The 121896-nt window shown below is 41.6% G+C and overlaps 3 protein-coding genes and 1 long non-coding RNA gene across 13 annotated transcripts; 3 read left to right on the top strand and 1 right to left on the bottom strand.

Moving 5' to 3' along the window:
- Positions 1–1803: 1803 nt before the first annotated feature.
- Positions 1804–48769, bottom strand: NCKAP1 (NCK associated protein 1). Of its 6 annotated transcripts, none has more exons than XM_053409325.1 (32): positions 48504–48769; positions 41004–41021; positions 39457–39567; positions 30854–30946; positions 30537–30593; positions 29743–29885; positions 29557–29647; positions 28261–28398; positions 26945–26993; positions 24707–24863; positions 24138–24194; positions 22776–22872; positions 22538–22644; positions 20554–20686; positions 19163–19244; positions 18262–18320; positions 16587–16732; positions 15683–15815; positions 14945–15064; positions 14347–14486; positions 13341–13472; positions 11556–11774; positions 10925–11055; positions 10483–10580; positions 8941–9034; positions 8014–8096; positions 7035–7115; positions 6198–6309; positions 4887–5003; positions 3576–3685; positions 3038–3127; positions 1804–2750 (listed from the first exon to the last, which is right to left on the bottom strand). In XM_053409325.1, exons 1-32 carry the CDS (start codon positions 48609–48611, stop codon positions 2634–2636), a joined length of 3423 nt encoding a protein of 1140 aa, XP_053265300.1. In that variant the 5' UTR covers positions 48612–48769; the 3' UTR covers positions 1804–2633. The 6 variants fall into 6 exon arrangements, with proteins under 6 accessions (XP_053265300.1, XP_053265303.1, XP_053265301.1 ...); XM_053409328.1 differs by having other exon boundaries at positions 6198–6291; XM_053409326.1 differs by having other exon boundaries at positions 30854–30940.
- Positions 2697–7624, top strand: LOC128423847 (uncharacterized). The gene is made up of 2 exons (XR_008332879.1): positions 2697–2784; positions 7219–7624. It is a non-coding gene; the product is annotated as an uncharacterized LOC128423847 (long non-coding RNA).
- A 110-nt stretch (positions 48770–48879) lies between the features above and the next one.
- On the top strand, positions 48880–63157 carry DUSP19 (dual specificity phosphatase 19). 2 transcript variants are annotated; one of them, XM_053409364.1, is made up of 5 exons: positions 48880–49070; positions 58989–59176; positions 59447–59493; positions 60252–60404; positions 62700–63157. In XM_053409364.1, exons 2-5 carry the CDS (start codon positions 59068–59070, stop codon positions 62904–62906), a joined length of 516 nt encoding a protein of 171 aa, XP_053265339.1. In that variant the 5' UTR covers positions 48880–49070; positions 58989–59067; the 3' UTR covers positions 62907–63157. The 2 variants fall into 2 exon arrangements, with proteins under 2 accessions (XP_053265339.1, XP_053265330.1); XM_053409355.1 differs by lacking the exon at positions 48880–49070 and having other exon boundaries at positions 58696–59176.
- Positions 63158–66220: 3063 nt separating this feature from the next.
- Positions 66221–74842, top strand: NUP35 (nucleoporin 35). Of its 4 annotated transcripts, none has more exons than XM_053409304.1 (9): positions 66221–66347; positions 68542–68712; positions 70331–70458; positions 71277–71337; positions 71972–72137; positions 72793–72862; positions 72967–73095; positions 73966–74130; positions 74241–74842. In XM_053409304.1, exons 1-9 carry the CDS (start codon positions 66314–66316, stop codon positions 74316–74318), a joined length of 1002 nt encoding a protein of 333 aa, XP_053265279.1. In that variant the 5' UTR covers positions 66221–66313; the 3' UTR covers positions 74319–74842. The 4 variants fall into 4 exon arrangements, with proteins under 4 accessions (XP_053265279.1, XP_053265267.1, XP_053265275.1 ...); XM_053409292.1 differs by lacking the exon at positions 66221–66347 and adding an exon at positions 66619–66745; XM_053409300.1 differs by lacking the exon at positions 66221–66347 and adding an exon at positions 66621–66745 and having other exon boundaries at positions 71996–72137.
- Positions 74843–121896: the final 47054 nt, after the last annotated feature.

Raw genomic sequence — 121896 nt, 5'->3', positions numbered from 1 at the left:
CATTTTCAGGAAACCATCTGGAGCACATTTCTGAGGTTTCAGGACAGGCTTTCTCCATAACCGTTAAGATTTAGAAATTCCTTTTAGAAGGATTCTCCAGGATTTATCAAGAATTGCTTGGGCACTTAAAATTCCTATGTGGAATGGCAGTGTCCGTTCTTATTTGGGTCAGTTCTTGTTCAATCTTGCCCTAAATTTGTCCCCTAGAAAAAGAGTCAATGCTGCACTCAAGTTGGTGTTGATGTTTAAAGCACCTCAACAGTGGCTGGAATGAAGTGTGTGCGAGGAGAGCATAAAATTTAAGAACCTCGCTACCCTCTAGACCTGAATCTCACATGTTCTGAATAGATAATCCCTACTGAGGGAGAATATCCATTGCATTTTTGAAAGAGAGAAACTCCTTGTCTCTACACCCATGATGATTTACAAAATACATTGAAGCCACCACCGTAATAAAACTGGAATCTTAACAAACATACCACTGATTCAACGACGTTGGCAACATCCATTCTCAATGAAATACAAAACAGCTCACATATTTACTGAATCACCACAAGGAAAAGGCTGAGATGGGCTTCACTTGGGAGCACAATTCTTAATTTATGACCATAATCAGAGCCAGTTCTTCAGCAGCAGTGCCAAATCCCTTTTCATATCCTGCCATTTCACTATTAATGTCAGTTTATAAATTTATCTACTGACACTGCATCTACTGAGTGGGTCATCCTGACCAGGCAATGTTCTAGAAGAACTATAGAGTGAGTTGGATACAGAATATTATTTTTTTTGGAAACAGGATGTTATTTTCTATTGTCTTTGAACTCTTCCCCAGGAAAATCTCAAACTGTTACATCTTTCAATACAAATTCTAGTTTTCACTTCCCATTCCACATGGTCTAACATCTCCAACTGCTTTGATAAAATTTCTGCTTGGGTAAACCATTAGGATCTCAAATATAATCTAAACCTGAATTCCTATCTACCCGTCAAACTTTTTTTCTTTTCTTTTTTGCCCCCACAAGAACTGGGGTGGTGGCAAATTGGAAAAGGGGTGAGAGGTAAGGTGGTGTGAGACCATGAATAGGCAGAAGGAACGGAATAGATATTATGGGACAGTGTGTTAACCACAACCACCAAACTACTAGTTCCTAAGGAATGTTGACCTGATTTTTTTTTCCAGTGAGTCATTTCACCTTTATTCACAGATTATGTTTGTACGCTCTCAGTTTCTGTAATATGCAGTAAAGTGAGTTAATCTGAGTGGATTTAGACACTACAGTATCATTACATTCTGCAGGAGTCAAAAGGTATGCCTTTCCCTTTAATAACATGTTAGCAGAGAGTGCCTGGCGCTGCCCAGGAATCTTCAGAAGCCAAAAAATATATTGTATTTTTTAAATCGATAGTGTAATTTGTGAGTTTGCACCTGATACACCAGACACCCTCAGGAACCCTCATGCCAAGTTTGGTGACAATAGCTGGATGAACTTATGTCAAAAAATGGGCAGTCATGTCAAAGTGATGTCTCAGCCCTCCATCACTAAGTTGAAAAAATATGGAAAGACATAGATAACAAGTCAGCAGTGAGATGTTTATAAGCCTATTGATTTTTAAGTCGGTTAGGTGACGGCCATTAAGGTAAAGCAAATTTTAATGTGGTTAGACAGTACTGATGAAGATCCAAAAATGGGTCGAACATGCACATTTAACAATCTGTAGACTAAGTCAACACACGTTGCTTGATGCTTAGAACACTGAATTTTCAACAGTCAACTTAGCAAAAAACCCAAGGAAAGTCACCAGCACGTAATACAGTGTAGTGTTTATTGTATGTAATGGAAGGTACACTTGAATTTCAAAAATTTAAAACATATAAAAAGTGGTTAAAGGGCTAACATTTTATCAACATTTGATAAATGCATTAAGAACGTTTATTATACAGCAGGGTACAATGTAGTGTTAATGCCAACGGGGCACCATGGAAATTAGTCTTTAAAAAATTCCACTATGTAAGCTTTATACAAACAAAACCACTTGCTGCTGTTTAAGATTGTATGGAGGAGACTGCTGTCTAAGCAGTCCTACAACAATTTTTAATATTAGATAGCATCAGTCATTAATTTGGGTGAGTGTTTCAAAAAGAAAAAAAAGTAGAAATGTTGTCATTCACAGAAATGCACATCCAAGTCTTGTTTCTGATAATAACAATAGGTACAGATTGTAACTCTCCCTATATGAAATAATTTACACACAGATGAAAGCTAGGAACACTAAAATAATCACTAAATAGAGTTCTTCCTGGAAATAAACAAGCCATTATGATTCCTGCACGATTGGATATGAAAAAAAACCATAGTTGAAATAGTATTTCTCTTTTTAAACATAATTATGATTATTCTAAAATAAAAAGGAAAACAAATCAGCAAAATGTGCAACCTAAAATCAGCCAAGCTTATATTGTAGTACAACCATATTAAGAAACCACTGGTCAGAAATACAACTGCATTGGGAAAAAGTTTATAATCCACAAAACTCTTTGCCAGGCCATAAAGTAAAACAGCTCCACAGTTTACACAAGTAAAACTGAGGCAACATAGATGCGTGCTTAGGTTGTCTCCAGTTAAAGCAGATATTCAGGCAGATGATGTGACACTTTGTTTGTACACAGCATGGTATGCATTTCGGAGCAAGACATATGGAAAGCAAGACTCCAGAAGATCCATGGTCAGGAATGGAGACTCCTGGACGATCTAAAGTGAGAGGAGAGATCACTTCAGAAACCTGGTAAGGAGTGGAAATCCCAATGCTGCTAAAATGACAAGCTACCAGCAAGGAGCGGGGGAGGAGAAGGAAATGCAGAGAGGCTCAAAAGAGTAGGGTTCAAAAGCGTTTCATGATTTTTGTTTTTTAAAGTAATTTTTCTGCTATGCTGCCCAACAGTATTTTGACCATTTGTTGAATTCCACACAGAGTGCTTGTCAAAGTCTCTTTTACCTAGGATAAAACTTTTGGAACAATCACTGGAATGAGAGCTTACCATGTCTAGCAGTAGGTAAACAGATTCTCTGTTCCTTGTAGTGGTTTTGTCTGTCTCCTGACCAATTTTCAGTAGACTAGAGGATGCAAGCTAAAAAAATCACAAATAGCAAGTAAGTTTTCTACTCATCTAAAGCCACTTTAAAAATCATTTTAATTTCACGACACATGCAATTTCAGATATAAGATTTAACATGACATGATCTGTAATGTTAGATAATGCAATGGAGTTATGGATGTGGAACATTCCACAACAATGAAATGAACAGGACAGACCAATTGTATAGCTCAATTTGTGTACTGGAATCCCTGATCAGACCAGTTATTCTGCAAGACAAAGTTCACACATGCTTGCAATATTGACTCAAATCCTTTACAGTCATTGTTGCAATCACTACCATATAGGAAAAGCCACCATAATGTTGTTGGCTTGAAATCAAAAGTTAAGGTTGTAAATGTTAATCGCAGTACAGCTGAAAGCCTTGGTGGAAATGAATGATTTCTGGAGCAGGTCAGCCCAAAATAAAAACTGTACATACAGCCAAGAATTCTTTGAGACGGTCTTCAATGCTTCCCTTGTGAATGGTAAATAAAGCTGCAGCAATCTGGTTGATTGCTTTGGCCAGGCAATGGATATTGTTGCAGTGACCTAAACAAAAACACATTTGTGATATTACTTTAGCTTCACTCACACTCTGAACATTTTAGCTGAATGGAACGTGTTGTTTGAATAGGAACAGAGTTAAGTTTAGCAAGGGATTAACTTTCAAATATAATATGGATAATCTTCATTTAACGAGGAAGTAAAGATCTTTAAGAACCTTTTGGAATGAGAGTAAAAGACATTACACACAGGTCCTGCTATCTGCACACTCAATATCCAAAAATTCACTTATCAAAACTTGAAAGAATTATGCCCAAACCTCACTATATGCTCCACAGATTCACTTATTCAAACAGCCAACTTTTTTACTTCCTTTTTGTGTTTTTTTGTTGGTGGCAGCCATCTTTAGGCAAAAACCACGGAAAGATGGAGGGAGTGAGATCAGATGACTCAGAAAGCAGGAAAAATGAAACAAATCAGGGACAGGAGAGATTGGGCAAATCATTCCCCCCCCCCCCATGCCTCTCTTTTGCTGCTTGGCTACAGCCATTTCAAGAAGAAACCATGGAGAGGGGGAGGAAACAGAGGGGACAAATCTTGTATTAGAAATGTTTCCATAGGAAACAATGGGAATCGTGGAATCATTATACCAATGATTGCATAACAAACGATTTCCAGGGAACTCATAAAGCGGGGCTACATTTATTCCAAAATCTGTTTCAAAGACTGAATTCTGGTTTTCTTAATTTATCAGTTCCAACGTTCTGTTCTGAAGACCTGAATCCTGCTAGGTGCAATAGAACGGTGTGTGTATTCGAGTAAAGACGGGGCAACATTGTAACTAGCACAGGAATATGAGAATTATGAATGCTTCTAATGCAAATATCTAGTATGAAAACTAGTTTCAATATGACTTCCAAATAGTACTCAGCATTGTTCCTGTGCCCCCAAAAGCCTCCAGTCAAGTTTTAACATTTCCTAATCAATAGGACATTTATGTGCAACGGGTAGAACACATTCTTGGTAAGGATCCCTAGAACCAAAGTATGACTTGAGGTGAGAGATTTTTATTTCCTCTTTCAAAGCAACCATTGTAAGATATAAAATTGATGTACTATTCAACACCAAAAAGGACCAAACACCAATATCATAAAATGAAAGCAAATAAATATTTCAGATGAACATTTAATATAATTTCCCCCCTCCCCCCAGAACAAATTTTCACACCAGTTTGTCTGAATATTACCTTCAATGGCAGGACTGTATTGAGACATCACATTACTGGCCAAAGTTGGTAAGGAGACAGCCACAAAGACCATCAGAAGGCAGGCAATTTTATATTCTTCCTCTGGACTAATGTTTTCTGAAAATAAATACAAATTTAGGAGATCCATTATAACTGGGTGGGTTCAAAACTCCTAAACTAATACTTCATCCATTCACAGCATTGGTAATGTTTCTGAGCCAAATTCTGTGTTATTTGGTTTGAGCTAACAAAGACCAGTACTTTAGAGTAGCTGGGGAAACCCAGCCTGATGAGCAGGGTAGAAATTATTTATTATTAATTATTATTAATTATTATTATTATTATTATTATTATTATTATTATTATTATTAATCCAATTCCACCAAGTGTGGCATAACCAATACTCTTCCGTGACAGCTATCACTTTGTATAAACCAAGAGTATCTTGGTCGCATACCCCACCACATTTTCAGGGAAGGAAAACGTAACTTAAGAAAAATAGGGTGCATTTTTTTAATTCCTAGAAGAAAATTTATCTAACAGCTGTTCAAAGATTTTATAGCTCAATCAAAAGTAACCTAATGACAAATTGCAATTGCAAGAGGTTTCTTTCCTCTTAACTCCAGTGGTCAGCAAAGTTATTTCAGGCTTCCTTTTGAAAGAGGCTCAGAATGTCTGCACATAGGAACTAGCTCAGAATGGCCACCAACTGAGAGCTGTTCATAAATGAGTGATACTCCTCTAAAGTAGTTTCTATACCAGTATTTCACATTCCTGGGCCAACTTGAATAAAATATTGGGGAGGGAGAGGTAAGCCCCATCCCACATAACTGATGACATGATACATGCATACCACTGGAATGGCAATTCCCATAAACGGGGGGGGGGGTATTTTGGGGGGAGGGGGGCAAAGGGACCTTGGCCCCTAGGAGTTGGCTCCTGGGGGCATGTGAGGGACCCATCCATAGAAAGTCACTCATCAATAACAGAAGCATTTGCAGCCATTTCAATGTGGTATTATCACTATTAACCCTGAGAAATACTAAGAAAATGTAACTAGAGATCAGAGCTGCAATAATCAGTCAAATACAAATGTAATTGTCATATATTTAAGCTGACAAACCCTCAGTTTCGGCATCTTGGTTAAATTATGTGAAGTGATCCAAGTGTTCTGCAGAATACATGCATATTTGATACTCAGTGTTTGCAAGTATAGTTTCTTTGACATCCTTTCTCCATTTAGAATGATATCATGGCTTAGCATTACATGCGAACACAGCCAATATCCAAAAACGTTATGCAGCAGCATACCTGATTTTTGGGAAGAAAGTGCTACAACCAGAGCAGGATCTATCTCACAAGGCAGTCCCGCAGCTGATGAGAGCTCATATACATTCATTGCAACCTGAGAGAGAGAAAGGTACTGCAGAGTGAAAAAGGCCAGAATAATTTTGTAGAATTTGTCAGAGCAGACATTGTAAAATCTTTTCAGTGTCCACATTAAGTTACACATGAGAATGGAACCATGGAAGAACAGAAGCACCTTTGGTGGCAGGAATACACCTAGCTTATAGTGAAATGCTCCATTAGTGTCACTTCTGCTAGCTGGCTGTCATCTCTCTCACATGCCCCTCTGCCAAAAATTTGTATACTCTCCGAAACCATATTCAACAGCAACCTTTTAAGATTCCAACAAGTTCTCAAACTGGACAAACAGAAAACTTTGTTAAGCCAAAGCATATAATGCATTAAATTAAAGCTGCCATACTGTGTCTACCAAGACTAGGTTCTGAGGCCTAAAGTGCAAAAGGGTTTCATAATCCATTAGGAGAGTGGATGCTCATCAACTCAAAAACTAAATTGTTAGAAACACTTTTTGAATTACCCCCTCTGAAATGCTGTGTCCTTTTTATTTTATGACTTGCTCCTTTAGTATAAACCAGTGACTCCCAGCAGTTTGCAAAAGAGAAATACTGGAATCATAACTAACCACGGAAGTATGAAGCTGTATTAATTTCATTTTAATGAGGTTTACAGAAATATATACAAGTGCTACATCTGTCTATACATTCCTGCTTTTGGCATAATATACAATTTTAGAAAGAACTAAAAAAACAAACAAACCCCATTATTCTCACAAGCAATTACCTTCATATCTGTCTCTCTTGGAATGTGATCCTTAAAGTCTTCAATTGAACTTACAAGGAAAGGAATGTGATATGATAAGACCTAAGACAAAGAGGCATGCAACAAAATTGTTACTTTTGGCTACTGTATCTCCTAAGACAGCATGTTATGACTTTGTTGCATTTATTCTACCCTCTCCCCTCAGTTTATGCATTAAGAAGCCTGGAAGCATCATGCCAGAATCTTGCAGCAGGAGTGGAAAAACACCAGCGAACAAGAGTTTTGAATACTGTATTTGGGTCTAAAACAGCTGTATGTCAATTTCCTTTATTTACTTTTTAAAAAATAAAAAGTGAAATTGTAAAGGTTTGATTCGTTAAGCATATGTATGCAACGTACTTAATTTCAATTAAGATTTGATTATTCGTATTTAGTGTTGCAATCCTTTCACCACAGCACAAGCAAGCTGTGTTTTATTCAATCAATTGATCATTTATTGTATTTGACTAAAAGCCATTACAAATACATTTACAAAACCAGCAAATCCAATAAAACCTAATTAAGAAAGATCCAGAAGTAAGCAACCATTTACAATAAATTAAATTAATGAATCCCCTGCACAATCTGCAGCGTTGTCTTTTATGTGGCTTGCACGAATACTTTTAGCGGCTTTTGCAAATAAAGCTGTTTTATATGGGACAAGTGGGTTGCAGTCAGGTAACAGCCAACGTATTTTCACTTTGGGGTTCTGTATCTGTAGCGGTGCCAACATCTGTTCCAAAAATCTCTTTCTGGGGTTTTGATAGATATGAGAATGGAGTATGTAACGGGGAAGAGCTTCTACTTCACCTACCTACCCCACAGATACAGAATCTTAAATGCCTTGGAATGTGCTAGTATTTAGCGATTTAATCACTTTTTACTTTTACTTATCTATTCTTAGGCTTACATGTGCTTAAATGTGTAACACAAAAGTTATAATGCCAAATGCAGTACTTACATCTCTAAGAGCTTCTTGTGCCAATGACCGGAAAGATAAGATAACACCAATAATGGTCATCCTCTTCAAAACACTATCAACAGCTGGGGGGGGGGGAGGAGAAAATGTCAGGAACCAGAATGCTTTCTCCCTGCCCCTCCCTGTTTGATGTCTGTGGGAGATTGAGGCCATGCATAGTTGCCTCTTCACCAGCTTCAGTCTCTCTCTCTTTGTGTGTGTCTCTGCGTGAGTCACGGCATCACCCAGTCATGGCATCTGCCACAGACAGACTAATATTAACAGCAAATTAAAGTGACCACTGCTGATGAAGCAACTTTTTTGGCACATTACTCATCAAAAGGGGGGGTGGAGAGCATCGTTAAGTACCAAAGGCACACCAGACTCACAATAATGTTTCTCATGTGGCACCAAAAGGCAGTTTTAATTCCTTTACAAAAGTGCTCCAAAAGCTATTGAATAGTTTGTTCATCCACCAATTCACACCTTGCTGGCTGAGAATCTGGGAGAATGTGGCGACCAGCTGAAAGGAGCTCCTCAGTAGGCAACGTATCAGTTTTAAAACATTTAGGTTATCTTTCCAAAATCAAAAGGTTCTCTGAGGCAGACCACACATTATAAGGCATAAATAGATGAAAAAGGCTACTAATGTGACTACCAACATATATATATATATATGCGCGCATACACGAGTGGGGATGTATATGTATGTGGGTAGCTTTATATATATGCAACTTTATATATATGCATCTGTAGGTTTGTGTCATGTATGTACGTTACAGCCTTAAAATGGAGACATTTATACAAAAGACAGCATGCACTTTTGGGGGCTGTAGCAGATGCTCCCCCACCAATTCCAGTGCTTCAAGCTATATGCAGATTCCCAGTTAGGAGCATAAACTAAAACAGCACTACTTGCTAGTTACTTACACGACAATCTTTTGAAGAGTGCTGCCATCTGATCTGGTTTATCAAAACTGGTCCTCATTTGCGTTAGCACTTCAACGTTCTCTACCACAAGTTTCTAAGACGAAGCAAGATCTCAGGTCAGGCATAGATCTGAGTATAGTAACAAGCGGGTGCTTTAGGACATTTCAGCGTGGCAAGCAGGAAGCAGAGCTCATGAAATCCAGATGTTCCCATTATCTGACTAGTTATACTAAGTAAGGCCCAGCTATGCACCAAACAAAAAGCATACAGTGTGATAATAAAGGCTCTCTTCTGTTCCACAAAGCACTTATAGCTCCAGTCAACTCATTAAACTTGAGCAGGGCTGCTGTAGAATAATGGAATTATTACAGTTTGAATGTCTTTTGCACAATGTGCAATGAAAACAACATGGGGGTGAGACACAATTTGCATACGATTTGCCATTCTTAGTTCCTCTTTAGGATTTCCCTTCTGTATGTTTTCATGTGGATGATTATCTCTCACAAGGTAAAGAAGGGGCACACACTTTCTGTGACTGGTCTAGACCAATCTCCTAATCATTATCTCAACTCTATGATTAAAACCTTCTCTCCCTCCACCCCGAGCGAGTTTACATTTATTCACTGTAAACTAAGGGCAGACAACTGAAAGCCCCTGAGTTCAATGCAGCATTTAGGAATTTTTCAGTCTGGCCCATCCCAAAGGGATTTCTCTTCCCTTTCAAGAGCTGCAAGCTGGTGATAGGTGGGTCACCCCTTCTTTCTCCCCCCCATTCTACTACCCTCTTCTCTGTATCTCTCCCTCCTTGTCCAACAGGCTTGTGGAGGATGGACAGCTTGCTCTGGCTGAACACCTGAATTAATCACTTGCCAAGCGCATTCCTCTCCCTACTCACTCCATTTGTTTTGGCTTCTTCCCCTATCCTTCCCCCAACTCCCTATCCTTTTCGCTGGACTCCCCTAACCACATAAAATTAGGCCAAGGAGCACATGTTTATTATCCCTGCTGACCAAAGCTAGAGACACTTCCCCATTTCCTGATGCTTTCTGTTAGTAGAAGCTAAACTATAAGCTAATTCAGAGACCCCCAAACCAAGGTCATCTCTTCTGGAGAAGCAGCATACAGGAACACAAGTAATGACTGAAGTTTTGCACCAGGACAGCAAGGAACAAACTATGTGCTGCTATGAGGCTCATGCACATTAAAAAAAAAAGTCAAAGAAATAGAATGCATATGAGCAGATCCAAAGATCTTCCCCAGTATTTCTGTGCAGTGTTTAGACATATATATTGTTTAAAAAGTCACTCCAACCAATGGCACATCATAACAAAAGACTTTTTTGTGTGAGGAGAATTGAAACGCCTGTTTGCAGTATGTCGTGAGTGTTCCTCATTCAAAGGGAAAGGGTCAAAACTCTGATGAGCAAGTATGCTTGGACTAGTCTAAAGTAGTTCTTTGGATTCAGGCCATATATTCTTGCTATAAAGCGACTTCTGCTTTTAATTATAAAAGCAATGACCAAAGAGAAGCAACGGAAGTTACCTTGAGTTCAGCAACCTGTGAGGAAATGTGCCACATAAGGCTTTCACTCAAGAACTTCATGCCATATGGACCAAGGAGTTCTGACAGGGCTCTCATTTCTGAGGAAGAAAAAGCATTTATTCTGCTGCAAACCAATTATATTGTCTTAATTTAATGAACACATTATATTTTATTAATTCATTCTATAAGGGCTATAGCATTTCACACATTTTAAATTTCCAGCATCCTATTTCAAATGCTTAGGATGCAAACCCTCCATCTTAACTAGCTTAGCCTGTACTACCAGAGGTCAAGAGGCCTGATAAGAGCCTTAGTTCTCCCTAGATATTAGTGAGGGTCAGAAGCAGTAAGGGGGACTTGTAGTGCTGCTTACTGTCTCCAAAGTTTGGTATAAAAATGAGACTTGGCTTTTCCACCCACTCTGAGCCTTGGGGAAACTCACCTGATATGTCTGAATATTCTTCTGCATTAAATGTCAGTTCGTTTTCGGTAGGCAAGTTCACAAATGCTTTCATCGCTGGGAAATAGGCTATGTGGCCATTACTGACTTGCCTCAGCAAGGTTTCCAGATACCTTCATGAAAGAAACAATTATCTATTTTCACAGCAGATTACAAACATTCCTTACTGTTAATTTCATTTACCACCTTAACTTTGATGAAAGCTGCATTGACACTGAATTTGTCACTGAGAGTTGATCTTGAAAGTCCACGTAAAGCCACATCAACACACATGTATTAAGAATTGCATAGTCCTCAATGATGTTTCCCTTGAATAGTCAGCGACTTCATTTTAAATAAAAGTGTAGTTTGCTTTTAGTATGCAATAGAAAGCTAAACGCTGTTACTTATTGGCATCCATTGTTCAAGTGGCATGCGATTCAGTTTTTTTTTTTTTTGGACATTATCTCAATTTCAAGTTGCATGGGCAAGCGGGGCACAGCTCAGATTAAAAGCTGCAATTTGCCTCACTTTCACCTTGGCACTCTCCTCCTCCCAGATTTTTTTCTTTTCTGCATGAAAACTTTTATCTCACAAAGCAAAAGGGGTACAGGATGAAATCTCAGATTCTTACCAATTTGTGTACAGACTGGTAATGGTTGGCTCCCCATGACTATCTAAGTGCTGGGTTTGTTGAAGGAGGACGTTATTAAACACTCTTGTGATGTCAATCTGTACATAATTTTCTATTGATTGGAGTACTGTCATGTAGGCTCTCACACTTGTTAACAACTCAGAAGGTTTTGCGATCTCTTGTGTTGCTTGATTATACATAGTCATGCCAACAATTGACCTTCAAAAAGAAAGAAAGTTATTAGCATGCTACTGAAGTGAACCATGAGCGCTGTGTCCTGCCTAATATCAAGGTGAGCCATCACTCCACTGGCATGTAGTGTTAACTGACCATTTGGGATAAATTTGGGATAAATTTGCACCAAGAGGCACCTGTACTTTTCTGACATTATCTGTTGTCTACTCTGACTTTGCTGAATATTGCCAACACAGAGTGAAAGCACACTGCAGCTGGGTGTTAGAAAGCTGCAAACTGGAGCTGAAGAAAGCTACTCCCCACAGCCATAGTACAGAAAGATGTATGGAGGGAAATTCAGAAACCTTATATTGAACTACAGTATTGCTATCTATTTGACCCCTGTATAAAAGTCAGATTTGCTGTTTGAAATTTGTACCAATTTAGTCCTAACAGTTACAGCTGTGAGAAATTTTAAAATTCTTATTTCCTATCTGTTCCTCTTCTTGAGATGCAAGTCTACTATTTGCTTATTAAATCAGATAATGGCAAGGGCAATATATGAAAAGCTCCCACATACAAGCAGGATATGAATCTTTCATTTTCCATCTCCCACTCACCAACTTTGCATGTACATAATTTGAATTCTGCATGCACAATTTTTCTTTTTGTAAAATAGGATTGATTCCTTCAATTTGGGGGATTTTGAAACTAGCAGGTTGAAACTGTTATGTATGGGCAACCACTAGGCTGGATGGAAGTTGGAGCAAAAGAAAAAGAAGGGCAATGTCAGCTCAAGATTAATTATTTGGTTATGTTGGACGAGAATAAATTTTTTTAAATGAATGCTTTTATTAAGTTCTAGCAAATAAGTCTCAATGCTGAAAGAACATTGCTAGTTATTTTTACAAGCTTGCCCCTGACACAAGCATGCTTTCAGAGATTTCTATCAGAAATTGTCCCATAACAAAAATAAAAATGGCACAGCAGCAACCAACCCACCCACACAGAGAAATAGTAACGATATAAATAGCAAAGACATGTTTATATGGGCTACTAAACTAACCATATTTTTAATGGCAGAATGGTCTGTTTTTTGGGAATCCAGCACTGCTGACTCTTTAGTGCACAATTGCTTTTTAAATACTTGAATCGCACAGAGCTCCCTTTGCAGTGTGGCATCTGCTCCCACACCATTTGAGCAACATCACAAGCACTAGGCCATAACATGGTAGTCCCTCATATGATCTTGACACTGTGGAAGGAGGAACACTAAAAAAGCATCTGCCATGGTACAAAGGAAGTGCCAGAATAAACCTTTTGTTGTGTGGTTGATAACTATCAGACGACACACAGAGACTGTGGAGTTTGATATTAGTACAATATATAACTTTGCTCAGACCAGACATTCATTTTAAGTTTGCAGCTGCAATGAGGAGCTCTGGGTGACTTCATGAAGTTTTTAACTGATTTTAGGGCTACATTGTTCCACCTCCTCTATCACTGGGGAAATTTTGTGTTAATAGGATTATATGATGAAAAGCAGGTTAAAGTATTCTTAAAAGTACTCAAGACAACTAAGTATCAAATGTGCAAGTTGGTGCCACTTACTTGGTAAAACGGATTTCCAGGTGTGATGTTAAGTATTCCCTTGGGGTAAAGGTGTGTTCCCACACAATCATGTTTGGAACGTAATTGATTGAGAAGCAGAGCTCAGAAAGTGCCGTGTGCAGTTTGTCTAGACTGCAAGAGACAAAACAAAAAATATGCACACAAACATGTAAGCCACATAAGCAAAGCCATAACTATTACAGCCCCCTTCCACCTCAACCCAAAAAACATTAAAGATGGGTAAGGATATATAAACTGTTTTAAAGCACAGCCATATGGTACCCTTGCCTGTGCTAAAAACAATGGCATAGGTCATATACGTACAGTGGTACCTCAGGTTACATATGCTTCAGGTTACATACACTTCAGGTTACACACTCCGCTAACCCAGAAATAGTGCTTCAGGTTAAGAACTTTGCTTCAGGATAAGAACAGAAATTGGGCTCTGGCGGCGCGGCAGCAGCAGGAGGCCCCATTAACTAAAGTGGTGCTTCAGGTTAAGAACAGTTTCAGGTTAAGAATGGACCTCTGGAACAAATTAAGTACTTAACCCGAGGTACCCATGTACAAGACAGGATTATTATACCTCACCCCCCTCCTTTTTTTTTTTAGCATGCTGAATGGGAATGCAGAAAAAGATTACTGTTCATAAAGGTAAGTTTGTTTTGCAGGATAGGAATGCATGACATATTTTTATATAAACACATAGGATGGCATCCATTGGTGTTTCTCTACTGATAAAAGGTACCAGTCAGTGAAATTGGGAGGGATATATTTTCTAGGAATTCCCAGTCTGCAGCAGATTCGGAGGAAGCCATTGATGGAAACCTCCGCTCTTATTGTTCCACTGCCTGATGCCTTCTTGTCAGCAGATGACATCAACTGGATATGACCCACAAGAGCATTTTTTAAAATACACCTACAAAATGCCAGTGAATTGGTTCAAGAAGTTAGACTGCCTGTTAAGCAACATTTAAAAGAGAAGATAAGGATGAAAAAGACTCACTTGGTCACCACCAGCCTGTTTTTTCTCATGCTTTCTACTCCTGGTTTTTCTCTTTCTGGTTCTCCTTTCTTACCCGTCTGTTTTTTTGACTTTTTATTCACTGCTTGACTGATGGTTTTGGCACAATGCTTTGGCAGCAACTTAAAAAAAAATGCAGTTAGTTTCAAAATAGAGCTGCAGTTCACAAAAACCAATCACCATTAAATAGATCAAACTTCGCATTTCGATTTTAAACTGTTAATTTTGTTTCCAGTATACCAAATACTTGCAAACTACTCGATACCAACTCAAGTGATTTCAATGTAGTTACTATTCCTTCTAGTTAAGAACAGGAGAAGAACAGCCTTCTATTACAAATATTATAAGCAAAACTTTATTAGAACCTTATGGAAAACTTTATCATATTTTAAGAACAAGGAGATGGCACATTTATGTGATGACTCTACACCAAGGGGCTTGCAAACTAAAAATAAACCCAAGGAAAATAAAAAAGGGAGGGAAATGGAAGCAGGGACTAAACAAAGAATGTGCATTATTTCAGTAACTCATACAGAAGCTTTGCCACAGCAGGGTAATGGGACTAAAATTAAATTCTTACCTGGTCACTTAGAGTACATTGCTCAGTGCAAATATCTGTGATAAGGTTCCGAGCCTGCTTAGCCATTTCATCCAGGAACATGTTACAAAGGGAAAGACTACGGTCCCCAATGTGATGTCTCTATCAAGATAAAAACAAAAACCTTGTTTTTCCATATTGTTGCCATAGTGCTTAAAAACATTTTTTAAAAATCATTATCAGTGAAACATGCTTGCACTAAGTTCATTTAAACAATGAACCATGGAACAGCAATAAATCAAGCCTCACAACCAGAAGTTATCTAAATCTATTTGCTGAAGATCCAAAAAGCTTGCTTTAAAAAAAATAAATGTATCCAAAGCTGCTTTAGCAGAGCTTTGATGGCACCACAGGACTTCAGTTTCTTCTTCTCCCCCTGTGCCCCTTTTTCTGGAAGGTCCTTCCGGAGCTGATTTTGAAGGTGCACAGGGGGCTGCAGGGGAAAGGTGAAAGGGAAACTTTCACTTCTGTATCTGCACATCCCTTGCACTAGCAGAACAGGAGCACTGGATACTGTTCATTGTGTATACAACTTAAAATGTCCACTTAATCAAATGTGGCTCCCTAAAAAACCAGAGTTAAGAAACAAGTTTTTGTAGGTGCAAATTTCAACTTACTTGCCACACTTCTCTATCCCATGTTCCCAATTTACTTATGTTTCTCTACCTTACTCTCTTCTTGTGAAAACCAATATCAAAGAGAAGATTATGGGTTCTTTACCTCTTCTGGGCACAGCTCGTGGGTGCAGCTCATAAAGTGAGTGCAAAGCAGTGGGAATGCAATGGAGTATCTGGACTGAGAGGGCAGTTCCAAACACTGCTGAAACATCTTCTCAAAAGCACGGCTATAGAAACTGTTCAGAAACACAGGTTAAGTTTTCATTCCACTGGGAGAAAGTAATTACAAAAAAACACACAAAAAACCATTTAACAGATGCAACTAAGCATATGAAAAATTTCAAATGCCAGCCATTTTATCCCATGTCCACACAATCACTGAACTTGAGCAATTACATGCACTTGTACCAGATCCTAATAATAAAAGAGTTGCACTCATGGTACTTTACATTACCAAGGGAACTGAAAGCAGGGGGGAAAGAATGTATTATTTAAACCTCCCACTACGTGTACTGTAGCACAGCAAAATCAATGACTTGATGGGGGGCGGTGAAATTAATGGGGGGTGCAAAGTGTTGGATTATGCTACCCCCAAGTTGCCCTTAGAGGTAGTATAAGCTGATTCTAAAATTTCCAAAAGGACTAGTAAGACCCAGCATAGGTTAGGATTACTCACTTCTACCCTCTACAGCATGTAGAACTTACTAACCAGGCAATCCTAAACACATCTACTCAGAAGTCCCAACTGAGTTCCATTAAGCTTACTCCCACTGCATTTTAAACATTCACAGCACTTCATAATTTGCACCTTCCCTTCGCAGAAATCCTAGAGACAGGTATTTGTAATTTTCTTTTGTACAGAATATGTTATCTTGCTGCTGCTGTAGAAGGAGACCCGAGAAAACAAGACAGTCTCCAGCTGACTGCACATTGGCTCTTCCCCAAGAGCAAAACAAAACAAAAATCACAACCACGAGAAAGCTTTATAATGAAATTAAACAACATACCAAAATATAGAAAGATCAGATGTTTCCACCAACATCTCCACCAAGGAATCTACCATTTTTGTGTGGAAAATGATTGTGTTCATCATCTTTCCAAGTTCTCTGTGGTCTGCGAGGCCAAGTGAAGCTTTAGATACACTAGTATAGGCCTGTTGGCACATAAAAAAGTAACAATTCACATTATCCAGGTTCTAATTCTCATCTAAAAATCTGCCTTCATTTGAATGCAAGCATTAGTTTTTTAAAAAATGAGCAAAATCTACACACACACACACACACACACACACACACACGGTAGCACTGTAGTTTGCTCTAATTTGCTTGGGGCAAGTCAAGTTTATAATACAACCCATTCTAAGCTGCCTTACTCCTCCATATCTACTTTTGGAACTTGCTGAGGGTTTGCCTGTTCTTGAAACTGGGACTTAAAAAAATGTACAGATCCACAAAAGAGGTTATTTGAGGATTCACTAAGCAAGCCTTATTTTTCAGTTGCTTTACTTATACTTAAGAGTCAAATTCATATTTATAGACAAAACCTGCTTATAATATTTGTTGAAAAAAAGGTAAATATTTTCATAGTGGCACCCTACTAGGATCAAAACAATATCAGGGCATAGTAATGCCATACTATTTTGCTACTGCTGCAGATGTCACTTGAAAAGGGCTGGTTGTTCAAAAATTCCTCTTAGTTTGTAGCCAAAGATTTACTGGGCCCAATTTCAAAAAAACAGAGCTTGAAGCATATACCATATTGTCTTATTTTTGGAAGGTGGGTTTTTTTGTTTTAAAAACAAACCTAAATCCAGCATTGCATAAAAAGGAATGTATGTTCTTCCAACTCTTGTTTGCCTTTACAACTTCTTTGGACAACTGAGGAAAACCAGGCCTTTTACATTATCTCCTAACCAACTTCTAAGAAAAATGACTGGCTTAGTGTCTGGCAATGTGACCTTTCTACAAAGGTTCTCTTTGAGTATGTGTAATAAAGTGTTGAAGAACAGGACATAACCTTCTCAACTCTGATTTGGCCGTACAGCTTTGTTATTACAGACTTCTCTTCTATCCTTATCACTCTATTTCACGCTTCCTGAAACTGTTTGATGTAATTCTGTGCTCCTGCTTTGAACAATGGGGGAGTGTGTGAAAACGTCTGCTGAAGTTTATCCTATGAAAAAGTTTTCAATTCAGATTAAATTTGTATGTTGATATATGCTACTTCAGGTATTTCATGTGCCATTCTACTTTAAAAAGTAAATGCAGCACAGCTTTTTTTGAATATTTCATCTCCTTTTCACAATGCCTGCCTTTTCTGAACAACACATATGAATTAATCTATCTTTCTTTACAATTTTGCATCATTCATATTATGGGCAGCAGCAAAAGCAGTGGTAGTCTACTACTGAATTTACTCAAAACTAGTCAGCCTACATATTTTTCTCCACCACAATCTTGGCTTTATCCTCCTTTTAGCTGTTTTGTTTGTTTGTGAAAAACACCCTGCTCATACTGTGAACCATTCCCTTCCTGAATGCCTGTTTGGGAAATACATGAATTTCAAAATGTGAACTCAAATATTTAAATCAATTATTTTAAATCACTTTGATTTAAAACTGATCTACTCTTTAACACAGGGAAAGCAATATTGCTTTGAAAAGTGCACAAAAGTAATTCTTACCTGTAATCTAAACCAATCGAGCCTCATTCCTCTGAAGTCAAATACCTCCCCATCTTCAACTGCATCATGTGGAAAAATAAAATATGAAAAAACCATTTGGACAAATGTTTCACCCACTTAATACACATATTTAAAGTCAACAAAAAATGGAGGGGTGGGGAGAGCTGGCATGTGTATCTTATTTACAGAGCAGTCTTATGTGTATTTACTCAGAAGAAATACCCACGCTTTTTAGTATAATGTATTCCCAAGGTAAGCATGTGTAGGATTACGGTCTCAAAAGTACCGTATTTTTTGCACCATAACACTCACTTTTTTCCTCCTAGAAAGTAAGGGGAAATGTCTGTGCGTGTTATGGAGGGAATGCCTACGGGTGGCATGCCTACGGATTTTCCTCCTCTAAAAACTACGTGCGTGTTATGGTCGGGTGCGTGTTATAGAGCGAAAAATACGGTATACATGCCTTACAGTCCAGTCCATTCTGAACTTAATGGGATTAACTCCCATGCAAGTATATATAGGATTGCAACCTTAGTTTTTCACAAGCCAATGGATAGCAAATGTAGGGTTTCCAAAGGTCATCAGAAGAAGGCAGCAATGCACAAGGCTTGTATGCTCCTCTCATGAACATGGCAGTGTCCTCTATATGCAGAAATGCACAGAGGATCTGAATGTTACATATCTATCCACAATATGTACAGGAATTAGTACTCTCTAAGGCAGCAGATTGTCTTGGACTGTAAGTTCCACCTTCCCTGCTATTGCCCAAGCTGTAGGGGGGTGCTGAGAGTCGACCCAACAAAATCTGCAGGACCTCATGTTACCCACTTAAGACACACTGTTTCCACTTTTGCTATGGCAGACATAGTTTAAGTTCATGGCTTACATATACATAACTTACCTTGCTTCACACTTAAGGAGGTCATGGTGTTTACAAAAGAGGACATAATGATGGACTCATCTTCAGGGCATACCGAAAGATTCTAAAAATCAGAAACCAGGACACTACTGTGTTATAGCAGTTATTTTTCCAGCTACACAATTATCACTGCATCACAATAAAGCGGAGAACACATCAACGGATATGTGGCTGGCAGGAAACTCCTGTGCAGCTCCATCTGGACCTCAGCCTAGTGCTTGTCTTTGTATGAGATCACAGGTTATGGTATGAAGGCATGTGAGGCCACCACTTAAGTAGGTCTGGGCCTTATCGCTGCCTGAATAGCACACAGGCTCCACAATGAAAGAAACGTGGGATATAAATATAAGGACATAAATTTTAAAAGTAGCGGGCTAAATATTGAGTGGTGCCAGTGGAGCACATGTAGGACTAAGGTGCACATAGTTTATGTATGAGAGAGGACTGTGTGTGAAGGACTGTGTGTGAAGTACATGAGAAGAAGGGCAGCTGTATACAGAGAGCCTGCTGCTTCTCCCTGCACCACCTCAAAATCACCCCACAAACTTTCAGACTTCCACTTGGGCAATTAAAGTATGGAAACTGTTTTTCTGACATTGGGTTGCGAAGTGGGGTTAGTATTATTTCACGGGTGGCAATGTCACTTAATCCACCTAATGTCACTTAATCCACCAAGTCTATGATGCTTGCAATTTGTTTCTCAATATAGGGAATCAAGAATTTGGCACATTTTTAGCAGTAGTCCAAAATAATGGAAGTTATGAGCGCTGTATAATAGGATCCTGAATATTTATTTGTGAAAGCAAGACCATTTTAAAGAGCTCCCCTGCCCATTCAGATGTAATAAACAAATGCTTAATGTACACAATTAAAGGGGCTGAGAACTACAGAGAAGAGACACTGGTTGCTGATTGACTCCATTTTGTTTTCAAACAGCCTTCCCTCATTACAATGTCATCTTAACTACATGCTATTGAAAATTAACAAAAAGATTATTTCCTCCCCAATACAAGCAGCTTTATCCCTACAGGATGACTACTAGTTTAAATGTTGAACATCTACGCGGATGTGTTGTGTAGTATAAAATCTGAGCTCCATCTAGTGGGCAATGAAAAAGTAAAATAGTCATTTTTCAGTGATTGATAGTAACTATGTATCTGTGATTGACTGGTGTCTGTACAAAATATGTAGTTTCTATGGAACCTGTATATCCTGTTTTAGTCTTTGGGTTGCCTAATAGAAGTTCACACCTTACAGGATACTTTAAAGGGTATTTTAACTTCTTAGCATTTCTTCACTCAGGATGAAAATCAACAAGTCAGTACTTAATTCAATACTTGTAACCTTTTTATAGCATTATCCTCACCACTTACCTGCACAAGTTCATTTAAGACAACTGCATCAAAGCCCGATAGGTACTGCACATAGTATCTTTGCATAACTGGGCCATATTTTCGTACATGTGCCCTGAGCTCTTCCATGTAGAAAATCAGCTCTGCTATGTGCCTTAGGAACAAAAGAGAAACAAAGAATATTGACTAATGTAAGCATGTGTGAAAAATGTCAAGTGGTGTGAAATTCTCATTTTCAGGCTATTTATTGGTCCTTAAATCATGGTTATTTGCTACTTAAGTAGCAGTGAGAGAGAGAGAACGCTAGCAGGGAAACTACATGTGGAAAGCCATAATTAAGTAAATAAACACATTTGCTTTATTACTGAAAAAGCTCTCTAGCTTTGCCCCAGTGAGCCCACATAATTAAAGAAAACAGCTATTAAAAGATATATTTGGAAGAAGGGGGGGGGCGAAGCGGTGGAATTAAGAAAACAAAGAGGGATGGTTTTGCTGACATCACCACTCTTGTTTTCAAGCCCAGTGGGAAGCTACTTGCAGAAAATGTTAAGGGCTGTGTCACAACACGCTTTGAAGTTCAAAAGAAACACTTTTGAAAACAACCTATGGGACAAATGTTCCTGTTGATCCTCTAGAACTGACAATCAATAAAAGTGCATGGCACACATCCTCTTACATTGCTCTGATTAGAAAAGTATGTGTTGTTTTGGGGAGCAGATTGCTGGGTGCTGAACAGCCACAAGAGAAGGCAACATTCCTCCAGGATCCTGGACTACTATCGCCAAACTGATCCTGAAGATATTATCTTAGCAGACCAAGCTTGAACAACTATTAAAGGCCTGCCACTACTCGTTTATTTTGTTGTGATATCAGGATTTTCTACATTTTGTAAACGTAAATTAGTTATGGAACTTTATGTATGTGAAGAACCACATGCCGATTGGGAAAAAAGGCATTCAACTATTTGTTTATACATAAAAGTGAAGTTTCAATACAGACACAATTTGCAAAGACAGAAAAAATGAATCTAGATTCAGGTAAGTATCTGAAGAAGTGTGCATGCATACGAAAGCTTACACCCAGAACAAACTTAGTTGGTCTCTAATGTGCTACTGGACAATTTTTAAATTTATTTAGAAAAAGTGACTGTACAACTTGCTATATAGGGCTTCATATTTACACCAGGAAACTATCACCCAATTATTGGATGTACTTTGGGGAGTCACAAGACTCTGCTGCTTTTGCTGAAACAGACTAAGAGTTATCCCTTTGGAAATGGTTACAATCTAGACTAGAGAGTTATGCAACTAACTGTTGCAAGCTCAGCGCAACTTTTGTTTGTGATCTGCAAACACAAACACACAGGAATGATAAGCTGCTTTTAAGACTTAGCCGGCACTCCTATACACACATTTCTGAGAGTAAATACCACTGAATTAAATGGGGCTTACTTTTAAGTAGACATGTATAGGATTGCACTTTTAATGTCATTTCAAGGCAGGACTACAGTGTAGCAGCAGGTGTGTGAAGAATCAAAGAAAATGTTTGAAATCTTTTTAGGGAAGCTTCTACATAAGCTCTCTGGATTAAGGCCAATGTGGCATTTTTCACCACTACCCTGCCCAATGCATGCTGACTATTTAAAGGAGCTGAGTTTGGGGACATGGCTAGATAGACACGAGACCTTTGCTATATGAATTCCAGCACATTATTCTGAACTGAATGGCTTTGCATTCATTACACTCACAAATGTATCTTAATGAAATTTTGTTTTCACATCCCACAGTAGCGAAGGGAAACATTATTTTAACATATCTAGAAATAACGGTGATCAACCAAGTCAAGGAAAAAACCTCCATATATCAATGCAATCAAGACCACAATATGCCTGAAGAATAAGAAGAAAAACAAGTAGTAGTACACTATACCAAAGTGCTTTGGCAACAGTGGGTGCCATATCATGCAAGAAATCTGAATTTTAAAATATACCAGATATGAAACGTACTTATCTATGAAATCATCTGCACTCTTCTTTGGCATGTTATCTGCATGTCGTAGAAGCCAAATAATTTCATCACGAGCAAACGATAATGCCATAAAGACGAAAAGTGCCTGGAAAAAACCAAACACACATTAAAATGTTTCCCTTTGCAGATATTATAAGTGAATGTACAGCAAATGGAAATGAACTCTGTGGATTGCGCCCGTAAATAATTTCCCTCCTATTTACTAAGCTTACTTACCTTGGGACCCAACAGTCCTGGCTGATCTGACAGGACAGTAGCTAGTTCTTTCAGTGCAGACCGTAAAAATTTGCGTCTTTCTCTGTGCATTGAACCACTGTTTTCAGAATACAAATACTGCAATTAATCACCAATATACTGTACTTCAAAAATCATTTCAAGTTGTGCTTAGAGTCCATGGCAGTGCATTCTCAATTAAAAATGGTGTTTAAAAACCACCTCTCATATTGCTCCTTAAGATCAAGTTTTAATACATTTGTGAGGCCATTACATTTTCATGTTACCAGTGGAAATAAAGATTTAAAGAAAACAGTTATGTAAAATCTGTTTTTGACAGTTTTTTTTATATTGGCTGGAACATTGCCTCTGACTTTTATGCAATGTATGCAGCAAACTGGTCTGAAAAAAGAGGTGGGAAGCATGTGGCTCTCCAGATTTTTTTGGGACTCCAGCTCTTAGCAGTCCCAGACAGCATGACTCACAGTAATGGATAATTGGAGTTGTAGTCCAGTAGTACCTGGATGGTCACATATTTGCCACCCCTGTACTAAATAATAATATCCAAGATCAGACCAGCCATGCCTGGAGAGCTCAGTTGGTTAGAAGGTGGTGCTGATAACACCAAGGTTGCAGGCTCGATCCCTGTATGGGACAACTGAATATTCCTGCATTGCAGTGGGTTTGACTTGATGATCCTTAGGGTCCCTTCCAGCTCTACAACTCTATGTAAGGCAAAGGTAGGAAATGATTTTCATCCCAGGGTTGAATTCTTTTCTGGGCAATCTTCCATGAGCCACATGCCCATAGTGGATGGGGCCAGAGGTCAAAGCAGGAAGAGTTCTCAATATGAATTTTACCATTGTACAGTAGGCTACACACAGCAACCATTCTGCCCTCCATCCAAGCAGCATTACCAGAGTTCAAAGACACATTCCAGAACTGCAAGGGATGTGGCCTGTGGGGGGGGGGGTGACCTGGAGAGAGTCCAAAGGGCCAGATAGGGGTCTGGAGAGACACATTTGGCCCCTGGCCCTGAAGTTCTCCATTCCCAATGTAAGGGAACACAGAGTGAAATTCATTGTATAAAATATAGGCTTGGATTGAAAGATCCAGCTGGTGAACAGGAAGCAAAACCAGCTACAGAGAGATGGAGCTTCCAAGTAGGTAGGAGCAGCAGATGAGGAAAGAGAAACTGGGAACTCTCTACCCAAAACAAGCAAGAGATTCTTCTGTTTGCCATGAGGTGCTTTTAAGCAACTATCTTTCAGCATTATGATACATGATACAGTTGTATAGTTTGGCTAAATACTGAAAAATGTAATTAGTAGTATTTTATAAAAACATATTTTACAGTACACTTACGCATGTGATACAGCCGCTTCCTTGCACTCTCTTATGTCGTTAATACGTTTGTTATAGCTGCAAGTGTAAACAAAATGTATAAACATATTGGTGATAAAGACTTCCCATCTCTCTACAATTGCATCAGAAAGAGCAACTTTCCTTTAACTAACCAGTTCCTGGAAAAAGGCTTCCCAACGGGTCAGTTAAGGTCCTGTATTTAGATCAAATGCCATCTCAGACTTAGGAATAAGTGAACGTGGAGCTAGGCTTCAATTTCTGAACAAAGTTAAAAGGCATGCAACCAAAAGCAAAGTTTAAATTTAAAGCAACTCCAAGAATTAGGTGTAAAAACCCCCAATTCAAGCACATTGAAGAACCAGGGTAAAGGAAAGTGGGGTATTTTATGTGGAGGAAAGTAAAAGGAGGGAGAGCATATGCAAGATGCTGCTGCTTTCTCAATCTCAACCCTAGATATCACTGAATTCCACAAGACTTCTCTTGTTCATCTATCTCTCATTTGCCACTATATGCATATATATAGCGAATGCAATAAAATCTAATCTATATCTATATTTCAAAAACCGTACCCTCTTATGTTTACAAACAAGTCTTCTGCAGCTTTGTGAATATGGAAAACTTCATCCCGAAACAAAGCCAAGCAAGAACTGCTTTGAAGAGCAAGCTTCCAAAGGGTCAAAGCAGTTGCATCACTGTTCAGGACTCCATGGCACAAAATAAACCCAACTTTGAAAAGAGAAAGAAAAATCAGCATTATGTAAAAGTCATGGTGACAAATTCAAACTGTTGTCTGTACCACCAGTGGTCCACAAGCTTCATTAAGGTGGTCTGCAGCATTCAGTGGATTTGTAGTTGAAGATAGGAGATGACACATCCATTGTATTAAATATTCATATTGATTTTTAATGGTATTTTAATTCTTTGTCCTATTTCTTATATTGCATTTAACTGTATAGGTGTCTCCCCACTTGAATGCAATCAGCATGTGTGTTCCAGCTGACACACACGAAAAAAAGGTTCAAAAAGGGGGTGGAACAGGGCCAGAAGTGAAACGGGGCAATCCTCACGCACATTCCGGTGATGCGCATGGTTGGCCCAAAATGGATTCCCCTGTACTACAATTCCATGGAATGCAATAAAATCTAATGTAAAAAGAAATAAGCAGCACTAAAAACACAATTAAAAAGCATACAGCATCTAGCACAGTGCATTACAATTGCTATAACAAGCTGAAAAATCATTAAGTGCTCCACTAAGATCCTCAGCAATTTTCAAGGGGTCCATGGGGGGGGGGAGGTTTGGGAACCACCGTTTTATAGGAACATGGGAAGCTTATAATGAGTTAAACCATTGGTCCATCTAGCCCAACAAGGGGACTGGCAGGAGACGGAAAGGAGCTTCTGCATGCAAGTGAGATTGCTCTGTCACATGTGTGGTCTTCCCCATAGATTTATTTTACTGCAACTAACAGGTAAATCCTCAACCTACTTGTCATTCAACAGTCAATGGACTGCAGTCAGCTAAACAGTTCCATTAGGACAAGAGCTTTTGGCTGTGCAGGGGAATTTCCCTGCCCACTCCTTTCCCCGCTATCTGAATCTGCTCCAGAGGGTGGGGGTTGAGGGAACCCAGAACATATTAGGAAGGGGACACATGAGGGATGTATGAGTAAAGGAAACTCCATTGTGTGGCCAAAAGTGCTTGTGCCAGTGGAAATGTTTGGATGCTGCCCAAGTATCCTAACGTAAGTCCACAGCTCACAATAATCAATTTAGGAATAAAGGCTTAATATAGAAAATGCACAGTAGAAAGAAATGCTGATAAATCTGATTATAAATTTGCAACATCAACGTGGGAAGCAATTTTTGAAAGAGAGGCTCAGGTCCCGCCCTACTGGATACGATAGCAAAACATTTTACCCATAAATGTGCATTTTACCCATAAATAATATATCCTTTTTCTAGCACATCATCTGCATATAGTCATGCTGCAAAATGAAATTCTACAGCATGTATAAGTACTCGTGAACTGCCCAAATACAGTAACAAAACAGCCAACGGTGTCAACTTGCACAAAGAACTTTATAACATGCAAAGGAGTCTTTCTCTCCTCCAGCCTGCAGCTCCCGCTCCCATCCTTCAAAAACTCCTCTGGAGATTTAGGAGAACCTGTCAGAACATATTTGATGGGTGGGAAAAGAGAAGGGGCAAGTCCAATTGCATCTGCTGATGTGATGTTTGATCTCACCCATAGGACAAAATCCAGCCACAGTTAAGTAGTTAAAAGTTCTATTACTTCCCCGTAGATACCAATGGAATTAGAAGTGCTTAGCTCTGGAACATGCTTACAAAATTCCAATACCTCAGAACTTAGAGCTTACACAATTGTAACATTGCCTTTTATTAATGGGATAATGAGATCAGAATAGCCTCAGCCTAGCTCCCGTATATGAGCTCCCTGCACACTCCCGCCCAGTGTCTTCACTAAACTAATAGCTAAGTCAATACCAATGCTAGCCATGGTTATTGCTAAGCACAGTTTGTTTTAAAACCGGGTTTGAAAATTGTTAAAGAATCCTGATGAAGACCAAACCTTGGTTACAATTATGTTGGTTAGCAATGGTTTAAGCTACAAGTGCATTTTGCACATATGAAGACTGGGCCTTGGGAGACAGAATGAGTGCTCCTGCTCCCTTAACCATGGCTAAGAGGTGGGCACTGTTACATCTGAACTGACCTCGTGGCTCCATTATACATGAAAACAGCTGTAAAGAAACAGGAAGCACTTCAGTAGAACATCAAACTTACATATGATCCACTTCTCCATTGTATCCAGAGACAGGTATTCGCATGGCATCTGTTTGTAAAAACAAGCTGTCATCAGAAAAGGACACATTGCAATCTAGTTAATACATGAGCTCTGGGTACAATACTTTAAACAAGGCTGATGAAATAATAACAGCTCTCTAAGTGAAATCATTTATTTAGGGAAGGGCTGCTTCAGGGTACAAAAGGGTTTCAAGTACACTTTCAGGGCTTCTCCACCTTTGCTCTAAACCAACTCCTCCTGATCCTTTGTGTGGGCACACCCTGGAAAAGCACAGTCCATATGCTGGGCACAGTTCTAACTCTAGGAGCTTATGGTACATCTTTTTGGTTCCAGGAACAAATGGACAATCTATGCTATGACCTAGCAGCCTGATGAGGCACACAGATCAAAATGATCTTAAATGATCTGAGATCCACTTGTTACTCACTCTGGCTTTGAGGCAGTGGGAAGACACCTGGAGGACAGGTAGAGTAAAATTCATGGGAAGGTTATTCAAACACTAGCAAGAGACTATTATTGGGCCTACTCTGTGGTGAAGCAACTATTCTTCTGCATCTTCTCAGTGTCATTCAGCAGAGCTTTGGAAATCTGGCCCAGGGGCAGATGCAACAGAACCTTTGGTATAATGCTGCAACACATTTGCAAGACACTTTGAGGACATATCCCATATCAATTATGACATGACTCCACTTCTTGTCCACACGTCCCTCAGAGAAGGCACATGGAGAAGGGGCTCTGACGGTGAATGAAGCTCAGGTATGTTCATATGAGCAGAGTTAACTCCTGAGGTATTTGGGTCCTGAGCTGCATAAGGTTTTATATATTAAAAACATAACTCTGAATTGAGTTTGGAAAATAATTGGTAACTGGCACAGTTGTAACAGAATTAGTGCTAGACACTCAGATCAGAGTCAGAAATCTGGCTGCCAAATTCCGTGCTAGCTGCAGTTTCTAAACCATCTTCATCAGCTGCCCCACATATAACACACATGGCAGTAATTAATCTAAAGGTTACTAGAGTGCAAACAGCAAAAGTTAGGGTCATATCTGGCCCACCAGCTGATGCTGATGGAAGGCACTGTGTGCCATTGAGGCCACTTGTGCCTTGAGTAACAGTAGATCCAGAAGTACCCCCAAAGTGCACACTTGTTCCTTCGGGGGGAGTCTAGCCTCATTACACACACACACAGAGAGAGAGAGAGAGAGAGAATGAATAACCTCAGCTGGGAATTTTCAAAAGCAAACCTCACAAACTTTAAGTTCCACAGAATTGAATCAAAGTAAAGTATCATACTGTGTCTGACTGTGCAGGATTAAGCATTGTGCTGGGAGCGCTGATGAGGCTCAAGAGTTGTGCGTTTCTCCATTGGTCAGCTGAGAGGTTTCGTCGAGGATAGACCATCTGGAGTGAGATTAGGGCATCTGAAAGAGCCTAGAAAACAGTAAATACAAACATATTGTTTTGAACGATTAGCAGTTAAGTACAATAAATACAATTTAACGTTTTTCTAATCTATTCCATTATTACAGTACTCTCAAGCATCTAATGGTCATGTATTTCATGTCTATCCAACGCTGTATGAGACAAATGCCAGGACTTGATATATTTTTTCCTTGCCTCACAAACTTGCAACCTTTGCCAAAGGATTTTAAAATTTAAAATATTATTTTAAAGTGCAAATTGTAAGTTCTTAAATAACTAGGTTGATATTAGAGAATTTGGATACAGTATAAGCATGTTATCCCTACAGTCAATTTCTAAGCTGAACCAATGTATCTACCAGACAGAAAAGCCTCCTTTAGCTAAATATATGTAAATGAAGAACCAATTTGATCATTTCTCAAAGACTCGAAGCTTGCTTCAAACTGTCATGGGCACGGAATATTTATTTCCTACTCTGCTTTTTTTGCAAGGATGGGGATAGTCATGGCAGAGTAGGACAGAAAGGAGCAACACTGGCAAGAAGTGAAAATAACAGACCTCAGGATTTTGTGGAGAATGTATATGGGCTAAAAGTGGGAAGTTTATATGCATGGTCCCCTTTTCAGGTGTTCTAATTTTGAGAGAGTTTGAAGGGGAATTCTAAGTGCATTCACCTGAATGCGCTTAGAATCCCGCTTCAGACCTTCTCTCTAAATATGGGAAGGTTTGAAGTAGTATCGGTGTGCAGGGAAACACTGCAGCAGGGATTGTGCATGCACATCCCCAACTTGACCTTTACAGGCCCACACTTGTGCCTGAAGAGGTGGTTCGGTGTGCTGGTACCTTAGTCCCACACTTAAGCCTGCAATCCTACGCTCACTTTCCTGGGAATAAGCCCCAATGGATTCAATGGAACTTTCCTCTTCTAAGTAGACATCTTCAGAATTGCCACTAACCTCATAAACTATCATGGGTTTGGGTTGTCTAAATGAACTATTTAATTCTTTTAAATGCACACAGAAAGAGGAGAAAGCTTGTCAATTTTATTAAAAACTGCTTATCCTCAATTTTCTGTTTTTTTAAAAAAACTTATAAAAAATATTTTCAGAAAAAAGGGGGGAGAGACAGACAAATGGTCAGAAAGAGGAGAAAAAGGCTTATACATACTTTACTATGTGGTACAAATTCCTCCATCATCTTCTTCAAAGGGTTCTCATAATCCACAATCATCTGGCCAAGACGTGGATATTCCCTATCACTAAAAAAAGCAACAAACGAGATTAAGGAAAATGCATTGTATAACATGCTCCCAATCATCACAAAAAAGACATTCAGTGTGCTATGCATTTTTACCTTGCTCCATGTGTCATCTCATGAGCATAGTTGTACAACCCTATGATGGCCTTCCGCTCTTCAATCCGAGACAGCAATATCATTAGTGTTGTGTAGGTTATGATTAAATCTAGGTAGTTCTTTGTTAAATCAAAATTTACAGTCTAGAAATGAAATACAAAAAAAAGGTTTTGTATTGTAACAGATTACTCATATCATCTTCAAGTTCTAATCCTTCATACATTTCATATGCATTTGAAACGTCTCACACAACTTAAAATTAGCACCTATTAGCATCTATTAAACATAGAGAAGCACCTTAAATATATTATCTTTATTTACTGTAGCACATACTAAACACTAAAATGTGTAATAGGTTAGCACAACTCAATGGACTCACTCTTAGAGGACTCCAGGCTGAATGGCCTTTTCAGATATTTCCAAGAATTATGTTAAAAAGCAGTGCATACATAAAGGACCAAAACTCCCAGACAAAACTAATACATTGGAAGTGAGCTACAGTATCATTTGACCATTTTCCACCTTTACTGCAATTAGAGGAATAGGTCAAGACCAATGTTTGAACAGCCACTTCAACTCCCAGTCCATTTCCAGGCACAATTTCGTAGTATTTGTATTGATTTAAAGGCCTAAACTATTTAGGACTCAGGTCATTTTTATCTCAGCTGCGCAGTGTAATCCTATGCATGTTTACTTGGAAGTAATTTCCCAATGTGTTCACTTGTGCTCGCTCCCTAGTAAATGTATTAAGAATTGCAGTTCAATTTAATTTTTAAAAACTTTCGTGGACTTACAATATCAAAGAAGACTTGGCAAACATCAATAGTGTTCAGCAATTCACAGACATGGTCCTTGAAAACAAAAAGAGAAAGGAAAAATCTGAAATTATTACTGGACATTTTTTCCTGAATTTGGGAAAAAAACCAAAACACACCCTCAGCCAATAACAGCAATATGTTTTTTAAAAAACAATTTTTAAAATATCCATTACTTTAACATAGAAAGCACTTTTAAAAAGCAATTCATAATAAATTATTTAATCTGCAGTCAATGGTTGTGAAATTCTATCAAGGCCTGCAAGAGCAGCTGAACTGTACTTCAGGTGCCTTACCTTAAATTCCATAACATCAACAAACGTGAAGTAATATAAAGCCAGATTCTTCAGAATCTCTGATTTCTCTTTCTGCAGCTGAGCAAGCTGTTGCTACAAATCAAACACACACACACATATAAACTAAACAGTTCTTGGAAACAAATGCATAATTTTAAGAAAGCCAAGGAATCATACTTGCAAGAACCAGGTACACCATTTTTTACAGGGATTAAATGTTTAGTGCATTTCTCCAATAGCAAGGTCTTCATGGTTGTGATTTTAATATATGAACAAACTAAGGGGCACAATTCCTCCTGCCTTAAGCTCAATAAGTCACTCTCCCTCCCATTGATGCAAGCATCTACCATTCTGCTGGCAATTGTCAAGAAAACAGGAAGCCAGTGACTGCTTCCCCTTCCTGACCTCTGTCCAAGCCAGACTCTGACCTGGAGAGGGAGGGCTAGATGGGCAAGTAGCAAACAAGCTAGCTTCCCATTCCAGGAACTGGCAGCACACTGCTGCACATGCAAACCTCCCTATCCACATGGGCCAAGGGGCAGAATGTAGAAGCAAGGATACACCTTTGGGCTATATGCAATCCTTCCAAGCATGTTAAGAAAGTGATGGTGCCCACATTCTGCAACTAAATGCCTCTTCTAATAAGCGCCAACTACCAGCTAATTAGTACACATTAGTACCAAAATTATTAACTATAACTACTAGAGATTAGAGAGTGTTAAAAAGGAATTGGTTATACAAGTAATTAGCCAAAGCAAAACCATTAATGAGCACAAATCAGCATGAAAGAAAATAAGGACAGATTTCTTGAGGTGGGAAAAGAGGTGACAGCAGAGTTTACAGATTTTACTACGGAGAAAACAATACGCTTTAAATTCAGAACTTACCAAAAAGAATATCCAGGCAAAGCCACGTTAAGCATGCAAAATAAAATGTAGATACAAACATAAAATACAGTCACGGATCTTTAAGCAGTCCCATATAACACAATATACATTAAAACACAAGCAACAAAAGAAACAAAGATGAAAAAGAAGCAAGAGGATAGCGTGTTAGACACTGGTGAGGAAATGGAAGAGAGACTATGAATACAAGAATATTCAGTAGTTGTAAAAGTAGATTTTCACATAGTATTTTTCAGCAGTGCTCAAATGTGTTATTCCCACAGAATACAAACTAATCAGTAGAAAGGGAAAGAATAAAGTTACACAAAAGACTAGCGAAGAATTAGAACATCTTTCAACTTCCTATATTAATTTTTTCAAAAATAATTTCATGACCTTCAAATGTATAAAGAGCATTTAAAAAACACACATCTATGCCACACAGTTGTGAGCATAAACTAGATAGACAATGTCTTCCACAAATTTACACAGGGATTTTCACTGATATTTTCATTAATATCACACTTTAAAATTACATTCTTACACTTGACATTAATAGAGGGAAAAAACTTTTACCCAAAATCAATTTTCATTATACAGATATGGATCACAAAAATGGAAAGCATTCCCTGTTTCATAAAAAAGCTGGTTCTCACAGTCAACAGAACTATGAAATTGAAGGTTGGCATCTCATGACTCCTGGCTACTGTAAAAATGAAAAATCCTGCCCACTCTAGTTTTTTGTGTATCTAGGTCAGTGTGGCCATCCATTTCTACTTTGTCTTTACACAGACATCATATATCAAAGTCAAAAAGCAATAAGAAGATTTCCAATACAAAATAGACTAAAGTCTAATGGAGCCTGCAGACAGCATATTTATGCAAAATAAAATTTACATATTTTGCATGTAAAAGAACGTTCAACATAATCTATGTTTAAATAGTAGAGCCAATTAGACTTCAGTGTATTTTGTACTGGAATGCTGTCATTGCTCATGTCTGGGTCTATGTAAGGAAGAAATGCATGACCAGTTCAACTACTCTGATACCATAGAATAATCAAAATATTAAAAGAGGGTGGCATCAGCAACAGAATCTTGATAAAAGTTTATCTTTTGAGAAAAATGAAAGGTAAATACTGCGGGCCCAAATTCAGGAGGGTCTGTATGGTTCTCATGAACACATAAAAAGTCTAATATGATTAAAAGTCTTTCCACAGTCACCTTCTTTCATATGCATCTAGCTAAATAACTCTCCCTTGACATATATATCACTTATATCTCAATCATACACACACATTCTGCAATTGGATAACATCATACAACATCGTACTGGCTAGGCATAAATAAGAACTGGGGGGGGGGGTCAAGAAAAAGACTCTGAAAGACCACGCTGAGCATTATACAGCATAAGACAGTAGCGTAGCCACATTAAAATGTACACACTTTTAGACTGGTAATGAAACAAAGAGCAGTTAAGTGTATCAATGTACAGTGGTGCCTCGCAAGATGAAATTAATTCGTTCCGCGAGTCTTTTCGTCTTGCGAAGCACGGTCTGTTGCAACTGCGCCTCTTCAAGCGGCTTTAAGAAAAAACTGAACAAACTCGCAAGACGTTTTCGTCTTGCAAAGCAAGCCCATAGGGAAAATAAGTCTAACGAAGCAACGCAAAAACCGAAAAACCCTTTCGTCTTGCGCGTTTTTCGTTTTGCGAGGCAGTCGTCTTGCGGGGCACCACTGTACATTATTCAATCTTATGGCTATATCCTTATATGTTATAGTAGAATATTTATACAGAAAAGTATCAAAAATTAAGGTTGTTTTCTGAAAATATTTATCACTTAGTGAAGAAATATTTATTTCACCAAAGCTATCAAACCACTCGCCCTTTAACCACAGTTTTAAATGTTTTATGCTTTTTATGTTTTCTGTAGTCAAAAAGCAAGACTGGTAATTAATTCAACTTTAAACAGTATTTACTTACACCTTTCCCGAATTAATGTTACTGATGCTAGTCATTACATGCCTTCAGATAGGGGGCTGATGAAAATATTAGACCCCATCTCAGACTACTTATAACGATTTTTTTCAGGAAATTTTGTCCAATTAGATCTATAAACTACGCCAGCCCACCTGCAACATATGCCAAGATTCAAAGAACCACAAAACCAGTCCTGTGATCCCAAGAGAGTTTTAGACTCACACACACCCCTTTTCTTTTTAACCTCTCTGGCCTCCCAAACACTGCATGACACACTGCTTTTGAAAGGGAGGAGGATTTCAATAGTAGTTTGGAAGGGGGGGGGGAATTAGCTGGAAATTCCAGTGCAACAGGAATTTCACTTACCACAACATGTGTGATGACAGGTATGAGTCATCCCACCAATGTTAGAGCTGCAGAGGTGTGTGATCACTTGGGAGTTGAATGATGACCACCTTTTCCCCAACATTAGGAGAAAAACTTGCAACTGGTTGGCTGCTGAACTGCTACGGAGCCTGGAGCACCCCACCAGCATCTCCCCTCCCACTTTTCCAACTGCAAGTTTAAAGCAGGGCTGGGATCTGTCCCTGGCCTTATATATCAGACAGATAGCATACCAGAAGTGAGTGAGCGTGTGAACGTTATATGTACAGTGGACTTGGCCTACTGTACATATAACCTATAACCTAGGATTGTATGTGAACAGCACAAGTCACAAGTCCTCAAGAACAAAGGTTAATACAAATTATTGTAATTAGTATAATTAACCCTGTTCTTTTTTTACAGTTCTAATAGAATCAGATATCTGACTACTATTTTGTTACCATTGCTGAGAACCAGCTGCTTTTGGTCCACTGTCACCTGGTGGTAGCCATTCTCTCAGGCTACCTGAACTATTTCCATTTTAGCTGGTTCTACAATACAGCTGACTATAACTTTAAAAACTGTTGCCCGAGTTTGTTTTTTTCCTCCTCCTTCCCCATCCCCTTTTCACTGAGTGTTACATCTTTCATATTGTAAGCCTGAGCGCAGGGATTCTCTTACTACTAATCTTTGTAAGCCCCTCAGAGAGCTTTTCCAGTTAAAGAACAGGGCAAAATTGCTTTAAAGAAGCAAGCCAAGTAAAAAGTGGACAATATTCAATGGGTTGTTTGGTTATTTTCTATCCCTATCTAAAATTCCACTAGGCTATGTGATTCAGCACATCTTTTTGGTCTCAGCACCGAGATGGGGTGTGTGTGTTGAGGGTCAAGGCGGATTAGTTATTCTACATGTGGGATTTCAGATAGATTTCTAAAAATTGCCTAAGTAGGCTAGTTGTCCAATATTCCATCAAATAATATCAGTATTGTTCTGCAAGTTACACTGCCAGAAAAAAATGCAAATGTTTTAAATTATGCATTCAAGATCTTGTCTACAGGATTTCAACCTAATATTAAAATAAAGCTTGGATCTTTAATGTTACAGCAAGTATTCCAGAATGGCTCATTTGCATGCTTAGCCTGAGGGCTTCTCTTTAAATACAGATATAAACCCTATTAAAGTACCATCTCAGCTTGCTCCTAGTTAAACAGCAACTGATTGTTTAAAATTATTTAACACAATCCTGCAAGAGAGAGTTCAAAAAGGGGAAGATTTCAGTGGTTTTGCTTTTAAGAGAGCTGGAGTACAGAAAGTATCAGGAACCCAAAACAGCTCAATAAAAAAAACTGAGAAAATCAGAACGGGGGAAGTGTACCTCAACTCTTTACAGCACCACAGGTTTTAGCCTTTCAATTGTCTTCTTATAGATAAGACAGATGGCATACCAGAAATATGCATACCACCCAATGTAAATATTACAATGGCACACTTACTACAGTTTGATTCCAGGATATCCTAGAGCAGAGCTTTTCAACCCCTTTGAGTCCATGGCTCCGTTGATCACCTACATTCTTTCTGCAGCATCCCTGTGGGGCTCTGGAACCCAGTTATGTCACCCCTTGCCTGCAGAGCTGGCAGCCCCTCACTCCTTTTCAAACACCCTTCCTTGTGGAGTGTTCCCTCAGCCTCCTCTCCTATCCCCACTCCTTGGGAGTGCTTCAAGCAGCTGTCGCCACTGCCCCCCGTCTCTGAACCACCTGCCTCAGAGAGAGCTGTCTCCTCAGGGGCCTGGGAAGAGGATGCCTTGGTGGCCCGACAGAGACTGGCCAAAGGTGAACATGAGGCCAGAACTATACCTTGGGATGCAGCAGTGACAGCAGCGGGTGCTGCCAGGCCTGCATGGTGGAAAAGCTCCCCTTCAGCATGGGGCACTTAGCTTCCAGGCAGGCCTTGCACACAGTAAGCACAAGAAAGGCCAGCACAACACCTGCCTGCCAAACCTCCCACTTGTCTATTCATTCTCAACAGCAAGGTCTGGTGGACTGGCTGGCTGGGCTCCCTCGCCTGCTTGCTTGCTTACTTACTCTGAGGCTGCCTGAGCTCATGATAACCAGTATCCCCTGGCCAACCCCAGAGACACCATTCACCTGGGGAGCTTGTAGCCAGGGCTGCTGCAACAAACAGTTGTGCAAGCCTTTGGGAGGCAGAGACATGAGAGGGCATCAGAGGGAGGGAGGGAAGGAAGGAGACCAGTGTTGCCTGTGGCACTCCTTACCATCATTCAGGGCACCCCAGGGTGCCATAGCACACTGGTTGAAAACCAGTCCTAGAGCATAAGAACTCTGGATGAACTGCTTATTCCCATACTACTAAGAGTCCTTAGATACCTGTCCTTTTACATTTCTTCCCTTTACCCCACTCTCCAAATTATTCTTATCTCATTAGGCAATGTTCTAATTGCTGTAACCCACCCTGGGAACTTGGGGTGAAGTGTGGGTAATAAATAATAACAATGACTACTGCAAATTCCTTTCTGCAGTTTGTACCATAACTCAAAAAACAGTTTCACAGTCCAAAACCTATTTCTCATTTTCCTTTAGAAAGTCGCAACTTTCTATTATTTCTATCCAAAGAAAAAACTTTAATTCACCTACAATCAAGCTACATTAAGGTGTGCATTAGATTTGATGGCACATTTACATTCGCCAGCAAATACTTTTTTTGGTTTTAATTGTACTCTAGATCCTGATATTCAACTATGGGAGTTCTATACCTCATGGGAGAAAGTCAGTATTTTAAGAACTACAGGAAGATCCTGACACACACAAAAGGGGAACTGACAGCATCTACCAACACGTTTCCCCACAAGTTTCCAAAGGAAAAGACACTTTCACTCAATTTCTCATACTTCAAAACAAAGTTTTGAATACTTAGGAGGCGTTAACTCAGGCATCCCCAACCTTCAGCCCTCCAGATGTTTTGGATTACAATTCCCATCATTCCTGACCACTGGTCCTGTTAGCTAGGGATTATGGGAGTTGTAGGCCAAAACATCTGGAGGGCCGCAGGTTGGTGATGCCTGCGCTAACTCAAGCTCTTCCACCTTTGAAAATGATGCTTTTCTTGTTAATTTCATAGCATTCGTGTCTGATACACAATATTAAACAGGTACAACTTGTCTAACATAGTCCTAAAATAAGCGTTATTAGCTCTGTTCTAAAGGATACAGCCACTTTCTTTAAATTTACCCTAGTTGAATACTTTCTTTAGATATCCATTTTTCATGTTTTTGTTACAAGTAAATATTTTTTATGCAAACTGGAAACTAAGTTAATAATGCCCATTGCTAAAAAAACAACAACTAAAGATCCATGTGTGGAACAGAAAATTGCTACACAAATCAGTAGAACTTCAACTGTCAAATATATATTTATACTGAGAGGTATCCAACAAAGTAGTTCTGTTAGCGGAAGGATTTCAGTTTGTGCAACAGCATTTTCCCTCCCTCTCCTCTTTCTGCAATACCTCCCACACCTGCTCAAGTCTGCTCTGGAGGGTTGAGGTAAACCCCAGAAAGACTGGGCAGGGGCAGAAGAGGATAGGGAGGGAGGGGGGATTATGTTGTGCAGACAGAAGTCCTTGTGCCAACAGACTTCATTGGATACCACCCACTGCATCCTTCTGATCCAAAGAACTCCGAGCAAAAAGAGGAAATGTATTATTGCTATTCTGTGAACTCTTGTGCAAGACTTCTCATAGAACAGTATCACAGTTGCATTGCATTACTGTATGAGAAACAAGGTGAATGAGGAAGATACAGGCTCCAGTGGGTTATAAAAAAGTATTGAATGTGCTTGTGTAAAGTCTTACATAAGAACTTTCACAAAAAGGAAGGACTTCTCTGGATTGGAGCTCACTTTTCTCACATTATTCTTCCACTAAATCAGAAACAACCCTTCCATGAGCACATAATACTCTCTGCTAGCAGAACACTTTTGGATCTAAGCCATTATGTTTAAATATATGATGTTACATATGAAATTGTGGGTTGGCAAAATATCTCTGCTTAGTAACTGGCACTGTTTGACATTTGGCAATCAGCATCACTGAAATAAAAAGTACTAGATGTATTTTAACATTACCTAATAAATGACCATAAGAGAGTGAAGAACACTTAAAATTACCAGTGCTTAGTAACTGTATTGGAAACTTGAATTCTCAAGCACTCATGCAAACTACTGCATGCAGAGAACATGCAAACCCATTACTTGCCTCCCCTTTCCACCTCTGAGAAGAAAACAAACATGTAAAAATATCTTCCTCTCAATTCTCATTATAAAGAAATCACAGTTAGTTTATGAAGAGTTTACTGCATTACAACCAGAATTCAATTAATGTTGTCAACAGTCTTAAATTGCTTTGATCCCATTTTAATTCAAGACATGAAAGTCAATATAAAAGGAACAACACGGCAACAGCAAAACCAAATTATCTGGGGACAAGCAAGGAAACTGAACAAGGCAGGGATGAGAAACCTGTAGACCTCCAAAAAGTTGTTGGATTCCAACTCCTATCAGCCCCAACCAGCATGGCCAGTAGTAAAGAATGATGCAAGCTGGAGTACAGCAACTTATGGAAGGCCACAGGTTATGGATTGCTTTAAGTCAAGTAATGCCCTTGTTCCAACTTTCCTGAGACATGCAGAGTCATCTAGTTCTAAGACTGACTCCACAAGAACTGGAACTATTTCAGTTTGGAGGATTACCTAAACTGGAAGCCTCCTAGTCAACTGTTTTCCAGTAGTAAGCCATTTCCATCTTCTGTGAAGATACGCAGCACTTTACATTTTCTTAAGAAAAACCTCAGAGCTTTATTCCACGATGTGTTTGTTAATATACTGAGCTGTATACACGTAGACTTTCAATGCACTGTCTGTAGAATAAACTGACAACACTCACTCCAAGGAATGTAGCATGCAACTGAAAGCCTTATATGAATTTCTGCCATCAATTCATCATCTTACAAATACTCATACTGCAATTCTGATTACAGAAAAACTGCCCTGCACTGTCTAGGATTAGTATATTCCAAATTTCACAAGGCTTCTGTCCCTTTATAAGAACTGTAAATCTTAAAACTCAATCCAGGACTCTTTCCCTATAATTCAGTCAACAGAAAAAACTGGAGCTGTGGAACATCTGCCTTTTATACAGTACTGGTTCTTTTGGCATATTATCAACACCACTGCGATTTAACCAGTGTCAATATCATTCGGTGCTTCCCTCATCCCACCCAATGGGCAATGCCATTAGAAGAACTGCCAGGTAATAATTATCAAGCAAATCCAAATATTTACAATGTTGTATCATTACTTACATTGTTGTTGCGTGTTTCGACAGCTGGAAATTTTCTGACAATGAATTTGACGGCTGATTCAAGATTTTTGTCAATAAGATATGATGGTTTTGCTTTTGGGTCTCCACATGCCTATGGAAGAAAATGAGAAGAAGAAGAAACTAAACATATATTCTTTTCACTAAATACTATATACTTTTAGCTGATCTTCAATTAGAAACTAGATAGACTTCTTTAGCTTTTTAGTGAGCAGGTGAAAAAAATGAGTGGGGATTCTCACAGCTGGACTATGTAATGTGACACAGTACAGAGATGCTCTTCTACTGGAAAAAATGCATGGAAATTCAAAGCAGTTAGTGCAGAACAGCAGTGAAGGGGAAGTTCAGTCTTAAAAGAAGAAATGGAAACTTTGGCTAGAAGTAAAGCATGAGGTAGGTTCACCATGTATTTAGTGATGCTAATCAACTGGTAGAAAACTCTAGCTGTCACCACCTATACAGGGCAGTGCTGCGCTTATTGCATTATTAGTATAATTTATCTGAAATAAAGAACCAAGCAATATGTAGTTAACAGTAGTTCACCTGCAATTTCTCTCTAATACGCTAAACAACTTGGAGTAGTTCAAATGGAGTAGAACTATTTTAACAAGCTTATCATTAGGCACAGCTTCTGAACCTAGAGCCACATTCACTATATTTAGGCCTACAAACATGCCACAGCCCCACAAAGAGTTACTTCCATCACAAAAAGCAAGTATTTATGTGGATTTGGTATTGTCATTCCCCACTGAAGTCTACTGTTAGTGAGGTGTGTGGCAAGAAAAAGGTTGACTATTAATGGCACAAACAGCAGGCAAGTTTCATTGCCACGTTATTTTCTTATCAGCTTGCTTCCTAGGGCATGAATTTAATTTGTATAGAGTGGCTGCATACATTTGCTGAAGGACTGTAATTGGACTGCTGGTAGACTGTAACTAATGTGCATGTATAAAACAGATTGCACCCCAGACTGAATGGTGACTCTATCTGTACATTAATTTGGACATTTTAAATTTTATCTACTCTTTCAGTGATCTCAAAAAAGACATTACTCTCTAAATCACCTGTCACATAATTCTGTTCCTACACAGCTGGCTAGCTGTTTACATAATAAATTTGTGATCCCTTTTAACAGTAGAACTCTTTTTTTAAAAGTGCTACATTCTAAAGTAGAACTCTTTTAAAAAGCGCTACATTCTAACATATAGTTAAGACAAGCTGGGACAGAAAATGGTGAACAGTTGAACTGTGTAATTAACACACCACTGTTACATACTTAGGAAGAACGCTGTGCAGCAATCCCGTTTCTGTTCCAAAATCCCTTCCTAGATACAAAATTCTAGTTTAATAGAGAATTTGTGGCTCATGCAAATTATAACATGCTATGCATTTTTACACAACATAGTGAAATGCCAAGATGGCCACTTATTAACTTTTCTACAGTTGTGTTGTGAATTATTGAGACAGAAGTCATGAAGTATGAGACTGATCTGAAAGCGGGCAGAGGGAAGGTGAAAAAGCTTTGCAAACCTTCCATACTTGTCCTTGCTGGGGAAGCATTGCAATGAAAAGAGAGAAGATTACACATAAACAAAAAAATTCTTGGATTCCCACAAGCATCATGTCCAGAAAAACAAACTACCATATTTACTCAAATCAAATGCTCACCTTTTTTGGCCAAATTATGTTGCAAAAATTAAGATGTGCATTGGATTCAATGGCACATTTGCATTCACCAGAAAATACTTTTTTTGGTTTCAAGGTTCTGAAAATTGAGGTGTGCAATAGATTCAATGGCGTATTAGACTCGAGTAAATATGGTACTTCTATTCAACAAAGTTAAAGTCAAGTGCTGGCATAATTAAATATTTCTACTTACAGGCAGCATTCTAAAAGGCACTATTTCTATTACATATTTGGTGCTCAAAATGTGTGTACAACAATTTCCAGTGCACAAAATGTTGTATCACATCAGCTTCCAATATATTTGTTCTGAGCAAGAGGGATAGGTTGGAAAGAAACAAAGTTTAGAGCAAACCGCACATGCAATTTTTAGGAGAGCAACTATCAGTGAAATATTACATACCTGAAATAGAAACGGTAGCCAAGAATGAAAAAACAAACAGTCATTATAGTGGAATCCTAATGCTACCTTTATACGAAATACTGTACAGCTATGATCTTCAAAAATATGTCTGACATTTACATAGGATGGTTTTCAAATGAGTTAGTTAACATGCCTGTTTCCTATACAGTACAGAAAAAAACACACTGGCTACCATTCTTAATCCAACCAAGTAATATATTTACATATTTTTTTAAAACCTGAAATTACAACAATGTCATGTGCACTGGTATGCCATACAGAGAACCATAAAATAAAATCTAAAACTATGATTTTATATGTAGTTTAATATTTCAGTTTGGCTAATGTTTATAGTCTATAGCAGGCATAGGCAAACTCGGCCCTCCAGATGTTTTGAGACTACAATTCCCATCGTCCCTGACCACTGGTCCTGTTAGCTAGGGATGATGGGAGTTGTAGTCCTAAAACATCTGGAGGGCCGAGTTTGCCTATGCCTGGTCTACAGTGTCCCTCAAAAGTGAGATGGAGCATCATTTGCTTGGCTTCTCTAATTTCTAATATTGGTCAAGCTGGCTAAGACAGATGGGAGTTCAAATCCAACAACATGTAGAGGGCCACCCCTGAGCTAATGGCTTCAGTTGTCAGATATTCAAGTAGCTGCTTGTGATGAATTAGAATTGCAGCCAAGTAGGAGGTAGATTGAAGTGTTTGGGTACAACAGCAGCAAGGCCATATTATAGCACACACTAGTTTTGTTGTAAATGCAGAAGAATTCTTTAGTCAGCAACTTCCCAATACCAACAATTCCAACTGTCATAAAAAGAGGTCAGTCAGTCGACAGATCTCAACAGTAACCAGAGAAGCTTTTGTAACTAAGAACAGAGTTGGGCCCTTATCTACAATACATTCAGGCACACTGGCAAAAAAAAAGTGTATGAGGGGGCTAGTAATTGCAGGGGGGGGGGCTGCAGCATGAAAACTTTGAAAGAGGAGTATACTAGGGTTACCAGATTTTTTTTCAATGAATCCGGGGACACTTTTCAACTTCAGTTGAATTCAGTGGATTTGTCAAGGGACTGATTTGTAAATCCAGGGACTGTCCCCGGGAAATAGGGACGTCTGGTAACCTTAGAGTATACAATGATTCATTACAATCCTTAGTTTATATAAAAGAGCAACATTTGCTCTTAAACTAGTTGCCTTTGAACTATGTCCACAATCCAGATAAGCAAACACCTGACTTTACATCCCCATTGGTATTTTCAACTTGCTACAAAGCCCACACATCATGTAGCCAACAACTAATTAAATTCAGGGGAATTTCAAAATAAATTTGAGGTTAGTAACATGGATACTGCAGCTGTTTTCTTAAAAATCAAAAACTAGAAGACTAACACATTCATTCCTCTAGCTACACCTAAAGCAGATCCTGGTAGGCTGAGGTTGATGACAAAGGCTACTATTTTTTTTAAAGGCCCAAGTTTGAGAAGATGATTACAACTGCCACAGTATATCCAATGAAGAACAACAAGAGCTGTGCCTTAGAAACAATTTATTCCCATGAGAAAATAGGCATGGAGAAAGACTTCATCTGGAAAATCAGAATATTACTTTGAAAAATAATTTGTGCATTGTGCTATGAAGAAAAAATGCATTCACTAGTAAACTATGAATGTCTTGGTATTTCCAAGTAAATATATTTCCTTCTTCTATACTAACAATTAGCTCTTCCATTAGCCAGCGATGTGGATTTTCCTGAAAAGTTTCTTATACAAATAAGCGTAATCTGCACTGCAAAAATTTTCAGTTTGCATCAGAAAACTTTCTAACTCCCTAATTTAACATTCATTCTACTTGTCTTTTTTAGAACTGCCATGCTTGTTTAATATTTGCAATTGGTACCTATTCTTTGCTACTAATGAAATTTTGAAATGGAAAATTCTCCAAAGGGGAAAAAAGTGTTGAGAAAAAAATCGCCCCAAATCACTGCTTAGAGCAGTGGTGAAGAACCCTTTTCAGCAGGCTGAAAAAAGCCAGTTTCTCATTTTGTCTGAGCCAGATGCAAACCTAACACCTTGATATGACTGGGGAAGTTAGAATACTGCATATTTCCCCATGCCCTGGTTGAGCTAGCTTTAAAACACCAAAATAACTCAGCTGGGTGTATCCGAGGCAAAGCTCTGCTGGCATAAGTTGTGCCAGTGTGGCGAGGGGGGAAAGACACCGTCAAGAGTGGGAATGTTCGTAGCAGAGGGAGGGAGAAATATAAAACCAAGTCATACTGCATGTTATTAACTCCCTTCATTCACTGGTCCTGCTCGCAAAGCTTGGTTAAACTTACACCTGCATTTTTGGTGGTGCAACTGAATTTACCATCTACTACAAGCCAATGGACAGGAAGAAAATGAGGGTTTACACAGAGGTAGGCAAACTAAGGCCTGGGGGCTGGATCCAGCCCAAACGCCTTCTCAATCTGGCCCACGGACGTTCCGGGAATCAGCCTGTTTTTACATGAGTAAAATATGTCCTTTTATTTAAAATGCATCTCTGGGTTATTTGTGGGGCATAGGAATTCGTTCATTTGCCCCCTAAAATATAGTCTGCCCCCCCCAAGGTCTGAGGGACAGTGGACTGGCCCCCTGCTGGAAAAGTTTGCTGACCTCTGGTTTACACGGCTCTTCCCCAAAAAAGAATTCCTGCCATTCTGGTAAAAAACAGTTAGAATGCAATTTAACTATGCTATCTTATCTGTTCTATGACATAGCTGCCTGTTAGGATTGCTCTGTTCATATCTGTTAATAAACCAGTATGTGACCCTGTTTCATTCACCTAGCTTGTTAACTGACATTAGCCAAGAGTTCTGTTTCAGAAGAAATAATGAACTTGGCTGGTGTGCAACAGTGGAAAAGGAGAAGCAAGGGAGAAGTGCACAGCCACAGCTTGAATAACCATGGTTTATAAAGCCCTGGATGATAATCCAGAGACAGCCATAGCATCTCCCTCTTTTCAAAAAGGTTGATTTACAAGCTATCACAAGTCAGTGCACTAGAGGGTTTTCATGAGTATTCTTGCTGCTGCTGTTTTTTAAGTGAACAGTGTTAACATAAAATAGGTGGTTTTATTTCATCAACACTGTACTTTATATTACCCTGAAAATACAGATAAATTAACTCTTCTTGGCTAAAGAGATTACATTAAACAAAAAGACTGTGAGCCTGAGCTATTGCAGCTAGCACATTCCCAAACCCTACTGCTCTAGTTAGAATAAAATTAACAACTTGAGGCAGGAATTGAATGGGCTGGGTGGGGAACAGTTTCATTTTAAGTCAGGAGAGGTAATAATATACACATATAAATTAGGTGTGAATTAAAAAACAACAATCCAGTCAGTTTTTTAAATTATACAATAGGGAGCAGAAAAACTGAAAATCAATGGGGTTTCAAAACTTAACTTTGGCCAGAACAGGCCAACTCTCAGCAGCAATTACTTCCTCTTTTCTAAATGAAGAAAAAATCTTAACCAATTTATCTAACCGCAATACCACATATTGCGTAGTAAACCTTTCTTGTTAAAAAACCCCCTACAAAACAAAAATACTCAGTGGTAGTGAAGATACGTCCTTCCCTCCTGCAGTAAACTAGCTGTGTGGCAAGCAGAAAGGATACTTAGAAAAGTTCTCTCCTTGCTTTTAGAGGGCTTTTGCAAGGTAGTGGAAGACTCTAGTGCAAGCTTGATTGAGATCTGGATCTCACTACTCCAGAATGTAATATTAATGGACAAACTGAGTGACAACCCATGCCCAAGAGAGTTGAACAGACAAGAAAATCACTACTTTTCCATCAACCTGGCATAGTTATATTACATATGCAACATGGTTATAGGCCTCCAAGAACACATGGAGATTTATGGGATGACATCTTTGCTTAAAATCTGAAATGACTTTTAAGCTAAATATAATTAAATAGACATTCAGTGCTTGGGGGGGGTTGTAAACAAAACAATCAGCTGTGTAAGCATCACTGTATATCTATATAGCAAATAAAGAAATACTAAAAAAGGGCTTTGCAACAGCATGAGAAATAACAAGACGGCACTATTAAGAATCCCATGAATGCCATTCTTTTTGCTCCATCTACTACTAGACCACATTAGCAAGACACCTGAAAAGCCACTGCTTTAAACACTGACCCTTCATTACCACAGCAATTTCATAAAAATTCAGATACAAAAATGCAATCCGCATTAAGTACAAAATGAATTTCTGATCGGCTATAAAAATAACTGTTTCAAGCCCAGCTGTTTATGATGGGCTTTATTTTCTACTCAACACTTTGTGACAGTGGGGTGAGATGAGGGACCTGTAATTCTGGTGAATGTTATAATTAAGTTATTAACTAACTATAGCTGGAAGTTGAAAAGAAGAGACATTCAAAGTCATGCTATGCTACCAGGGTTGACACCTTTAAGTCATGTATCCTTTTTCATTTTTCAAAAAAAGAAAATATTCAGGCTTTGAGTCTACACTACAGGAAGAAAGATAAGATAGTACAAAATTTCAACAACACACACATGATTTAGAACAAAAACATATGAGCTTTGAGTACATACTATACAAGCTGCTTTGATATTAGGCTGTTTTTTAAAAAAAAAGTTCACTCCCTCTGATACTCCCTTACAAATAAGCTTACAAGAGTTACTAAATCCAATCCAATAAATCTCTACTCAGAAGTAAGCACCACTGTGCTTAATGGGACTTTGATATGGAGTATGTTGAAGGCAAAAAGTGAGAGAATATTTTGCAGTGTTTACATGCTTAGTCTCCTGCATTCTCACTTGCCAGATGACCTGTCATGTTGCTATTATTTACAAGCCTACAGAGCAACATTTCCATGCTAACCAAGTATCATTAGCAGAAACTTTTTCATTAAGGCACCTTTAACTTTTGTTAAAAGCACACTAAACGCCATATAACTTTTTAAAAATCCGGAATGCACTGACTTCAGTCTTGTACATCCTGTCTTCTTTTTAAAAACTAGAGTCCCTCTGATCAATTAATCCGATAGCCATTACAATAGTCATCTTCAAATATCTAAAGGCTGTCACTTTGAAGATGGAGCAAGTTTTTTTCCTCCTGCTCCAGAGGGTAGGACCCAAACCAAAAGCTTCAAATTACAAGAAAGTACATTCTGACTAAACATCAAGAAGAACTTTCTGTTGGTAAGAGCTATTTGCTGATTGGAATGGACTCTTTCAGAAGGTGGTGGAGTCCCCTTCCTTGAAGGTTTTTAAGCAGAGTTGGATGACCATCTGTCATGGATGCTTTAGCTGAAATTTCTGCATTGCAGGGGGTTGGACTAGATGGCCCTCAGGGATGCCTTCCAACTTTGCAAATATATGTTTCTAGGATTCTATAACCTGTGTTAAGTAATCCTATGTACTTCAGAATATATGTAACTTGCAGAATATAAAGTTCACCAATCCCAATTGCTTGCAACAATTCCAGCAGTCAACAGGCAGTATGTAATACGCAAAAAGTTTTTTGCTGCCCATGAAAAAAGAACACCATCTCTGTCTACCCCTCTTTCTGTAGAGTTGAAGTCTTTAAATCAATCAGATTTATGCAGCTTGAAAATTTAAAGACCCTGGCAATACATAATATATAAAAATAACACTATGCAGTGTCAAGAAAATTGACAGTGAATTCTCTCTTTTTTTAAATCAAACCTTGTAGTAATCCTAGGAACATTCATATTAAACTCAATAGGGCTTAATTTTCAATAATCTGCCTAACTTTGACCTGCTTAATATATCAGGGGTGGAATTTTTAACCTCACTTAAGAAAAATGAGTATTTTAGAAATATTTTATAATTTTCATTGTACTGTACAGTTGCAGCAGATGAAATCATGACCAGAAAAACAACCAATTGTTATTTTTGAACATTCTGTCTTAATATTTTGCAACTGACAACTCTCACAACACTGCACGATTGTTAAAGCACTCTGTGAGGGGCAGGGGGGAGAACAGTGCATTGATTTTGTGCAGGACATCAATACTGTGGGTTGCTTACAGAGTGTGCCAAAACTACCAGAAGCATAGCCTGTCAGCAATATCTTAACTTTCCAAAATGTACCTTTTCTTTTTGGCTAATCCAACCAACCAAAGCAAGCACCTGCTATTTAAACCTTCCGCACTAAGGTTCACTGGAACCACCTGAATGTTCCAAATCCAGTTTCGCTGCCAATGAGAAAGGGTCCAAATCGTATTTCCCCCACCCTACCAGCTTTGTCATTATTTGGACCGCCAGTATAAGAAGAGGTTAATCCTGCCCCCCCCCCCCGTTGCATGACTCACACACACAGTGCAGGCTCCATCTACTACCTTCCCTCGATTTGTGCGCCCAAGTCATTTTAAATCACATACAGTACTCGACAGGGAATTGTGGCGGCGACCCTCCTCTGAACCCATTTTCTGAAAAGGCGCGCGGGGGGGGGGGAAGAGGTTGGTACTGAAAAAAATTGACCTGGCCGAGATTTTTTTTGGGGGGGAGGGCAGAGGAGGAGGTCCTTCCCCCCAAAAAACCACCTCCCCCTTCCCGATACATCCTCCTTTTCCATGGGGTATGTGGGGAAGGGAGAGAGGAAGACCAGATGGATCAAACCAGATGGTGCATCCGGCGGCCCGATCCCACATTTTCCACCCCTCCTTCCTCCCCACAGGGCCTTGGCGCAAAGGAAAGCGCCTCCGCCCCGGAGCCGAACAAGTCCCCACACCCAGAAGGCCCCGCTGACTAAGATGCCTCTACTACGACGACGACGGCGGCCTCCTTTTTTCCTTCCCCTCGCTCTCGGGGAAAGGCGCGAGAGAGGCAGTTTAGGCCTCCCCTCAGCCGCCCCGCATCCCCCGGCCATTTCCTCCCCAGCCCCGCAGCCGGGCCCGCGCACCTTCTTGATGTTGTAGAGGCGGGTGAGCATGCCGACGCCGCGGTCGTTGAGGATGGTCAGCTTCTCGGCCAGCTTCTGCTGGCTGGGCTGCAGCACCGAGCGCGACATCCTGACGCGAGGGCGGTTAGGCTCTTTTTGCGCGCGCGGCTACGGCGGCAGCCAAGGAAGAGCGAGCGGACGCTGGGCCGCGTCGCTCGCGCTGAAGGCGGCGGCGGCGGCGGCGGCTGAGGGGAAGACGGCTGCTCCTCGCTTGCGCACTCGCCTCCGCCAAGCCGACGCGCCTCCCCCGCCCGCCCGGCCCCCTCAGCCGCGCTCACAGCGCCGCCGCAGCAGCCGCGGCCCGGCTTGGCCAGCCGTCGCCGCCGCCGCCACCTTCGTCGTCGCCCTCCTCTCAGCCACCGCCAATCTCGGGCTTCGCTAGGCGTGGCGGCGGAGGCAGCAGCGGAGGCGCTCTCTCTCTCTCTCTCTCTCGCCCCCCTCCCTCTCCTCCTCCACCGGCCGCTGCCCACAGAGAGGCTGGGCTCCGGCGCCCCACGTGACCGGGCGCCTCTCTGCTGCTCCTCCAAGGTGAGGCGCTCTCGCTGTCACGTGGGAAACGGGGAAGTGGCGGGGGCTGTGGAAGGCAGCCAGGGCCCAGGTTCCGAGGGACAAACGCTCTGCTAGCCGGCGCGCAGCAGGGGAAGATCTCTCTCGTGTTCCTTTCGGTTTTTGGGGAATCCGGCGTGTTGCACGCCCTCCCGACATTTCTCTGGTGAAAATAGGGTTGTCCCATTCCATCATCATCATCATCGTTTTTGTTATGGTTTTTTCTATACCCCACCTATCTGACCAGGTTGGTCTAATAAACTCTAGACCAGGGGTCAGCAAACTTTTTCAGCAGGGGGCTGGTCCACTGTCCCTTAGAATTGTGGGGGGGGGGCCTTTTTGGGGGGGGATGTGAACAAATTCCTATGCCCCACAAATAACCCAGAGATGCATTTAAAATAAATTGAGAAGGCGATTGGGCCGCATCTGGCTCCCCAGCTTTAGTTTGCCTACCAATGCTCTAGACACTGGGCAACTTCTGGCATATATATATATATACAGTATATTTGATTTAATGATGTAATGGGTTTTTATATTATATTATATATATATATATATATATATATATATATATATATATATATATATATATATATATAATATAAAAACCCATTACATCATTAAATCAAATATACTTTATAATTATATATAATTATAATTATATATTTATATAATATATATATATATATATATATATATATATATATATATATATATATATATATATATATATATAAAATAAAAAAACCCAATACAACAACATTAAATCAAATATACTGTATAGAAACAGTTGTAAAAAAATGGTAAAAACAAAAAATGGTAAAAATTATATATATATACATTATATATGTGTGTGTGTGTTTGTATGAACACACACACTACTAAAAACCCAATACAGTGTCACTAAATAATGAATGTTTTAATGTGTTTTTATGTATGTTAGATGCTACCCAGAGTGGCTGATATATAAAACAAATATATAAAAACCAAAATAAAGTGAAAACAAAAAATAGTAAAAAAATAAATAAATGGTAAAAACAAAAAAAAAAGTGTATGCACACACACACAGTAAAAACCCTATACAACATCATTGAATCATGAATGTTTAATGCTTTGTTATGTTTTTATATATGTCAGAAGCCGCCCAGAGTGGCTGGTATAAACAGTAAAAAAAATATTTAAAAACTTCCCTATAAAGGGCTGCCTTCCGATGGCTCAGTGGTCCAATAGTAACTCCCTACCCTCCAACATTTCTCCGATGAAAATAGGGACGTCCTAAGGAAACGGGGGGCATTCTGGGATCAAATCAGAAACTGGGACAGCTTCTGTAAATCTGGAACTGTGCCTGGAAAATAGGGACGCTTAGAGGATATGCGTTCTGTTCACAGAATCACAGAATTGTAGAGTTGGGAGGGACCCTGAGGATCCTACCCCCTGTAATGCAGGAATATACAGCTACAGGGTTTGAACCTGCAACCTTAGCACCACACTCTAACCAACTGAACTATGATAGGCCATTCAGTAAATTACTTTGGTTATAGAAATATCCATCATCCTGCCTAGCTTGGGAATCTGAAGCACCTATGTTTTCAAGTCAGATCACTTTGGAGATACTTTAATATGGTTGGTATCTGGACTGGTTGTTCTGCTTCTGCAGTTGCTTGAAGACTTGTAATAAATTGGCAAAAGTTGTAGGATGATGGAGATTCTGTAGCTGTAAGTTTGGTCCCTTACCTTTCCCGCCCCGACCTGGCCACAGTGATCCATGCGACGGTCATCTCCAGGCTTGACTACTGTAATTCGCTCTACGCAGGGCTGCCCTTGAGACTGACCCAGAAACTCCAGCGGGTACAGAATGCTGCAGCGAGGCTCCTCACGGGGTCTCTGCCATGAGAGCATATTCACCCAGTGCTTTTCAAGCTGCACTGGCTCCCAGTGGAGTACAGGGTCAGATTTAAGGTGCTGCTTTTGACCTTTAAAGCCCTTCACGGCCTAGGACCCTCGTACCTACGGGACCGCCTCTCCTGGTATGCCGCACGGAGAGCCTCAAGGTCCATAAATAACAACACCCTAGTGGTCCCAGGCCCTAAGGAAGTTAGATTGGCTTCAACCAGAGCCAGGGCCTTTTCAACTCTGGCTCCGGCCTGGTGGAACACTCTGCCTCATGAGACCAGGGCCCTGCAGGATCTGATTTCTTTCCGCAGGGCCTGTAAGACAGAGTTGTTCCGCCTGGCCTTTGGCTTGGAGCCAATTTGATTCCCTCCCTCCCTCTCTTTTTTCTTTCTTTTCCTTCTCCTCCTGCGATGAGGCTACATTTTAATATTTTAATGTTCCATTATTTTAATGTATTTTATTTTTGTTTTTAAGTTGTAATCATTCATCTTGTTTTTATTATTGCTTGTAAGCCGCTCTGAGCCCGGCCTTGGCTGGGGAGGGTGGGGTATAAATAAAAAATTATTATTATTATTATTATTATTATTATTATTATTATTATTATTATTCCTAGTTACCCTTGGAATGCCACAGAGAAAGAAGACAGAACCAGCCTTATAAAAAGGTAAAGGTAAAGGACCCCTGGATGGTTAAGTCCGGTCAAAGGCGACTATGGAGTTGTGGCACTCATCTTGCTTTCATATTGAGGGAGCCAGTGTTTGTCCACAGACAGCTTTCCAGGTCATGTGGCCAGCATGACTAAACTGCTTCTGGTGCAACGGGACCCTGTGACAAAAGCCAGAGAGCGTACGGAAACACAGTTTACTTTCCTGCCACAGCGGTACCTATTTATCTATTTGCACTGGTCTGCTTTCGATCTGCTAAGTTGGCAGGAGCTGGGACAGAGCAATGGGAGCTCACTCCGTCTCGGGGATTCAAACCACCAACCTTCCGATCGGCAAGCCCAAGGGGCTCAGTGGTTTAGACCACAGTGCCACCGGCATCCCTACCTGCATTATAAGAAAATATGGAACTGGATAAAAGTTTAAAAGTGGAATAAAGCGGTAGTGAGAAGATCCGCACTTCCAGTAATCCCTGGGTGGTTTTTTTTAATACCTGTGTACGTGCTCAGAATGGGGGGGGGGGAGTAGCAGAGGGTGCGGGGGGAGTAATCTAAGATTGCATGAAAGGCTACTGGAAGAACAAATAAAAATAATTTATATTTATGAATGCCCTTTCTGAAAAAGCAAATGCTATCTGTTTAAGTACCACCTTTTGCTTGGGGGGATATGGCTGAGGATCAGGAAATTGACTTAAGAAAAATCTGAGAAGGTGCCAGGAATGTTGCTCCTGCTTGCTTCTGTTCTTCTCCTCCTCTGGGTGTAGCTGGGCAATGAAACTGTGTAGATGAGTCTAGCAATTTACATAGAAAGAGTGGAAATACAAGACCAGGCAGTATCCAAATAACTTCCATAGGAGTGGTGAAATCAAAACACAAAAGGCAGAACAAAATTCAAACCAGTGTCACTGAGGAAGCAAGTAGTATTTAAAATCTTACATGGGCTACACCATCCAAGCATCAAAGCCGTTTACTAGAAACCCTTCATTTAAAGAACAAAACAATTGATGCCGCGGCAAGGAAAAGCAGTCTGTGATCATGATAAAATCAAACAACAACAAAAACAGCTGCCATAGATCATCTATGAAAAACCTTGGAGAAATAAAAAGTCTTAATTTGCCATTTAAATGATAAAAGAGTTGGCCCTTTCTGAACCTGCCTGGGGAGGGTATTCCATAACTGGGTCCACCACTGAAAAGGCTCTCATCTCAGTCATTACCCATCTCGCTTTCGTAAGCCGGAGCAGCCAGAGGAGGACTTCCACATGAGATCTTAGGTTTGGGACAGGTTGTGTATCTTTGAGAAGTTGTTGCATACTTTTTCATTTGCACATAATCTGGCTGTGTCGTAAATTTAAGCCGGTAAAAGATAGCATTCCAGTCATATAACATTAACTGGTCTGGGTTTGGAAGTTTTAAAGTGTCCTTATTATTTGCCCTGTTTTCATACGATAGAACTTGCAGATTGCGTTCTACTCCCAGAGACTCTCTTCCTAACACTTTGAAGTTGTGATCCTGTGCATGCATATTTCTTGAGAGTAAATCCCATTAAAGTCAGAGGGCCTCACTTGTGTACGTTATGGTCATCAAACTTCTGAGCAGGGATGGGCGAATCTGTCAAATTCAATTTCTCTCAGTTATTTCGTTTCCTAAAACAACCATTTTAAGTTTCATAATAGCCACCCTAACTTTTTTTAAAGCTACTTCAGTATCTCCCTCTTCTCATTTCCCCCTCAGTCTTTCTGCTGGTCGCAGCCATGCTCCCCACTCTCAATTGTCATCCCTCGACAGACACTCTTGACATTCATTTCCACCCGCTTACTGTCAATCATAACCCACACACCTGCTTACAAACAACTGTCTGAATTTCATGGTCGTGCCCATGATAGCAGGGGGCGATTTTACTGCAAACTTGAACATTGCAGTTATGACCTCCATAAACACACTAGCAGGGTTTAATATATGAACGCCCAATTTACCAGTCATGGGAATGGGCAGAACAGGAGAGCAGATCTTAAGATATGGGTAGGATAGTAGGGGTGCAGATGGTTAGATAAAGAGTTTGGGTCCACACACTGCTCAGGTCTCCTGTATGGAGCTGGGGCCTGCCCAGAAGCTCATGGAGGACTGGCCTTTGTCCTCATCCTCTCCAGCACACCTTTCTTATACTTATAACATTATTGTTTAGGATGGGGGTGGGGGTTAGTTTGGATGATGCTCATGGATCTAACCAAACGTGTAATTTGGTATCTGCGAGATTGGAGTTTGTAATAGAGGGAACCTGTTGAACTGGTTGAGTCAGTTTCTTTGTTAGGCAAATTTATCAAATTTTCAGATGACACCAAACTGGGAGGGGTAGCCTATGCCGCAGAAGACAGAATTGGGATTCAATGTGACCTTAACGGATTGGAGAGCAGGGCCTAAACCAGGGTTGCCCAAACGTTTCTCAAAGAGGGCCAGATTTGATGAAGTACATGCATGAGGGCCAACCAAAGTTTTTTAGGATTGAAGTTGTTGAGCTTTTGGGGGGATTTTACCCCAGGAATTAAGCTGCCACAGGGACTGGATTGAACCAGCCGGCAGGCCGGATTAGACCCACAAAACGGACTTTGGACATGCCTGGCCTAAATGAACAAAATGAATTTAAATAGGGACAAATGTCAGGTTCTATACTTATGCAGAAATAACTAGCTGCACCAGTATAAGATGGGGCACACCTGCTCTTGAGCGTAGGACTCGAGGCAGTGGCTCCAAGTTACAAGAAAGGAGATTCCGACTAAACATTCAGAAAAAAAACTTTCTGACAGTAAGAGCTGTTCGGCAGTGGAACAGACTCCCACGAGAGATGGTGGACTCTCCTTCCTTGGAGGATTTTAAGCAGAGGTTGGATGGTCATCTGTCATGGATGCTTTAGCTGAGATTCCTGCATTGCAGGGAGTTAGACTAGATGACCCCTGGGGTCTCCTCCAACTCTGAAATTCAATGATGCTAGTCCATGTTAAGTTGCACCACTGACAGGAGCAACTCAGGTTGTGGCCTGCATATGGAATATGGTATGTGTCCCCCTGTGCTGTCCCTATCCCACTCATGAAACTATCCGATTTTAGCCATTTTGGCATATTTTCACTGGCACGAGCATTGTGCCCATGGAGGAGTCCATTGGCATACCCCAGGAATTATGCAGCATATCAGGTGTTACAGCAGCATAGGGGGCGCTTTTGCTGCATCAGCTGACGCATAGCTCCCTAGCTTTGGAATGTGTCGCCTACGAGTGCTTCTAATACTAAAAATAAGGCAGTTTTGGTATTGAATTCAGCCTACAAAGGCAGGAAATGCACAAAAGCAATCTGTGCATAAGGTATGTTGGAAAGGTGACTGAGAAATGGATAAACAAATAAAACACATGTCCCTAGTTAAATAAGCTTGAGTGTCTTGGGGGATAATGAAAGCCAGCCCCTGCAGTGCTGTTGCATAATACAGCTTAGAATTTTAATTTTTTTGTAAATTATCTCCTCTTGTCCCCTACAGTAAGATAATAAGAACACATACGTTGCATGCTAACTAGATTTGAAAACCTAAATCTAAAGCCAAAGTCATAAATATAAATGAAGGCTAGAACTGTATGCATCTTGACTGCTGGTTTTTAATAAATTATTGCAGTCAGCTACCAGTCACATGCAAAATCTGGAACACACTTTTATAATAACTCTCCTAAAGTCAGAAGAGAAGGTCTCATAATCATAGGATTTCATTCCAACATTTCTTTAATTTTTTTCTGGTCTTAAATCTTCTGATTTATGCAATGGTTTGCTGGTTTCCATAACTGTACCATATATCATTTCATAGAAAACCCCTATCTTTATATTATAATGATGTAGTCACGTATAAATGTATGCAAATATAGAACAGTATTTTCTTTGATGATGCCAGGTATGTGTTAGGGTTGTTATAATTACGGTTACGTTGTGGTTATTATTAGTATTACAGTGGAAACAGCACTTATGTCAAGATTTAACACTTTGAGGAAAATCTACACCTGTGAGCTTTTTATTTATTTATTTATTTTTCATTTGCTTTTTACATAAAATTAAAAATGAATAAACGTTTGTTGGTTAATGAAAAATGGCTGCAGGTGATAACAGCAGATGGTATTTATAATAATTTGTTTTTTAATTAAGCAAATATAGGATCCTGGAAAATACCATGGTGAGGGGAATCTAACACAGAACAGATTTCTTCTCTTACATATATAGATAGTTCTCACATAGGACTTGATATATTCCCACCAAGGCATCATTGCTAAAACTTGATGTAATAAAGCACCAAAAATTAATAATGTGAGTAGTCTCTTATGCTATAGTCAAAGCAAACTACTAATGTGTTTGAAGTCAAGTATATGCTTAAGGGCTTTTCCAAATCAGTTTGCATTATGCTTTGCAGGAGAAACATTTGCCCTGATTTTTCATTTTTCAGTTATGCTTTAATTCTTTAGTAATGGATCTCTGAGTAGTATGCTCAAATAGCATGCAAAGGTTTCTGTTTTTTTAAGGAATAAAACTTACTCAGGGCCAAACAAAAATTACATGAGAGATTCACAACAGAGACTGCAATGTTATGCACCACTTCCTTTGGAGTAAGCCCACTGAGGTCAATGGAAATTACTTTCAAATAAAAATGTAAACAATCTGACTGCAGATCTCCTAAAAGCAATCATGGAGGGACATGATTTGGATTGGGGCCCCTCACAGTGATTCCCCAAAGGAAATTTCCTCAACCCTCCGGAGCTCCTATTAGCAACGGAGGAGAAAACATAGAGGCACTGGTCTCCTTGTTTGGGTGATCCCATCCCCTTGCTCCTTCAATTTGCACTTGTTTTAATTTTGATGTTTTTGTAACCCACCCTAAGACCATTGGGTGAAAGATGGGCTGTAAGTGCAAGGAAAGATCAGCCGATGAATAAGAATTTAGTTCACTTAAGCAGCAAAATATCATTCGATCAGAAGCCATACAGGCATATGTGTGGGACGATTTTTTTTTTTTAAAAAAATTATTTTATTTTATTTTATTTATCTCAGAGCACACTTCGGGGAATTGGGGGAAGATTACAACAATATAAAAATATTTTTTGTCACTAATTAAGGTTGTCACAAATTAAAGTTGTCACAAATTAAAGCGACGTGTTCAATAACTCATAAGCACTTCCCAAGGGCATCAATCACTGGAATCCACTGGTAGAACTATAAATACAAATAAATGGAGGCTGGTCCATTAGGATGAATGGGACATTGGCCCACCAACATCATCCTGCCCTCCATCAGCCATTTGCCTACCTTCCTGCTTGCAACCAGTTCATCTGTCACTGCCTGCCAGCTTTCTCCTCCTTAGTCTCAATGTTGCCCTTGTAGAACTCAGCAGGGAGGAGGATGGGGGACAAAACTAGCATCAGTTTTCTCTGGCTCCACCTACTGTTCAGCTCCCCGCCTTCTGCTCTATCAGTCCCAATGGGCACCGGCCACCACTGCACACACTTTTCCTCTGGGCTCAAGATGGTCTTCTTCTTCTTCTTCTTCTTCTTCTTCTTCTTCTTCTTCTTCTTCTTCTTCTCTTCAGCGCTGCTATGCTACAACCCAACTCTTATTCCCCAGTAGCATCAGGCTCCTCAGAGTAGCCACAACCACCACCTAACCTTTCTAAACATTCAGTAAACATTTTGTTCAGTGGGAATTCCATCCACAATGCTGCCCTCCCCTTTCTCTTTCCCTTATGTGTCAGGGCTGCAATACCTCAAGGACTGCTTCTTCCCATATAAACCGTCCCAGACTCTACGTTCTGAGGCCCTTCTTTGTGTGCCTCCTCTGCGTGAGATCAAAAGGGTGACAACACAAGAACGGGGTATTTTCTGTAGTGGCTCCCAGTTTGTGGAATGCTCTCCCCAGGGAGGATTGCCTGGTGCCTTCATTATATACTTTTAGGCGCCAGGCAAAAGCGTTCCTCTTCAACCAGGCCTTTGATTGATTATTATCCTGTTGTTGTTTAGTCGTCTCCAACTCTTCATGACCCCATGGACCAGAGCATGCCAGGCCCTCCTGTCTTCCACTGCCCCCCGCAGTTTGGTCAGACTCATGCTGGTAGCTTCGAGAACACTGTCCAACCATCTCGTCCTCTGTCGTCTTCTTCTCCTTATGCCCTCCACCTTTCCCAACATCAGGGTCTTTTCCAGGGAGTCTTCTCATCTCATGAGGTGGTCAAAGTATTGGAGCCTCAGCTTCAGGATCTGTCCTTCCAGTGAGCACTCAGGGCTGCTTTCCTTAAGAACGGATAGGTTTGATCTTCTTGCAATCCATGGGACTCTCAAGAGTCTCCTCCAGCACCATAATTCAAAAGCATCAATTCTTTGGCGATCAGCCTTCTTGATGGTCCAGCTCTCACTTTCATACATCAATACTGGGAAAACCATAGCTTTCACTATATGGACCTTTGTCGGCAAGGTGATGTCTCTGCTTTTTAAGATGCTGTCTAGGTTTGTCATCGCTGTTCTCCCAAGAAGCAGGCATCTTTTAATTTCATGACTGCTGTCACCATCTGCAGTGGTCATGGAGCCCAAGAAAATAAAATCTCTCACTGCCTCCATTTCTTGTTTATTATCCTACAGCCTTTTAAATGTGTCTGTGGGAAAGGGGGGGTATTGTTTTGCTGTTTTGTTTTACTTATTTACTTGTTTTTATTTTGTATTATATTCTGCGTACCACCCTGAGATCTTGCGATGAAGGGTCGTATATAAATCCAATAAACAGATAAATAAGAGGAACATCCAGCTCCCCAATATTTCAGCGCACGTTTCAACTTTGCATTTTGAAAGGTGTCTGTACACTGTGGTTTGCCAGCCACAAAGAGATATGGAAAACGAGAAAAAGTGTGAGCAGATCTCAGTGTGCGCGGCAGGCTGTGTGTTATTTCATCCGGCAGCCGGGAGAGATTTCTCTCTGCTTCGGCACAAAAGGGCTCTGAACCAATCCAGAAGCACTTCCCTGTGGCCAATCGGAAGCCGCCTTACACAAAGGTCTTAGAAAAAGGAAGCTGAATAGAGTACACAAGCTTTCTTTCTCTTTGCCTGCCAGCCTGCCTCTAGCAGACTGACTCTCCTAGGCAGGGTGCCACTGCGTTCAGGGCACGCACTGTGTGAAAGGCTGGAAAAGATCTACGCACCACCACGGAAAGAAAGAGCCATAGGCAAAGAGGCTTTCTTTCCCCACACACCCCCTGTTTTCTCCTCCTTTGCTATTACTAGCTTGAAGGCTTCTTTGCCCATGTAATGCACTCGCTCACCCAGGAAATCAAATCTTTCTCCAGGACTAATCTGAAGAAACAATGCACCAGAGTGACTACTCTAAGTGGGAAGAGAATCATAGAGACCTGGAAGGATGCTCGGATGCACGTGGTGGAAGTAGCGGATGGTAACGATGGGGATGGCTGTGGTTATGTGCAAGACCTGAGTCTGGATCTTCAAGTTGGTGTGGTGAAGCCCTGGCTGTTGCTTGGTACGTAGGTGGAGCCAAGAAATGGATGCATATGGGTATTATTAGGAAGCTTGTATTTATATATTGATCTGCCTGCTTTAATAGACTTGCAAGACATTTAAGGGTTTCATCTTTCCTAGTTCTTGTAAAATGTTATGGCCTCTGCCACTCACCTTTTAGTGTTATTTGAAACAAGCCCGTGGCTTCACCCGAAATAGGCTGGGTGGTCTTGCGCTCTGTTTCTTACTCCTTGCCCAGGTTACCGAATAAAATGTTGTTCTCTCCTCACAGGGTCACAAGATGCTGCCCATGACCTGGAGACAATGCAAAAATACAGGGTAATGAAGCTATGTGGGTTTTAAAAACGTAATCACCATTATTAAAAAGCTGTCTCGTGTTAAAGAGATCGAACTTTTCAAAGGGGCTTCGCCAGCTAAGTCATACTCGGAGTAGAGCCCTTGGAATAAATGGACTTAAGTGACTTACACCCATTGATTTCAATGGCCTTGTGGGGGATGAATGTTGGATATCTGGCAGTAGGGTGTTGTTGTTTTTAGTTTCTTTGAAACTTATGTTGCTCAGCATTTGAAGGAATTGCAAAATGTAAGACTATATGACTCCTTATACAAGACAGGAGATAACTGAAATGGATCCTACGCACACTTAGATGGCAGTAAGTTCTACTTAAATGTTAAACTGCAATCCTATGCATAGTTACACTCGAAAGTAGGCAGTACTGAACTCACTGGGATTTAGTTCCGATGCTTTAATTGCCCCTATAGTCTTCAACTAATATGTTTAGGATTGAGGTGACTGTGTCTGCAAGTGTGGGTTAAAGTGGGCTTCTCTTAGTCTTACATTATTCTTCAGCTCCATTAGGTCACATTCATTAAGCTTTGTAGGGCCTGGTTTAATATTTGTGTATAGCAAAATATTTAATTTCATTGCAGTTTTGAACTTGGATTCAAGAAATAAAATGGAAGCATGATAGCCTTTGTGAAAGATTGCTCAGCTGTTGTTGACTGAGGTCCTCAGCCATGCCAGAATATAGAGGTTACAAAGCTGCCTCTGTCTTGATTTCTCTTTTGTATTTTAGGTTACCCACGTTCTCAACGTAGCCTATGGAGTTGCAAATGCCTTCCCCAATGACTACATATATAAGACCATTCCTATTCTTGACCTGCCAGAGACTGACATTGCCTCCTATTTCCCTGAATGTTTTGAATTCATTGAGCAAGTCAAATTAAAGGTAAATTGTTGCTGTGAGTCATTAATGAGTGCTTGGAGGCAGGGTGTGTGTGAGCAAATGTACATATTTTACACTGCACACATTCTTAAGATAAATTAAAATTCTTTGAGCTTCCACTCTTAAATACTGTTATAGAAACATCAAATTGTACTTCACACAAGCTCGCTCTGGATCCCTTTAAGGACTTGTTAATCACTAAATGAATACTGTGATTAACAAAACAGGGTATTTTAAATTTATATTGCAAAATGTTTTGGATTCTCCAGATGGAACTAGCTGGATGGAATTAGCTGGATGGAACTCCAAATGGAACTAGATGGAACTAGCTGTTCCATCAAAATGAAATGATGCCGTTACAGAGGATGGAAGGCTCAGAAAGCCTTCAGTCACTGAAGCTAAGTGATGCTCTCCTCCAGACTGAAATCCAGCATGTAAATCCAGAAGTTTCCCCTTTTTGCTGATGTTGTTGGATCTGCTGACATCTCCATAGCATTTATTGATAAATCTGACCACACTGTGTTGGACATAACAATCATTACTAGAAATGCCAACACCTGTGAGGTAGTTTCGTTAGCACAAAGACTTCTGGCCACACAGTAGAAATGCCCTTCTTTCTCATCTCCCTATCCACCACCACAACTCCCCATAATCTGTCTTAAGTTTTTCTGCAACCCTTTGAAGCAGATTTGGAGAGGGCAGGTGGAGAGAGGAGAGAGAGAGGAAGTTTTGGTGTGCAAACAGAAATATAATTTCCCCCACATACGTTTTGATAAGGAAAGGTAGAATTCTATACAGTGGTACCTCAGATTACAGACGCTTCAGGTTACAGACGCTTCAGGTTACAGAATCCTCTAACCCAGAAATAGTACCTTGGGATAAGAACTTTGCTTCCAGATGAGAACAGAAATCGCACGGCAGTGGCGCAGCGGCAGTGAGAAGGCCCCATGAGCTAAAGTGGTACCTCAAGTTAAGAACAGTTTCAGGTTAAGAATGGACCTGCAGAACGAATTAAGTTCTTAACCTGAGGTACCACTGTATTAGAATAATTATCTTTGAAAGGCACTTCTTGTACATAACCACTTGTTCAAGGAAAACAAAGCTTGATCCATTTCCCATAATCAGCATGTTTGATGCTAAAAGCTGACAATATCTTGGCTTTTCAAATCTAACTCCAGGTGATTCCGTGAGATTTTCATTATTTACATAGTCTGGAATTGAGGAAGATAATACTGCTCCATCAAGCTTTGTGTTATTTTAGAAGGAAGGAGCACAGCATATTGTTTACAAGTTACCTGAAACGTGTGTTCATTTCATGCCCTCCTTGAGGTTTCAAGTTACGGTTTCCACTTCCCTTCTAAATTAGATTTGCCATTCAAAGTAGCTTAGTGTCACTGTTCTACCTCGGAGGTTTAATTGTTTGATTAGTCCTTTATACTCAAGAATACCCATATAATCTTTTCTAACGATACTAATGCTTCATAATACAAGATGCTTTTGTTACCGTAGGAAAAATAACATAATTTATTCACTTCTGATTAAAACTCTCCACCAAATAAAGCAGGACAAATTAATAAAGCATTAGATTGTGAACAAGTCCACTCTGGTCTCAGAGACAGGCTCTCCCTTCTCATCCTTTGGCGTGTATCTGAGGAAGAGATCAGAGGAAGTTGGTTAAAACCAACTACAGTTTTGTGGATACTTTCCAAAAGGGCAAACTGTGGTTAGTTTAAACTACGATTTATTGATACAGAAACCATGTTTTCTGGTCTTGACTTGTTCCAATGAATCACAGTTGAAACTAACCACAGTTTACAGTTTGGACATAATGACAAACGGTAGTTAGTTTAAACTTGGAAGTGGATACTTAATTTAACACAGATGGCAGAACGGGAAATTATCCAGTTAGTTTCTATACAATCAGCAAAAGCCGATTAGATATCAGGCACCTATTTGGGAGATAGGATGACTGGAATTGATCCTCCCTTTAACCAACTCCTCCCAGCAAGTGATCAGTACAGGCAAGACTGATAGTACTCACTTATCTGTTCAGTGGAAGGATCTTTGAGTGCATGCCGCTTACTAGAAATTCAAGATCAGTATATGAAACAGAAGGCAAACGTGTGTAATATTGTAAGATCTACATTTGATGATGCTATTATATATATATTTGGGTGGAACAACTTGCTCTTGGATTGGCGCTTAGAATGCTTTACCAGTAGAGAAAATGGCATGAAATCCGTTGTTATTGATAGTTGTTTTCTAAATGTGCTCTCTCTTTCTTTGATTCTTTTGGAGGATGGTGTGGTACTCGTTCACTGTAATGCAGGAGTCTCTCGCGCAGCAGCTATCATCATAGGCTTCCTAATGCACTCAGAAGGACTCAATTTTTCCAGGGCCTTTACTTTGGTGAAAAATGCAAGACCTGCTATCTGTCCAAATCCTGGCTTCATGGAGCAACTCCACAAATACCACCAGTGCAATAATAAAAGCATGGAAACCTAAAACAATATATAATTATGAAAGAGGAAAGAATAGCCTTTGTGCTTGCACTGTACTGAGAGAAGCTGTTGGTTTTTCTTTTTTTACTGCGTTGTAATGAGATGCCCTGAATTACACCTCTAAAACTGTTGTTATAAAGTTAGCTTCACTCTATTCATGTATAATTTTAAGTTCACAACACTTCAAAATAAATATTCTGTGGTTTTTTTTAATTTTCAAAAAAAGGGGATAGAGCAATAAAGAATCAAAATGGATTTGCAAAGCCTCATTGGTTTGGTGGTTGTTTCATCCCTTTTTAAAAAGTATTTGTTTAATTAGAACCACGGAAATCTACAAGTAATATTGAACAGTAACAAAAGCACCAGCAAGGTTACATCACTTGTAATGTTTTTCTACTGATAAAAGTTTGCTTAGGATAACAGAATTAAAGCTTTCACATTAGTATTTGTACTATAATATTATAGTATTATTTATATATATATAGTACAGTAATATATATAGTATTGCTGACCAGCAATAATTATTTTTTGGGCAGGCTATTAGCAAAACAATGCAAAAATCATTTAAAACAATAAAAACAATAAAAGAAAAAAGCCTATGTTTAAAACCCAATTAAAAGCTTGGGTGAGTAAACAGGCCTTCACCTGGTGCCTGGAGATACCAAGAGAAGCCCCTCTGGGAGGCTACTCCATTGCCAACGTGCCACTACCAAAAAGGCCTTCTCTTTTGTAGCCACCAGCCTCACTTCACTTTTCTGGGAGCACCTGGATTAGGGCCTCCAAAAAGACTCTTACAGCTCAGGAAGGCATAGATAGGAGGAGTCAATTTTTCATGTGACCTGTTCCCAGCCCATTTCACCTGTATTACCTGTTTATAAAATAATTCAGCCTCCTTAGTAAGGCATTCTGTTCAGGACCAGTTTTATCTCAAGAGCCAATTCTTATCAGAATGCGGGTGTGTTAGAACTCAGTGGGATCAGGCAGTAGATTGTTGGGCTCCAGAACCCAAGGTGAGTCTGGCAGTCAGTCAGAGTAAGGTAGAGATGGACCTGTGGTTCAAAAGAGGCAGGGACCAGATTCCACAGCAGGCAAATAAGGTTTTGCAGGACCAGCAGCAAATGCACAATCAAAAGCAGGGGCCTCAGTGGGAGAGGTAGGAATCGGGGATTATTTTGTCAGCTTTGCTGGAGGCCAAGCTCCATCAGGCACATCCTGCCCATAAGCTGTACCAGCTGGTCATTATAGGCACAACTGTTTAGAAAGGGATGAGTGAGTTTTGATTTTCCTCTTCCCTCCCTATTGCTTTTCCCTTGTGCATTTTATTTTAGTCGTACCTCGGAAGTCGAACAGAATCCGTTCTGGAAGTCCGTTCGACTTCCAAAACCAAATCACGGCTTCTGATTGGTTGCAGAAAGCTCCTGCAGCCAATCAGAAGCCGCGGAAGCCTCACCAGACGTTCAGGTTCCAAAAGAACATTCGCAAACCAGAACAATCACTTCTGGGTTTGCAGCATTTGGCAGCCAAAATGTCCAAGTTCCAGGGCTTTCGGTATCCAAGATTCAACTATATTGTAAGTCTACAGGTAGGGACTGTCCTGTTTTGATTGTAAACCGGTCAAGGAGCGTTTTTGGCTGAAGAGCAGGGTCCAATAGCTCTAAAAAAAACCCCAATACCTCTTGTTTTTCAGTATTGTTGCTTTAGCTGCATGGGTATAACTCATCACATGACGACAATCCAGTGAATGATGTATCCTCATCATGATTTGTCCTGCTTAGCATCTTTCCTTGGCTTTCCACAGAACCTCTTTCAGGGCTGCCCACTTGAATAAAATATGGGGCGGGGGAGGGAGGTAATTGATCACATGACGTGACACACTCACATAGTCAATCTCATGATATCACACGACACCCCCCCCCATTTGAATGGCAATGCCCATCAACTTTGGGAGGGGTATAGCTCTGTCAAATATTTTATGGGGGGGAGCGAAGGGACCTTGGCCCCTAGGAGTTGGTTCCTATGACCTCTGTTGTTCATGTTCTATTATTCACTTCGTAACCCCTTGTGCAGCTAACAGCAGATCCCCACACAATCGGCAGTCAGATTTGACCAGATTCAACAAAATGATCTTTATTTTTAAACATCCACATCACAGGATTTGTTCAGTGAATTCGTGGGTTGCCCTGGCAACCTGGCCTTTGCTTCTACGTAAGCCAGAAAGAAGACATGAGGGATGTTCTAGAGACAAACTGTTCGATAAGACATTATGAGTGAGACTTGCAACAAAATGCTGCAATGTGTTTCCATTCTACATGAATGCTCTGGTTCAAGCCAGCTTCGAAGTGGAGTTGCATTCAGGTCTTTCGGAAAAAGGCTGGGGAGGAAAAGTGCTAGAAGACTCAGGTCTGGAGCTGGATGCCAGTCTGAAACCTATGCATTTTATTTCCTTCTGGCTGTGAAGAATGGGAATCCAAAAATGTCATTTCCCTCTCTCTGAATGGTCCCTCCACTGGTTTTTACAATCAAACCTATCTATCCTTTGCACCTTTGCATAAAAGAACTGCCCCATCTCAATCATTTTGGTTGCCCTTTTTGAGCTGAGGCCACTGCAACACATCATTCTGAACGCAGTCACACCATTGATTTGTATAACGGCACGATGTTGGAAGTTTTATTTTCAGTTCGTTCACCAATGACCCCTAGCATTGAATCTGTCTTTTTCTCTCTCTCTCACACACACACTGAAATCTTGATTGAGCCTTCCACTTGGACCCCAAACCAAGGTCTTGTCCCTGGTCAGTCACCGCCAGTTCAGGCACTTTTACTTGTGAGTAATGCTCCTGTTTCTCAGCATCAGCCTTCCTTTCCTCAACCCAACTCATATTGTATTTGCAATAGGAGGGCGACAACAATTTAATTACACCACCATTAGGGCAGAAAGCATTCAAGAACTTAAACTGAACATGTTTAAAGACCTCAGTTTGAAAGAACACGGCAAGGCAATTTAGCAAAGTAGAAGAACACACACAGATCGCATCCTCGTTAAAAAATCCTTCTTGTCCTCCTATTAGCACCCCCTTGCTAAGCCTTAAAATGTGAAGTGTCTTGACATCGCAGTGAGAATGTGTGTGTGTGTGTGTGTGTGTGTGTGTGTGAGAGAGAGAGAGAGAGAGAGAGAGAGAGAGAGAGAGAGAGAAAAACACACACACACACGCACGCACGGACCATAGAGAACAAATGCGTAGAAAAGACGTTGTCGCTCCATTCTCTATGGCGGAAGTGAAGGCGCTCGCTCGCTCTCGGAAGGGAAGTGACGTTTTCCCGACCACGCCGCTGCGCTTACGCTGCATTTGAAAGCGGCAAGCTGAGGGCAGGAGTCGGGTGTGTGTAGTGGGTCGCGCGTCTGGTTTCGCCATGGAGCTGTCTCTGCCTTCCTCCTCTTCCGTGGGTGAGTTTAGCCTCTGGGCCGAGCCTTGAGGGTGTCTCTCTCGCTTCCCGGCTCCTGCCGCTCCTCTCCCCGCCTGAGAAGTTTGTGGCCGTTTAACGGCCGCCCTGAAGCCTCGGCGCGGGGGCGTGGCGTGGGAGGGGGCGTGGCTCAGTTCTGCCTCGGGTGGGGAGGGCCGGGGCCTCTTCCTGGCGACCGGTGGCTGTGACGTCACTTTGGCGTCGGAACGCGGGATTCCTTGACTTCTTTGGGCCGAGTGGGGGGCGGGGGGATATAAGCGCCCTGGTTCTCCAGCCCATCGCCGGGAGCCATGAAACCCCAAGATGTCTTCATGCGCGTTCAGACGATTACCTCGGCCCCTGGTCGGGAAGTTACGTTGACCTTTAGGCCTGTTGGCTCAGGTGCGTCCTGCAGGGGAAGTAATATTTGGACCCTGTGGATTTTTATCTTGTGAACTGCCCTGAGATCTGTAGTGCACGCTCTGGTTATCTCCCGCTTGGACTACTGCAATGCACTCTACGTGGGGCTACCTTTGAAGGTGACCCGGAAACTACAACTAATCCAGAACGTGGCAGCTAGACTGGTGACTGGGAGCGGCCGCTGAGACCACATAACACCGGTCTTAAAAGACCTACATTGGCTCCCAATACGTTTCCGAGCACAATTCAAAGGGTTGGTGCTGACCTTTAAAGCCCTAAATGGCCTCGGCCCAGTATACCTAAAGGAGCGTCTCCACCCCCAACGTTCTGCCCGGACACTGAAATCCAGCGCCGAAGGCCTTCTGGCGGTTCCCTCACTGCAAGAAGCCAAGTTACAGGGAACCAGGCAGAGGGCCTTCTCGGTAGTGGCGCCTTCCCTGTGGAACGCCCTCCCACCAGATGTCAAAGAGAACAACAACTATCAGACTTTTAGAAGACATCTGAAGGCAGCCCTATTTAGGGAAGCTTTTAATGTTTGATGTATTAGAGGATTTTAATATTTTTTTGGAAGCCGCCCAGAGTGGCTGGGGAAGCCCAGCCAGATGGGCGGGGTACAAATAATAAATTATTATTATTATTATTATAGTTAAAGGGTGGGATACAAATTTAATAATAATAATAATAATAATAATTCCTGTTTCCTTGTGCAGCACATGAGTGATGTTGTTTGAAGGGATTCCCCCATTTAAATGGTAAATGGGACCCCTGACTATTAGGTCCAGTCGTGGCTGACTCTGGGGTTGTGGCACTCATCTCGCTTTATTGGCCGAGGAAGCCGGCGTACAGTTTCCGGGTCATGTGGCCAGCAGGACTAAGCAGCTTCTGGCGAACCAGAGCAGCGCACGGAAATGCATTTTACCTTCCCGCCAGAGCGGTACCTATTTATCTACTTGCACTTTGACATGCTTTTGAACTGCTAGGTTGGCAGGGACCGAGCAACAGGAGCTCACCCTGTTGCAGGGATTCGAACCACCAACCTTCTGATCGGCAAGCCCTAGGCTCTGTGGTTTAACCCACAGCGTCACCTGCGTCCCTCATTTCCCCCATTTATACATGTTCAATTCACGTGAAACTGTGCATATGAGCGGCTCTGGAAATCAATAAGTGGGGGGGGGGGGAGAGAGGCTTGATGAGCCTCAGCAAACCCCTGCTGCACCTCTAGTTTGTGAGGAGACCCCAGAGGTTGAAGGGGGCAACATCTTCGGGCTCAGGGAGGGTCTCCTCTTGACCTGAAGGTGCAATGGGACGCATGGAGGTTTGGAATGTAACCCCTGCGTAAATGAGGAGTCACCTGTGTTTATTTCATGAAAATTAAGCATTGCTTGCTTTTAATAGAAACAAACTCTCAAAGCAATAAAAAGCAATATAATTATCGTTAAGAAAAACTAGCCACAATAGTCTTGAAACTTCTGAAAAGTTAAAATAAGATCTTCAGGCTAGTTCACTGTTCTGTCAATTACCCTCAGAGCATTGTTAGATAAAATGGGGCAGCTACATTGATACTGCCATTTTGTATTTTGTTAAAGGTATTGCCTGCTCCTTGTTTTTCTTTATGTGTTGACTTCTTTAAATGACTAGACATTTAAATGAGTAGGTTAGCTAACTGTTTTGGATCACCTTTTACAGTGTTTCTCTAAAGTTGTGTTTGGGGATAACTAGATCATTCAGTCTGTGAAGACTTAGTAAGCCATTCTTATGCACACCCTTTCCCAATGCAGGTACTGAGCCAATGACACTGGGTTCCCCTACCTCTCCCAAGCCTGGTGCTGGTGCTCAATTCCTGCCTGGATTTTTGATGGGGGATTTACCAACTCCTGTGACACCACAGCCTCGATCCTTCAGTGGCCCTTCTGTTGGTGTGATGGAAGTGAGGTCACTATTGCATGCTGGTAAGTTGGTTCTGAACTGAAACCTCTAGTATTGGGGTGGTAGGAGAAGAGTGTGGCTATCCATTTTGGTGTGCTACAGTTCAAATATACCGGTACCTCTTGCCTTAGCTCCAAGGATCAGAGGCTAAATATAGTGCCATTGTTGCATGTTTTAAGCACAGCGATTGACACCTCCTTTATTTGCTGGCAGACTCAAAAAGCACTTGCAAAGAAGGGAGGCTGCTGTCAAAACCAATTAGATCCCATTCATTATTTGGATGTACTCCTGCCTTATCAAGAGTCCATGTATAGTGGTACCTCCGGTTATGAACTTAGTTTGTTCTGGAGGTTCGCTCTTAAGCCGAAACCACTTGTAACATGAGGCGCGCTTTCACTAATGGCGTCTGCCGCGCTGCCGACATACGGCTTCCGCTCGCATCCCGGGGCAAAGTTCCGGGTTAGCGGAGCATCTACTTCCAGGTTAGCGAAGCTCGTAACCCAACGTGTTCACAAAGAGGATGGTACGTAACACGAGGTTCCACTGTATTTGGATTAGATTCATTGTGTTTTACTTGCATTTCATAAGCAAAGCCTTAGAAGTATGTCACATTAATTTCATACGCCGTATAAATATTGCATTCCCCCAATAATCCAAAGTGAACTACTTGATGGGGGGATGGGGACGACGCACAGTAAAAATGCCCTGACCTTAATTTCAAACTGTAATTGGAAATTATTTCATTGGAATTTTATTGGAATACTTGTGAATATTTTTCAGACAGAAGAATTCAATAGTGAATACTTCCTCATTGTTAGAATTTTAATTTTTAAAAATTAAGGCATTGAAAACTAGGGCTTTCCCATTTGCAAGTGCCAGCCATGTTTCCCCCCTTGCTCTGTGTGTGTGTGTATGAGAGAGAGAGAGAGAGAGAGAGAGAGAGAGAGAGAGAGAGAGAGAATTTCCCACCCTTCTCAAAGTGCTCCTCAGGTAATCTGATGGTGCTGCTGGAGATGTTGCATCATATAAACCAGGGGTATCCAACTTCCAAGAGACTGTGATCTACTCCCACTATAAAAAAAACTGGCAGTGATCTACCCATCAAAGTCGTTGAGCTTTTTGGGGGACCACTGCTTCCCACTAAACTTTACAGATGTCTTAACACAGGAAAATGGATGCATTTTTACTGTCAGTTGAAATTGCAAGCCCGGAAAGCCTTGAGTAAAGATGGAAGAATTATGGGGGGGAGGGGCACCAGGGTCCCGCGATTGTCCAGGATCGACCAGGGAAACCCCACAATTGACTGGTAGATTGCAATCGACCTGTTGGACACCCCTGATATAAACAAAATGGATTTGGGTTTTAATTCCCAATAAAAGTATTAAGGAATTACCTTAATACTATGCCAGCAGTTGATTGAATTACCTTAATACAGCAGTTGATTGAATTACCTTAATACTATGCCAGCAGTGGAACCTCGTGTTACGTACCAACCATTTAAGTTAAATCATAATGCATGTCCATTCCTAATAAAGCCTAGTTTTGGAAGAATTGTATACCTGGTTTGGGTGTAACAAGATGTTTAGGATCAGAAAGAAGGACACACCAGCAGCTTGTAATGTTGTGCTGTATTTCATATAGGTGGATCTCCTCCACAGCCAGTAGTTCCAACACACAAAGATAAAGGTGGTGCTCCACCAGTTAGAAGTATATACGATGAAGTAGCCAGCCCAGGTCTTGGATCAACACCTCTGACTTCAAGAAGGCCTGTAAGTGACCATTAATGAGGTTACAAAGTTAAACCTGTTTGTGGTAACTAATTCTCATTCTTCTCTAGCTTGATAGACATTTCAGCTGTTGGATACATTTGCTGTGGGTGGGGAAAACTAGTAACCAAGTGCTTCCAGTATGCTAAGCAGTTTAGATTGTGTGTCATCTGGTATGTTCAGTGTGGAAAATATTGAAAAAGTTGCTTTCATAATTATGTTAATTTTTAGTGGGTTCTAAAGGCAAATAAAGGTGCACAAGCAATTGCTCTCTCTCTCTCTCTCTGTGTGTGCATGCGTATATGTATATATGGCATTTGGAATGGTACTGTCAGCTTGTTACTAGGGTCAGCCTGATAGCTGAGATGTAGAGAGATGAGTTCACACTATAATTGCTATGTTGCTGGAAAATATGCAGGCTGAAATATCCATCTATTAGTTTTGCCAAACTTTACCCTCTGTGGCTGATGATGAACCTTGTCTGCATCTCAGTACAGCAGAAGAGTAGTATATCAACTGGGGCTAAATATGGTAGCCAGGATGCAAAATGGGGATTTGGAGGACATGTGTAAAAGGAGTCCCAATACCATGTACCAATTAACTTTATACTTTTAGTAGTCAATTCAGTTTTGTTAGTTCTAAAAAGGACATAGAAGATACCCCCTTTCACAGCAGTTCAGTAGATACATGCATGCCTGTTCAAGTTTTTATTCTCTAATATTGTCTGATTTTTACTGTGGAAATGTTATCTAAGTGGTGCAGAATCGTTAATTTTCTGACTTTCAAAACAGCTTCAAACCAAGTTCTGCACTTTAATGCAGGTCAGCTTTTCGGTGACGCAGAGTCCACTTGTTGGATCTATGCCAGTGACTCCTGGAACTGGTAGGACATCATACTGCTTCATATAGTGCTCTAGCATGCTAATCATATGCTTTTTCTATAGGCAAACCAGACATCTGCATGTGGCACTGACAAAGGCTGCAATCCTATACCAATCTCCCTGGGAGTAAACCTCATTAAAATCAATAAGACTTACTTATGAGAGAATATGTATAGGTTTGCAATGTAAAATGTTCCTGTAGGCCTGACAGCCTGGTGCACATTAACTGAGCCTTGGCCTCTGTTATGAAGTAGGCAGAGAGATAGTAGCAAAGTTGTTGTCATGATGCCAGATACAGTTTGTCTTCAGAAGTGAAAATATTGGTCTGAGATTCTACTACTACAGTGGTACCTCTGGATGCGAACGGGATCCAGAGTATATATGATCTGCTTAATGGCAGATGGGCTAGCTTGCTCCTAGAACCGTTCTTGTGTAGAACGTTAGTCATAGAGGGAGGTTGAGCTATTCTACTGGCTTTTGAGATGCCACTGTCAACATTAGCAGCTTTTTCCTACTATTCTAACATGTGAACAACAGTATGATTCTTGTTACTTGAGTTCTGTGTTAATGCATGGTGTTTGCTCTTTGTTTCAAATTAAAATGCCTAGTTCAGTTTTAACTATAGTGATAGTTGAGGTGCATCTTACCACAATTTGACAGGTGCCAGTGTTTTCAGTCCAGCGACTCTTGCACAACCCAGGAAGAGCACAATGTCTCCAGCTCAACTAGATCCATTCTATACTCAAGGAGATGCCCTAACATCAGATGATCATCTAGATGACACTTGGGTAACAGTGTTTGGGTAAGTGAACTGCAGTTCTGTAAGACTGAGAGGTGGTTATGTTGCCAGGGATGAGCATGTACTCATTTAAACATGGGTCTTAACAGGCTTGCCTAAGCTTTTCAGGGGCTGGGATTCAAGTTATGTTGAGGCATAGGATGATGATAAAAAATATAAGAGATGAGACATGTGGATTTCTGCAGTTCATACAACTTGGATGATGTTTGTTCAGATTCCTCTTATATTTGGTGTTTGGTCTTGGCTATTCATGTTTTATTAATTTAGGAGATTAATTGTTTGTTAACATAGTAAAGTTTATATAATAGGACAATTGAAACATTCTAAACATCTTAATTCTTCATCTTTACTCTCCTATCTGTACACTGAAACACATCCTGGTCTACAATCAATGCTAAACAGAAGTATTTGGACTTCAATATTCTAGTACTGTACTTGGGCTAAACTGTGCTGTGTTTTGACCTCTCTCCTTTTCCCATCTTACTCCATGAGACAAACTAAAATGTAGGGATGGGAAATAGGTAGCAGGTTTGGCAGTGTTTGGAGATACAGGTGACACTGATCTGCCCGTCTGGATACACTGCCAGTGGTTTAATGTTGACTGAATTTTGAGTGGTTAAATTTTATTTCTGTTTTTTATTTCCTGTCAATATTTCAGGTTTCCTCAAGCATCTGCTTCGTACACCCTACTACAGTTTGCACAGTATGGAAACATTTTAAAGCATGTTGTAAGTCTAGATTAGTATCTCTTTTTTATATATATAAAAATGAAGCTCAGCCATTATGCTTAGCTTACTGTCTAAACCTTACTGCTTCCTACTAAACTTTACAGATGTCTAACACAGGAAACTGGATGCATATTCACTATCAGTCAAAATTGCAAGCCCGGAAAGCCTTGAGTAAAGATGGAAGAATTTTTGGTGAATCCATCATGATTGGAGTGAAGCCTTGTATAGATAAAGTAAGTTGATTTAATATTCATTCATTCATTCATTCACTTACTTGCTTGCTTGCTTACTTACTTATTTATTTACTCACCACCACCTGTGCAAAGTTGTGATTGTGTAAGTTAAACAAGCATAAGATGACTGTATAAAAATTCTGGACTTTGTCACAAAGTGTGGATGACTCTTAATCCCGTGACCACCATTTTTGTCTTGCACAGATTGGCAATTTCTGTATGTCAATACACTTTAGCCGAGCGCCTCAATGCACTTTAGCAGAGTCCCTCAATGATCTTAATTTGAAGTTTGGCCTGATGTGATAACATGAGGAACTACCAATACAGGACATTATAGGAATAACAATGTGGAGAATTGGGTAGATAAGCTGACTACAATGTTTTGGGTACTGTATTTAGTATTTTGCTTCCATTCCAGAATGATAGAGTAGTGAACTAATAGTCATATTGCATATCTGGATGCCGCTATATTAAAGGAAAATCTTCTTTATAGATTGAGTGCCAAACATAATAGCTAGCTTTTCAATGTTAATATATATCATATTTCAAGAACGCAAACTCTAACCTTTAGAATGTCAGCCTACATCAAAAGGATCATTAGAATTCTAGCTTCTAATGATCCTGTATTCCTAGCCATGTCTGTGGTATCATGCCCTCATGGCTTGTTAAATCACTGTTGACATATTTCACTAGCGCAGTTTGGTAATCAGACAAGTTCCAGTAAGTGAACTCTTGTGTACTGTCTCTTCAGTGAGAAGGGAGAGTCTCCAACTAGTTCTAGTGATGAAACCTTACTTTCTTAGGCTTCCAAAAATGCTTGGACTCTGATAACTACTTTGTCTGAATGGACTACTTGATCTCTGTTTGCAGAATGTGATGGAAAGCACAGACAGATGCACTGTATCGTCCCCATCTTCAGCCTTTACGCCACCAATGAAAACACTGGGCACACCAGTGCAGCCTTCAAGCGCTCAAAGAATCTCTACTATGAGACCTCTTGCTACAGCTTATAAAGCATCAACCAGTGACTACCAGGTATTTAGGGAATACTGTGAAAAAGTCACCTTTAGTGCTGGATTAAAGGAATTAGTATTTGCTCATTTAGAATATACAGATCTGCTACTTTGTGTGTGTTTCTTTTTTAGGTGGTTTCTGACAGACAGACTCCAAGGAAAGATGAAAGCATTGTCTCCAAAGCTCTGGAATACATGTTTGGTTGGTAGCAAAAGGAACTAAACTTAGCTGGAGCTTGTAATAGGCTGTCAGTGCCTCTGGTTAGTTGTATAACCATTAATGGCAGCATTTCAACATCACCTCTGCCTTCTGAAAAAGAACTCGGCACACATGTAATTTGCACTTTAACCGGCAGCTGGATTTACACTTTATTCTTAAGATGTTAAACTGTTGAAAGCCGTGTTTAATAGTCTTACCTTCTATAGTGAATGCATGGTTCAAGTAAAAATGAACTTTTACCTCACAAGCAAGTCTTGGTTTCAGGACGTGGTAACACTGTTTGTAATTTCTCATGGTTTTATTTCTCGCCTGGAAATGTGGTATAAACTCTCTAGAGGTTGCTGCATAAAATGCTGGCATAGATTTTGCTAGTTTTAAACCAAATACTTTAATTTGAATGTTGTCCCAAACACAATCGTCTTTATATAAACTTGATTGGACAGGTTGTTTCTTAATCTGCAAGTGTCAAACCTTTTTGTATCTTTCTTAATAAAAAAAATTGTGGTGCTATTGATTTGTGAGCTGCCTCTGGTTTATATAAGTCATTCAATTCAAATAAACATCAGATCTGTACAAATGTCACTACAAAACCTTCTAGGTAACTTGGGGAGCGATCCTAGGTTCACCTAGAGACTTAAGCAGGCTAAATGCCAGCTGAGAGGGAGGACTGCTGGCAGGATGCCATACCACTGTATCCAGAGTGCCCCTGTTCCCCTGGCCATGGCCATTAACGCGAAAGCAGCCCTCGGGCTATGAATGTAAATTCCCTCACATTGCAGTCAATAAGAGGGGAAAAGGTAGATGCTGCTTCTCTCCTGTCTTGGCAGCAGTATAATTGCAGGGCTCAGGACAGATCTTTCTCTCTTACCCTTGTCAGGGAAGAAAGGTTTGCTCGCTAAATTGCATACATATTTTTGAGCGGTGTACAACAAAATGAATAATGGCAAGAATACAAAGCAACCTTGTCTAATACTTTGCAGGAATGTGCCAACCAGCAGGGGTGCCTAGAATTTAGTCCTGACAACAAATTCCCCCTCCAGACACTGTGACAATATGGCTTAAATGCTGCTGCTTCATTAATTTATCTGCCTGCAGCTCTGCAATTGGAAAATTGTGCAAATGACTTTATTTTCTCACTTTTCTATCATGGCAGATACCTAAAACTACATTATATGGAGTTCTTAACGTGAGCTAGCTACTCAAAGGGCAAAGAGGTTATTCTCTATGCAATAGCGTGAACACAGATCAGTCCATGAACACCTATAAGGAGTTTATTCATAATATAATAATAATAATAATAATTTATTATTTATACCCCGCCCATCTGGCTGGGCCTCCCCAGCCACTCTGGGCGGCTTCCATAAAAACCAAAAATACAGTAAAATATCACACGTTAAAAACTTCCCTGAACAGGGCTGCCTTAAGATGTCTTCTGAATGTCAGGTAGTTGTTTATCTCTTTGACATCTGCTGGAAGGGCGTTCCACAGGGCGGGCGCCACTACCGAGAAGGCCCTCTGCCTGGTTCCCTGTAGCTTTGCTTCTCGCAATGAGGGAACCGCCAGAAGGCCCTCGGCGCTGGACCTCAGCGTCCGGGCAGAATGATGGGGGTGGAGACGCTCCTTCAGGTATACTGGACCGAGGCTGTTTAGGGCTTTGAAGTGCAACAAGATTTCCTTTTTTATTTGGCTTCCCTACTTTGTGCTCCCAGCTGGCATACAGGTACCCCTCTGGAATTATTAATCCTCTGATATCTTGGCATTTTAAGCTGGATGATGTGGGAGCGAAGGTGGAGTCACATAGCTCTGTAATTGCTACTTGACATCTCTAGTTCTTGAGAACAGTGAAAATTGATGTCTCATTTTATCTATGTAGACTTAGGTGCTGTGATTTTATCCTTCTCAAGAATTGGCCTCAGGAGAGCATTAAAACTCTTTGTTTCATATTGCAAAACAAATTCCCTCACTATAAATCAATCTAAATCAAAAGTACTAATTTTCTCAAAAAGTCGGAAATCCTATAAGTGGCAATTAGATGGAAAACCTATTGAACAGGTCTATAAATTTCAATACCTGGGAGTTTTTCTCCAATATAATCTGGGTTGGAAGGCGCATATTGCACATACTTTAAACAAGGCCAAGGCCCTATCCTTTGCGCTTTTGCGCTTTTTCTTTTCGGACGGGGCTCTTCATGTTCCATCTGCCTTGAAAGTATTCAAAGCTAAAGTAATTGCAACATTGGCATATGCTGTTCCTTTATGGGGGGCCGCAGTAAACTTGATGCCCTTGGAGGTAATTCAAAATCAATTTCTAAGACGACTGCTAAAACTTCCTCAGTGCGTTAGTAACGCAGCTATTCGCTTAGAATTAAAAACTACATCTTTAGAAAATACTCTGGAGGCGCAGCCTTTGTTACTGGTTGTCCCTAAGGCATAGGCTCCCGAATCTGTATCTGATCCAATGCCTCTGGAGAGATGATTTTCCCGTCCTAGGGGCAAAAGAGATCCATTCTAAAGTAGTGACCTATGGATTGTCTCCATCAGAATTATTGGAATCGGACCTAGCCACAGCAAAAAAAACCCTCACTCAAAAACTTGAGGAGATTGACCTACAACAAAACACCATTTTGGGTAGTGGCACTTGCTCACCATTAAATCTTGGCATAGTGCCCTCACAGCAGATACCATCTTATTTGACTTCTATGTCTGTAGCGGCCCACAGATATGCCTTTATTAAGGCAAGAGTTAACGCCTTTCCTTCCAATGTCTTGAATAATAGATTTTCCAATGGTCAGATCTCAGCGGTTTGTGTATGTGATAATAGATCTATAGAATCTTTACAACATATACTATTCTGCTGTTCACTACATTCAGTTTCTCGGATCAGATTTTTGTCCCCTTTATTATTGGAAATTTCAGGTGACTCCTTGGAAACACAGCTAATACATTTATTGCAAGATTCTGATCCGAATAGGTCCCTTTCTGTTGCCAGATTTCTGATAACAGTATTAGCTTATAAGAGGAAAAATGGATTACTCTATGATTATTGATTTTGCCTAAATAATATTGATTTATACTGATAATTTGATATTTTAAGCGCTATATTGTTCTTATTTTAATGGAATTTAGAAACTTACAGTTTGAGATGTACTTGATTTAAACGTATTTTAATTAATTAATTTTATCTTGTTATACCTGTTTTGCTGTATGATGTATTGAATATGGGCCTATGGCCGTAATAAACTATCTATCTATGTAGACTTAGGAACTTTACCTGTGTGCCGACTGAAAGGCATCACATAAGCACTTCAGTTGAAGAAAAATCATCAATATTTAAAGCTTTCATAAAGTGTAATAGTAACATACTCTGCATCGCTAATGAACCGTTTTGTTCAGTTGTGTCTCATCTGCCCATTTACTGGCAGCCTTTGCAGAGTGTTAGCATGCTGTTTAAAAACCCTTTCACTTCAGAACAAATTGCATGGATCCACAGAGTAGCAATAATTACATGTACTAGATCTTCCGTTCAACTCATTTTTGTCAAAGCTGTGTGTAACATGCAGGCCTAAGATAGCTTTGGGTTAAGACACCTGTAAAGCCTAGTATTCTTGAACTGAAACTTAAGATGATTGCAGAAATACTGATTCATTAGTAACAAGAAAGCATGTAAAAATATACCAGCTTTGCACACAGGCTTCATCTGACTTTTTCCACTTAAGTTTTAGCAGTGCTTTTTTTCTTTAAAAAAGTTTGACTCAAAAATATCACCATTTTATAGTTCAATTTGGGGGGAAAATTTCAGCAAATGGACAAAAGTACAAAGATTCACAAAATGTTTAGGGGTATGTGTGCCCCCAGAAAAAAAGCACTGAGATTTAGTACCTGTAGGTTTTCATGGCTCACTGGAAGGACAGATCGTGAAGCTGAGGCTCCAATACTTTGGCCACCTCATGAGAAGAGAAGACTCCCTGGAAAAGACCCTGATGTTGAGAAAGATTGAAGGCACAACAAGAAGGGGACGACAGAGGACGAGATGGTTGGACAGTGTTCTCGAAGCTACCAATATGAGTCTGACAAAATTGCGGGAGGCAGTGGAAGACGAGTGCCTGGCGTGCTCTGGTCCATGGGGTCACGAAGAGTCGGACACGACTAAACAACAAGGTTTTCATTAAAATAACATGCAATACTACAGTGATAACATAGAAGCGCATTTCAGACAAATGAGCTTGGAAAAATTGGCAGATAAATGTAAAGTTATTGATGGTACTTGGTATTGCACAGATATTCCAATGAAATAAATTGCATCTGTTAAATTCTCTTTGCTTTACAGCCTTGCTTCCAGGGCCAGTAAGCATGGCAGCTCAGTAATCCTGTCCAGTACAATAGCATACAGTTAGTAGTGCTCATCTGTTCAATGTTGTGAAAAGTAAGCATGTGTACTTTTCTGCGCTCACTCATTCCTCTTATGGCTTAGTTCTTTTCCTATACAGCTGCCATTTTAATTTGTGCATCCCATACTACCCCTCTCACTATTCCAGGTTCCCTGTGCAGGCGATGTAAATGTTTCAAGCACTGTAAATCCTATTTTTTTTTTTTTAATTTAATATTTATTAGGATTTTCAAAAAACACACAACAAACAAGAACAAGAAATAAACAAAACAAAGGAGAAAAAAACAAACACAAAAATACAAAATATTCAAAACTAAACAACAATAAAAACACATAAAAGTTTCTGATACTTATTGTTCTTAACCTTATTTCTCAGACCTCCTCACACCTCCCCTTCTTGTATTCCCATTTAAATTGTCAGTTCAGCAAGTCCTTAACTTATTTCTTTACCTTAACTTATACATTTATTCTAACTTACTATTGTTTTACTTTCCTTCTTTTTTCCATTTCCTCCTTTTATTTTTAACAATCTTATTTTCAATTAATTTAAAAAGAAAAAACCAATTTTACCTTATTAAAGACACACATCCATACTTATACCCCATTAATTATTCTTAAACCTTTTTCCTAAAGTCGACCGACATTTCCCTTCCACGATTTGCCCAATTTCCTTACCATTAACTAAATTATAAAAAACAAATTATCCTTATGCACCCTTTGGATTCCCAACCTCCGCCCACCCTTTTCCCGGTTCCAGACCCCAACCAATGTCCATCAGTCTTTATGTTATTTATTTAGCCTGGAGATCTCACGTCCGAGGCCCTTATATCTCTCTCAGTTCCTTTCCGCCGGTCTCTTTGATGGTCCTTAATGTTAAGCCCCGAGTCTCGGAGGGGCTCCGGCCCAACAGAATCCATGTTGCTTCCAGCCAGTCCTCCATACTTAAAAGCAAAGCCTATGGGGTGCTCCAACTCTTGTTTCAGATTTCTTACAGATCCAAATGTCCCCAAAGCTCCAGCTTTCACCTTCAACCAATTTGTAATCCTCAGGTCTTCAGGTCTCCTCCCGAGGAGATCTTTCCATTTTCCAGATTCCCATTCAGACCAGGCTTTCCACATCCAATTTTTATTATCCTTTTTTGTCATCATGTCAGGCCTCATGTTGTAACTCTCCTTTAACTCCTGCAAATCTCCTGCTCCTCCTTCATTTTCTTCAAAAACAACACATTGCTCCATCGTTTCTACGCTTTCAGTTTCATTTATTTGTTCAGTTAAATAGGCTTCCTGTTTCAAGTCCTTATCAGGCTCCAAGCTGTTGTTTACTGTCCAGTGTAGTAATGATACGTTTGTAGACAAAGCCTTGTATTCATCTTTCAAGTTTCCCAAGAGAACGAAAACTCTGTCTAGTTCTGCTTGGAATTTACATACTCCAGTCATTTTTGTAGTGTAGTGTCCTTATTCCCCCTCTAGGGGGATTTTAGTTCCTTAATGTTCCTTTCAGCTCAAAACCAAAAGTCCAGTTATTTTGTATCAGCCCTCCTTATTTTTAACAAAGTTGTACCAAATAAACCAGCAGAAATAGCAGAAACAATGTTTTCTTTTTCCAGCTGACAGCTAGCTGACTAACAGCTCACTTGACAGCTGTCAAAATCTTCCATACACCAGGCTTTCTCATAGGGCGTTCCCGGGTCTGGGGGGGGGGGTAAAATTTCAGTCCCCAAGTTCTTTTTATCCTCCAGTAAATCTTATAGTGTCAAAACCGTGAAATCAAAATCTTTTCATAAAAAAAACAAGAAGCAGATTCTTTCGACCTTAGCTGCCCAGTCCTTTGCTTTAAATTGTTTACAAAGAGGGGGGGGTGACTTCCTTTTTAGCCCCTTCCCGCTCGTTCCAAATCCAGAATTAAAATTTTTTATAAAGTCCCAATCTCCGTATTACTCACGGGTTTATATTTTAGAGTCCAGTCGATCTTGGAAGAAGTTGGCGCTCTCTGTCTATGGCTTGCGGCTTCACTCCGTAGGTGAGGGAGTACTCTCAGCACCACGCCTCACCCTGCCTCCGTTCCGGAGCCTTTAAAAGGGCTCCGTCGCGGATTGGGGGGGCGCAAATGGTGCCCGCCGAGTCTCTGTGTTCACAGGCATCCGCGCCTGTGATTTTAAGGGTCCCCGCTTCGCCGCAGCGGCCAGACCCAGACGCTACGGAGCCGATTCCTTCCGGAGCTCGGAGGGAATCCGCCATTAAACAATGGCGCCAACCCGGAAGTCCTGTAAATCCTATTTTGACAGAAAGTGCCTCTGAACCTTTTGTGGACACAGGAGGAGCGGGAGATGAAAACACTGCTCAAAGAAAATCTTTAATAAACACTGGTTTTTTAAAAAATCTGAAAATCGGTTCTTCACATACATTTGACTTATAGATGACTGCCACCTTGTGGTGTCTAACTGAAGCTGTTCTGCTATGCAAGTAAACTGGTTGGCATCCGTCTGTCTTGGGAGACAATTGAAGAGTGCACCTTCAGAGGTGAATTGAAACCACTGGAAAGTTGCAGCTTCTGCTTTGACTGTAGGGACCAATACAGGAGAGACATGTTTTGCTGCAGCAGAAGCAGGTGAAGGTGCTCATGGTGTTGTGATGCAGGTGCACCATGGCCTTCCTTCTCTTTGCGTTCCTCCCAGCAGTCATTCTTCCTCTGGTCACTGCTGTGGATGCACGGCCTGACGGTCTTGCAAGGGATTCCCGCATGGCGGGGTGAATGTTGCCAGCTTTCACCTCCCATCTGCAGACATCTTTGTAACGCAGAGCTGGTCTGCCAACAGGCCTGGTGCCCGCTCCCTATAGAGCACATCCTTTGCAAGTAAACGGAAGGCTTGGAAGACCTACGGTGGCAGCTCAAATAAATTGATGTTGCTGTTTAAAAATCTGTAGCAGCCTTGTACAGTGGTACCTTGGGTTAAGAACTTAATTCGTTCCGGAGGTCCGTTGTTAACCTGAAACTGTTTTTAACCTGAGGTACCACTTTAGCTAATGGGGCCTCCCACTGCCACTGCGCCACTGCTGCGCAATTTCTGTTCTCATCCTGAAGCAAAGTTCTTAACCCGAGGTACTATTTCTGGGTTAGCGGAGTCTGTAACCTGAAGCGTCTGCAACCCGAGGGACCACTGTATTTAAGCACTAGTCAATGGGTACATGGAATTCTAAGCGGTTGCAGCCTGGCAAAGGGACAGCATTCTGCCTCTGTGTTGCACCCAGGAGCAGTGGCGAAGCTACATGCTCCAGCACCGGGGGAGGAGAGCAGGTGGGGGCATGGTTGGTACGTGTCCCGGGGGCGTGGTGCCCACAGGGGCGAAGCACGCGGTGTGGGGGTGCGTGGGGCGTGTCCAGGGGGGCGGCCGCGATGGTACCTCGATGGTGCCGGGGGCGGTGCGCTCCCCCCTCGTTCCTCCGCCAGTGCCCAGTAATCTAACCATTGCATTCTGCTGGAGCTTCCATATAGCGCACATTGTTGGTAAGTCTCAAGCTTACCAAAGAATGGGCTTCAGTCATCAGGCTATTCAAATGGGCACCTCCTAGGCACAAAAGTCACTTGGTCCGCTAATGACAAAGAGGTATCTTGGGGTACCCCCAAGCTCTATAGCTGCTTCTTCAGAAGAAGTGTGATCCTATCCAGAACAGATAATTGGCCTCTATTTTGAGACACAAGGATACTTAGCCACAAGGCCAGGATTCAGACTCAGCACGTGGGTCCTTATCCAGGCCACCGCTCTATTTGGAAGCTGGTCCAGAGGGAAGGGAATCTCCAAAGGACATTTGAGGCTCCAAAGGGGTTTCTTGCCATTGCTCACTGAGGAAGGAACCAGGAAGTAGCAAGGAAAAGGGATCCACTAATCAACAAAAGGTAAAAGAATTGAGGGGGGCAGGGAAATAGAGGGAATCCACAGCAAGGAAAAATAATCTTAAAATCCAAGGAAAAGTAGGTTTAAGAACACGTGGAGCGGTGCTGGACTTTACAGTGACAAGGACCCCATCTGCCCAGCTTGAAAGGCAGGGCTGGTCTGGGGACTGTGGGATGGCTCCTGCCCCAGCAAGGATGTTCATGTGACTCTGCCTGTCTAGTCAGTGGGAGAAGCCAAGCTCAGCATAAAGGCTGTCTTCCCAGAGTCTCTGGTAATAGAAATTCACGGTAAGAATTTCCTTTCAGTTGTGCAAGCCAGAATCTTTGTACAGACAAGACATTCATGAAGTCCTACTTTGGACAACCCTTTGTGCAGATTTCTTTTTTTAATTTAAGAATGAACCCAGTGACCCAGACCAGAAACAGACTGATCCGCCCATTCCTAGTGTGGTCTTACATCTGTGAGTGTTTCCCTAACCAGTTTAAAGTTGATAGCATGGTCACACGATGCAGAAAAGATTTCCCACAGCCTATAGGTTATCTGATAAAGGGATAAACATTATTATTTCTGAATTTCTTGGAAAGCACATAAGCCTTGTGAGCTGGAGTTTGGCTAGCCTTGTTGGTTCCGGCAGTGAGTTGAGTTTTCCCAATTCTTCCTGTGTTGTTGTTGTTTAGTCGTTTAGTCATGTCCGACTCTTCGTGACCCCATGGACCAAAGCACGCCAGGCACTTCTGTCTTCCACTGCCACCCTCAGTTTGGTCAAACTCATGCTGGTAGCTTCGAGAACACTATCCAAACATCTCGTCCTCTGTTGACCCCTTCTCCTTGTGCCCTCCATCTTTCCCAACATCAGGGTCTTTTCCAGGGAGTCTTCTCTTCTCATGAGGTGGCCAAAGTATTGGAGCCTCAGCTTCACGATCTGTCCTTCCAGTGAGCACTCTGGGCTGATTTCCTTAAGAATGGAGAGGTTTGTTCTTCTTGCAGTCCATGGGACTCTCAAGAGTCTCCTCCAGCACCATAATTCAAAAGCATCAATTCTTCGGCGATCAGCCTTCTTTATGGTCCAGCTTTCACTTCCATACATCACTACTGGGAAAACCATAGCTTTTACTATACGGACCTTTGTTGGCAAGGTGATGTCTCTACTTTTTAAGATGCTGTCTAGGTTTGTCATTGCTTTTCTTCCAAGAAGCAGGCGTCTTTTAATTTCGTGGCTGCTGTCACCATCTGCAGTGATCATGGAGCCCAAGAAAGTAAAATCTCTCACTGCCTCCATTTCTTCACCCTCTATTTGCTAGGAGGTGATGGGACCAGTGGCCATGATCTTCGTTTTTTTGATGTTGAGCTTCAGACCATACATTCTTCCTGTAGTTCTACCTGTAGGCCCCCAAAATTTAGCATTTCGCGGACTTTGGCGTTAGAAAGCCTAACGGTGAAGTCAACAGGAATTTTCCTTTGGTACTTTGGAACTTCCAAGCACACACAGTGCAGGCTTATATTTCAATAGACTAAATAGAGCTGAAATGACCTATCATTGCAGTACTGTAATAGGCTATTGATTCTAGGTACCATTTTCTATTTCTTTGTAATTGAATTGCGCACATAAACATAATAACGTGTTCATTTGCTGGATGGAGACGATAAAGGGAAAGCAGCATGTGGGGTCAGATTTACGATGAGTACCAGAGAACAGTGAAATAAACATTAATTTTCCTATTGTTTTCTGAAGGAATGACTATTATTAAAAAGAAAAAGAAAAAAAGAATTTGTGTGCATTTTAAAGGATGTATGATTTCACTTCCCCATCCTAAATTAGATGTCTGACAATTATTTGAGCAACCAATTCAGCATTATGATATTCTTGTGTACACATTTATGTTTCTTGCAGATTTTACTGCCTTTTCCTAATGCTGTTTTCATTTAGATTAAGGAAACATCAACTTCTGAGGCCTGATTCCACCACCACCCATTTGTTTTTTCTTTCCCCCCACAGAAGGTGAATTCTTTGCAATAAAAAGCAAAACAAAACAAGCCTGCAGCATTCTTCTAAAACTGATGCCAAGGTTGGTCATAGAACCTTTATCGTATTTATTTATCTGTCTCCTCAAAATCATGCAGAATTCTGATAGGGTGAAAGTCTATTAAAATCATTTAGGTAGGCGATGGCAACCAAGGAAATTTCTGAGAAATAGGTGGGGGGGGGGTTGCCTAAGGACCCCCAAAGGAAACTCTAAAAATGCCTGCTTTTATGTGAAAATAAACAAACTGGAAGATATAGGCCATGATCTAGGTCACTATATTTGAATAGGATTCAATCACATCCTTGCAAATTTGGGTTGCACAACTAAAGTTGATTTGGCACTTTTGCACATAAAAACTGCACCCCCCCAAAAAACCCCCCCAGCAACCCAGATTTTTTTGCAATCAGCGTCACAGGAAAATGCTCTCGAAAGTGTGTTCTTTCCTTTTCACAACAATATATAACCTCCCTGCAAACAAATCAGAACAAATGCTTGGTAAACAACTGATGCCGTCTAACCACCCTGCCAAATTCTGCAAACAAAGCAGGATGGATGTTCAAGAAACAGGTCGCTTGGAAATGACCCTGCTCATGGCTCCTGCATAACATGTAGTTCAACATTGCAGAGTTTGCAAATTGTCTTGATTTGTTCAGGTAACATGGGTTGTACAAGCTCTCAATAACAGTGCAAATATAAAAATCTGGGTAGAACCACATTGGTGGTGGTGGTGGTGGTGGTTAATAAACTGCCCTATACCAGGGGTCTCAGGGCGGTTCACAGAATAAAATCAAGATATAAAACCACAAAATACATAATAAAAATAAAAACAACAACCTAATAGTCCCCCCAAAAAAACACATTTTAAAAGGGCATAGGATGAAATCAGATGAACCAAAGGCCTGGTTAAAAAGGAGCGTTTTTGCCTGGCGCCTAAAGGTGTACAATGAAGGCGCCTGGCGAACTTCCCTGGGGAGAATATTCCATAGACGGGGAGCCACTGCAGAGAAGACCCATTCTTGTGTTGCCACCCTCCGGACATCTCAAGGAGGAGGCACATCAAGAAGAGCCTCAGAAGATGATCTCAGGCTCCAGGTAGGTTCATATGGAAAGAGGCAGTCTTTGAGGTATTGCAGTCCTGAGTCGTTACCCCAGTTTACAGCAATGTTATACTGGCACTGAAGGAATATATATATGTAAGTTTACAGGTTGCACCCAGTGAGGCCATCCTGCTTATGCAAGGACTTCCACTTGTGCAATCATACTTTTTCACTGTCTCCTTTCTCTGTGATGGCCGAAATGTGCTCCTGAGGGTTGGGAAAACCCCAGAATAAAACTGGGCTGCACTGGTAGATGAATTACACAATTACAAGCCTGGTAGATGAAGGGAACGCAGTGGATGTAGCCTACCTTGATTTCAGCAAGGCATTTGACAAGGTGCCCTATGATATTCTTGTAAAGAAGCTGGTAAAATGCGGTCTTGACTATGCTATCACTCAGTGGATTTGTAACTGGCTGACTGACCGAACCCAAAGGGTGCTCATCAATGGTTCCTCTTCATCCTGGAGAAGAGTGACTAGTGGGGTGCCACAGGGTTCTGTCTTGGGCCCGGTCTTATTCAACATCTTTATCAACGACTTGGATGATGGACTCAAGGGCATCCTGATCAAATTTGCAGATGACACCAAACTGGGAGGGGTGGCTAACACCCCAGAGGACAGGATCACACTTCAAAACGACCTTGACAGATTAGAGAACTGGACCAAAACAAACAAGATGAATTTTAACAGGGAGAAATGTAAAGTATTGCACTTGGGCAAAAAAAAATGAGAGGCACAAATACAAGATGGGTGACACCTGGCTTGAGAGCAGTACATGTGAAAAGGATCTAGGAGTCTTGGTTGACCACAAACTTGACATGAGCCAACAGTGTGACGCGGCAGCTAAAAAAGCCAATGCAATTCTGGGCTGCATCAATAGGAGTATAGCATCTAGATCAAGGGAAGTAATAGTGCCACTGTATTCTGCTCTGGTCAGACCTCACCTGGAGTACTGTGTCCAGTTCTGGGCACCACAGTTCAAGAAGGACACTGACAAACTGGAACGTGTCCAGAGGAGGGCAACCAAAATGGTCAAAGGCCTGGAAACGATGCCTTATGAGGAACGGCTAAGGGAGCTGGGCATGTTTAGCCTGGAGAAGAGGAGGTTAAGGGGTGATAGCCATGTTCAAATATATAAAAGGATGTCACATAGAGGAGGGAGAAAGGTTGTTTTCTGCTGCTCCAGAGAAGCGGACACGGAGCAATGGATCCAAACTACAAGAAAGAAGATTCCACCTAAACATTAGGAAGAACTTCCTGACAGTAAGAGCTGTTTGACAGTGGAATTTGCTGCCAAGGAGTGTGGTGGAGTCTCCTTCTTTGGAGGTCTTTAAGCAGAGGCTTGACAACCATATGTCAGGAGTGCTCTGGTGGTGTTTCCTGCTTGGCAGGGGGTTGGACTCGATGGCCCTTGTGGTCTCTTCCAACTCTATGATTCTATGATTCTATGGTGGGAGGAGAGGGAAGGGATATTGCATTGTACAGGCCAAAGCCCTTGCACAAATGGGTTGACTTTGTTGGATCTGTGCTCTAGGAGCACCAGCCCTACCATTAGGCACAATGAGGCAACTGCCCTTTATCACTGCAATGCTGGGAGGGGGCATGCAGCAGCAAAGTGTCAAAGGACCAAACTTTGCATGCCATGGCGTGGAGGAAGAAGATATAATCTCAGCCAGAATTGTAGCAAAAATCAGTTCTCAGCTCTGTCATCTTTTGGGGTGGGGTAGGGCAAGGAATAGCAGTGGCATCTTGTCCTTCGCCTCAGGTAGCAAAATGGCTCAGGCCAACCAAAGCAGCAGCTCTCGTTTGAAACCTTGAGCGAGTTCCCAAATGCTCCTTTCAAGCTCCCCTCAAACTCTTTCCCTCCGAGGCAGTTTAGCATCGCAAAGGTAGAAATGGAGCGAGGCTCCTTTGAAAGAAGCGAAGCTCCGAGGCTCTCTGAGTGCGCGGGCGGCAAGCCCTAAGATGTTCAAAGCAATTGCTTCACTAACCCCTCAGCATTTTCCCTGGCTGGTTTCCTTGGTGCCCTTCCACAAATTGATACGCTGAAATGCACACTGGGCTGGAATAAAAACGTTCAGGGTAGGATTTTGAATTGCACATTGGAATCAGATTCGCCCGCAGAGGCGGCGGCTGCCCTTTCCGTGGCCTTTGTCAAGGCTGTTTCAAAGTGCCTGTAGACTTTCCCCCTTTGTCTCGTGCCAGGGTGCTTGCAGAAACTTCGCTGTTTGGCTGACCTTGGTGGAGCAGAAAAGGGTGACGTGTCGGCAGATGCAGAGGGATCATTCCTTATGCTTACTGTTAAGTTGTGGGTGAACATATCAGACGACACAGCAATTCTTCAAACAGCTCTTGTTTATTCACAGGCCAGAACAGAACTGAACTGAAGGGTTCAGCCAGCCTGCTTATATAGAGCTCCACTACAATGCAACTGTAACCATTTTCTGTAACTATCCAATCACTGAACGTCACTTTCAACCCCCTATTTGCATATGTGGACCTGAGTGAAAACTATCTACAGTATCCCCCTGCTGGCCCAGGGTGAGAACTTCAGTACATAACACAATTGTGAACTGTCCACACGCTGTGCTGCTAAGCATTGCCCGATAAAGAACGGGCCCTTTGTAAGTGATGGGATCAATATCTGGTCAGGCACTGGCGGAAGCTGTATGATTTTCAAAACTAGGGTTGCCATATTTCAAAAGTTGTAGAGCTTTTGGGGGGTGGGGCAAAGTTGTGGAGCTTTTTTCTGCAAAATCTCCCAAAGATTTGATGTTCTTGAGCTAAAACCAACCCTTCCAACATGGGTTGCCATACACCCGGGTTTTCAAGGACATACAGTGGTACCTTGGGTTACATATGCTTCAGGTTACATACGCTTCAGGTTACAGACTTCGCTAACCCAGAAATAGTACCTCAGGTTAAGAACTCAGGATGAGAACAGTAATCGTGCTCCGGCGGCGCGGCAGCAGCAGGAGGCCCCATTAGCTAAAGTGGTGCTTCAGGTTAAGAACAGTTTCAGGTTAAGAACGGACCTCTGGAACAAGTTAAGTACTTAATCCGAGGTACCACTGTATTTTTGGAATTTCCACCCGGACACTGTTTTCGATGGACGAATCCCGGACGTATGGCAGCCCTATTCAAAACTAAAACCAAAGCTGACCCCTCCCCCTAAAACCACTTATTTAGAAAGAATCATGGCATAGATTCAGGGGCACAGCAACATTTGCCAGTGCCTGGGGCAAGTGCGCTCTTTATTCTCTACTTTCCTGAGCCCTCACTGCTGGAGCTAGGCAAGGTGGGTATGGCAGAGATATCTGCCTGGTTCTCCCCCAATTATGTACCCAAGGCAACAGACCCCCTGGCACCCCACACACTATGCCACTGCCTAGATCCTCTGCAATGTTGAAAACAATATGGCAGCTGTATTTGGCCAACGTGAGGAAAGTGGGAATTTGGCTTTCTTAGAATGCCGTTTCTTTTCAGGGAGACAGGGGCATGGTGCATAACAGTACTACAGTCAAACCTTGGTTCTCAAACGGCTCTGTTTTCGAACGTTTCAGCTCCCAAACACCAAAAACCTGGAAGTAACTGTTCCGGTTATCAAACAATTTTTGGAAGCTGAACGTGCTACGCTGCTTCTGTTTTGAGTTTCCCCATTGTATTGAGGCTTCAGCTTTCAGTTTTTGGTTATCAAACATTTCGGAAGTCGAACGGTCTTCTGGAACGGATTACGTTTGACAGCCGAGGTTTGACTGTAGCATTTGTTTCACATAAATGACCTCAATACGCACAACAACCCTGTAGGGTTGGACAGTCATTATGCCATATTGCAGACAGGTTCTGAGGCTGCAAAAATGGTGCCTTCTTAAGAGTTAAGAGTTGAACCAGGGGCTTCCTGGGTTTCTGCTCACACTCTTAGCCATCTTGCCACACCAGCTCCCCTCTAGATATGCCTTCAGACATAGTGTATGGTGAGGGGCTATAGATCAGTGATGGAGCACATGGGGAAGGTCTCAGGTTTGATCCCTGGCAACTCTAGGTATGGCTAGGAAACCATTTCTGCCTGAGACTGTGGATAGCTGCTGCCAGACAATATTGACACTACAGTGGTACTTAATTCGTTCTGGAGGTCCGTACTTAACCTGAAACTGTTCTTAACCTGAAGCATCACTTTAGCTAATGGGGCCTCCCGCTGCTGCTGCACCGCCGGAGCACGATTTCTGTTCTCATCCTGAAGCAAAGTACTTAACCCGAGGTAATATTTCTGGGTTAGCGGAGTCTGTAACCTGAAGCATATGTAACCTGAAGCATATGTAACCTGAGGTACCACTGTACTGAGGTAGGTGGACCAATGAAATGACCTGGTATAAGGTGATTTCCAATGTTATTTTGCTCTTGTGGCTTCTCCCACTCAAGAAAGTATCAGTGAAGCAACCTTGTGAAGCTGTCATTTCCCTTCTTTCCAGGCTTTCTAGAATTAGAGATGTCAGAGAATTCTGACAGAAACAGAAACAAGAGCAGAAACGGGTGAGGCTCACTTATTCTTCACATCTCCAGAACTGAAATCAATCCAGCAGATGTGATTGGCATGAGCTGTTGTTGCTGTTTTCGGTCTGCAAATGGCACATAACGATATGTGATTGATTGATGACAGGTCCTTCCCCCTCCATTGTTATTGCGTTTCCTTTGCCTTGAAGTGAGTGGTGTGGGATAACGTGATTCATTTTGTAGAATGTCTCTTTAGCAGGCAGTGAGACAAAGAGTGAAGTTTTTGTCAGAAGCCGAACTGCAGTAGAAGGGAAGCAGCACTGCTTGCATTTAATATGGGGTGAAACAGAAATCAGCGCCTTCTTACTAAGGCTGTGCAACAGAGACTGCCAAGGCCTGAATACCGATCCCAATCGGGCATATTCAGGAGGTCTTGGACCTCGGACTAATAAGTTACCCACAGCCACATATCCTTGCAAATTGGGTTGGATGGACTGATGGTCAGGGATGGGGCATCAGTCAGAAAGGAGAGGCAGGCAGGGCAGGAAAACTGGGGGAAGGTCCTGACCAGCAGTTGCATCTTTCTGGGAGAAGATAGGCCCAACGCAGTAGCTCTCCTTCCAGCCCAACACCCTGCCCTTGAGGAAAAGAGGAAATTATGAGACCTGGGACTCAGTTTTAAGTGTGTTGTAAAGTGCATTATACAAATGTGACACTAGATGGCGATGGTGAAGTATGGCAAATTCAATATATTTTTCAAAACTTTTTTTAAAAAAAGCATTTTCACAACGTTTTTTATATGTGTCTAGATCCCACCCTATTATAGATTCAGTCAATATATCTGACCAATCCATTTTTACTTATAATGGAAATGACAGACAACCCCCCACTCTTGAAAAAACAGCAAAGTGGTATGCTAGATACAGTGGTACCTCAGGTTACATACACTTCAGGTTACATACGCTTCAGGTTACAAACTCCGCTAACCCAGAAATAGTGCTTCAGCTTAAGAACTTTGCTTCAGGATGAGAACAGAAATTGTGCTCTGGCAGCGCAGCAGCAGAGGGAGGCCCCATTAGCTAAAGTGGTGCTTCAGGTTAAGAACAGTTTCAGGTTAAGAATGGACCTCCGGAACGAATTAAGTACTTAACCCGAGGTACCATTGTATTAGTCTCTATTTAGTCTACCAACAGTCCCCCACAATTACCGTAATTGACTTCTGTATTCTCCCTTCCACTCAAGTTTTAAACAAGACATATCTGCTGAAGACAGAATGTAAAAAGTAACTTCTCGTCTTCCCCCAAGGAAAGTTCCTTACGTACGGAAAGAGATTTCTATTCTGCATGTCTGGCACAGGGGATTGCATGAGCTCATGGCCTGAATGTTTGGAAGCTGTGCAGAGAGCTCTCTTGGCTATTGAGCAGACATTAGAGGAAATTGAGCCTTCAAGTGACTACTGCAAATGGGAAGGTCAAGAGTGTCAGTCCCCCTAAGCAAGTGTATGCCTTTGCAGTCTCCTGGGGCTCCTTTTTGCCAGTTTGCTCCAAAACAAACAAAAAACAACTCAGATTTCTCTTTGCTTCTCTTTCACCTCTCAAGCCCATGCCTGGACTTCTGGTCCCAGCTGAATAGAAAGGTGTGAGATCCTTAGATCACCTTTTTATCCAAATGACAGCTTGATATCCCGTCACAGTTCATGCCACAATGAGACAAAAGGGAAAAGCCACTTCCGCATAGAAGTGTCAAGAAGAAGAGAGCTGACTGTGGACTGTGTGCTCCACTAAAGTGTGTCATTGGGAGGGGCAGTTCACATATTTACATTCAATGAATGTACAACCTCCCTTGTGGTGTATACAAATAGTTGAGCCAGTTACACTGAGTGTACAGTCTGTATATCTGTGCACACAGTAGCTGAGCTGCACAAATCATAGAACTGCAGAGCTGGAAGAGGTCATCTAGTTCTGCAATGCAGGAAATCAGCAAGTGCACACTCTTTTGCACAAGCACTTCTACATGTGCAGAGACAACAGCAGCAGAATAAGCCTTTTTGACAATTATGAAAACCCAATTGGTCACACAATTGACCTTTTGGTTCTGCAGGGTGCCTCTCTCAGGGTCCTAAATTCTTGAGTGGACTTGTAAAAGGGTAAAAGAGTATTGGGAAATGATACATAATGAATTGAAAAAAAATGTTTAAAAGTTCCTTTCCTAAAAACCCCAGAGTCCTTTTTGTTGGGGATAATTCAGACTGAAATTCCCAGGTGTCAAAAGAGGTTATTTGGGTATGCCACTACTGCGGCCCGTGTTTTGTTAGCCCCAAAATGGAAAACAAGTGAGGTCCCAACTAAAGAAGAATGGCAACTTAAGCTGATGGAATATGCGCAGCTTGCGGATCTGACACATAGAATAAGAGAACAAGAGGCGTAAATGTTTAGAGAAGATTGGAAAATGTTTATTGAATATATGGGGGGAAATTATGTACACTTGAAAACACTGGCAGCAGTCAGATAAATTCAACAGTGTAAATAAGTTGTGATGGATGTAATAATGGAATACTGAATGGTTTAGTTTATGTAAAATATGTAGGGATTTGTGATATGCAAAATGAACCATGGAAAGAGAAGAAGGGAAGTCACTGATATTTTAAGGATGTTTAAATGAGTATTCAAAATTGTAAAACAGAAAATCTAATAAAAATTATATAGATATAGGAGAATGAGAGGGAGTTTCCTGAGCATAGCTTTCTTTCTGTTTCCTTTGTTTCCCTTTGCATCTGGGCTTAATTAGTTGCATTGCGTTTATATTTCAGCTTTTCTCCAAGGAGCTCATGGTGTGCATGGTTCTCCCCTTGCTCACTTAATCCCCACAACAATCCTGTGAGGTAGGTCAGGTTGAGAGGTAGTCAGTGGCCCAAGACCACCATGGCTGAGGGGAAATCTGAACCCTGCTCTACTAGGCAAAGCTGTCAACCGTCCCTTATTTGGCGGGAAACTCCCTTATCCCAGTGCCGTGTCCCGCTGCTGTCCCTTACTGATGATGTCCCTTAAATTTCCCGGGTTTCAAAGGAAGCAGCTCCTCTCCCTCCCTCCCTGCTGGCCAGGGAGGAGGGAGGCTCCAACTGTGTTGCTTGGCTGCCCGGCCCACCCCCCTCCAGCCTCCTCTCACCAGCCTCAGCCCCCAGGAGCCCCTCCCCGCCGGGACTGAGGAGCCTTGAGAGGAGAGTGAGGGCAACCATAGAGAAAGCAGTTCAGAGAGAGGAGGAGGAGGCGGAGGCGGGGGCAGGTGTTCCAAGGGCTAACCATAGAGGGGGAAAGCAGAGGAAGGACCACAAGCGCTTCTCCCATAGATTTGTAGTGGTAGACTAGCATAGATGGTCTGCTCTGCGGGTTTATTTTGGGCCCTATTCCCCCCCCTTCCTCCCGCCCCACCTGATGGAACTGAGAGCTGCAGATGGAGCACGAGAGAAAAGATACAGAACTGCAACAGCATCCTCATAGCTTGGACTTCGTTTTGCATGAAAAGTGGTTGCTGCTTGTAGTAATTTAATTGCAGTGTTTCATCAGCTGGTGTCTTGAGCAGCAACCTCTGGAAACGAAGGGCTAAAAACCAGCGCTGCTCTCTCAAAATATCTGGTCCCTTTTAACTTTGTATTTCAGCTGGTTGACTAAAATCCCTGATTTTGGCCGCTGATCCCTTATTTTCAAATCTGTAAGTTGACAGCTATGATCTAGTGTAGTGGCTTGAGTGTTGACCAGTGACCATAGAGAATTATCTGCTCTGTAAGTTGACAGCTATGTCTACTAGGATGCACTCTGACACTGTAACCACTACAGATAATCTGCTCTACCTTAACCCTCATAATTTTTAGGAAGATGTGGAGCAGGTTTGGGGTTTGTTATTCTTCTTCTTTTAAAAGTCACATCTCTCTTATCATATCTGAGGCTCCCTGTTCTAGCTTGTCTTGGTTCATCAGTTCTAACGTTTGGAAGTTGAATGCCACCTGCATACGAATGCATTAGCAGATTTTCTGCAGTGCTGTCTGCCCTGATATAATGCTGACTCTGTTATTCTTGCAACTAATGTATTCCACTTGGCATGGATGAGGAAGGCATAATTTTCATTACATGTGCTAAGCCAGGCAGCAAGGGAAACAACCCTGACTAAATCCTTGGATTTCACCCAATGGTGCAGCAAAAACTAATGTTGGTATTGAAAATGAAAGCCATCCCTGTCTTCCTCATTCAGAAGCGTTTTGAGGTTAAGCAAACATAAAAGCCCCCAAATAAAGAAGAGTGTCTTTTTTATATCTATACCTTTAACCTTACTTCAGAATTTTTGAAATAATAATAAAAAAACCCTTTAAATTGAAATCCTTGCCAACGACAGGGAAGGCTGCTTGTTACTTGTATCGTCAGGTAAGTTGGGAAAACGTAAGCTGAAGGACGCCGTTGTGCGTGACAGTTTTATTTGGAGCTGATGCATGGCTTGGCAGGCAGCGAACAATAAAAGCAAGTGGAAGTTTTCGCTAACTAAAAGTTGTCCAAAGAACCTGAGTAGGTCGGTTTTGCAGAATAAGCTTCGGAGCAAAGGAAGTTCTTGTCAGCAGAGTTCGGGCTGTCCTTGAGAGAGAAATGCAGACTTGGAATGCCTCCTGTGCCCATGTTATGCTCTCTTTCTCAGTTGCTGTACAAAGAGGGGATGAACATCATTATAATTATATCATGTTTAGGAAACATTTGAAGGCAGCCCTGTATAGGGAAGCTTTTAAAGGTTTAATGTTTTACTGTGTTTTTATATATGCTGGAAGCTGTCCAGAATGGCTGGGGCAACCCAGTGAGATGGGCGGAGTACAAATAATAATAATAATAATAATAATAATAATAATAATAATAATTCTCTACTAAAGGTAAAGGGACCCCTGACCGTTAAGTCCGATTAAGGATGACTCTGGGGTTGCGGCACTCATCTTGGTTTACTGGCTGAGGGAGCTGGAGTTTGTCCGCAGACAGCTTCCGGGTCATGTGGCCAGCATGACTAAGCCGCTTCTGGAAAACCAGAGCAGCGCATGGAAATGCCGTTTACCTTCCTGCCGGAGCGGTACCTATTTGTTTACTTGCACTTTGACGTGCTTTCGAACTGCTAGGTTGGCAGGAGCAGGGTCCGAGCAATGGGTGCTCACCCCGTTGCGGGGATTCGAACCGCCGACCTTCTGATCGGCAAGCCCTAGGCTCTGTGGTTTAGACCACAGCGCCACCCACGTCCCTAGGCATCTCTTTGTTGTTGTTTAGTCGTTTAGTCATGTCTGACTCTTCATGACCCCATGGACCAGAGCACGCCAGGCACTCCTGTCTTCCACTGCTTTCTGCAGTTTGGTCAAACTCATGTTGGTAGCTTCGAGAACACTGTCCAACCATCTCGTCCTCTGTCGTCCCCTTCTCCTTGTGCCCTCAATCTTTCCCAACATCAGGTTCTTTTCCAGGGAGTCTTCTCTTCTTATGAGGTGGCCAAAGTATTGGAGTCTCAGCTTCAGGATCTGTCCTTCCAGTGAGCACTCTGGGCTGATTTCCTTAAGAATGGATAGGTTTGATCTACTTGCAGTCCATGGGACTCTCAAGAGTCTCCTCCAGCACCATAATTCAAAAGCATCAATTCTTTGGCGATCAGCCTTCTTTATAGTCCAGCTCTCACTTCCATACATCACTACTGGGAAAACCATAGCTTTAAGTATACGGACCTTTGTTGGCAAGGTGATGTCTCTGCTTTTTAAGATGCTGTCTAGGTTTGTCATTGCTTTTCTCCCAAGAAGCACTGCCTTGCTGTGGCGAAGGGGCTTGAATAACTCAGAGAAGCTATGAGCTATGCCGTGCAGGGCCAAGATGGACAGGTCATAGTGGAGAGTTTTGACCAAACGTGATCCACCTGGATCAGGAACCAGCAAGCCACTCCAGTATCCCTGCCAAGAAAACTCCATGGACAAAGGCATCTTTAGGCAGCTGTAAATCCGAGAGCCTTTTTACACTTGCACAGAATGGAGTGGTGGTGCTTGCCCAAAGGAACAGAAATCTAGGCTGAACCACTTCTCACCTCACCTGTAGGCCTGCCTTTTTCTTTTCTTTTTTGAATGCTTGACCATGACAGAAGCTCTATGCAATTATGGAACAAGTGTGCCAAAGGTTATGAGCAATCTCTTCTCCCTAATGTGCTAGATTTTAACATGCAGTGAGGTTTTGTGTGGAGAGGGGAAAATCAAATATCCCCTCCCACTCTGCACTCTCAGCTGGTGCAGTCCAGAATACTGCCGTTGGGTCTTTTTTTGTCAATGGCGTCTATTCAGCATAACGAATAGCTGAAAGGTAGCTCTGGTGAATTGAATAAGAATATACTAAGGATCAATTTTAGACTGATTCCAATATATGCTGGGGAAAGACTAGAATTACCTGGGGCAGTGGGGAGAATCTACCTCAGAAGAAATGGTGCATAAACCCTATTGAAATATATGAGACCGAAACCGTCTGAGTGGTTTCAATGGGAGCCAGAGCTGGTTCATAGTGCTAAATTTCTTCACGGTTTCAGTGATGCGGGCACCAGCCAATTCAGAGAAAGAATGGAGTGAACCAGGCTATACATGTGAGAAAGTGGCACCTATTTCCCCCCATCAAGACTGTACCACTTTACACATCACTTTTTTTGAATGCTTGACTGTTTTAAGAGCAACCTGAAAGTAAAAAATTAGCCTTTCTCTTCAACGTGAATTTTTTTTGGTGACATTTAAGGAGATTTTATTTTTTTAAAAAATAAAATCTAGAGAGTGTGAGAGACTGGGTAGACTCCTTAGTAGGTTAATTTTGTACTTGTGGGGAGCTTTATATATGGGCAAACGTTCCAAAAAAGATATATGGAGCAGGGATCTATCACAATATGGGCCACTAAGAGACTGATATAAACTGCTCAGCTGCAATGCCCAAGGCCTGCCAGCGCATAGGTGTGGCAGTGCAGCACTGTTGCTGGTTCAGAACCCCTGGTCAACCCCTGCACTTTGCGATGGTTGCTGCTCCTGTCACTGCCGCTGTGTTTCTGGGCTGGCATTCTTATTTAGAACATCTGTTCCGCTGTTTCCCAAAAGATACACCTGGTAACATACCTCAGGTTCTTCTATGTTACGTACCTCAGCTTCTTCTATATCTTAAAAGGCTTTTAAAAAATATAAATCTCCCTGCCTCCCCTCCCCTTCTCCTTGCTATTTTCTGCGAACCTGCGGACTGAATAGCTATTTATTAGAACGTACGACAGCTTAAATGGTTCTTGTCAACAATTGCCCACTTAGGAAAGTGGCAGGCTTCGTTTACGATGCCATAATGAAAACTGATCTTCAAGGAAAAGCCTTTTAAAAATATGGAGTAATATCTCTAATGTGTGGTAGGTGAAAGGTTGAAAACCATTCGAATAATAAATTGTATTATGTAACAGGCCAGTATAGAATATAACACAGAGGTTTTCTTCCACTTAGCCATTGAACAACGCCTCCTCCTCCTCCTTCCTTTAAACTTCACAGATTAATTTATGAGTAATATAGCTAAATCTTGCAAGTTCTTCTTCTCAAAACATCAACTGATGTGCTTTTCTCTAGTATAATTCAAGATGGACACAGGGGTAGGGGAATGAACTTTTTGTCCTGCCCCACACAAGTTTGTTGATTTCTGTTTTGGAAAAAAATCCAGAACAACAAAATGAAAAGGCAGTGGATTTTTTTTTGGGGGGGAGGGGGAGAGTTAAAGCAATGATTCTCATCATTAATATCCAGCACAGAGTTAGGGTTGCTTAATCTGCTTGATTTAAGTGGTTTTAAACACACCACAGTGCTGATTAATCTGCTATCTATATCTTGGCTGATGGTTATGCAACCTGGCTAAGCAAAGGCCATTCAGAAACAATACAGGACCACTGAGGGCCATTGGCAATACAACAGAACTATCCTTCCCTTCTGGTTGCAAGAGGTTCTGGGAAGGAGAAGGAAGAATAAGGGATGGGGTCCATTTTGGGCAGGCTGGCTGCAATGCTGTGGAGGACAAATCCCTCTTGAAATGACCATGCTGTAAGATCTGGACTCCCTCTATGCAGATTGAAGGTGTACATAGGTGAATAAACTATATTTCTTAAAGCTATGACAGACTCCACTGTGTCTCCATTTTCCAAAGGACCACAGACCCTGGGTGAGTGCTTGGAACCCCATGGGCTTTTGCCACTGCTCAGCAGAGAGAGGATGAGGCACCCAGCTTTTGTAACAAATCACATTTTGGTAGGCATTTCTTGGCTTGAGAACTCTACTGCAAAATTCAGAGAAGTGTGAATTTTGAAGGATATCTGCATTTTTTGTTTGTGTATTGTTTGGGAAAGAACAAATTAGCTAGGTTCACATTAAAATGTGAACCCAAAATGAATTTATCCTTCTTCCCTAATCTGAAAATTCTGAGCCTTAATGACGTGAGTTGTGTCACATTTTTGTAAAATAAAAAACCTCCCCTTTCTGCTAGTTATTTATATAGTGCTTATATCAGGCATAGGCAAACTCGGCCCTCCATATATTTTGGGACTACAACTCCCATCATCCCTAGCTAACAGGACCAGTGGTCAGGGATGATGGGAATTGTAGTCTCAAAACATCTGTAGGGCCGAGTTTGCCTATGCCGGGCTTATATAGTATTTATGTAGTACTGTCACCCATCAGCCCGTATACATGCAAAGTAATAATGAAAGGTGAGCCTCTGAACATGTATCTGAACAGACATCTATGAAGTTGAAGGCACCATTTAGAAACGAAATCTATAATTTAAAAGCATGCCTTTTTGCCTGTGGATCAAAGTTTAGTAGCTGTCTCAGTTACTCCCACTGCCCCCAACCAAGAAGTAATGCTAAGATGAGACAATAAGTCTTTCCTGACTGACTAATCTTTAAAAGACGGGGTGTAAATGTTTGGATGCTTCTTTGGATGAGATCCTCAAGCAGAAAGCAAACAGAAAAAGAAGAAGCTGCTGACTCAAGTCATGACATATAGTTGCTCTCCTACACCTGAACGATGAAATAAATGGTCTGGAGCGAACATTTAATTCAGTGTCAGAGACACCCATCATTCGACTCAAGAGCCTCACAGCCGTAAGCTGGAACACAGCCTAATGAGATACCGGAGTCTCTGTGTGCTCAAGCCTCAAAGCTTTCCCCTTTTGAAATCACCCAGTTGACTTGATTGGCCAAAGATTCAGTATATTCAAGAGAAGGACTTCTTGGTACCAAGAACTATTAATCCATGGAATTTGCTTCTTGCATGCTGTGGTGATGGCCACAATTTTAGATGTCCAAAAATTGGGATTAGGTTGCTTCATGAATGATAGGTCTTTTGGTGACAAATATTGGCCATAATAATTCCAAGATGATCTAGGCTGTTTGAATAGTGGGAGAGTATGGGGACAACCAGGGATCTGCTGTGGTGTCCCTTTTGATGATAATGAAACTGTCTCCCCCTGTCCTCTACAACTCTGATGGCTGCTCCCAGGGTCTCAACATCCCCTCCCCTCCTTTGGAGACACATCTCACCTACCTTCACCAGTAGCAGGAAAAATTAAGTGCAGATTTGATCCCAGGTGCAGGTAGTTCTCCTCCGTTCTCTTGAGCATGGGGACAGGCCCTTCCACTTATGTCACTTGTGAAGTGTAGGTGGGTTCCCACAAAGCAAGACCCAGTAATAACAGCGATAACCTTTATTGAAGTAGCAGAACTGGACAACAGGGGCAAAGCAACTGGTTATATATGCTTATGAAGGCCTGGGCCACTCCAACTCCTAAAGTGATTGGCTGTCTAAACTTCCAAGCTGCAAATCATAACTCAGAGTTTAAGGGCCAATGGCAGTGGCCCAAGTCCTGAAATGTTCTGTGATTGGATATCATGTATCGGGTCAGAACACAGGGGCTCAGAATTCTTAGTCTAGACTCAAGCTCAGGCAAACACAGACTACTGAATACATAACAACTTGAATGTGGCAAATGCCTTTAGTGTCATTCCCTTCCACAGCTAGCTAGATGACCCAGTTCAGCTGGGGGTAGAATAGCAGGCACTGCTGGTTTCTGCTCAGTTAGGGCTTCAGTCCTGCAAGAAGCAGTCGAAGAGTCCCAATAGGAAGCAGGCAACCGCAGACAGCTAGCTCCTCTTCTGCTGTTTATGGGTTCTCCATCTCTCACACAGATAACAATAAATTAGATATTTGTACTAATGATACTACAAAGGTAAAATCTACATCCATTGCTCTGCCCAATTTTGCATCTGGACCTGCCTATTATCAGCATGTGGCCCCCAAAATGTTTCCCAGAAGGAAATGTGGCCCACAGGCTGAAAAAGGTTCCCCATCCCTGATGTACAGGTCTGATACCAGCCATTGCACATGAACAGTTTGGGGCATAAAATGTGTTTGCATGCACGAGAATTCTTACAACTATTTCGATGCACTTTCTGCTGAAGAGCAGTATACTTTTAGTATTCAGTTTATTTATTTATTTTGGTTAACTTTATAAAAATCCAACTTTTTCATTCTCTTGGTGTCACAGTTAAAACCTAATTGAACAATATACTAAAAATTAAACAGAGTAATTGGGTTTTTCTTCTCACATATGGATTTCACTCATATTGTCTACAGATCCTCAGCAGAATAAAATATTCATGCCTTTGTGACTATGAACCTCTAATGATGGCACAAAAATGCTGAATTATTGCAGTGAGTACTTCTGCGCAACAATCTTATTATACTTTTGACTGTGGCTTGAAACTAACGTGATTTTTGTGGGATAAGGAGAAGCAAATGTCCATGCCAATTTCATTTTTTTGTCACATTGTGAGCTGAATTTTTACAGCATATTAGTTCATAAGATAATTTCTTCCTCCTTTTTTGGGGGAAAAAAAAAGCACGAGTGCCAATTTCAAGCTGAGGGTGTGTGGCAGTACTGTGAACCATTTTAACAATAGACTGAATTGGCAACACATTTCCTAAGCGTTTCAGATTTCCTGTGGAAAGAAAGAAAGATCTTTAATCTACAGTGTAAAGTGACAAAGAAGACAGGACCATTTCAAGGACAAGAAACTGAGCAAAAGTACAAAAAAAATATGAATATTTTGGCCAAGAAAATCCAATTTGCCATTTGAGCAGGAAAGAATAGTGCCAGCATGCAAAAAGAGACGCTTGCTGTTGGCACAATGAAGGGAAGATAAAATTGCTACACACAAAAGGGACATTGGGTGTGTTGTTAGGCATTATAAAGATTTAAGGGTCAGATTGCTTGGAACTAGAATTATGATATCTGGTGGATATAAGTGAGAGAGGATTCCTCCCCCATTCCAACTCTTCAGTTCTATCAGCAGCCCAGAGAGACATTTAATGTCATAAATGCAAAGTTAAGGCAAAAGTTCTCCTGCAACAGAACATTTCAAAGGCAGGAAATGCAAAGTTAAGCAATTTCTTCCAGAGCGAGCATCCATACCATCTCAATCTCATCACCCCTACCTTGTCCTGTCCTTAGGATAAAATAATAATAGATGGCTTCCTTTACTGATTCCAGATGACAGGAAACATGCAAAGTTTTCCAGGCCAATGGCCTTGCCTCAAAGTCATGCACAGTGCTATTTTTCTAGAAAAAGGGGTGCCAGAACTAACCACAAAAACCTCCCTTGTTCTCTTAGAATGGCAATGGCACCTACTCAAGAGGTGCCGGAACTGAGTTCTGCTGAAAAAAGACCTGGTCATGCATATGGCAATAACATATAAAGATGCCTCATACTAAAACACTTTCCAACATGCTGCAGAGGGAAATCAGGATGCGTGTCTTTTGGGGCCATGCTCTTGCGGGAGCTAGGTGACTCGTGCAAGATCACGCCCCCCAGGATTTCAGGCAGGGGTCCTTCCACAATCTTCCTGGATATGCCAGGGAATGAACTGTTAGAATTCCTGCTCCATGATTGCAGTCATGGGATTGTTGCCTATCACATGACGGTGTATGTTTTGACTCCACAAAGTGGGAAGTGACGGAGACAGGATGTTTGTGTTACTGTGTTCCGTGAAGTGGGACTATTGTCCTTTGCTCTTTCTCTTTGCTGTCTGATGCTAGAGAGAGAAGGAGCCATGTTGCAGTGCTCTGTGTGTATTTATATGTAAATAAAGTAGATTAGCCAAAATGCTGAGTTGCTGGGGTTCTGTTACGCAAACTGTGAACACTCTGCGGATCCCTAAGTGTGCCGATGTCTGTTGGCATCGGTCGCTGTGATGTTTGGGCTGAAGAAAGCTTTTGAAGCTCCCGAATGATTGGCCAGGAGGAAGGGAACATGCCAATCAGGCATGTGTCTCTGCCAGGGTGCTACTCGAGAGTAGGACGAGCTCCTGACATGAACCTGGGACCTTTTGCATGCAAAACATGAGATCTGCCACTGAGTTTCAACTGTTCCCCAACAACTAGCTTCATGGGCACCATCTTTCAAAGGCATACCTGGCTTGGGTTTTCTAAGCTGAAATATGAGGTTTCTTCCTTTGCAGGTTCCACTTTTGGATGTATAAAATATGTCTCCAGAACTGCTGGACTTGAGAGCAGTCTTGTATGGAAGAGACTTTCAGGTCCCACAAAGCCATCTAGTCATTGTTAGGATCCCCAGATGCAAAAGGAGGATGGGCTCCCTATACCTCCCCTTCTTTGTGCTCCCCTTTGTGCTCCCCTTCTTTGTGTCCTGATCGCTATAAGGCTATACACAAAACACAGGTCTCTACACAGGTGCAACTAAAGGGTGACACCCTTGTTGTTTACGTAATTCAGCTATTGTGGTCCAGTTTGGAACCCTGCGAAATCAAGGAAGCTCTCCGGGCAAACATTTGCCCTCTGACACATGGAGGGTGGCAGGCCCAGGCAAGGGGATGCAGCAAAGGGGGCAGAGTTACCGAGTGCCTCCTGCCTCTCCCTCACACAGTTCTAATCTTTTTTTGGGGAAGTGAATTCCTGAACAGGACTATTTATGATTAAATGTCATGGCAGGTGTAGCCATTATGGTCCCACATAGGAAAGTAACAACAAGGCATGGGAAGTGGTCTTCATCACACACACACACACACACACACACACACGAGTGTGAGGCAAAAGTTGACCTTTTCAGCTCCAAGTGTGGTTTTGTTTTTGAACTTTAAATCGTTGGAGAACCATAAATCTGTATGTTGTTTTCACCACAATGGCCAGGATCCAAAGAACTGTGAACATAAGAAGAGCCTGCTGGATCAGGTCAATGGCCCATCTAGTCCAGTGACCAACCAGATGCTTGTGGGAAACCAGTGTTGTAAACAAAATCTGACCTTCTTCCCTTATGGGTTATCCAAGAGCCCGCATAGAGTCCTTACGTGGGTTCCCTATTGGTAGGAGAAAATAACACAGGCCAACCAGAGAATATTGAGAAGCAAAGCAGCTAGTAAGCCTGATCTTTATTAAAGCTGTTGCAACAGGGTGCTCCCCTCACACGCAGGAGGACGGAGGAGGACCCAGAACCAAGGTGTGCCTGCCCTTATATAGACATTTTAAATTGCCTTTCCTGGAGCTCAATACCTCCCCTCCATACACCATACATACCTCACAGAAGTGGTGTAACCCAAGACCACCCCCCACAAACATCATACCTACATCACAGAAAAGGTGGTCTACAACAGAAATTTGAATCCTGTTGTTTTTCCTGTCTGCCAGGTTATCTGATAATGCTTTATCTGATTGCTTTTCCTGGTAGCCTGCCCATTCCTTTGAAATGGCGATTACCCAATTCCTGAGACAATGGGAAGGTTCCCTCACCCCCTCCCTCCTTGCAGAGAAAACATTTGGTCAGTTTGGGAGTCAAAATGGTTTCAGGGCGGTCTTCCTGTGCTGCTCCAGACATGTGGTTTATATATTTATGTATGTGTTTGCTTGGTACATTTATGAACATTTGTTACATATCTACGACCTTATGATTCTTATAACACCAGCAAGCAGGATTTGAGCACAAGAGCACTCTCCCCTCCTGGGGTTTCCACCATCATAAGTATTGCTGCCTCCAACTGTGGAGGTAGAACATAGCCATCATAGCCAATTGCCGTTGATAGCCGTCTCCTCCATGAATTTGTCTAATTTGTCTATGAATTGAGTTCTGTGAGCCCAAGCAGGGCCCTGCACTTGTTTTCCTCAGTCCTTGACCCCCATGTTGCATTGCAACCTGTGCTTGAAGCTGGGGGGATGGTGGTATGAGAAGTTTCAGAAGCAATTTGTGATATGGGGATGGGGATCAGATGTTCAAAGGAACCAGATGTTCAAAGTGGGAGGAAGTTGTGTGTGTGTGTGTGTGTGTGTGTGAGAGAGAGAGAGAGAGAGAGAGAGAATGCCGTTGGACTATCTGAAGGCCTTTGTGTAAGCAGCTCTGTGGATCCAGTCCAACATTTCAAAGAGTGATTATTCATAGAACTTATTATACTTGCGGTGATCCGGACAAATAAAGAGAGCTTTGGAAAATGTTCCGAGAGCTGTGGATTTATTATGGGGCAGCCATCCTGTAGCCCGAGGCCTCTGTCAAATTAGAGAGAGACAGAGAGAGGAGCACCCTGGAGCAGTATGAGGTGTTCTGGCAAGAATAATTATTTTCCAGCAGCAATGTCTGAGCTCCTTCAGAGGTGGAGGGTGGGGAGGCGGCGGCAGCAGAGAGACTGAAAGCAGGCGTTTGAAAATATCTACTCGAAGCAATGCGAATTAGCATGGAAAAGACTTAAAGTCGGAGTGGGTATGAGGCGGAAGGTCACCCTCTCACACAGCATGTGTAATAATTATTAGAAACGCGTGGCAAAGACGGAAAGAGAGAGACACTTCTTGCCGACAGGCCTCTGTGGCCTGTATAGTCTGTTAAAACAAAGAGAAGGGAGCTTTCCAGAGAAGGGCCCTTTTGGGCAAACGGGGGCATTTTCACACCATTTCTTTTTTGTTTAAAGAAGATATTGGGATAGAGTGTTTTCTCTTTTTTTGAAGTTGGGGGGAAATACTACATAAATACCTCCCCCTCTTCCTCAGCTAGTAGAGATAATCAGTAGCCAACGATTTACTTTCGAGAGTGCTTACAATGAGAAGACATAAATGGAGAAAGTCTTGTTAGCCTGGTAGCTGAATCCCAGGGAAACAACAGCAACTGGGATCGTTTTTTGTTGTTTGATGGGAGAGGGGCCTGCAGCTTCTGTCTCGTTCTCTCAAATGTGACATAGTACTTGCTGAGAGTTCTTTAGGAGCGAGGACAATTACTGGCCAAGGGGGCCATTTATTATCCTGTCTGAGTGTATTTAAGGAGAAAGATACATAATAAAGCTATTGTTTTGGTCAGAGCCTATTTATTGCAGAGACAAGCGGCTGCTCTCTATTGTCATGTGAATTCCTTCCGAGTGGGGAATAAATTCCAATTATAAGGCAGGTGGCCCAAGACATTTTGATGCCCGAGGCAGAAAAATCCCAAATGGTACTCCCAAGGTAGAGAGTAAATCGATAAACAATGGACAATTTGCTGCCCTATAATGGTCCCCGAAGTCTGCCACCTGCGACTTGGCCTCTTCACTTTGTAGGGAGAACTAACTAGCTCTGGATGTGAAATATAAATAAATAAATGAGATCCGTGCAGGTCTGTTTATTCTGTTTTACTTTGTGTACATCCTGTAGTGTTGTGGAAGGATCAATCTTGTGCCTCAACACTTAAGAGGAAAAGCCCTGAGTTAGCGATGCAGCCTGCATGCCTTCCAACATTTCTCTGATGAAAATAGGGACATCCTATTCCATTATTATTATTATTATTATTATTATTACCCTACCCATCTGACTGGATTGCTTCCAACATATAGAAAAACATAATAAAACATTAAACATTAAAAAAACCTTCTATATAGGGCTGCCTTCAGATCTTCTACTGTAAACGTTGTATAGTTACTTATCTCCTTGGCTTGGGAGGCGCATAACTCCATACCCTCCAACATTCCTCCAATAAAAATAGGGATGTCCTAAGGAAAACAGGAGCATTCTGGGATCAAATCAGAAAGCGGGACGGCTTCTTGTATATACCGGACCATCTTTGGAAAACAGGGACACTTGGAGGGTCTGAGCATGTAAAAGGTCTCAGGTTCAGTCAGTCAGAACCCTAAGAATGGAATCCCAAAAGGAGAAAGGAGAAAGACATAAAAAACCAGAAGTGACTATTTCCTAACCTGTTATAGTAATATTTCTCTAACTGGAACTGTAGAGCAGCAGGTGGAGGACCTTCCTCAACCCAAGGACTGTATTCCCCTCATGACTAACCTTCGAAGGGGTGCCTGTCAGTGGTAGGTGGGGATAATTCAAAAAGTGGTGAGGCCACCCCTTTCTCTCATGCACACCCTCAAAAAACACCCACGTGTACAAACACCCAAAAGTGCAAGGGAAAGGCTAATGTTCTCCCCTGCCCTCTCCCCCAAACCCACATAACTTCCATACTTGTTCATGTGGCTTTGATATCAAGAATTGTGAGGTGATTTTTAAACACACTGTCACTGTTAGATCTGGTCCTTAGTGTGAAGCTTTTACAGGCCCTTTAGTGGGATGAGCTACAGCTGAATGCACGAGTGAAATAAGCCAGGAAGGAGAGACCCAGAGATCAGAGGAGCTGCAAAGTACTCTGTACCCCACCAAATAAACTCACATAGCTGCAGTTTTGAGTGTAAGCTATTTTAGGGCAAGAGAAGGGGGAAAGCACTGGTGCAGCAGTATCAATGTTACCCTGGTGCCCATACTGAGACCCCAACCCCCACTTCCGTGAGCTGCCATGTTTGTGAGGCAACTCTCAAACTTTGTTGTCCTGTGTGTGCGCGCGAGAGAATGTCAACGATGTAGTGATACGTTGCTTGCTTGTTCTTTCATTTGAACTGCCCTTGTCCTTAAATTATGCGAGTATCTGGAAATATGCACGCAGCATACCTATTTTTATTTCCACCTCCAGGTAACCTGTAGGTCTTCTCAGTGTAAACTGGGTCACCTTGATAATTATGGTACAGTATAACTTTTGGGACACTTGTTCAGTCTTTATCTCTCGTTCAGCTTTCTTCCTTAGTTGGTTTTTTGTTGAAAAAATGTAGGACAAGAATAATTTCAGGCTGGGAAATTATAGGTCTGGCTGATATGGGGGCCCTAACCAGGTGCACCAACTCCAGAGGGCCAAGGTGTCTTCGGTCCCAGCCACCTCAACATTGAGGGGTCCTTCATCCTGGCTTGTCCCTTTGACGATCGCCAGGGTCTTGCCAAGATGACCTCAGCCTGGCAGCAGCAGCAGCAAACAAAGGTAAGGTGGCGGGCAGTGGGTGGGAGAAGGTAGACCGAGTTGTCCTAGGTGGGTTAGGGGGTGGTGGCACGCACATTGTGCACCATGCATGTGACATCACACATGCATTATGGCTCCCCAGTGTTGGGCGCAACTCGGTGACTCTGACCCTAACTCATCCCCCAACCCCCTGCCTTAGAGGGCACTAATCTTGCTCACCATCTGCTCCTGTTGCTGAAGGCCTGTGTACTCAGTTCACAGCAGCACCAGAGGTTCACCTTACCACTAGTGGCTTGGCCCATTCCAGATGTTCTACACCAGGATGCCTCTGAGCATTCTTAGTGGAGGGTGTTAATCTGCCTGTCCTTGTGTCGCTGTACCATGGCTGTATCTCAGTGGAAGAGCATCTGGTTTGCATGCAGAAGGTCTCAAGTTCAATTCCCACCATCTCTAAGTCGGGCTGGTAGACAGGTGAAATCCTGGAGAGCAGCCCCCAGTCAATGTAGACCAGGGTTTCCCAAACTCGGGTCTCAAGCTGACTACAATTCCCATCATACCTACATGCTCAAATGTATGCTGGAAATGTAAGGAAAAAGAAGGTACCTTTTATCATACGTGATGGAATTGTAAGGTAGTAAAAGGACTTTGGGAAATGATATATAATGAGTTGAAAAAACTTTGCTAAAAAACCCCTGAAGCCTTCCTTTTAGGAATTCTAGGTACTGAAATCCCAAAGGAGCAGAAAAGACTATTTATGTATGTGACCATGGCTGCATGGATGTTATTGCCCTAGAGATGGAAAGAAGATAACGTTCCTACCAGAGAAGAATGGCAGATGAAGTTGATGGACTATGCTGAAATGGCTAAAATGGCCGGAAGAATCAGAAATCGGGAAGACCAAAATATTAATAAGGAATGGGGGGAATTTATAACATATCTTAAAGACCATTGTAAACCGTTAAAATCCTCAGTAGGATTGGAATATCACTTGCAGTTGAAGGGTTAATTCTGGACACAATGGAGATGTAGAAGATTTGGATTATCAGAAAAGATGCTGGAGGAAATGATTAATAATAGGACCCACAAATGGGAGGATGGAAATCCAGGAGATTCCTTGGAATCTTGTTTTTATGATTTAGGTCTGATATATTTCTGTAAAATTTTAATTTGAAAAATTAATTAATTTATTTTTAATTTTAAAAGAAACCTAAAAAACACACAACTCCCATCATACCTGACCACTGGGTCCTGCTAGCTAGGGATGATGGGAGTTGTAGTCCAAAAAAGCTGGAGACCTACGTTTGGGAAACCCTGGTGTAGACCATACCCACCTCAATGGACCTAAGGCTTGACTCAGTATATGGCAGCTTCCTATGTTACAGCCCAGCTGCATTTGCTTCCGAATGAGTCGCTGCCAGGCAGCCTAGAATGGAGCAGCCAGGAAAATAGCAGTGCAACACCTTGCATGTAAGTATCGCTGCTATTGTCCATTCTGTCAGTTGATGTGTGGTTCACAGTGGGATTGTACTGCGAGGCAATGTGGAAACAGCTCCTTGCCATTGCTTTCTTGAAGCTGTTTCCCAACAGCAGGTCACAGTGCTACTGTGAGGAACAACACAGTGTTGCCTTAGTAGAACTGAAGCGCAGTTTTATCTCAACAGCTTCCCGTTTAGCATAACACAATAGCATTATCAGGGAGTTTATATGCTCTTCCACTTGCAATAGCAGTGATTCTGGCATTTAAACTGCATCCCACATTATCTGCTCAACTAGACATGCAATGCGTGTTCCTCGAAGTAAACAATAAGCTTCCCATTGGTGTTTAATGGTTCTGGATCTCCCCCCTGCGGTCTTCCTTTAAAACACCTACGTGGAAACAGATTCTGTATCTTCCTTGGGTAATGTGTGCTTGTTATCCATTTGTTTTTAAAGTATAAGAAGGTTTCCTCCCCACGCTCTGTGTCCAAACTAATGATGCATGTTTATTTGGAATTAAGTTCTACTGTGTTCAGTGTAAAGATAGGGAAGAAATTAAATTCACTTTGCATTTAAAGGTGGGCTTTTCCACACTCCCCCCCTTCTTCTCCACTTTTCCAGGTGCAGATGCATGCTTAAAAGCTCTGCATCCAAGCATTTGTTTGATTGTTTTTCTGCCCTGGAGCTTCCCTGTGAAAAATCTGCTCTTTAGCACTCAGTCAGAGCAAACAACAATTCAAGTCTTCTATGGATTGTTGTTTGCTCTGATTGAGATTTAGAGAGTGAGTTTTCTTGCGGAAAGTTCAGGGTGTGTGTGCTCAGGCATGGAGCTTTAAAGCACAGACAGTTTCTGGAAAAAGAGGAGGAAATGTAAGTGTGGCTAAGTCCTAACTTACCCCATACTTTCTGGAACCATCTATGAACTGTCCTTTGAAATTTGCACTTTTCCAAATTTAGCAATATACTAATGTGTACAAAAATGCACATTCCAAGGTAAAGTGTGGATAAAATGCATATATTAGGAAAAAGTAACCTGCAAACATGCACTATATTAGGGGGTGAAAGAATGTGTACATTAGGGGAAACTGAATGCAAAAATGTGTACATTAGGAGAAATTCACATGAAAAATGTGGCTGAATATTCACAAGGACTCATAATAATTGCAAACCGATGTGCAAATGGGGAGAAGTGAATTTTAAGATTTGGAAAATGAGTCACTGAGAGAAACTGAAATTAACAGATCACCACCATTCGTTCAGTGTGGTTTACTCCCCAGTAAAAAATCAGGGATAGCTCAATGGGTAGAGTACGAAATTTTTAAACTCAGGATTGTGGGTTCAAACCCCACATTGAACAAAAAGATTCCTGCATTGCAAAGGGTTGACTTGCGGTCCCTTTGAGCTCTACAATTGTATGATTCTAGGTATGTTTAAGATTGTAGATTAAAGCTCTGATCCAAGCACAGCCATTTGAAATTGTTGCTTTGCAAATGAAATGGAGCATGTGCATGCCACCATATTGAACATTAGCTCGGCAACCAGGCATTCCTTTCTCCCCATTCTTCAGGCAGATTATTTGCCTTTAAAGAAAGAAAACACACAAGCGTTCATTCATAACATGTTTTCGAAGTTCTAGACAGGATTTTAGTGCATACTTCCAACCAACCTGACTATCGAGCTTTCATCTTGATTTGTTGGAAGGGAAAATAAGTCTATCTGAACAGCATCCCCCCTTGTTTGTGGGGAGGTTAGATGACACTGCATCAAGCAAATGCTATCCCCCACTTTCCGGTGCATTCCCAAATCCGTATTGCAAAAAGTCTGATATTTTGGGGGAAGCAGTTTGTTGCACGAGACATCCCAATCAACTATAATCATGTAGTCTGAATTTGCCACCCCAGAATAGCAACAGCCTGGGAGCACCTTTGATGACAATTTTAAACAAGTTATTGTTTTATTTATTTAATTATATTTCTCACCTGTCTTTCACTATAAGGTCCCAGAATGGGTTACTGTGTAGAGCCAAATGGTGCCAATGTTCTGGAAGGCCTGCAGACACCACCTTGGTAGTCAAGATAACCCCAAGACTAAGGGATAGTTGCTGCAGCAATGGGCTCACAAATGTTTATGCACTTCCTTTGGTATAGTCTACGTGGCTTGCTTTGGTGTTGTGCTTATCTGTGGGCTTTGATGCTGGGCTCTTGGCCTAAAGAAGGGAGCTATCTGTAAGGTTTGAATGTCTGCCACCTCTGCCTTCACTGGTCAGGTGGACTGAGAGGAGGTCCTGGACAAACTGACGTTCTGTTTTGTGTATAAGAAATACTTAACATAATAGCACTTTCTGGACAATCCATGTCAATCTCTCCCTGTTGCAGTGTCTGACCAGTGTCTGTAATGACACTGAGGCTTTGCAGGCTGTGTTGTAAGTTTACACCTCTCTTGGCTGTTCTGATGTGCAGCAAAGTCCCCAGCAACCTGCTTTGCAGTCTCTCGCACCACAATATTCCACTGGCATAAAACATTAAGGCTGTGATAGCTCAACTGGTAAATCATGAGACCGTTAATCCCACGGACATGGGTTTGAGCCCCATGTTGGGCAAAAGATTTCTGCATTGCAGGGGGTTGGACTAGATGACCCTCATGGTCCCTTCCAACTCCACAATGCTATGATTCGGTGATTTTGCCAGCAGAACCAACATACTGTAGAGTGACTTTAAGTTAGTGCTACATTGGGTACAGCCCAAAGTTTGCAAATGTTCATGCAAATGAAGACTAGCATTTTGGTGGCTGTTGTCAAATATGAGCATGGAGACATAAATCCTCATCAGCTGGGTAAAATGATCAAAAGATTGGAGAAGAGGAGCAGTATATTATACATATGTCTATGTATATTATGGAGCAGTATATTATACATATACATAAAGTCACTGTGGCCTTGAGAACAGCAGGAAGGAGTTACCAGGAACGCTTGCACCGATTTGCCTTCTGGATCATCTAACTAAGCTGTGATTTTTAAAACCACTTCTTTCTGTGGTTGTGGAGCTGATCTGATTATACACAGGTGGATGTAAGTGAAGCTTATTTTCTGCATAGTAGGGAATATCTCAGATGCCTGACGGAAGAAAAGTGCAAATCACTTTATTTCAACAGCTCAGACCAAATAGCAAGGGTTTATATTACTGGAAGTGAAATTGAGTACTGTACTGGTTATTTGGAAGATCAGAAGAAATTATAACAAGAAATCATACACCTCTAACTGCTTATGGTTCAATGACCCTGGAGTCCAGTAGGGACCAGGACACAGAGTTAGAGGCTACAGTGACACCATGTGAGGAATCAGACAATGTTCCTGGTTCAACTGGTGATCAGGGACCCCCGTAAACATGGGGCTGGAAAGAAGGGGACTGTTGAACTGAGTCTCACAGCACAGGGGCATGTAAAACCAGAGCCAGAGGCAGATGGACGCTCAGGAACTCCTTCCCACAGGCCTAAAGAACAGAGTGCCTTGCCAGTCAAACAGTGTAGAGAACACAGAGTGTAGGAGAAGTGCCAGTTTTTAGGACAGCGGGATTGGCCCTTTAAGAGACTTCAGCACTCCAACAAAGGGAGTGGGACATAGGAGAGGTGGCCTGAAGACAGAGACTAAATGGTCTCAGTTCACTTGCATCTCTAGTTGGAGCAAGTTGCTCACTAGGAGCTCTCCTTGGTGCTGAAACACCTAACCCACCTTGCCCCCACTCTTTGTGACCAGAACAAGGTACCGTATTTTTCGCTCTATAAGACGCACCAGACCACAAGACGCACCTAGTTTTTGGAGGAGGAAAACAAGAAAAAAAATATTCTGAATCTCAGAAGCCAGAACAGCAAGAGGGATTGCTGCGCAGTGAAAGCAGCAATCCCTCTTGCTGTTCTGGCTTCTGTGATAGCTGTGCAGCCTGCATTCGCTTCATAACACACACACACATTTCCCCTTACTTTTTGGGAGGGGAAAAAGTGAGTCTTATAGAGCAAAAAATACGGTAATTGATGTATGCTAATGGTAGGTCCACACAACTTGTTTAGGTTGAGCAGTTTTTAAATTAGCACCCTGGGTACCATTGCTAAGGAACAGCACCCAGAATGATAGCCCACAAGGACTGGTCAGCCCCATCTGCTGCCATTCTTCTCTGGGGTTACAGTATCATTGCCTTTTAGAATCTCATTTTCATAGTAAAGCTACCTAGTATTCATTTCAAGGGATGAAAATTAGCTCACAAACTGTGAGCCCATAACAGCTCCTTCTCAAACTCCCATTACAATGCAAGCATTTAGAAGATGATGCTCGGTTGCACTTGAATATCTTCTTAATAGTTAATGTGATTTCAAACACCATGCGTATTTCACACTGCAGTAACTACTAAGGACCAACCGACCAATTAAGAAAGTGCATTTCATGAGGCAAGTGTGGAGATCTCATGCAGAATTTCTTCCCAACATTAAAAACTTGTAGAAAGGATAGCGAGACGGGCAGAACAGGTTCTAATATAACTTTCTTCCTGACAATGCAACACAGAAAGGTGACTTTTTATGGAGGGGGCAGTATTCAAATATGTGATACCCAACTGCTGCAGAATATGTTGAGAAAAGGTAAGATGCAGTCGGAAGATGATGTATTTATCTGCTGAATGTAGAATTTAGAAACTAACAAATATGCTTTAGGGAACAAAGTGACTGGAAAACCCAGAGCCTGCCCTCTGTCACACAGCTTTAGCATTCCAAAGAGAGCTGCATCCTCACCGGAAATACCATTATGAAATCTTATTGTACAGCAAGAAATTTGTGCCTCCCTTCCCCTCAACTACTCTGTGGCTAAGCTGCATATCTGTTAATACGTCCTGTGTACAAAACATCCCACAAATGGGGAAGGACCATCAAAGAGGAACAGCTCTTGTGAAGAGTGTATCTCCTGGAGCTCCTCTGCTTCATGTTTGGTGATGCAGTGCTGTGCTGGAAGATTAGAAGCTCAGCATTTCCAAGGAGGACCTCAATCTAATATTCATAAGTGTGTGGGAAGGCTGCCAGGTTTTGTGTTTGCATTAGCAATTGATCGACTCCACCGGGAAGCTCCTATCAGTGTTTATTCAGGATGTTTCTGTTAAAATGCTGAGAGTTAGAAACTGATTACAGAAAGGTAACACATTGCAGAAGATGGGGACTCCAGGAATGCGGACAGAATGTTTAAATATAAGGAGATAGTTACATAGATGTCTTCGGTTGCCACATGTGCATTTAACTGATGGTGGTCTGGATTTTTCTCCATGCCGGTCTGTTTAAAAGATGTCTGGGAAAGACCCCACAATAGAAGAGAAAACAGAACATCCATGTTGTCAGAAGTAACCAGTGGAAACACCAGTGTCAGAAAGTCATCCTGTGGATTAGAAAGCTCTTCAAAGTGCTCCAGCTCTTGGAAGATGAAACATCTTTAGGCAGCATAAATTGACAAATGCATTTGTTCTCAATTGTCCCTTGCACTTTATCACTGTCTGCAGTATGTCAGAGGTTATGTCCAAGTTGAGATTGTTTTGATAAATTAGTTTATTTTCTCTTAACTAGGCACAAAAGCCTCTAATGGTTTGTAAGCTAGGACAGGCATGCAATATTATTCTGATTACTGAGCAAGTAACTGGAAGAAGGCACTGTGGCAGGAATTATTGAAGTCTCTTAGTAAACAACTTTGAGGTCTTTTTGGTTTTATTTTTTTCAGTCAAGCACTTTATAAATTTTAAGATTTTCTTTAAGTCAGTATGTGTAGTGCATGATTAAATTTTCTGATCCTCTCCTTTATTTAGGAGGTTTCCTCATTTTTTTATATAAAAATATTATTTGGTAAATAAATATGTTGCACAGTTGATACAACAAATGGGAGTGTTGTCATCATACAGGCAAACACTGGAATGTAATCAAAAGCCCATCTCCTCATAATATTCTGACAATGCATTGAATTTTAAAAAATGTGGATCTGATGAAGCACATAAACAATTAGCCTGATAAAGAGTATTGATGAGCTAGACAGTTTGCTCACTGTCAGCTGTTTAGTTGGTCTACGTTACCCTACTGTTCCTTTTCCAAATTGTTTTGAATGGGCTCACCTGGCTATCTAGCTTTCTGTCTGATTTCATTTAACTAGTTGTAGTTGGTGTAAATAAATGAAAATCTCTCTCTCTCTCTCTCTCTCTCTCTCTCTCTCTCTCTCTCTCTCTCTTTCTCTCTGTGTGTGTGTGTGTATGTATGTATGTATGTATGTAAAGGTAAAGGGACCCCGACCATCAGGTCCAGTCGTGACCAATTCTGAGGTTGCGGCACTCATCTCATTTTATTGGCTGAGGGAGCCGGCATACAGCTTCCAGGTCATGTGGCCAGCATGACTAAGCCGCTTCTGGTGAACCAGAGCAGCACACGGAAACGCCATTTACCTTCCCGCCGGGGCGGTACCTATTTATCTACTTGCACTTTGACGTGCTTTCGAACTGCTAGGTTGACAGGAGCAGGGACCGAGCAACGGGAGCTCACCCCGTTACAGGGATTCGAACCGCCGACCTTCTGATTGGCAAGCCCTAGGCTCTGTGGTTTAACCCACAGCACCACCCACGCCCTGCATGTATGTATGTACACACACACACACACACACACACACACACACTATTAAGTAGTCACAATGTGCAGTAAAGCAGTTAACAGAGTGAAGCATTTTTGCCTTGCTCAAATATCAGCAACCAATGCCTCTGTGAAAGCAATTGCTTGTCTCCCGGCAGTTGTGATCTTGAAAGTATTGTGTCCTGAAATCAAGGTATATCTGATCTGCTCAGAAAGCTTTCTCTATGCTTGCATCTACAGCACTGGCAGAAAGGCAGCCTTAGCTAGGAGTCTGGCCCAAAATCAGAATCACCCATGTAGAAACCATCACCAGGGTCCCCCCCCCCCTTTTCTTTTTGGCCTCTGGCACTTTCCGTTTATTTCCTCTCTGTTGAATGAGAATTGGCCAGCAGATGGTGCAATTTGCTTTTCTTTATCCATCTTCACCTAAATATTTCTTCACAGAGCAAGACCATTCCCAAAGTATGCATAATGGAACAACAGCAGTGGTTTGTTTCAGTTTCCCCACAAGCTAATATTTCTCTGCCGTAACAATCGGATCCTTTTGGTGTCTGTTAATAATTCAGCACAAGTGTTTTAAATAAATGCACAGTGGACTATCCAACCATTCATAGGTTGTGATCCCACAGTCATTCACCTGTGAGAAAGACCCTTTCCCCCCAGCACTGCTTACTTCTGAGGAGACACATATAGAATTGTGCTTTTAAGCTGCAATCCTAAATGTACCACGGAGTAAGCCACATTGGATTTAGGCTGCATACGCACTAACCCGATTGTAGGCCAAAAAAGTAGTTTTTGTCAGTCGGAAATGGTTCATGCTTGTCCTCAACCATGCCGCTGTTGTTGTTATGATGATGATGATGATGATGATGATGCCCATCTCACTGGGTTCTGGTCTAGATTGATTCTAGATCTTGCTGTCTACAAGGGTATGTGTGGTTACTTGAGACATGTCTGAAAACCCTCCCATTGATTCATACATTTTTCTCCTTGCACATGCCCCAGATGAATGAAGAATGAAGCGGTGATCACAATCTTGATACACACCCATCCACAACACCATTGGACAGGTGAGGATACAACCCCTGCATTGGCAGAGCCACCTGCATCTTTTTTCTAATGGACGTGCTGTGGGCCAAGACAAAATCAGTCTACAATGAACTTTCATTTTTTGAATGATTCTAGTTTCTCAAAAAGTGCCTTTCAGGGATGGAAAATATGCAATAGGTTGTATGTGGACTATGTAGAAAAAATGAGTACTACTAAGTATCCACTGTTTACAGAAAGAAAAATGTGTATGTAGCCATAGAAAGACTTATTTATAAGTTACAATGCCTAGGAATGTGTGGTAAGATATATGCATGAGATTGGATGTTCAAAGCATATACAGTGGTACCTCTGGTTATGTACTTAATTCATTCCGGAGGTCCGTTCTTAACCTGAAACTGTTCTTAACCTGAAGCACCACTTTAGCTAATGGGGCCTCCCACTGCTGTCGCGCTGCCGCCATGTGATTGCTGTTCTCATCCTGAAGCAAAGTTCTTAACCCGAGGTATTATTTCTGGGTTAGCAGGGTCTGTAACGTGAAGCGTATGTAACCTGAAGCGTATGTAGCCTGAGGTACCACTGTATACACCTGGAAAGTTGGGGCAAGTTTCAGAAGTGATACTTTTGACAAAAAGCCATCCCCTGCAACAATTCTGAACTGTACAATTCTATAGACTGGGGAGTTAAGCAATTTGAACAAATCTGATTCCTTTTAGTAACTAGAAGGAGCAAAAATGGGTTTTATTGGCTGAGAAATATGAAGCTTTTGACTCCCCCATTTCGGGTTCTGTCTGGTCCCTTCCCCCATAACAAGGTATCTCCACTGAACATTGGAATGAAATCTAGTATGTTCATTGGGGGCAGAATTTTAGTTTTAGATGTGGATTCCAGTTTGACCCCTGTGCCCATTTTTAAAGAGTGTACATCTGAACTATCTGGTGTTTGAACCAAAGGAACCCAAGTGCTAGCATAGGGGTCTGAGGAAGAGTCACAGTATCCATTTAGTGTTTGCCTGGAGGATAGAGAGCGGTCTGTGTAGATTCCAATGAATTCACATCCATTGTTTGATCCACTTTCGACTCTTGTCCTGCCCACCACTGGTACATCACCTCCTGCAGGTTGTCCAAAAGGGAATATGCTCCTCAGGTGGAAAAAGTTTTCCTACCGCTCTCTTGACTCATGGGCAGGCTGATTTGGAGGCAGATGAGATCCCTCAAGCAGCTGATCCCAAGCTGTACAGAGCTCCCATGTAAGGCACCAGCACCAGAAAGGAACTAGGAGCCTTTTTGCAAAATGTGCCATCATCGAATCATAGGATCGTAGAGTTGGAAGGGGCCACAAGGGTCATCTAGTCCAACCCCCTGGAATTTTCTGGCCAACATGGGGCTCAAACCCATGACCCTGATATGAAGAGTCTCCTGCTCTACTGACAGAGCTACCCCAGCTAAGTAATCAATGCCTGATTGAGAACACACAATCAATATACTGTGTTCACTCAGTAAGTCCAGAATAATGTGGTTATTGTTTGCCTAGGCAAATTCTTTGTGCAGAATTTGCTCAATAGGTATAGTTTTGGAAAATAAAAAATAAAAAATGCTACCTTTGGTTTCTAGGACTTCTTTTTGACTGCTGGAACCCTGGGGATTTAACCACTAGGGATGGGTAATTCCCATGAAGCGTCTGCGTGGTCACTGTTGATACACAGAATTCTAAATCAGAAGACACAGCAGCAAAGCCATGTTCTCCTCTAGCCATTTTGTGTTGATAAAGCCCCATTTCACAGGCAAAAGAGAGGGGGAAAGGGGTGGGGGAAGACAGACTACGCCTATATAATTTATGCTCTTTCTAGATGTTGTCGATTTCACCTCAGACTCTGAGCCACAGCTTTTAAACGGTCCATTAGATAACCCAATCCCTTGATGACATTTTTTAAAAAAAACTAGAACCAAGCAAATGGGCAGCCGAATCTGTTTTGCAATCCAAAGGGCAGTCTTTTCCTCTCTGAAAGACTGGATGCACGGTTTATAAATATTTTATTAAATCCTTTTAAACTGTTGTTCTTTCCAAATCCTCTCCTCTGTGGGTTCCTGACTGCAGCATTAACGTGGGCAAAGTGTTTCTGGGAAGATCAGGAAATGCAATCAGACTCTGTTTAATACCCACAGTGCTCTCTTGTCCCCGCTGATTTTCAGAGCTACGTTGCAAACGGATTTGTTTCTGCCTCCCTGTCCCTTTCGAAAATGGAGAGATGTTCAAGTTCCAAGTTGGAACGGTAGCTTCAGGATATTGCGAAGGAAGGTGAACAACCCTTGGGGAAGAAAATATTGGTTGTTGTCTGTGGGGGGTATTTTTTGCTTGAGGCAGACCATTTTTTCGGAGGTGGGGAGGAGAGGGAGGGAGGGTAGGGGGTTGCATATCCCTCCCAAATAATATTGAGTGGCGTGTGACTCAAGCTAGGCCTTGAGGAAGCTTGTGCTCCTTTCAATTGTGTGCGCTGTGTAAACTGCATTGAGTCATCAAGTCACACATTTTAAGTTAACTCACTCATAATAAGGCTGGTTGGGTTGGGTTGGCAGAGCCTCATGAAGAGAGACCATGCTGCCAGGGCAGCTGAAAACTTGTCCTTGAAGCACTTCCCATAACCCGCACGTCCAATTCGAAAAGAGATGATAGACAGAAAAGAAATGGTTAAATGTACCCAAAGGCAATGAGGGTTCTCTTGCCTCTTTTTTCTTTTTCTTAAGTCCCTGAAAAAACCGTTGTAATGATGGAGGCCTTAACTCATGGCATTGGATGACGGCTGTTGTACCATCCAGGACAGACAAAAGGAAGCAATTTTTCTTGCAGAACTACAGAATTCACTCCCACGAGAGCCCATGATGGCTATCAACTTGGATGTTTTAAAAGAGGGTCGGACAATTTCTTAGAAGATAAGGCTGTCCGTGGTAACTTCTTCCATGAAAGGGGACTTTTGGTTCTCAGTGAGCCTTGCACTAAAGTAGCCACCGTGATCTTTTGTGAGCACTTCCCCTCTGGTATTGCACAGTTCACTCAAGTTGTGGATGGGCAACTTCTCTTGGCTACCGACAAAGAGTCTTTGAATGAAACGGGAATTAGCATGCCCCTTCTTTCCCTTGTGCACCATGAAATCTCCATCACTACCCTGCATAGAGACATCACCTTGCCAACAAAGGTCCATATAGTTAAAGCTATAGTTTTCCCAGTAGTGATGTATGGAAGTGAGAGCTGGACCATAAAGAAGGCTGATCACCGAAGAATTGATGCTTTTGAATTATGGTGCTGGAGGAGACTCTTGAGAGTCCCATGGACTGCAAGAAGATCAAACCAATCTATTCTTAAGGAAATCAGCCCTGAGTGTTCACTGGAAGGACAGATTGTTAAGCTGAGGCTCCAATACTTTGGCCAGCTCATGAGAAGAGAAGACTCCCTGGAAAAGACCCTGATGTTGGGAAAGATGGAGGGCACAAGGAGAAGGGGACGACAGAGGAGGAGATGTTTGGACAGTGTTCTCGCAGCTACCAGCATGAGTTTGACCAAACTGCAGGAGGCAGTGGAAGACAAGAGTGCCTGGCGTGCTCTGGTCCATGGGGTCATGAAGTGTCGGACACGACTAAACGACTAAACAACACCCCGCATACCCAACTGAGTACATGTCGATTTAGCAGGCATTGTAAGGAGGTCTTTGTGAGTCTGAATTTATGATATGGTTTATCTCGGTAGATCAGGACATAAGTATAAGATTGACATAACTAATAAGATGAGCTTTGGTGACTATGGAACCAGCCAGATCCCAGCCCCCTGCTGAAAGGTGTCCAGGCATATCCTGAGTTCACCCACATCTGACCTAAAAGATCCAAACATGCAAATTTAGTTGCTAAGTACAGGGCTCCCCAGTGAGATCCATCCACACAATGGTAAGGTGATTTAAAGGCAGCTTGTAGACAGAGATGCCTAGGCTCAGGTAATTGCTTACTATCACAAGCCCTTCACCTTTTTGTTAAACAGACAGGAACAGGATGACCAAAGGTGAGAACTAGGCAGGAAATTCCAGAAATAACTATGGAAATTATAGAAACCACTCATTTAATGACCCCCTTCCCCTCTCCACTGCCATGCCTTGGCAAAAAGGGTATTAAAAAACCATTAGATGCAAAGGTTAGTTGGCTCTCACAGCTCCAACAGGACAGCACTTGATCCTAACAACAGCAACAACAAATTATACCCCACCCATCTGGCTGGGTTTCCCCAGCCACTCTGGGCAGCTCCCAACAGAATATTAAAAACATCAAACATCAAAAGCTTCCCCATACAGAGATGCCTACAGACCTCTTCTAAAAGTCAGATAGTTATTCATCTCCTTGACATCTGATGGGAGGGTGTTCCACAGGGCAGGCACCACTACTGAGAAGACCCTCTGCCTGGTTCCCTGTATCCTCACTTCTCACAGTGAGGGAACCACCAGAAGGCCCTCAGGGCTCGACCTCAGTGTCCGGGCTGAACAATGGGGGTGGAGACGCTCCTTCACACAGGTTCGCTTTAAGGACAGGTATACTCCCCTCCCCCCACCTTCTAGTGTGGGCTTTTGACAAAATTGTCATGCCCATGTTTCTGTAGGCCTTTAGAATGGTTAGAAATTTTTTTACTCTTTAATCAAACTATGTATATATTGTCATTTGCTACCTGCTTAGATTGTAACTTTGCTGTCTAAAGCAGCATTTTCATATATTCTGCCACTCTTGTGTTATATAATAAACCAAGCTGTCTCTATTTCTTTGTGTGAGAGTTGCTTGAAGGCATAAGATGGAGAGTTACTGTAACACATCCATAACAAATGCATGTCATAACTCCAGCAAAAGATCCCAAACCTCTCAGCAGTGTGTATAAACATACTTGAGTATTGGCTGTACACATGTGAGTCCAGGTACGTACTTGTAGCAGCATCTGCATGGAACGCCAGCACTGCATAAAATGTCTTGCTTGCCCGGTGAGATATACAAGTCAGGCCATAAGTGACCACTGTTTGGACTTCAGACAGTTCCACAAAGAACAGCTGAAGATTAGGAGTTCGGTCAAAGCAATTCTGTCTCCACAGAGCTGAGCATCACCTTGATATCCAGAAGTGTAATGCATACAAGGCAAGTGAATTCATATG

This window comes from Podarcis raffonei, chromosome 1 (genome assembly GCF_027172205.1).
Source record: "Podarcis raffonei isolate rPodRaf1 chromosome 1, rPodRaf1.pri, whole genome shotgun sequence".
Taxonomy (NCBI): Eukaryota; Metazoa; Chordata; class Lepidosauria; order Squamata; family Lacertidae; genus Podarcis; species Podarcis raffonei.
This window is presented reverse-complemented; position numbering and strand designations above follow the sequence as displayed.

What these genes read in the sequence shown, in the direction of transcription:
- DUSP19 (XM_053409355.1), top strand. Translation starts at nt 58,951, where the DNA reads ATGCACTCGCTCACCCAGGAAATCAAATCTTTCTCCAGGACTAATCTG. An exon ending in GAAGCCCTGGCTGTTGCTTG is followed by an intron (nt 59,177 to 59,446) that starts GTACGTAGGTGG and finishes CTCTCCTCACAG; the next exon opens with GGTCACAAGATGCTGCCCAT. An exon ending in AGACAATGCAAAAATACAGG is followed by an intron (nt 59,494 to 60,251) that starts GTAATGAAGCTA and finishes TTTGTATTTTAG; the next exon opens with GTTACCCACGTTCTCAACGT.
- NUP35 (XM_053409292.1), top strand. Translation starts at nt 66,655, where the DNA reads ATGAAACCCCAAGATGTCTTCATGCGCGTTCAGACGATTACCTCGGCC. An exon ending in TGAAGCCTTGTATAGATAAA is followed by an intron (nt 73,096 to 73,965) that starts GTAAGTTGATTT and finishes CTCTGTTTGCAG; the next exon opens with AATGTGATGGAAAGCACAGA. An exon ending in CATCAACCAGTGACTACCAG is followed by an intron (nt 74,131 to 74,240) that starts GTATTTAGGGAA and finishes TTTCTTTTTTAG; the next exon opens with GTGGTTTCTGACAGACAGAC.
- NCKAP1 (XM_053409325.1), bottom strand. Translation starts at nt 48,611, where the DNA reads ATGTCGCGCTCGGTGCTGCAGCCCAGCCAGCAGAAGCTGGCCGAGAAG. An exon ending in TCTTAAATGAACTTGTGCAG is followed by an intron (nt 19,245 to 20,553) that starts GTAAGTGGTGAG and finishes TCTGATTTTTAG; the next exon opens with AATCTTTCGGTATGCCCTGA. An exon ending in CTCCTTAAGTGTGAAGCAAG is followed by an intron (nt 18,321 to 19,162) that starts GTAAGTTATGTA and finishes CACATGATGCAG; the next exon opens with TTGAAGATGGGGAGGTATTT.